General features: G+C 42.0%; 3 protein-coding genes, 1 long non-coding RNA gene and 1 other non-coding gene across 7 annotated transcripts; 2 read left to right on the plus strand and 3 right to left on the minus strand.

The window, feature by feature from the left end:
• Positions 1-1,780: 1,780 nt before the first annotated feature.
• Positions 1,781-41,382, minus strand: ELK3 (ETS transcription factor ELK3). Its single transcript, XM_061351237.1, has 5 exons — positions 40,922-41,382; positions 23,730-23,938; positions 12,793-13,587; positions 7,945-8,067; positions 1,781-2,446 (listed from the first exon to the last, which is right to left on the minus strand). Exons 2-5 carry the CDS (start codon positions 23,934-23,936, stop codon positions 2,348-2,350), a joined length of 1,224 nt encoding a protein of 407 aa, XP_061207221.1. The 5' UTR covers positions 23,937-23,938; positions 40,922-41,382; the 3' UTR covers positions 1,781-2,347.
• Positions 41,383-48,131: 6,749 nt separating this feature from the next.
• On the minus strand, positions 48,132-59,308 carry LOC133211107 (uncharacterized). The gene is made up of 2 exons (XR_009725110.1): positions 58,956-59,308; positions 48,132-48,465 (listed from the first exon to the last, which is right to left on the minus strand). It is a non-coding gene; the product is annotated as an uncharacterized LOC133211107 (long non-coding RNA).
• A 24,043-nt stretch (positions 59,309-83,351) lies between these two features.
• On the minus strand, positions 83,352-83,423 carry TRNAD-GUC (transfer RNA aspartic acid (anticodon GUC)). Its single transcript has one exon. It is a non-coding gene; the product is annotated as a tRNA-Asp (tRNA).
• Positions 83,424-83,688: 265 nt separating this feature from the next.
• On the plus strand, positions 83,689-98,664 carry LTA4H (leukotriene A4 hydrolase). Of its 2 annotated transcripts, XM_061351242.1 has the most exons (19): positions 83,689-83,865; positions 84,862-84,992; positions 86,747-86,867; positions 87,376-87,444; positions 88,135-88,239; positions 89,730-89,782; positions 90,017-90,089; positions 90,406-90,546; positions 90,765-90,788; positions 91,797-91,867; positions 91,981-92,092; positions 93,000-93,144; positions 93,251-93,354; positions 93,853-93,923; positions 94,499-94,553; positions 95,391-95,486; positions 96,008-96,090; positions 97,745-97,849; positions 98,163-98,664. In XM_061351242.1, the coding sequence occupies exons 1-19, from the start codon at positions 83,713-83,715 to the stop codon at positions 98,281-98,283; spliced, it is 1,833 nt and encodes a 610-aa protein (XP_061207226.1). In that variant the 5' UTR covers positions 83,689-83,712; the 3' UTR covers positions 98,284-98,664. The 2 variants fall into 2 exon arrangements, with proteins under 2 accessions (XP_061207226.1, XP_061207227.1); XM_061351243.1 differs by lacking the exon at positions 90,765-90,788.
• Positions 98,665-100,857: 2,193 nt separating this feature from the next.
• On the plus strand, positions 100,858-116,965 carry HAL (histidine ammonia-lyase). Of its 2 annotated transcripts, XM_061351240.1 has the most exons (20): positions 100,867-101,318; positions 101,743-101,803; positions 101,978-102,005; positions 102,296-102,370; positions 102,470-102,542; positions 102,626-102,692; positions 102,882-102,919; positions 102,999-103,124; positions 105,339-105,478; positions 106,971-107,018; positions 108,011-108,158; positions 108,243-108,338; positions 108,425-108,483; positions 109,261-109,341; positions 110,242-110,307; positions 110,413-110,578; positions 113,666-113,800; positions 114,882-114,990; positions 115,072-115,141; positions 116,186-116,965. In XM_061351240.1, the coding sequence occupies exons 1-20, from the start codon at positions 101,072-101,074 to the stop codon at positions 116,330-116,332; spliced, it is 1,980 nt and encodes a 659-aa protein (XP_061207224.1). In that variant the 5' UTR covers positions 100,867-101,071; the 3' UTR covers positions 116,333-116,965. The 2 variants fall into 2 exon arrangements, with proteins under 2 accessions (XP_061207225.1, XP_061207224.1); XM_061351241.1 differs by lacking the exon at positions 108,243-108,338 and having other exon boundaries at positions 100,858-101,318.
• The last annotated feature ends 2,398 nt before the right edge of the window (positions 116,966-119,363 follow it).

A 119,363-nucleotide genomic window follows, 5' to 3' on the forward strand; every position in this document is an offset into this window, starting at 1 on the left:
GTGGGAGGGAGGTGTGGGTGTGCTGAGCTGTGCTGAGCCTTGAAAAGAAAAACATCTGCCTTACTCATGGTAGAACCTTGGAAGAAACAAAACCATGAGAACTGGGATGCTTTTAGGCATCACTTTTCTGTCACACGCTCCCTCTTCTCGTGTTCATCTGGGGGTTTTGCAGTGTTATTATTCAACGCTTCTTATTAAGTCAAAGACCAAATTTTCATGTGTCTATTCTTTTTAAACTAGAGAGAAACAGTTCATCTGTATGCCTTGTTCTCCCATTAGCTGTATTGGTGTGAGACTCTACTGAAGTAGGCATTTATGCCTCTTTAAAATGAGACGAGAGTTGGCTCTGGAGTGGGGGCAATTGCCTCTCAACTTAGTCACTGAAAACATTCCATGTACCTGGGAGGAAGCCATTGAAAGGAATGTTTGATCTGTGAGCCCTGTGATCTATCTCCACTGGTCTAGTCAGTCCCTTCAGTGACACGCTGCCTCCTCTTCCAGTCTACGCTGATTTAACTTTGTATAAAATACTTCACTCATAGGTTTTGCATAGGTTCGTCTTCTGGGTTTGACTCCTCAGGGCGGCACCTCCTGGAGCTCTTAAAACGCTGAATGGAGCAAATGGCTTCCCAGGCACTTCATTCTTTTTCCTTGTGTCTTGCATCTAATTGCTCTGTTTATCAGCACTGGTACTTTATACAGATATGGCAGGGTTTTGTCCCATTAATTACTGAGAGGGAAGCTCATCTTTGGTTGTGCAACCCAGTAGCCTGAGGAAAATTCCTGCTGTCTTTTGTCAGATAACCTCTGCCCCAAAAATGGCTTTTCAACATCAGAGCTGCATTAATAAAATGTTTATTTAGCACCTTTCAGGTTGAAGGATCCAAAAGCTCTTTACAATTAACTACACACATCAGCACTGAAATGCATCCAAGCAGAAAATCAGCAGACAACTCACTGCGTAAATTCCAGAAAGAATGGACTTCTGGCCAGCCACTTGGCCAAAAAGCAAAGGAGAAGCGCCAGTGACCTGCAGCAAACAGGATCTGATACTGGTTTGGGTTTTGAAGGTCTCATCTGGAAAACCTACCTACACGGTAAAGCTGCATTCAACCCAATTTAGCCACCTCAGAGAGCTGAAGATTTGCATCAGCCCTGCCAAGATTAGAATCTGTGGTGCCAGGGAGTCTAGCCTAATCCTAACCTGACATTTAGATGACTAAAGCATTACCTCAAGGTAGAGGACAAACCCAGTGAATTCAAGTTGCAAGCATATAGTAACACAGTGCTGGTTTTTAATCCAGAATGCAGATGTTTATACATAAACATCCCACATGTACAGTATGCCTCTTTACAAGCACCAGGCATTCATTTACAGTCCTGTAACTTTTCCAGCTTTGGGGGAAGGGGAAACGCAGCCTTCTGAGCTCTAGTAGCTAGAATAATCTTTCCAGGGAAATAGAAGGCACTTGGCACGACTGAACAAAGCACCTGGAAATTCTCTGTCAGGAATGATCCTCATTCCCTGGGAGGACAGAGATTACTTCTTGTCTTTCCAGCTGTAATGCTGACAGTTCGTGAGAAGTATAGGCCAAATAACTTCTCCTGTTCTACAGAAGTATTCTCCAGTGCTGGAAATGTCTGGTGAAAATACACAGCCCAGTTCCTCCCTGTTGCAACGCGACAGAAGAACTTGGGCGTGAATGTGGAAGTGTGGCTTTGTTACTCCTCAATGCATCTCGTGACTGTAACGTTGGTTACGTACGTAAGGCTATTTTTTATACAATTTGAAAGCACTTAATACAAAGGTACATGAATACACTGCATCTTATGGCCTATCCGTGGAGAAATACTGAAATACTACCATAGGGCTGTTCAATACTAGTTTTTTCTTTCAACCTTTTATCTTAATACTAGAAAATATATAAATCATTTACATGACATTATGCAAAAGAAGGCACAGCCGGTTATAGTTTCCACAAGCACAATGCATAATATGCAGGAAAAAGGATTAAAAAGAAGCTTCACATCCTTATTAGATACATTGTTGCAGTCCGTTAGGAAAAGTACTTCATCAACAACAGAAGTGTTCAACACTTGAGAGCTATGATATAAAAAAATTATAATTCGTTTAATGCAAAACAGATTTATATATACTTTTATATATAAACACTGTTTAAAATGCTAACATAATAAAAGTAGATTATCCATGTAATGAAAAGTGCAAACCAAGGTAATAGAGGGTTTTCACAATGTCCTTCTCATGACACAGGAGATGATAAAAAAACTAGCCCATAGGAATGAAGTGTTAAATCCACCAGTAAGTCCTTGGCAAGATGAGGCATCATCAGGATTTCTGGGCGTTAGGAGAAAGCAGCACTGGAGAAGAGGCTCCGTCCAGGCTGTGGAGCGGCACTGTTATGTGACCGTTCAGCAGAGTTGGAAACTGGAAGAGGCCAAAAGGTAAACATTACTCCTTATCTCAAAGCATTCAGCCCAGAAGCACGTGGCTTTAGCATTAGCAACTGACTCCAGATGGTTTCAGGACTTCTGATTCCTACAAGCTAAGATGTGTACTAAATGCCTGCATCAGCCATTAGGAATGTAAAACAGAGGGACAAAACCTGAATAACTTGTAAATGTACAGGGATCTGCTACTGGCTGTATTTTATATAACAACGTAACAACACATTTATCATCACCCTGGGAAAGTGAATACTGTAGAGAAATCCTTCCCCACCCATTCTGCTTCCAGAAATGTTTTTCAGTCTACAAAATATTAATTATAATACAACCTTTGCATCTGCCCTTAATAAAAGCTACACAGGAAAAAGCTCTGCAAAAGTTAGTCGAGGTGTAGATTTAGGGCAGAAAAAGCACAACTGTGAATATAAAGCATAGGGAAAATTACTCTCCAGTAATTACAGTTTCTCCCTGTATTCACTAAGAAACCATAAACTACCTACACCAGATCATTCAGTACGTGAAGCAGAACAGACTGACGTTTAGTATTAAGCTTCTGCTTCTGAAATACTGTGCAAAAACTACTTGCTCAACACAGAAGCTGTATACTCCTTGTTCATGACAGCATCCTGACTCTACCTTGCCTGCAGTGATGTGTATTGACTACTTCTTAACATCTGACCTGAGAAGCACCAAAGAAAGTAGGCGGAATAAACCTGCTGCAGCATGAGGTGGGAATTATCCCAGCAGTAGATAGTGATCTGGCCTCAAGGCTCAGCTCCATGAGCTGCTGCTGGGTTTGTGTTGGCTTGAAAGGCAGAGCTGAATAACAGAGCTCTCAACTTCCAAGTGTCTGCTGTAGTTTTACCCCTGATCAGATCAGTCCTTCAAAAGCCAACTGTGCTGTAATCAACCTCTACATGGGCACGTAATCTGCTTGTAACAGCTTTACTCTTCCACTAAGATATGGGTTAATGATACCTCTCTTCCAACCTTCAGCTGAAAACCACTGCTGAGCAGTGCAGGGGCCCGCAGGGGTCTGGCTCCAACACTCCTGGTGTGGCCAGGACTGGCTGGTACCTCTGGTTGAACCAAGCCAAACCTCGAGAAATGTTTCCATTGCTCCTGCCAAAGTTAATTAAAACACAGAGCTTGACTGTGAGCTCTTGCTGTTCTCGTCTTGGCTTCTAAAGCCAGACATGTAAATTGCAATGTGTTTCATGTGATTTCTAAAGCTAACAGAAAGAGGGCTGTGTGATATCTGGTGTCTGTTGAGGCAGGTGGCATGCTGGCACTATGTCCTGAGATGCAAATGATGCTAACATACTTCCCCTGGTCTCCAGCCCAGCCCACCTCTTGTTCTTCTTCCTGCTATAGCCCCTGGAGCTCTGACGATGCCTTTTATTCGTACATCTCTGTCAGTGTCTGGGACTTGACTGTGCCCACTCAGGGCCACCATCTATTCACCATCAACAAAGAAAATACACTTCATTTAGTTAGCACTTAATCTAAGCTAATTTGGCAATCCTTACATGTGACTGCATTTTCTTGAATCAACCAGTCCTGTGCAAGTCTCTTGTAACTCCAGTTATATGCTGATTTCAAACTAATGGCAAAACATCAAAACAAGCTTAATTACACAGCAGTGTGGCTTCAGAGGGAAGACCTTCCAGGTAGGTCACTGTATCAAGGCAAATTGTGTGGAAGGAGACAGCAGATTTTAGTGATGCTCTACATAGGCTGCAAGGGAGCACAGGCATAGGTTTATGGGAGTTGCTTTCACCTTATAAATCCTGAAGAAGAGTTTTTACTGGTTAATAAGCCTCTATGTGCTCTGTGAGGGAGTATGCACATAGCTGGACAGAACAGGCTCCTCCAGGTTCATTAAAGGAGGAACTGTACTTTCCCATAGGCATATTCTGGGTTTAGCGGGACCAGGACATGGATGGCTCCCATCCTGGTCCTTGCACTACACAAAGACTACAGCCCTAAAGAACAGCAGGCAGTGTCAAGCACAGTGCTACTGTGAAAAGCAGCACGCACCTGAAAGAAAAAGAAATGCAGGAACCCAACCTGTGCTCAACGCACGCCAGCAGGCAAGGGTACAGGGGCAGGCAGGCACTGCAGAGCTGCCCCAGCCTCTAGCTCCTGGCAGGATTCTGACTCCTTCAACAACCACCAAATGTTCTTTCAGCTCCCGGTGCAAATGACCAGGTGAAAGCAACTTGAGACAGCTTCAGCTCTTTCCTCCATTCCTTGATAGGGTTAGCATGAAGCACAGGCTGGCTTGTGCAGGCAGCACGCGGAGAGCTCTACCCTGATGCCTATGTAGGTCGACCCAGTAGCTCCTGTGGGCTTGGCTACACTTCAGCTGTATTTGCCATTTCCTACCTGCTATTAAAACAAAGCTCTGTGCTTTGCACACTTGTGATTGTGGCCTTTGCCTGAATCAAGGATCACTGGTAAGGCCCTTTGGGTGTCTCAGGAGGCAGAAAGCCAAGGCCACTCTTCAGTTCCCACAGGGGCAGCCAATGTACGTTCATACAAGCTCATTCCAGGCCATGGCGCAGGCACTTCCCTCCTGAATGAAATGTCTGGCTGCTTATAACCATGTGTGTAAAAGTAAGGTCCCAGGATAAGTAAGTTCATCTGAAACACAATCAAGGAGCCCCATGGCTCTGTGCTCACCTGTCCCACTGGAGGTAGAAACACTTACTACCCCAGTGAGAACCGCACCTGAGCAGATCACTTGAGTCTGACTGCCCAGCACCAGCCTCAGAGCTGGGCAGTCAAGACTTCCTTGAAGGTTCAGAGACCAACCCAGGGTCCCTGCCTAGCCCCCTCTGTTAGTGTTGGTCCTCCACAGTGGTCAGAGTTCATTCCAGACGTGAACCTGCATTCTCCAGCTGTTCGCATGGCCATCAGCAGATCAGCATCATTCCTCCTGTGAATTACTGAATCAGCTGTTATGCAGCAGCTGGAGCTGCTAATACCATCCCCACCATACTCTTCCTAAGCCTCGAGCAAATGCAGCTGCGTGCTGTGGCCATCACGGTTTACTTCATAACTTTTGTATTTACTACATCTCTATGTAACTTTTGACATGTTTACTCTCCCAATACCCATGAGCAAGAGGGGGCAGTGCTGCCTTTCCCGTTACATAAGGAGAGGTCACGCTCAGAGGTGTAAAGTAACTTGGCTGAGGACTCATGGATAATTTGCAGGAGAACTGAAAATGGAGGCTTCAGGTCCAGACTGCCATTACTGTCTGGGATTCTACAGGTACATAGCAAATAAAAAACAGACTAGGGACAATGTAGGCCCCCTCAGGAGGCTCTCAGGTGAACTAGCTACACAGGATTTGGAGAAGGCTGAGGTTCTGAATGACTTCTTTGCCTCGGTCTTCACTGGCAAAGGCTCTGACCGCACCACCCAAGTCTTGGAAGGCAGACACAGGGACTGTGAGAATGAAGACCTTTGGCCCACTGTAGGAGAGGATCTGGTTCGAGACCATCTTAAGAACCTGAATGTGCACAAGTCCATGATGAAATCCATCCACGGGTCCTGAAGGAGCTGGCAAATGAAGTTGCTAAGCTGCTGCCCACCGTATTTGAAAAATCATGGCAGTCAGGTGAAGTTCCTGATGACTGGAAAAAGGGAAATATAACCCCCATTTTCAAGAAGGGGAAAATGGATGACCCAGGGAATTAGACCAGTCAGTCTCACCTCTGTGCCTGGCAAAGTCTTGGAGCAGATTCTCCTGGAAGGCATGCTAAGGCACATGAAAAACAACAAGGTGCTTGGTGACAGCCAGCAGGGCTTCACTAAGGGGAAATCCGGCCTGACCAATTTGGTGGTCTTCTACGATGGGACTACAGAACTGGACAGGAGTAGAGATACCTGGACTTGTGCAAAGCATTCGATGCTGTTCCACACGACATCCTTGTCTCTAAATTGGAGAGACATCGATTTGATGGATGGACCACTTGGTGGATAAACAACTGGCTGGATGGCCGCACACAAAGAGCTGTGGTCAATGGCTCAATGTCTGGCTGGAGACCAGTAACGAGTGGTGTCCCTCAGGGATCGGTGTTGGGACCAGTCTTGTTTAACATCTTCATCGCTGACATGGACAGTGAGTGTGCCCTCAGCAAGTTTGTCGATGACACCAAGCTGTGTGGTTCAGTTGATGCACTGGAGGGAAGGAATGCCATCCAGAGAGACCTTGACACGCTTGTGAGGTGGGCTGATGCCAACCTCATGAAGTTTAACCATGCCAAGTGCAAGGTCCTACACCTGGGTCGGAGCAATCCCAGGCACAGCTACAGGTTGGGCAGAGAAGAGATTCAGAGCAGCCCTGCGGAGAAGGACCTGGGGGTGCTGGTCGATGAGAAAATGAACATGAGCCAGCTTCAGTGTGCGCTCGCAGCCCAGAAAGCCAACTGTATCCTGGGCTGCATCAAAAGGAGCGTGACCAGCAGGTGAAGGAGGTGATCCTGCCCCTCTACTCTGCTCTCGTGAGACGTCACCTGGAGTATTGTGTGCAGTTCTGGTGTCCTCAACATAAAAAGGACATGGAACTGTTGGAACAAGCCCAGAGGAGGGCCACGAGGATGATCAGGGGACTGGAGCACCTCCCATATGAAGATAGGCTGAGAAAGTTGGGGCTGTTCAGCCTGGAGAAGAGAAGGCTGCAAGGAGACCTCATAGCCGCCTTCCAGTATCTGAAGGGGGCATATAGGGATGCTGGGGTGGACTCTTCATTAGGGACTGTAGTGATAGGACAAGGGGTAATGGGTTAAAACTTAAACAGGGGAAGTTTAGATTGGATATAAGGAGGAAATTCTTTACTGTTAGAGTGGTGACGCACTGGAATAGGTTGTCCAAGGAGGTTGTGAATGCTCCATCCCTGGCAGTGTTCAAGGCCAGGTTGGACGAGGCCTTGGGTGATATGGTTTAGTGAGAGGTGTCCCTGCCCATGGCAGGGACGCTGGAACTTGATGATCTTAAGGTCCTTTCCAACCCTAACTATTCTATGATTCTATGAAACCCTGTCTTTCTGAGTGAGAGGTAGCTCATTCAGGCAGAAGGGTTAACCTACACCCACCTTACTGTGTGTGAGACCCCAAACTGGTCTTGCTTTTCTCCGAGTCCATGTTCCACCACTCTCCTGGCTGATCTCTGGCTGGTCTACACTCTCTTCCCGAAGCTCTAAGAGCTCTTACTGGGGTCTAACATTTATTTCTGTTTCCTTCATACAACACATGTGTGCTTGTGGTAGAGACTGCCTTGTAGGTTCTGACTGTGGTACGAGGCATTTAAAGGGGTTACAAGTAAGAAGGCCTCTCTTTCAAAGTGCCTATTAACTCCTGTATTTTCTTTAACTGTTTCCAAAGCTCCAGACAGATGTGAGATGTTTCCCTGGTGTCCCTCCCACACGTGCACTTTCAGAAATTAAACCTGTGCATTGGCAAGACCTACCTGGAACAGAGTGTTTGGTCCCTGCAGCCTGGCAGGACTCAGAGGAGCAACTGGGCTGAGGCTGCTCCAGAAATGAATGCTAGACAGCAGCGGGCTTGGGGTCAGCAATAATCCATTTGGGGTCTGCAAGACAAAAGAACACCCTATGATGCAAACCTCAGGAGTTACAAACCCAAAAGTCTTACACTTCACCAACTGGCTCTTTTGCCTATAGTTCAGACATAGCGCATGGCCACCCGGCCCTGCATCCTGTCCCCACAGAGGTCAGTTCTGGATAGCTGCAGACATCTTCCCTAGTGTTGACTTCATTTCTATTGTGATTTTCTGAAGGAGAAGCACGGTTATTGTTTATGTGAACCACGCTCATGTGACCATATAAAACACCCCATGTCTGTGAACACAGCCTAATCTCCTTCAGAGCCACATTTTACCTTTGAAGGGCAGCAGCTGCTTGAACTGGCTGCAGCTTTTGAAGCATTAACGCATCTGCACATGGAGCCAAGAGAGCTGCTGCTAGCCTTTGAAGTTACCTCCTCTGATGGCGCCTGCTCAAAATGAAGAAGTTTGAAGGAACTGGTTTGGGTGTTACCGGAGGGCGCAGCTCATTGCTTGAAAAGAACCAGAATGGCAAGAAGTAAGAATCCAAAGCTTTTCCCAATGTGGAGGTGGCTCCTTTCAGTGCCATGGTGCACAAGGATCACTGGGAATGCTCCCAGCACTCCTAAAGCACTACTGGGGAGGGAAAAGTTAAAGCACATGCAAATCTCCACTCAAAGGAAGAATCATATCAATTATTCTGTACCCAGAGTAACTTTTATCTTTCCAAAAAAGAACATGAAAGTGATGTGACAGTTCTGAACAAAGAATTTGGCATAATGAGTTAATCTTACCAGTGAGCTTGATGCCAATTATCAAATCAGTCCTATTTAGCACAGCACTTAATGGAATTTGAGTGCACGCTTAGCAAGTAAGTATGTGTTTTGCTGTGTAGGACAAGTCCCTCAGTGCTCTGCTGAACTGGGGCATCAGTTTGTCGAGAGCTTAAAATACATGACGAGAAGCTAGAAGCCGGAGGATAAGGAGTATGTCCCCCTAGTAGCCAGCATGTCGTGCATCCTGGTACCTGCTAGCTTCCCACCAGGCCAGAAATACAAACTCCCACATACAGCAATTGGTACCAGGGGTCACAGTTAACTGCTCACACCATGGGCTGTCACATCCCATTGCCAGGACTCTGTGGTCAGCAGACTCAGGAGGGCGGGTACCATGGGTCATGAAGATTTTCAGGTATGACAGACATATCCCTTGGAAAGCAGTGCCTGAGGACTGGCTGTGGTGTTGGAGGCTCTATGCAAATGCACAGAGTACAGACCTGCTCTGAAGTGCTTGCACTGGAGTTCACTGGAGGGTCAAGCAATTAATTTAACACCAGCAGAAGAGATGGGAAAGACAAGGAGTGGCAAATTAAGGTCCTCCAGTGATGCTGTCGTAAGGTGTCTGAAAGGGTGTTTAATACAAAGAGCTTGGCTGCTCTTGAAGGGAACAGTTTTTCTTAAGGAATCTCCAAAGAAGCTGGGTTCATGGAGAAATGTGATGGGAAAGGACACTGCCATCTCCCTTGTGCTGAGGAAGGTGGATCAGAACCACCAAACCCCATGGAAGAAACCAGTTATGTCCCAAGGATTAATAAACATGTGGTACTGCTGGGAAAGCAGAAGGTGCCATGCACTAAAACAGCAGGTATGGTGGTCACAGAAGTATCAGTAAGGTAAGGGTTTGAAACCAGAACTAGATGATCTTAAGGTCCTTTCCAAGCCTAACTTTTCTATGATTCTGTGTTTGGACGAAATCAAAAGGGGCAAAGAGGGGCCTGGCAAGGAGAAAACTTCTGTCTTGGTCTCGTAAAGTGACAGGTCTGCTCAAGGTATGTGAGCAAAACACTTGACAAGCAAGCCCTTGTGATCAGCTCCCTCACAAACACCTTCTTCCAGGACCACTGTGTTTTTATGGAGCAAGAAAACAGCAGTACCAGTGAGAGCACTCGTCCTGTGCCACATGAGAAGCTGATCTCCACAGGCAGGCAGCTGTTGATGGGGATTTACAAGACTGACAAAGAACGCACTGAATTAGGTCAGGATAAATACTCAAGAAATCTACTTACAGAAGAGCCTACTAACCTTAAAACAGAAGAGGTAAGCAGCACGACCCAACAACAGCTGACTAAGGACACAGTATTGTGCCAACTGTACTAAGAGCTTTGGCAAGCTATGCCTCGGTTCTTTGTGTCTGAGAATTTGCAGATACCCACAACTGAAAATGCAGTTATTGAGAGGGTCTTCTGAAAGTAATGAATAAAACCTGAGGTGTTTATTCCTACCTAGATACAGTCAGAGCAGGTCTTCAGAGAGACAGGAGGCTTGAAACTGAGCTGTCCTCCATTCACCTCTGAAAGTTCTGCCAGAGCCAAGAGCTGGCCAAAGCAAGCCTCCAAATCTGTTTAATGCAACAAGAGCACAGAGCCTCCCAGGCTTGTTCTCAGTATTGCCACCAGTCAAGCATCAAAACCACCACAGGAAAAGTAAGTGTAAACACCACCAGAGCACAGGCTATCCTGAAATTACACACAGAAATTGAAGTGTTGCTTGTTTTGTGCCCTCACGCAGCTGTACATCTGGTACTCCGTGTGGAACCCAGTGGGAAGTTCCTGCTTAAAAAACATCATTATAATCTAAGGAACAGCTTAAATAGAAATAATTCATTGCACAGAGAGGATTACGTTAAGTAACAATGCTCATGGCTCCTGACTTCTCTGGCAAAGGATGCATCTAAGTACAATCTTTCTTCTAGCTGTCAGATAACAGACAAGTGCTGTCACGCGTATGTTACTTCCCAGGTCATTAGGCACGTGCTGGAGCCTGGATGGTGTATGTGGATATAACACAGACCATGCACGTGCTGGCTGCAGGCACACTACTTTGTCCATAAGGAAACAGCATGCTGTAAAAGTTACAAATGCTAAAGTAGCGGCCTGAAGGAAAAGAGTAAGTCAAAATTACATATCCACATGGGCCGAGGGACAGCCAACAAATTAACAAGCAAAAGTAATCTGTAAAAGAAGCAAGTACTGAACAAAGTCTAAATCTCTCTCTTTGAAGCTAACCAAACAGAAAGCTGACATTTCTCTATTGAAGTATGGTACTGTATGCACTGGCATCTTCAAACCCACTTTGCTGTTCTGAAATTGGTTGTGTATATTATGTGCCCTTTCACAAGGGTATTCCTCATGACCAGCAGGTACAATAGAAAGCCACCTGAAACATCCTCTGAGGCAGCAGGACCTTCCTTGAGCCTACATCACCCCTAGAGCAGGAGCTGGTGTCTGGCGTCCTGTTCTGCACCTGCCCCTGCCCTTGTACCGCTGGGACATGATGAATCAGAGATCGTCTAAGGTATGATGCAAGCTCTTCCTAGGATAATGGGATAGATTGCAGATTTCCAGCCTAAATTATGGCTTTAGTTATTTTGAATTGTGGTATTACAGCCACAATCATCTAGCTAATTCCCTTCTATGTCGTTCAGCGGTAGTAAGTACACCAGTTTATAGATGAATTAGAAAACTAAACATTCAAAGAAATCATTAGAAAATGAGGAAACGAATCTCTGTTCATACTGAGTTTGGGGGCAGCAATAAATTAAAGCCAGTTTGTAGTAACTCATGTTGTCAGTCACTGTGTCTGGTTGGCATCTGATGTGATTTATTTGTCAGATTTCCTCCCTACGAGCAAAATACTGTGGTTATACCACAGTTAGTTATAAGAGTCTGTCAATGCACCCCAATTTTGGTTTGCCACACTTCCATTCTTCCTGCCAAGCATAACTTCACTTCAAGGCTTCAGAGTGTCAAAATGACAGATAATGGACCACAGGATCCTATGCCTTTGCAACACAACCTTGGTATCTCTGGTGGCTTACAGGTGTGTGAACTGCAAGTAAATGATGGCTTGTAACACACACCCACCCACACCCTTTGTGTTTATTTACTTTCAGTTTGTTGCATTCAATGCCAGTATTTGCATTTTTACTGGGGAGGATAGGAGAGACGTTGGGGGGGTTCCTCATCGGGATAATTTCACTCTTGGGTTTTTTGGTCTCATTTTGCAGCGGTAGCAGCTCACTGATGGACACACCAGGCCATTACCTATGTGATTTCCCCCCCCTCCTCTGATCTCTTACATTTTTTTTCCTAGACTTGCTTGAAAATGGGAACTTGCCATTGTGATTGCACAAATGTGATTAAAGAGAACAAAATAACCTCCTGCTTATTCAGCAGGCCTGTCCTGAAAGGAAGCTCTGGCAAGGCCTCTGTGGATGCATAGAACTTTGGAAATTGGAACTGGCTTACGAGCCTTCCTTAGAAAGTACTTAATTTACTCTGTATTCAAAAGCTAATGAAAAGGTCACAGTGTCTGAAACCCAACCAAGCATCCCACAGCACACATGCTCAAGTCATGACCTACAAAACCCTCGTGTTTTTCTTGTTGAATTTGTCCTGCTTGTTTTGTAGACCTGGTTTGAACTGACAAGCGATTCACTCATGTTCACTAACGGCTGCCCATCTTGTTACCCTTCCAGGCAGACTATGAACTGTGACAACTTTTCCCACACTCACATAGGAACCCCAGGAAGAACCTACTTTCCACTCTTTTTTCAGACCTCTGCTATGTTTCCCTCTTCCCCATATGTCGGTTTTTGTCCCACCAGCTGGATAGGCGCAAAGAGGTAACACTCCTGGCCACATGGAGGGAATACCTGGCTACAGCAAGAGTACAGGAGACAGGCAGGTCTCACCTGTGCAGTGAAGAAAGCTGGAGTCAGGGATCCTGAAGGAAGTGCAGGGCTGTTGAGGGCGATGGAACCGATGTCGGTGCTGGAAAGGACCATAGGTGGGGCAGAGATTTCCAAGCCTTTGGGTTTTTTAGCCTTTGGGGGAAGAGATGGAGATTTTGCCTTGGAGCCTGAGGAGAGGTTCAAAGGCTCAAGGGAATCTGAGTCGTGGCAACTGGAATCAAGGAAGAGGCTCCTGTGATCTGCAGGGAGAGGTGAGGTGGGAGACAGAGACGGTGACCGGGAGGAAGATGACGATGGAGATGAAATGCTGGCACTGTTGGGTAGCTTTAAGGAAGATATTTTAGCTGATACTGACGAGCTGAGAAAAGCAGAGGCAGCTGCCGTTTCGGAAGTGGAAGGCAACGACACCATGGGCTTCATAACTTGTTTGTCTGTTTTGTTTGTCACAAATCTGATGACAGTCCGAACCTCTTCCACTGGTGTGTTTCCTTCTGACTCCTCCTCCAGTTTTTCTGTTTTGATTGGCTTGTAAGGGTCTGGCTGGTTCTGCAGAGAGTTGATAGTGAAAGAGGAGTACAGGCCAGAGTGGATATATTCATTACGGCTTGTGCTTTTCAGTGCTGACAAGCTGTGCTTGTGCTGATCCCTGCTCTCGGAAGGCATCTTACAGTCGCTGTCCTGCAGCAAAAGGCTCTCTCTGCTGATTTCCACAGCATGTGGATCCATTTTTAAAATCTCAGGAAAGGAGACAAACTTGTACACAAATTTTTGTCCAATCACTTTCTTGATAATGTTCTGCAAACACAAAAGCAGATGCTAGAAAGATCAGCATTTTAGAGGCACCAAGTACAGCAAACATAAGGGAGTTCACAAGAGTAGGGGGGCACTGCTCCCTTCTTAAGCTGAGCACTTGTTCATCACTAACACTGTTCATCCTTGGCTCATTCCCATACCTCTGCTCAGCCAGAGAAACCACCTCTGCTCCACGTGGTGCCTAACAAAATCACCATTACTGTGTGATACAGACCTACTGGTGCGCTGTTTTCCCCTACTTCTGCTGAGGTAGCTTGGGTATGTCTTCTTTCCAATAGAAACAATCCTGCCACCTTGCAGGCTCAAGCCATGCCATTTGAGTTTCACAATGAAGGCAAATTTCCTCATTTGTGCCTCCCAGAAATGACACCAACTACCCTGAGTGTGAAATATCTCAAAAGGACAAAACCACTTCAGCCTCCACGCTCCAGTCACTTTGCCTCTCTTCCTCACCTCACACAGAAGGACTGACCTAGGCTGATGGTGACCTCCTCCTTTCAAGAGTCAAGAACTTGTCTCTGACAAATGCAATCACTTGCATGGGTTGGAAATGTACTGTATGCCCTGTGCTGTCTCCCGGTTTGAATGAGGGTGAGGATGATCACTGGTGCAGGCAGATGCTTTTCATTAGTCTAAAGTGGCCATTGAAATTAATTATTAAACAAAAAAAACCCCAAACCACTCAAGGGTTTGTAGAACTATTTAATTTTTCTTCATATTTATCACAATAAAACTGTCCCTTCATGGAAAGAACTGATTCCCTTTGAAACTGGAATCTCTCATGAGGGCCCTGTTTCCAGTCCTAGCTCTCTTCCTGCAAACCTGGGTACACTGCCTGCTCTAGCACAATGCATGGTATCCCCAAGGACACGATGTGAGCTTCTCCAGAGAGACACTTTATGGCACCAGGTGCTGGTCTAGCCTAAGAATGGGCCTGGAACATTTCCCACCCTAAGCCAAGTGCTGTGGCAGATCAGAGGCAGTATTTCCTGAGATTTTGATAGTGATTTCTCTCTTCTTGAAGGCCCTGATGGAGAGCGTATCTTTAAGCCACCTGTGAAAAACCCTTTTCCAAGAAGCTTCCCTTTAGTGCAACACATCTGCTGCACCTCCAGGTTATACTCTGCAGACATCTGCTTTGCTGTACATATGGGAATGTAAATATCTACAGGATTCCTAAAACTCTAATTTGTTTTTCATTCTACCACTGAGACCAGAAAAGGAAAGATTTGTTAAATTGATTGAAAATAAAAAGAAAAATAAATACAAAATCACCCCTATCTATATATGGGTAGTAGCCAGTGCTTGCAGCGCCCATACTACACCTTTTTGTCACAAAAGCAAGGCTCAGTTTGGTAAACAAAAGTCTGCACTTGAGTACTGGAACCTTTTCTGTCTTTCAGCCGAGCTGCTGCACTCTGTAATTCATCTATCTGAATGCCCTGACATTTCATCCAGGCACCTTCCTGAATACGAAACTAATGCTACAAAGAGCCCTGGGATCTAGCTTTGCTTCACAGGTCAGGAGCTACGGCACGAATGCAGAAAGTTGTTTCTCAAGTTGATAACAGGGATCTGTAGCAAGGAGAATCAAATACAGCAAGTTCAGACTAAAGGCACAAAACTGCTCTCTTCCATGCCAAACTGCACGTCTACCCACCTGATGGATCCTGCAATGCCTATTTTTGCCCTCCAAAAGTTCAGTCAGCCTGCAGGATCTGTCTTCATGAACTGTAATTCCCGGGGGTTAGACAATTTTGGCCTAGCTATATTTTTTTCATGCTAAGTAGGTGAAACATGGGATGGACACACTTCTTCTGCAGCCAACGTTGCATTCTTCTTGAAAAAGGCAAAGCCTCCAAACTATTCACATACCCAAACAAACATCCCAACAGGGTCTGGTTTTCTTTTTTAAATATATCTCTCTTTTTCTTTAAATTATTATTTAAGATAATACCTCCCTTCTGCTCCTGGCAGCCTTGAGTTATTGTTACATCAAGCACTGCCAACAGAGATCTTACTTGGAAAATGTGATCAAGCAGCAAAAGATTAAATGTATTTGAGGGTGGCACTTCTATACCAGTGCAGGCTTGAAACACAGAAACATTGCTATAAAAAGCAACTGAACAGGCTGGTGAGTTTATACTTCCTCTGTTATTATTAAATATAGTGGTATTTTTAGAAGGTCTCAGTCCAGCTCCTCTGACCCCGTAAGACTGCAGCAAAGGCCCACTTAATGATGCCTGGAGATTAAAAGCATTGTAGTGCAGATCCCACAAGCACTTTGCAGCCTTCTCTTAAATGTGGAGCCTGAGGGAAACTCCATCTGCATGTAAGAAAATAAGGATGCAAATTAATTAAGTGCCTCCAAAACGCCACTGACTTCTCCAAATTTTCTGACAAATAATCGAAGGTAAAGAGCACCTGATTTTTACCATCACCTCAGTGATCTGTCAGAACCATCCTGAGCTGTGGACGATGGTTCAAACTACAGAAGACAGTGCATCATGACAAGCAGGGGTTCTCCACCCTCAGTTTGAAAGGGCAAAGATGTTTTCCTTGTATAAAGACTGTGTTTGCAGGGAGGGTAAAGCATGTGCTCAGTAGCAGGACATACAGTAAGTGTATGTGCACATTTAGCCTGTTGTTATCTGAGTTTCCTAGGTAGACCCCTCGTGAGCAGGCGTGCAGTGAGTGCTGGTGGCTGCGCTGGCAGGGATGGTGACTACTGGGGCAGTGCAGCTGCTGGGGAGGAGAACTGCGCAGCAGGAGCAGGGCTCCACTCCAACAGCTTAAAAAAGGGTAAATCTTATCAAGAAACAGAACTCTCTGACATCCAGAAAGAGGGCAGGAGCTGGGAATGCCCCCTTCCCTTCCCTTCTTGACTGGTCCTCTCTTGAACACTTTACACTTCCCCTCCTCTGTCCCCAGTCTGTAAAACTGATGACAGCAAACATTAAGTACCTGCCACTGCTAAGTGTTTGCAAGCTGCCAATACAAATAGTACAGCACTGCCTGATGTCTGCTGTAGCACAGCAGCTGTTAGGGAGCTCAGACTTACTCACACCACATCACTTCAGACCCTCAGTTCATGCGCACCTCCAAACCCAGCCTTACCCAAGTGCTGTGAATCAGTCGGAGGGATGGGGCTCTCTCCCTGTCCTTCTCCACAGACTAGCTGGCTGAGCTAGATGCCAAAGGCTCAGTGGCCTGGTTCCCCCTGCAGCTTAAACCAGGCTATAATGTGGTTGGAAGTTTTTTGTGTCAACTACGCATATGCACTACTACTTTAGGAACCCTTCCCAAAACACACAGGAGCTGTTTGCCCATCCTAGCAGCATATGACCTCTGAGTTTCTTTCCACTTTTTTCTTTGCTCCCAAAGTTTCCCTGTGCATTGGTATGACTCAGACTTCATTTCTGCTATCATGTGTTTGCGTTTTATTTTCATCAGCTCTGACTCTTACTCCCTGTTTGAGCCATCTAGAGCTAAGGTGTAACTATATGACCAGTGTGACACAAGGATTTTAGTGGCTTGGCTCAAACCTGCTAGCTAGCTAGCAAGTTTACTGGCTGCAGGAGCCACCTGGGAGACTGAACTGGGAAACGGGACCCAGTTCCTAGTTGAACTTCAGACTAATGTGGGGCCTCACGGGCTGGAAGACCAGACAGGGACTTTTTTCCTCCTCCCAGGAACTGACCTGAGATCTCAAACTCATCAGAACAGGATGAACTTGTCTGCAGGTATTAAATATCCCTGCTTGGGAAAGAAGGAGAAGGACCAGAACTGTAGCTGCTGCACTTAACTCCCATTGGATGTGTTGCACATTTCCTAGCTCCAAGAGTACTGAGGGATGCAACACATGCAGGGATGCTTAGGCTATGGATTCCTCACAGGACTCTATAAGGAGGGAGCCAGGCTACCTCCAAGCACTGGGAACCCTACCCAGAGAGGGCTGCTCACAGTCCAATGTCTGAAGTACATATGCTGGTACGCGTGGCTGCATGATTTGCTCTAAAAACGAGGGGCCGTGTGTTCACATCAGCAAGTGCAGGCAGGCAGATTCTGTTTATGCACTCTGCTTATTACACTGTGTGTGTAGAAGCTAGATTTCTGTAAAACGTTTAATGGAGACACAGGTGCTACCAGACAGTGCAGCTATGCTGAGCTCTGGAAGCACAAGGCTCTCATTTAGCTGGATCTCTGTCTTTCCTTACACACCTCCATCTGGAAGACAAAGGCCACTCCTCTGGCTGGCACCTTTGGCCAGGTTCCCTGCTTTCACTGCTGCAGTTCACTGTAAGTCCCTTTCCTCTCACATCAGACATGTCTATTTGTCACTCCTTTCAGAGAAGCTCTTGGGTTTTCTCCTCTACCATCACCTCTGAGTATCAAATTCTTTACTCCCATCTTTCCGTAAGGACAGCACTCAATAACCACTTCTATGACATTTCACGCAAGCACTTTCTTGACTTCTGCACATCATTTTTGAACAAAGCTCCTTCCACTTCTCAATAAAGCTATTTTCTAACACTCCTTCAAGTATCTCCTTGTAACATCTCCTACCTGTACCACTACAAAATGTAGAGCTGCTACTCTAGCATCATCATACCCCTGTTGTTTCTTTGTAATGTTCTTTTTCCCCAACATAACTCAAGAGAAGACCTTCCCAAAAGTAAAATAATAGTTTTCATTATTAGTTTATATCCTGGAGTTCTCTAAGCAGACCAAGCAAGGCCCCTCCTCCCAAAACAATTATTCCATGCTGCCACCCACACTTCGGCATTAAAAATAGGAACGAGTGAGCAAGCTACTGGGTCTGACTTGTTAAAGGAGAGAATGCCATGGGCTCCTCTGAATCCTAAGAGCACAAGAAGCTCTGTCCCCTGAGCACTGCAACAAGCACAAAGAAGCTGGTATTATTTATATTCTATACATCATACTGCCAACCTATCTCAATAAGCAGGCAGCCGTTAACCGAAACTAAAATGATTTATTCTGTCTTTAGAAGACAGACTGAATAGCACTCACTGAGCAATGCCTGGGGCCACATACTGCTAGAGAGGATGCAAAAATATTGAATAGTTGCTCATCGCAACGGTATGTGTCTGTGTCATTAAAGATGCAGCATAACTCATGCAAACACTAAGGTTACCCAGGGAACTGCGATTCTTGCCTTTCCTAACTTCTGAGGGCTTGATTCCACAACTGTTACGTCCTATTAATGTCTGTATCAGCATGGAATTTCCTGGATTTGCCCTCCTTCCCTCTAAAAACCTAATGGGGAAAACTCACTAGCTTCCTTCTTGTGGTATCATCTTGAAATATTCATGGGGAGCTTTAGTAGTCCTGAAACCTCCAGAGGCTTCTAAAAGATACCTGTCATTACAGATACCATAAAACTAAGCAACTAAGCAACTCCAACAGAAAGAAACCTACTAATCCTACTTGTATGTTAGTTCTACACGTGAAGCTAAAGTGCGCTGTGTGGGAATAGATGTGAAGTGTTTCCTGAAAGCATTACAAGAGATTCCTGAACAGCAGAAGTGTGTGACATGATGGACATGTTACTGAAGCTGTAGGTAGAGAGCGGAGGGTGCCTTTCCTCAGCACTATCTATTATCTGTTCTGCTGCTCTGTTGAGGCAACAGGGGTAATGCATTAAATAAGAAGGGGGGAGGCAAATTCGCACAACAAATGAAACAGGAAATGGAAAATCTTCAGATTATCTACAAACCTTCAGCAACCAGAATCATGGCAGCAAATTACAATCAAGACATGCCACACTACATTTCCTGGGGTGCTTTATGTGTTAATTTAACATAAATCTAGCCATCGGCCTCAACAACACGTCATGCTTGCTTTCAAAGCCTGGCTAAGAACATGTCCTAATTCTGTTATTTTTCCCCAGTACTGGAATTAATTTACTTTTAAGTTCAGCTGAACCAGATGATGAATTTTAACAAGCCAGTGTTCCCCCCAAGCAAAAAGCAGAGCTCATAAACCCACATTTATCCAGTGATCAGTTTCTGCTTCTCCATGGTGAATAATTTCAAAGACAAACCATGAAGCAGTAGCTCTGTGTCAGCTCTATGCAGCAGCAGCAGAGGGCAGCCCAAGAAAGGAAGGCCCATCCCATGCGTCACCATGATTTCCAAAAGATCACTGTCCCTTGCCTCAAACTCACATGCTGTCTCACCATTTGGGTTATAGGTAAAGAAGTCCCTGTTGATAATTCCATGACCCAAATGGAGTCTTCTCCAGAGTTCTGCCTCTTGTCTTCCCCACTGCCACTCCCCAGCCTGCAGCACAATGTTTATCCATTTGCTCAGTGTGTATCCCATTTGCCCCAGCACATGCAGCTGCCAACGCATGCATCACTGCCAATAGCAAGGGATGGGACAAGGCTCTCAGAAGGTTCTTTAAGACTACCTCAAGGTCTAGACTACTCTTGGTTTATCCCACAAAATGGTGAGTGGTCCAGGGGAGAGGAGAACAAAAGTCACCTCACCAGGCCTTCCCCTTATGTTCTGCAGAAGAGAAACAAGAATGCCAAGGAGCCTTTCCTTCCTTCATCACTTTCTTCCCTTTCTGTGCCATGCAGCACAGACTGAACTGAAGGCATAGGAAGCATTTAGGACTGAACGCACTGCTGAGCACTCCCTGCTAGACTACTAGGATTCATCATCTGCTATCTTACGTCACTATCTCTCACACTTCAAAACCTGCTGGAAATTCCTTGTCCCTCTGCACTCTGCTAACAATCTGCCTTTCTCCACTGCTTGGGAGCCAACAGGACCCAACACTCCACACCCAGACAGAGAGTGAGAAGCTCACACTGTTTTCTGCTAAAGGTGTTATTCCTTCAATTTAAATAGCAATAGCTATGGTTTTGGTTTGGGGTTCAAACCCTGATCACAAAACAGAGAGAAGAAGGAGCTTATCCTTCTCTCCACAGGAGCTATGACCTCCATTGGGCTGCAAAACTCCTGGAAAAAAGCCCAAATCCTTGTGCCAGACGTAGATGGAATCTGCAGACAGAAGAGAGCACACAGTCCAAGAAAGCTGGTGTAAGAACACCAAGCAATCACCTCAGCCAGAGCCCTGCTGACTCTGTCACCCTGGTGACAGAGAAACTGTGGAGGCACTCCTCTGGCAGATGCTGCACGAGCAGAGACAACACAGATGCCTGAGGTGTGTGTGTGCTGGGGGGGGGCAACTGAAAACAGTGTAAGGGTTAAGAAAATAAGGGTTAAGGGACAAAAGGAGAAAGGGAGCCTCTAGGAGCTGTTACACTTGAAGGGATCAGAGAGAGCTCAATGGACAGGTGCTACAAATCTCTCCTACCTTGTTTTTAAGCAATGTCCGGTGACTGTGTATTTGGGCTCTGCCTGGATATGCTGCTCACTCACCAACAGGCACTCTGCCTCCATTGATCCCAGTCAAGTTTATTATCAGAGGAGTTACAGTCATACAATGAAGCGAGCTTCCCCATGCTGAGCAGAAGCCTTTTTAGCACTTAGTGAAGGGAAATTCATCACACCAACTCCTTGGAACAGCCATTGCACTGTACTCCCTGAATCCTTCTGTGCCTTCTCATCAGGCCTCCTTTGAACTTGTTAAGTGGAAAAACCTGACTTTTAATTGACAAAATACTAAAAACATTTCACTGCAAAACTTAAAGCTTTAAACCTGAAATTAAAAAATTCTTACAGGAGGAGCCCTTCCAAATTCCAATGTGAGTAGTGAAAAGTCTAACCATCCAGTTGTGCACAGATAATTTGCAATCAGCACGGGATTTGACTGCTGTGTTAGACTGGCTGCATAGTGCCCAGCCCCACTGTGCCCTTCACGAATCAGTGCACAAGATGCATATAGCACAGTAATTAATGCACTATATAGTATAGTGCAATAATTAACACATTGCATATATTAGTGCAATAATTAATACATTTAGTGCACTAAATAATACATTACAACAGTACACCAGGCTGAGTTCACCAGTAGTATCTAGTTTCCTCTGCCTTGTGCACACAGCAAACATGCCATAATCATGCCAAACACTGGTGTTACTCACTGCATAATCTCATCTCACTAGCTCTTCTGAAAAACCAAGATGAGAACAGACCAGTAAGCATGGCTATGAAGTTTTCCTTTTTAGTATACAAAATCTGTAACAGTCCTTCTTTTCCATATTTAATCTTCAAGAATATAGAAAACAGTAAAACTTAGACATAATTTAGACATGTTATTTTTTAAACTCCAGTTAAGGGGAAATAATCCTGAAAAGATTTAATATTAACCAATAAACAAAATACAATGTTAATCCAAAAAAGGGTGGCAAAACAATTTGGAAACTCCTTGAACCTGTTGAAGTCAAAAATAGAGAAAGGTGAATATGCAAAATCTTTAGCATCTCCATATTTGTGCTCTGCATTTTTTTTCCCTCTAGCACCTTGACATGTCTGAAAGATTTCCTTCAAATATCTGCCTCTGCCAGCAATCTAACACATAACCTGGCTATTTGCTGTTCTTGTTTTTGCATTCTCTGTTGTACTGTTGCCACCTTGCTTCCTGATGAAGAATAAGACCAAGGACTAAATGCCAAAGTGAAGTATGGCTTCATGAGAGTGACAGTGATCTTATGTATGCCCACTACACTGCAGAAGTTTTATTTCCAGAGGAGCTATCTGTAAGTAACCTCTACTGACCTCTTCTAGACTGTGGGCATGCTCATGATGGCTGCAAATCGGAAACAAATTGAGTGATCTAAAAAATTCCAGATTACTGTATTCAATATGTTATTATTTCAGATTTCAGTTTTAAATAAAGAGGCTGAAAGTGGAGCTCTCAGAAGCCAACAGCCCTGCAGTAAGTGTATGCCTACACTATCTGCCTGTAACCAGCTTCTGAGAATACACAAATAACCACAGCTTGTCAGATATAAGTTGGCTGCCTAAACTGTGCTGACTTCTTGGGTCTTATTATTTCTATCAAACCTCAACAGATGTACCTGTGAAGAAGGAGCAAAATGTAGTAGGTCTTGCAAGGGCAGAAAAACTGGATGAAGAAACCCCCACCAAAGCACATGTTTCATTAACCTGAGATACCCAGAAGGTAAGTTTCCAAGTGGTAGTAAATTTAACATTCAACAGCAAATACAGTCTTCACGTGAGATGAACTCAGCATGAGACTACTGCCTTGACAAATGGACCCAAATATATCCCTGCTCTGACACCCACCATCTGATCTGCTTCTTTTCCCTCCGCTTGCTACCCTATTTTCTGCACTTTCATGCATTAAGACATGACATTAGTGCTCTCTTATATATATCGCTGCTGATTAAGTGATAGCAACATATAACCTGGACTGCTGTTGAAATTAACACAGACTTTGTCCTAAAATGACATAGTGGAAAATGTCCAAACTCTTGGAAACACTGAGCATTAACAAAGGAATAGTTACAGTGAGATCCTGCTGAGGTAATACTGCTGTCATAACTGTAGGAGTGTTTCAGCACTGTATTTCCAGCTAATAAATTAGGATCTGATACAGTTGTCAAGATGATTTATCAGAAAGATCAGGAAAGACTAGCTAAAACACTGGCCAACAGGATTTATGTTCCAAAATATGTTTCCCATGAAAACTGTGAAACCTCAACCTCTATGCTGCTGAGTTAGTTGTTTGTCTTTTCCTTGTTCTGACACGGGTGATACCCGCTGGTAAAGCTGCCACACTCTGTCTGCTGCATTGCAGTTATTACTGCTGTCTACCACCTCCCTGCATTACAGAAGATCCTATCAGGCTGTAATAATCAAACAGTTCTCTGTTATCAACAGTTATTTTATTGTTGTCAAAAGCTACAGAAAGTATTGGGTAGCCAAATGCATCAACACATGAAAGCATCAGTAAGTGTAAACCTAGGTCAAAACCTCCCCTCCTCAGGCAACAGGATGTGCAGTGTTTTCCTGTGTACCTTTCAGCTGCCCTCTTACCTCCACTGTGATTGCCTTCAGTACTGCTGTTGTAAAAGCTAGTTAGAGGAAGTTTTGAATAGTTTCCACATAGAGGTGAGATATTAGTGTTTCTATTTTCTTAGTCTGCATGAGAGTAACAAAATTTACCTTGTCATAATAGTATCTGAGCGCCCGGCTCAGCTTGTCATAATTCATATTAGTTTTGTTTTTTCTGAGTCCCCACAGCTTAGCCACTTCTTCTGCCTTGAGTAGCTTGAACTCGCCATCGTTAGACGTCCAGCAAATCAGGTGCTCATGTTTCTGGTCTAGCAGCAACTGCAAAAGGAACTGCCACAGTGTGATTGCACTCTCCATACCTACAAGGGACAAAGGAGAGCAACAGTGTGAAAAACATTCAGAAGCAGGTGGTCCACCCAATGCTTTTTTCAGCAACAAGTTCTGTGTAGAACTTGCAGAATCATCCTACGTAACTGAGCAAAGGAAGCTGCTGTATCATTTACAACCAAACATCCACCGGACCTACAGGTCTCGTGCTGCCGTTTCAGTATTTTTTCCACAGCTATTTTCTGAAGGGATACATAAAACAGTAAGTAGTTAGAAAAGCACTGCCCACATAGTTCACACGGTACAGTCATCTCCAGTTAGTATCTTCAATTCAGTGTATGCTATCACTCTTCAAAGGAACATATGGGAGAGGTGAGGTGAAGGGAGAGAAGAGAGCACCTGATGTAACTATTTGGTGAAATGAGCTGGAAAAACTGCTATTTACTGTCATGAGGAGCATACTGAACCCGTTCAGGTATGTCACTGTGTAGAAGGGGAGGAAAAGGAAAGACCAGAGCAGTTGCCTTTGGTTAGAGGACCAGAAACCAAACTCTTTCCTCCTCCCACCACAGGCACCTGCCTTGCTGGTATCATATGGCCTTTGCCTATTTTGTTTCTTCCAGGGTCTGAAATGCCTCTTTGCTGCTTCTGTTTGCCAATTCAAATAGCTCAGAAGATGTTATCTATTTTGCAGAAATGCTGAAAGTTCAGTACACTTAAGCACAGAAAAGTAAGCGTTGTTTACCCTGAACCTTTCTCTAACAGGGACTTCTTGTTATCATACGTATGATTGAGAACTAGAAATATTTTTAACAGTGCCTGAGTCTAACTTCTAAGGGTGTTTGAATATATTTTTGTCTCTCCTAAAGGGTGTTTAAATACTTTTGTCTCTACTAACTGCCTGTGCTACCGAGCTCTCCCTAAATAAACCTCTTTTTCAGGCACTGCATTAAAAATAATTAGATAAACTTAAGAATTAGTATATTCCAATTCAGCACAAGACATAATATACACAAAAATTGGGAGCATTACCAATGAAGACAATTTATTAATGAAATGAAGATGTAGCTAAAAATGAGGTTGCTCCCCACTTTTAAAAACATTCCAAGTCTCTGTATGTTACCACTGTATCAAACAATGTTTTTCTTGGCCTCTTCTGATAGTTAATTAGGACATGTTATTTGTAAATAATGCAGATTTAAAGATGCCAGTATTACTGAATTACCTGACTATGATGTTAATGGTGGTATTATTTGACTTATCTTTGTACGTGTAACAATGGATATTTTTGTCTTTAAACAAGCTTATGTTTTTTAACCTTAATATTTTAGTGTTTGTTTCCTAGCAGATAATAGGGCCGTAATACACCAGATTTACTGCCTGATGCTTTCCTTGGTGTGTTGACCACAAGAGGGCACAAAACTTTAGTCTTCCACAGGGAACAGTACAGCAGGCAGCTGAGGGAAGATTGGCCTCTTCAAGTCCACTCCAGCAATAAGGAAATCATATTGCATAAACTCCACTAGTATAAAGGAAAATAAATCGCAGAAGATAGCCTAAAAGCAACTAAAAGACACTAGAGAATATCGTCAATAGTATTACAGAAAAGCACAATTTAGAGCTCTATTTTGGTCCAAACAATTTCAACGGTGGCCAAACAAGGGTTTGCAGAATTAATGATGATTTTCTTGTCCCTGCAGAAGCCTCATTTCTTTAACCGAGAATCCAGTCTGAATGACAAGGACAAAAGTACCCATCCTTGACACCCAGCTGTGTAAGACAGGAACTCTACAGCACCTTCAAGAGATGGTAGAGGCTCCAAGCACTGTTAGGTATCCCTGAAACAGAACCACCTATATAAACGATCTGGTGTTTTCAAAGGTTTACATCTGCTTCACTGCATGTTTTATTACTTTATACAAATTCTTTTCCACTTACTGCAAGGCAAGAAAAAAAATCTATAGCTAGAATTAAATAAATTAAATATATCTGAAAGTTATACACTTGCTTTACAGTCTTTAATTAAAAAGTTCCTTTAAACTACAGCAACAAGTATTAACATCTTGAATGGATTATTCATCTGTGTAATAGCTAATAAAGTATCCCTACTAAAGTGGCAACATATATACATACTTTTTAATTAATATATATAAAGTTTGCAACTTCACTAAACGTGTAGGTATACACAGCCATATTCTTTGAAATAATCTTTTCATTCATCACATACAGCAATCCTCTGCATAATTTCAGCTTGTATCATACAACTCTTCCAAACAAGAAATCACAAACAGAACTTTTTTTGCTCTGGAAAATTAGAAGCAACTTCTAAATATCTTCCTTTAAAATTGTCTTACAATGTGTACAGGTATCCCACACTACAAAAGACCTGTCAGTAGAACTTCAGCTGAAGAAATTAAAGGTGGAAGAGAGCCATAGAAGCACCAATAAAAAGTTTACCACCATGACATTAGCCAAAGCAGTATGATACTTCAGAGATGCAGTTCTATCAGACCTTAAATTACATTCTCCTTCAGAGCAATAATGCCTCTTCACAGAGTTCAGTTGCAACTGAACTCACAGTGAAGTGCATTTTGCTGCAGTCTCCTCCACCCCCATTCACCTCTGCCCAAGAACACTCACAGGGTAACCTACAGCTAACATTGCACTACACTTTCCATTACAAACCTGTTTTCTGATGCTTATCATTTGTAAAATGTAAACAGGTTTGGACTCCATTTTTACCTACTCGGTCTCATGGTGACTCAGCCATGGGCGTAACGCAAAATGCATGAACAGTGCAAGCCTGGGTGGGAACATCCTATAGGAGTACCCATTCCATACTGTATGCCCCAGTGACAAAGGAGAGGTGCCTTCCATCAAGTTACTATACAAAAGGTCCCTGCCACCGTTTTCAAAGCAGTTCAAATATAATTTAACCAAAAATGTGCTACCTGTATTAAAAGTTATTATGAATTATGAGTGGGAGGAGTCACAAATCTTCAGAAAAGACTGTATTGCATCTATGCCTTTTCTAATTCTTTTGAATTTTTACTGTCTCAAAGGGAATTCAGTGTCTTGCCTTAATTTAACAGAATTGGGTGCTAGGATATGGTCACTTCCTAGCAGGAATATATTCTACATTTCATTCAACTCTTCATTAATATTAAACAGAAATAATAAATATTCCCATCACTTCTGTGCTCAGTAGAGGATTTGAATTCTAGACAATAAATAATACATGGAGCCACATACTAAATTACATGGATTAGACAAAAAATAGGTTTAAAAAAATCACTTCTTTAGATAATGACATCCATCTATGTTACAGAATAAGACAGGCAACCTATGTAAGAAACATGCATTCTGTGCCATGGAAAGTGTGAGAGACTGACCTGAAAACAGATTTCACTGTCCACTGTCTCAAGGATTCCTATGAGAAGCTGAGATGGGATTCCACCTATCTTTTGTCTCAGAGATGGGTGGGAGGAGTTAAGATTCCAATATCCATTGCCTGGGAGAAGGGTATGAGGAGCTGAACTGGTACTCCACCATCCATTGCCTGAGGGATGAGTACGAAAGAGCTGAGGTAAGACTCTTCCGTCCATTGATTGGAGGACTGGTGTGAGGAATTACTATCCATTATCCCAAGAATTGCTGCAAGGCCAGGGAAACTGGTCCATCAGGACTGTGTAATACATGACATGAAGACCATAGGTACTCCCTCCAACTCACTATAAAAGGGGGAAGAAGTAATCACAAGAAGGAGCCATTGCCATGACGTTGACTCCAGAAGGACACCTCCATGAGGACATTCTCCACCGATGACTACTATAGACCCTGAGGGACATCCTCCACGAGATATCACAATGAGGACAACTCCCTGAGACACAGTCCACAGGGTACCTTCAAGGGGACAACTCCAGAAGGACACCTCCATGAGGACACCCACCTCCAATGACTACTATGGACTTTTAGGGGACACTCTGCTCTGATACTGACTACAAACCCCACAGAACTCCCACCACCAAAAACAACAGATCCTCGAGACATCGCCGGATCCACGGTGGTGACTCCCTCTCTGCATCCCGAATTCTTGCTTCATTTTCTGCCTTTGTTCCAATCTGTCCTATTATTATCCCTTTTATTACACTAGTTTCCCTTTTTATAATAACTGTCTTTTCACAATAAACCAACTGATCAATTATGGAACTTGACCTTGTCTGTGTCTTAATTTAATTTGTGGGATCAAAACATGGGGTTTTCTCCAATTGGACTCCGACAGAAAGCCTAGTCAAAATTTCATACAGACAAAAAAGCCCACTAATTTTTTCATCCATTAACCTTAACACATGTGGTTTTCTCATCATACCACTCTTTAAACGTTTATACAATGCATTTGAGAATCAAAGGTATCTTCTAAGCCATGAAATAAAAATAGCTAGGTTGACCTGACCTAAATCGCCTGGTAATTTTACTTTGTGATCAGTTCCACTACCACTGATACAAATTATCACTGGCATAGCTAGAAGGAATTATACTTGGAAATGCTATGTTAGACAGCAAAAGGATGTTTCAGAACCAAGTTTTCTGAAAGTCCATTTCTCAGACAGATGTGACAAGTAACTACACTAACACCCCCTGTGTTACCCATTTACACTCCCTTCAAAAGCACATCCCCCCAATACAAAGACCACTGCATGGTCAGTGTGGTACAATGTGATCTCTTCACATCACGTTTTAAGTTCAGGACTGATGTGGGAAGGATACAACACAGAATATCTGTGCTGATAATACTGCCCCTATTCATCTCAACTAAATTAAGGGACTAACGGAAATGCCTGAACTCGGAGCAGCAAAGTCAACACTGTAAGCTCTCCCAGAAGAGAGTAAGAGAAAAGGACAGACACATCCACATGCAAAGCATCCCATTTAAGAGATTATTTTCATGTAAATTCCTGGAATTTTGAGGTGCCCAAGTTCCTCACTTAGGTGAGAGGCCCACAGGCCAAACACTGGCTTTCCCCTTAATGTATGGAGACTGACTTCTACTGGAATGAGCAAGCATTATGAAAACATTATGCAAGTTAGACTAGAAAAGTTAAGACATATGAATACACATGCTGGTGACTGCATTACTTTCTGGGTTTTTTTTTAGTCGAGACAATACATACAAAATTCCGTAGGACAAAATGTCAGTAAAGTGGCATTCAGGTCCAAAAGAAAGTCATTAACCTGCTGGGGAAAAGAATCCAAATAAGCAAGCCATTTAAAATCCAAGCAGTAGAAAACCAGGGTGTTCAGAGACATAGCTAGCTAAATACAAAGCTCAGCATCAGAAAGATTTATGACATAAACTGTGAGTTAAGTAGGACACTCTTTGGGGCATTAAGTTTTGTAGGACTCTTGCACAGAAAAACTTAGAAGAAAAAGGCAGAAAGCTGGAAAGCAGCTCTGTTGCATTCAGGACCTCTGCAGAGGACCTTAGCTTTCATACAACTACATTACAGCTGTGTTCTTATCTTCCATTCGCCCACATACTCCAGTTTTCCTACCTAGATTCTATCTCCCCACTCCATGTTAGCTCCCAAACGCCCTTTATAAAATAGAGATATACTGTTGATCCTGAACAATCAACATGAACACGTTTTGAAGGCTAAAACTAAGAATCCCTCCAGATATTAGAATCAAAACCAGCCTTTTGCTGTTTTAGAGGGTGTACATCTGAGGCTCTGAGCTATAAACCAGGTTATGAGACTTGGGGCAGAGGAGGGACAGCTGAGTGGAACCGACTGGCTGGAGAGCCTAAAGGGTGAGAAAATCAGCTGGAGATCAATTAAATCAGGAAGACATAAAAGGTGTTAGCCAGCATTATGCACTATAGGTAGTCACAGAGATGGCAATCAGAATCAGACGTGTACATGAAAAGGATTAAGAGAGAGAGTCAGGGCAGTGAAATTAATTTCCCTTAGTGTATGAAGAAACTGATGATTCCTTCTCTAGCCAAAGCAGCTGCAAAAGATTCAGCTCCTTTTCTTATGCCCCACCACAGCAGGCGCACATCTCCACTTCCATTTCCCTTACAGGCAAGCGTGTATTTCTGCAAGCACACAGCACTCCCCTGTAACAGATGCCTTTTTTTCCACACACACACACACCCCCTTTTCAGCTCCTCTGGAAAACGTGTGTATATTTTTTGTACATCCATTTACTGCTTTTGTATCCCAATTCTGGCCAACAGCACGTTTCTCCGATCCGAGCAGCGTGACGTGGGGCATTGTTAGCTTCTCATTCACGTTAGCATTCAGCTTCCTTTATTTCTGCAGGTTGCAGCCAGGAAACTGGAAAATGGGCCACAGGAAACCTGGCCTCCTACATCTGTCCCAGTTTGTAACAGCAGCTCTGGTTTTATTTTTCTAAGTGTCTCAGGTTCATTTTAACCCTTGACATGACTGCTGCAATAACACAGGCAAGAACATGGCTGGTTTGTCATTACTCTTTTTTTTAACCACTGTTTCTCAATACTAGAAATTGAGATTTTGCTAAACCATACTGTTTTTTTTTTTTAAGTATATTAATACTTACAGTTCTGTGAGTTTTAAAAACCTTTTGTTGGAAACTACCAAAACAAGCCCATTCCATAATGACAAACATTAAAGAGAGAAAAATACAGAGTAAGGCAGTCTCTAGCTGTTTCAGCTATATAAATTTTTAACACAGTTCTAAAGTGAGCATCTGTATGGAAAGTTGAACAGCTTACAAATCCTTTAGGCCAGTTTTTTCTCTTTCACATTTCAGTTTCTATAAAAAATTGAAGCACGCTTGTTTCACATTTGATTACAGAAGCAAAAGGGTGCTGATGAAGAAATGAAACCTCCCTACAATAATCAAAACCTCAGTCAGTTGTAACATTTTCCACTGAAAATTCATCCATGTAGCAGTTATATCATGAGAGGTTACAGACAAATGCCAAATCTGCCCGAATGCTTGCTCAGAAACATTTCAAAGAACAAGGCAAAAGTCTGACTCAGTCCTCACACTTTATTTCTCAACAGAGATGCTTCAAGGGTGATAAATCGGATGTGGTTGGTGAGAAGTTAGTGATTCTGCCAGAAAGGAGGAAAAACAAATATCAGTTTGTTTACTCAGAAAGTTTTCAAGTACTCATCAGGAGAACTTACTGCTGATTTAATTGGCCTTGAGAAATTAATCTCACAACCAAGTGTATAAATATACCTGTTTTAACTTGACGCAGAACTTTCTCTGGTAAAGTTAAGAACTCAAACTAAGGCTGCAGTCCATACTCGGGGCACTTTAGGGAACTGTTATGATACACAATGCTGGTAATTTTTCCACATCCAGCAACCAGGACGTTTCCTGCCAGAGCATCCTCCGAGCTCTTCCATTGTGTTGAAACTGCAAAAACTTTCTAAATCAGGACTTCCTCCTATTATATTTCAGAGGCGTCTTTCTGGGAAATGCAGATTCAAGTGAAAAAAAAAAAAAAAAAGTAAAATAGGAATTCCTGCAGCACCACCCAGTGGAAACACTAGAAAAAGTTACAGGGTGTCTGGCACACAAGTTCCGATTTGCTGCAGAACTACAGTAATGCTGCCACACAAATCCAGGCTGGTTCAAGGATGTGCCAAAAAAGCACAGAGCGTTTTGCTGGCTGATATCCTTAACGGAGTCACATGAGGCATGCCTATTCTGCTGGCCCAGCATAACAGTCTTAATTTTATATGCTAACTTAAAAGCTTATTTACAGTAATAATTTAAGTCTCCTTCTCAAGCAAGATTACCCACTGTTCTGGCCCGGCACATTTAAAAAAATAAACAGAGTCCCGTGGTTAAGAGCAACATTAAAGAGATATCAGCAAGATCTAGCAAAATATTACAGGATAACATGAAGTTCCATTGCAGAAAAGAAAGCACTAATATACATGTCCAGGAACGCCTCCAGTAGGCACGTTTGGTAATACAATGTTTGGAGCTTTTAATTCTTTTAACTAAGTCAAAGAAAGGCTGAGGCAGATGTCCCAAGCAGGAAAGTTCTGTAACCTCCAAATTAGTACAATAAAGGACTGGTCGCCTGCCAAGCAGAGGTGTGATGACACCACCTCTAAAACACCAGTGTTTTCAGATTCTCCAGAGGATTCAATTCAAGGAACAGGTTTAAACTGGAGTTAAAGCCAGGAAGGAACATCGCTAGTTGCCTCCCTCAGAAAGCCTTAAAAAAATAACCTGCTCAACTCTTTCTCAAGCTAGTCATAAACAAAACTACATAAATCCATAATGGCTCCAACCATTCACTTTGGGACAGACATAAAATGAATGCAGACTCCTCACACCGCTTTCTGTCTGCTCATGTGGTGCACATCTGTGGCATGCTGGCAATATGCTACACTGTAAACCCAGGGACTTGTGCTTTCAAAGCCAGCCCTATATGTTTATTTTTCCCATATGACTTCCTCTTACATTTTTGTCGGCATCAGTAGGACACAGATAATGATTGACTGTCCTATCTAAAATTTCTGATAGTCCTTTTGATAAATTCAGAGAAAATATGTATGAAAACAAAAAGATAGCTAAGGAGGGCAGAGGATCAAGTCTTCAGGAACAGTGGCTTTTCAGAAAGTTTACTTGACATACCAAGCAATAATTATTCCCAAATGTACATGCTTTTTCCTTATCTGTACTCTCTTCTTAAACTAGCAGACCAAATGCTTTGTAACTGATGCTAGTGGCCCTACTATTTTAAATTATATATTAATACTGTCAACTGCCTCAAATGTTGCTTTTAATACATTTCATATTCATTTTTTAAACTAATCTTTCCCTCCTGACTGATTTTTCCTTGACTGCAAACTTAGATAAACAAGCAGGTCTTTTTAACACTTTGAGCAGAGATAAACCTGGCCAAAAGGGCAGGAAACATAGACCTGGGAGTTCTGTTCAGGCAAACTGAGCTGCCTGGTAATTTCCGTGAGACCTAAAGCACAGCACGATCATTGCAGAGCTCACCTTCCTGTGCATGCTGAATTTTCAGAATTTGCTGGATTAGCAAAATGAGCCTTTAAACTATTAAATAACATACAGGTTTGCCTGTATATTTTCATATTGCAAAGGGAGTCAGTCATACCATTGTGCGGAAAACGGTGTAACGCAATTCAGCAGGTAGTAACAGATATACTTATGGAGATGTTTTATCCCGACAGTTTCTTCCCAAAACATTAGTGCTATCACAGTAGGTCTTGGAGCATGAGCTAGGGTGGAAGTTCCTTAGTCATAAAAAACGAGCAACTAGTCACAGCTCTACTGAAGGTCTGTATTTCACTTTAAAGGCTATTATTTCTGTGTGCAATTGTCTCACAGTAAAAACCTAAATTGTCATTCTTACATGCCAAAATCTCAAAACTTTTCTATTCGCCTGTTTTCTCAATGCTGATCAAAGTTCTAATACACATGCCTATCATGCGCCAAGCTAAACTGAAACCAGATTGAAAGATTCTTATCTTCTGACATTATTCACTTGTCTATTACACGAACAAGAACTCAAGGTCACACTTACATATTTCCCCTAACATTGTTCATTAAACACTGGAATACTCAACAGAATGTATCATATAATACATGAAATTTCAGCCAGGAGAAGATCTGGTTGTTACTCTCCCATACTGTCTGTGTGTCCTTTGTGCTTAAACTACTTCCTGTGGCTGCTGCAAATTATGAAGGTGAGACAAATGGCATACTATTTCAATTATTACAGCAAACTTTGCTGTATACTAAGTGCCTAGATTGCCTATGTTTAAAAGTGACATCAATACACTAACTGGTTTGTTAGTGTCTGCTGCTCAGGATGCCCAACAGCCACTATTTCAATTTGCATGCTGAATCCTGGATAAAGCCCCTCGTTTAAATAAAGCATAAAGACTCTACTCCCTCTCCTCAACTTGGATGAGACTGCAGAGTCAGTTTTATTGTGCCCTGCTCACAGGGAACCAACCCAGCCTTGACACTGCTCTGCTTTGGAAGCATTTGCATCGCACAGCTTCAGTATCGAAGCAGCAGTACTGAAGGAATGTTGCACTCATACTTTCTCTACCAGCCCTATTCCACACTTACAGTTTGCTAAACTAACCACACACACCAGCTGCTCTGAGTCTGCTCTGAGTCATCAGACTTCAGAGAGGTCTGTATCTAGAATCTAAACTCATATACCCATCTCAGCTATATTAGCATAACATGGAAGAAATTCTCTGAAGGTAGTCAACTTTCTCCAGATTTCACTAACAGAGTTGCAACAGGAATTTGTTTCTACTTTTTAAATGCTTTTTAAAGATTGCTTCTTCTCATTAATTACTCTTAATTGCTGGGAAGAGATAATAGTGCCACTTGAGTCTATAAACTTTTTTGTTTGTGCTGTACTGTGACTTGATACAGAGGCCACTCAACATTACCACAATATAAACATTTAAAAACAATAACATTCATTAGTATCCTTCCCAAAAAGCTTAAATGGAAATATATCTGATCAATTTTCTGCATAACAAACAAAAAAAAAAGACACGAAGAAATACACAGAGATACAGTAAAGAGGTGCTGACACCACATTAAAGGCAAATGGATGTGTAACAGAAATCTGTTTTCCAGATGAACTCTCAGCTGTTTTGCAAAATGAGGAGGGGAAACTTATAGGAGGACATTTGATTGAAAACATTTAGATTCTTTAGATGAAGTACATAATCCAAGCCTACTCTTTTTGGTACAACTGTGAAAGCATATTTTACACAAACCTCTCTTTCAGAGAAATACACATTTTGTAAAATTATATTAACAGTACTTAATAGTTGGGTTAGTGCTTAGAAATCTTTTATCAATTTTGAATGCTCGAGAATTACACAATTTACAACCAAATGATCCATTACATAATTTAACGACAGCTAAAACTAAAAGACAATGTGTAAGATGTAACTTTTCCTCTACTACCTCAGTAGATCTTCAAGTTAGGATCAACACAAGTAAGAAAACCATACACTTTAAAGCAGAAGAAACTAAGACAGGGTTGTCTGCATGCGAGCCAAAATACATTTGTGCAATAATTGGTATTTGCAAAGATTATCCAAGCTATACCCCGAATCTTCAAATGTCTAGTAAACTGGCAAGCAGAGACATGGGCATGACTGAAATGACTCTCTGAAATGTATCTGAGGGAAGCCATAGAATGGGCGATATCCTTCCACATTCAGCACATCCTGACACTGCAAAATTGAGAGCTATGGAAGACCAGGAGGACACCTGCATAAAGCAAGCAAGAGCTGATCCAATAATGCCTTAGCTACATTCAAGGCTTAAGCTACCATTTAAATGTTTGCAACATGCAGTTTGTCTCAGTGCATTAACAGAAGTGCCGACACACTCAAAAATAAATACATGCCTAAGTGCCTGAAAAGATCAAAACAAAGGAAGTTTGTGGCTTCCTACAGAAATTCTTCCTCTGAAGACCCTGAGCTGTGTCTAACCACTCAGATGTAGACAGAGCACATGTATAGTCTTTAGAAACAAACTTCTCTTTACATAGTTGACTGATATTTTTCTTAAAAGTTCATAGGTGTAATCATACAGGTGAGCAGATTACAGCATGCATCCATGCATGCAGGGGCCGGTGGATTCCTCCTGAAGGAGAGGCAAAAATACCACAGTACTACTACAGTAATAGCAGTATATGAGAAACTGCCCCCAGTTTCTATACTGGGCATGATGTGCTGTGGTGTGGAATACCTCTTTGGTTAGTTTGAGTCAAGTGTCCTCTCTCTGCTTCCTCCTGGCTTCCCCTCCTCCATGACAGAGCATGAGACTCAGAAAGTCCTTGGTTGGAGTAAACATCATTTAGCAACAACTAAAAACATTGGTGTTATCAGCTCTGTTCCCAGGCTGAAAGTCAAAAATACAGCACCGCACCAGCTGATTAAGCAGATCAACAGTTCCAGGGTACCTTTGGTACCGCAAAAGTACCACAGTATTCATACAAAATTAGAAATGCAGAATGACTATACAGTTATTAATTTGTATTGAATTAGCTGGCAGGCAGTGCCTTAGTCATGTTTTCATATTAATATTGATGGCAGGTTATTTTCTTTATGTTTTGTTTACAGAAAAGAAGCAAGTCTCCTCCAAAGAGCTTTTGAATTTAAATCCACTCTAAACAGCAAACCCTGAAGAATGTGAATTCTGATATAATTCTAAAGTCATAGAATGGGTTGAGCTGGAAGGGACCTTAAAGAACATCCATTTCCAAACCTCTGCCATGGGCAGGGACACCTCCCACTAGAGCAGGTTGCTTAAAGCCCCATCCAACCTGGCCTATAAATTACTGGCATATAAACCCACAATGAGTTAAAGTTTCAAGGGCAAAGATGAATTCTGGTTTTGTGAACTGCACAGGTGAGGTACTTTGTGCTTCATCTGCTTTGCTTCCACACATGCAGCCTTGTATTTTACAGTGCAGTGAGCTGGACTTCCTGTGCCTACACCTTAATGTTCTCCTCAAAATCGTGACTAATTCTTTCATCATTCATTATTCAACAAAATACTCCAACATGAGAATAGACATATTCAGTCTTTCATGAGCTCTCAGCAGCCTCCAGAATATTAGCTGATTCATTTAACAAGCCACAGATGAAGTAAACATCTGCCTAATGAGTCAAGACTGTGAGATTCCCTATTGTGGGAAACACCAGGAAAAAGCCATGGTGAATCAATCCAGGGACACACAGCGCAACACGGGCCCATCAGTGACAGCCTGTTGCATGAAACATTGGGTGTGGTTACAAAAGATACGCAGCAGCTCAAAACCAACAGTACGTACTCTTTGAAACTGGCCTAGGCTGACAGCGTCCAGTAATCAGTGTCATGGCTCTCAGGTGGATTCCAGCAGCAGTGTCCAGGCATGCTGCACACTGGAACCACCACTGCCAGAAGAAAACCATGGACTGATAAATTGTCTGAACTGCACAAAAATAGTCCAACCCACCACATCTTTGCGGGAAGTATGAGCTAATTTATCAGTTCTTTGCTACCTTAGATTATTTAGCATTGTGACAGAGATCCACTCACAGAGATAACGGTAACTACAGGACCATATAAACTGTGACATCACCAAGGTACGCTTGCTAAAATATTTCTTTTATAAATACATGCATCCCAAATAACTGTGTGTTGATTCTCCCACCCTTATCCCACTCTTCCTTATCTTTAGTAGCCAAATGTCTGTTTATTTTGGCAACATGTTGTTACATGATTCCACTCCCGAGGCTGAGACTTGTATTTTCTGTACAGCTGATGGATCTCCATGTCCATATTACATATACCTATCTTCCTACATATAAATATGCAACCCTCAGAGCAAGCAACAAGCTCCATGCTCCTTAGTGAACCTGCAAAATTACTTTCATTTTCTGCTAAGTTCTCCAGAACAGATTTTTTATCTAAGGTAGTTTTCAGCTTCATTTGTATTAAGTCACTTGATCAGTAATAACTTCCCATGAGAATACCTCTATCATAAGAAGCCTCTACCTCAAGAAAGGCATTACAATGAGAAGGCACAATTTAACATAAACGGTCTTCATGCACAGCAAAGGGGAATATGTCAGTCTTTGCTCCTCTTGCTTAATGTTATTTCCTCAAACTTAAATCATGAAAACAAAGCCAGGTTCTCACCTCAAAGAACCACTCTGAATCAGTAAGCAGTAAGAACTGCTAATGACTGAAACAAAAGAGATTTGTGTTTCTACATATAAAAACATCCATATGCTGAGTGGTTTATAAACAGTTACAAAGAAGGCTGTAGCTGAGACGTGTTGCTTATGTCAGCTGTTGCATCTAGGTGGTATCAGAATGGCTCTATGCCTGTAGGTTTTTTCTTTTTAGGAACAACTCACGGAGGTGATTTGGAAAATTGAGATAGAGGCAATTATGATAATATCTCATCCCTCAGCAGATACTATGTATTCTTCTCACACACTATTGTATTTTTTTAAATTAAAGCAGCTAAAAGAACAAAATATAATTATGGTGGAAACACCTTTAAGACATTTTATTATCTGAGTGGAAACATCATGCACTACTTGGTATTTGGATTTTTTTTTCTTTTTGTTCCAAACAGAAGCGTTGCTTTTTTAACATATCTATGAATTGCTTCTTATGCACTCTTTCAAATATACAGAACACACAAGCGGTACACTACTACATCATCTGTTTTTCTATGAGGACATCAAGATGGTTTTACTTACACTGAGTGAATGCAATATATGAAATTTATGTAGTGTAGATAGACCATACATATGACTGTGTGTGTGAAAGTGTGTGCTTCAAGTACACTGATTCAGTAGATGGCACACCAAAATTTCAGCAATATTTAATGTAATAAGTGGGCAATTTACATCCATATTTCTAAGAGAGATAACATGAGCTAGGAAGGGTCTTCACTGAGAGTTTTGGTGTTGTACGCCACACTGTTCCATAACACATGCAGCACATTTCTGAACATCATGCCCAATTAGAAACCTCTCTAAAATTCAGAATTTTACAAAAGAAATGAAACTTCAGAACCGGAAAACAGCTCCCACTACCTGATGACCACATTTGATTGAAACAGAGCTTAAGCATTTTCTGGTTTACGCACTGTTCTAAAAATTCTTCTCCATCTAACTAGGAAATCAAGAAGTATCTGTGTCTGGAGATTGTGTCACTGATCCACTAGTAAACATCCTCTGTAAAGTGATGTTAATGAAGAGTTTCTGCACAGCTTGGGCATAGGAAGTACAGGAAACACTAAAGATCCTCAAAGGTATACACGTGGTACACTGCAATTAGTTCTCCATCCAAGTACTACTTTTCTTCATAGTATTTGCTAGTTTAATGTTACCACATTATAATTCAAGTAAGTAGCTAAGTGTTACTTCCTATTACATGCAATTTTATGCCCATTTTTTGACATTTCCTTAAGATAAAACCCACTTAATAGCAAGACTCCCTTTTCTTTGTTTGATCCAGACTTTGTTGTTTGCAAAAAGTTGTTAACTTCTGATTTAAATTTAAAGATCAGTGGCGCATGGCAAAAATCTTTCTCATTCTGAACACAGACTTCTTTCGTGACCACTATGAAATTAAATCATCACGAAATAATACACAAACCACTAAGTTTTAGAGCGAGGTGTCCCTGCCCATGGCAGGGGGGTTGGAACTTGATGATATCTTAAGGTCCTTTCCAACCCTAACTATTCTATGATTCTGTGATTCTAAGTCAAAAATTATGTTTACAAAATCACCTGAAAATTAGATACTTAAAAAAACACCAATACAGGAAGGTTATAGGAGTGAATATACTTTTATGCCCATCACCTCTCTATCTTGGGACAAGCTTTTTAATCATGCAATTACATGCAACTGTCACAGATGCACAGAATATGCTTACAGCAGTTTTCCATGCACCCCCTTTCTGCACTTCACTCTATGCATAAACTGCTACCTTATCTGAAATAATTGAAAAGTCTGAAAGAGTAAAATAGGAGATGAACCACGACTTTCTGCTTGAAATTAAATGAAACCTGACTTTTGGAGTCCTCATGACCCAAAAGATGCTGCATTGGATAAACTTATGATAGCACTATACCCCTAAGTAAATAAAGATGTAACTTGTCTCCCTTTCAACTGCAATGTTAGAAAGGCTGACAGGGCTTCACAAAACCCTCCTGTGTTAGGGAACGGAAACTCCTAATGAGATTAGTTGGTGTGTGTGCAGACATTACTTAGCCATGACTAAATGGGCTCTCTTCCTGCAGCCAGTGGAAAATTCAGGGAACTTTTTCCCCCTGCAGCATCAGAGTCCCTCTAACCTTCAGCAAAGCTGGATCCAAAAACAACTCCACTTTCTCTCCCTTTCTCTCGCTCTTTTTTTTTTCTTTTCTTTTTTTTTTTTTTTTTCCTTTCCTTACAAACATTTTTAGTGTTTTTTCGGTTGTTCGTGGAAACTCTCCACGTCGGCCAAGGGGTCTTGGGGCAGGGGCTGGCTAAGAAAAGCGGGGAGGGGGAGGCCGGGCAGAATGCAGAAGACTACAAAGGAAACTGTAAAAAAGGAGCAAATACATAAACCTGAGAGGGAGAAAACCACAGAGTTTCTTTGTGAGCTGCAGTGACTCATTTTCAAGATGTTGTCTGCTGCCAGTTTCAAACCGGAAGCGCATGGCAATTAGTCTTGCTGTTTCCAGACAAGCCAGAAACTCTCCCGACACTTCCCTCCCCCCCCCCTTTTTTTTAAAGCCCCTTCTGCAGTTTCTGCAGGAGCATTCCCCTCCCTCCCCTTTCTCTACTCACCCCAGCCCCATTCGGCGCCGGGAACCCCACGGCGCCCCCGCAGTCCTGACCGGCACCCGGGCGGCCCCCGCCGCCCCGAACGCCGCTATCAACGATGCTGCTCTCTCCGGGCAGGCCCACGCGGCCCCGGCAGCCGGACACGACCCGGCACCGCTGAGGGAGCTGCGGGCGCGGGGATCCCGGGGCTCCCCCCGACTCGCTGCTCCCTGTCAGGCAGCGCACACACACACCCCCCCCACAGCCTCTCCTCCTCTCCTCACACCCCGACCCCTAACGTGCCTGCCCCCCAACACACGCTCCGTCCTCTCACCTACACCCGCCGCTCCCGGGGGCTGGCGGGGCCCCTTGAGGCAGCAGAACCCCCCCTTCCAGCGCCCTCCACCCGCCGCTCCCTGACCGCCACCCCCTGCCCCCACCACGGCAGCGCTAGCTGGGCCCGACCCCAGGGCAGGACCCCCGGGACCCCCGGCCCAGTGTGGGGCTCCACGCTGCCCCTCGGCGCTGCTCACCGCCAGCCCCGCTGCCCCGCCATCCAGGGGTGCACCGAACCCCAGGGCAGCCGCCGGCCTCCCCTTCACTCCCCTCCCCACAGCCCCCCGAAACTTCGCGGGAGTCGGGGCAGGCGCAGCAGCACTTGTACCTACCCAGCGGCTGAGGGACTTCTCCGCTCTCTCCTGGTAGTTTAGAGGGAGCCGGGTAAAATTCCCTGGTTCTCCATGCTGACAGTCTTCTGCAAACGCTCTGTTGCTCTTGTAATGAGATCCTGATTTTACTTTTTTTTTTCTCCTTTTTTTCCCCTTCGGCCGGGGTGTGTGTGTGTGTGTGTGTGTGTGTGCGTGTGTGTGTGCCCGTGTGAGAGAGCGAGCAGGAAGTCAGAGCAGTCAGACAGAGAGCCGGCTCACTTCCTTTCCTGCATTATTCCCCAGGCGGTTTGCAGTCTGTGTAAACAGGCTTTTCCTCCCCTCTCCCCTGGCTCTGGCCACTGATGTGCAGCATGGCTGTAATGTAAGACACACACATAGTAAAATGGGTAACGGTGACTCCGCAGCCTCGCAGGGAGCTCCGCCGGCTCCCCCGACCTCCACCTCTTCCTGTGCTACACCCCTAGGGAGGAGCTTCCCGACAGACCAGCGCTTGGCCCACCGGCCCCTCTCGGCTTCCCGCTCGTCCAAGTGCTTTGCCAAAAGCGTAGAATCATGGAATAGCTTGGGTTAGAAGGGACCTTCAAAGGTCCTGTAGCCGAACTCCCCTGCAAAGAGCGGGGACGTCTTCAACTAGATCAGGTTGCTCAGAACCACGTCCAGCCCGGCCTTGAATGTCTCAAGGGTTGGCACATCTACCACACATTTTATCCCCAGGTGACAGCTGGGATATGGGTATGAGATGCTTACAAGCAGTGCTTTGTCCTCCAAGAGCATCAGGAGGGGCCTCAGCGAGGCATTGGCCTTGGTAAAGGTGTCTGTTCTTGTCCCACCACACTAGGTGCTCAGATGCTGGTGAAGCAAGGTGTTAGGGGCCTCCACTTCAGGTCAGTGGAAGTTGAAGGGCTGGTGGTGTGTGGGATCTTGCTGGATGTGCTGGCCGCCTTCCGGAGCTGGACCTCATGCAGATGGCTAAATACAGAAACAGTGCCCCATTGCACAACATAGATTGAAGGAAATGATGTATTAAAAGTCAAGGGGTTCTCAAATCATCAAATTCAAGCCAGGTCTTCCAGCTTCACATCATACCTCAGAGACAGACCAGGCAGTGGCAGCTGGATAATTGCGATTTAGGTTCTGACCCTCAAGTTGTAGACCTCAGAATGAAAGCGTTGGTTTGGATTTATTGAAGGGCACACATTTCCAGTATTTTGAGTTTGCATCCTTTGTGTCTCATACATCTGCATTGTACTATTTCTAACTTCATTTGGAAATTCTCAGAGTGAGTGACATTATCTTCTCTATGACCAATGCATCAGTGATGTTCCATGCATAATGATTTAAAATCAGTACTGCACAGCTATTTAACAGTCACAGGATTTATCAATCCAGCCCAATAACTGCAGTTCAAGATGTTCTTGACATGCATTGATACAAAAACAATGATTATTTTATCACTCCATTGGGATTTTGCTTACGGTGTCACTGGGAATGAAAGCATGCTCTGATGGAATTAAAAAGGTCGTCACAGTTGGCCCCTGAGCATTAGTCAGTAGCATCTGAACAGCTGGTGGTGAGCAAATTGCAGGTCCCTTGTGGAAGTCCATCAGGGTTCTTCCTTCTTGCCTTCTAACATGAAGGAGCAAGAATACAGTACTGGCACAGTAACTTTGTAACTTTCCTGAAATAATTTCTTTTAGAAGTCATTCTAAATTTTAAAATGCAGATGTGAGGTCTGCTAAATCCTCATTTTGTGTTTCTCAAATGCAGAATCATTAAAATGCTTAATTTGAGACAGTGTATTTCCTAGATCAAAATGCAGTGGACAAAGTCCTTGCTGGAAGCATTAGGACACAGGAATCAATCTTTGTTTGGGAACTACAACTGAAGACCCAGATTTGCAAAACCAGGGCAGACAGAGGAGCTCTTATGGTGCTGATATGCCACTTTGGACTGACAGCTGGGGGTACCAGCGTTGGTCTTTCACATTTAATGTTTGTTGATTTCATGAACAAGAGGTGAAGCAGAGATATTCCAGAGTTGCCTTGAACGGTTATTGGTGGGTGTGGAGATCTGAGAACAAACTCTCAAAACCAGTATGACTTCTTTTCTTTTACAAAAGGTAAACAACACTTTAAAGAGATGTTTAGAGCTTGAAATGTTTCTGATATTTATTACACTGTAACTTGGTTGACAGCACTGGAATTTCTTTGACAGCACCAGCCTTACTTTTGCCTAGATAGTGAGATAGAAACCTAAATCAAGCTGCTGGAGGGTGGATGACCACTGGGTGAGAGGTCTTCATATTACCTTAGAGATGCTGGAGAAGAAAGTGCAGAACTTGTTTAATGGAATAAAGCCACCAGGATATGCTGAAAACACAAGGAATTCCAAAAGCTCTGATGAATGTGGAAGAAAATGAGAGCTCTTGACCAGGGCTACTGATTTTAGCAATATGGATGTCATTGGAAAATACTTTTTGAAATTACATCTATGTTCTTTATAACAGCACTGTACTTAACAGAATACTGAAACTCTCATCTGCAGTATCTGCCTGGCTAATTTAATGTAGACTTACAGTTATCCTTATGGATTATTTTACGCAAAAGTACAAAAGGATGAATAAAGAAAATTGCAGGTTTGCATTGTGTAAGAGCCTTTTTTCTTCTGCAAAAGCAGTTTCACTCAGAAAACCTGTTTGTTAATGTAGTCATAAAAATGCTAGTTATTTTGTTGGTAGAGTCAATGTGTCTCAATTCACATCCATTCATCAGCACATATTATCATTACAACTGTTATTTCTAAAGCCCTAGTCCTGTCCTCAAGCTGTGAAGATTTGGGGTTTTAACTTTGGAAATTGTTGTTCATTGCTCAGAGTTGGTCCAGACAACAGCTGTTGCACTCATACAGGACTAAGTGTAACTAGAGACAGCTCCCCTTCAACAAGTAAGGCAGGTTACCCCTGCTGAAAGACCTAATCTGGTGGGTTCAGGCGATCCTTGAACAAACACATGCACCCAGGGTGTCCCTGTGTCCTGTTTATCTAAGGATAGTAGAGTTTGTAGAAGAGCCTGTATTTATAAACCTATCCTTCTGTTGAAAAAAAATCACCCTAAAGTATTCCCGAGTGTAGTGACTATAATTCTACCTAATTTTTATCAGATTACATCAATTAAGAAACCAGGCTTTGTCTGTCCTTTCAGATTGTTTCTACCATATTTTTAAATCATTCATAAATCTCATATGCTGCTGTAATTAACCCCTCTAAAAGAAGGAAACAAAAAAATGAAGGCAAATTTGCTGTGCTCCAGATATCTGTTTAAGCTCTTCAGGCTGAGGCTCATATCTGTGTTGGTGTAGGATTTTGTGTAATTTCACCCTGAGCCTTGAGTCCCACTGTAATTAAGTTATTAAATTAGATTAAATAATTCTAATGTCACTTTGTGGTACACAATTTTCCTTAAACGTACATAGATGCTTATAATTATGTGTAATTATCAAGAACAAAGTTGAAAGCGGTTGGAAATAATTGTTGTTTTATTTAATATTTTAATTATGAATCTATTTAATGAATGTATACATTGTCTCACCCTCTCTAAACACTTTGTATTTCTTTCTAGATGACAGGTGCTGCAGTAAAGAGGCTTCAGATTTGTGTCTGCCTTTATGACAACCAACACAATGGATCCTGTGGGAGAACCATTCGTAACCATTCTTCTCCCTTATTTTCTACTAATTCTAGCTTGAATAACCACCTGCCAGGCTACAGGGGGATTTCCAGGGGATTTTTGAAAGTGGGTATATAGAAACTAATTACAGGAGTAGGAATGATGGCCTAATTCATGTAGGATTCTTGGTTGCTCTTCACAATATACTATTTAAATGCCTTGCAAATGTTGCATCACTATTGACAAATATTCCTTTAGCAGGTTTGGCTTTTCTCTTTCACACTTTCCTGTAGCTGGACAAACACGGGCTTCAGAGCCAACAACTTCATTATTGCAAAAAATCCCGGGGGATCCATACTGCTCACAAAGTGGTCAGGTCTTCAGTTTTATCTCATCTCACAGCCAGCTCCACTGGCAAGAAAAGTGCTGTCTGCAGTACTGTACAGTGCTACCTCCAGGGTGTAGCACTGACTGTAAACCCATGGAAACTCGACCGCACATTGTTCCCTGACAAGCATTATTTCTTCCTGGGGTTTTTGCTGAGCTATCTGGAGTAAAATTGTGAGCTTTAGAAAATTTTTTAGATGGCAGACATCAACAGAACTGTGTTTGATGTTGAGAAACCTCTTGTTCAAAGTTGGATCAGTTGAGTCAGTAAAACAATTGCATGTCATCATCAGAAGGTTCAAAACCTCATGCCACACTTTCTGGAACAAAGAAATTCTGCAAGTTTTAACCTCAACTATTTTCTGTCAGAAGCAGGAGGAGGGTTAAGTGTTTCTTCACACCATGAAATAAGTATCCTGTGCAGATGGTAGGACCTTGGCAAGAAAGCGGGAGCCTCTTCCATCCTCCCAGGGACTTCTGTCTTCCTCCAGGACCATGTTGCAGTCCCTTGTGACAGAGGCTGTGAATGAGAATTACTGCTGGGCTGCAATTAGAAATCTTCCCTCAGTCTTAAGGGAATAATGTTTTGGAGACCTCAAGGATTTCTTCCTCTCCCCTACCCGCCCCCGGAAGGCTGTGGTGTTTGATCAGGAAGGAGTGTTTGGGGGAAATTACTGCTTTTACACTCCTCTTCCTCTGGCACATTTTTGCTTTCCTGAATGTTTGCTTTCCCTGTATGTTGTGGAAGACAGCACATGACCCAACATGTTTGAAGTAAAAGCATCACTTGCGTGTACAATTTCATTAGGTTTGCATTCTTAGTGAAAGTCTTATCAGGAATTACCTTCTGTGTGCAGTGTAATTGCCGATGATTTTTTGTCATTTAAGGAATGCTGTGTTGCTTGTGTGTTCAAGGAGCCTATAGCACCTAAATGAGCAACCCATGAAAACAGGGAAAGAAGATTTTAAGAACCTTTGCATAACCGTGAGGACTAAGCTAACTGGAAAGATTAACTATTTCAGAGGTCACTGTGCTTCTCTGAAACCTGTCAATCTGTTTTACTGCAATTTCTTTTCCAAGCTAATTAATTAATGGTCTGAGCTAGAACTTTAGTTACATTATATTGGTCTCTTTTTTTCTTTTACCCTGTCTCCCATCGGTCTACTTTATTCTAACCTAATCTCTAAATATAACTTAACTAAGGTGTTTCTACTGCAAAATATCACTGTAGCATCTGAACATAATTAAACCACTTTTACTGTTCTCAAGTGCTTTTGGTCAAATGGAGCGCAGCTCACTGCCACTTCTATTCAGCCCACACTAATTCCAACATTTTTGAATGATGAATGATCTTGTTTTCAACATGTGACTTTATAGCTTTTATATTTCCCAGTATGACACAAACTTTAGGACACATTTCTACTTAACAATTTTCAGTTAGGTGCAAATGACAATATTCTTCTCTCTTCTAATTACCGTGTGTTTGATTATGATGTTCCAATGATTGTATTATCATGTTTGTAGTTACAAATTAATTATGCATGTTCTTGATGTGTGTTTTCTAATAAAATCATATTATATTATGCATATATTATATATATATTAAGTTTTCTTAAAGCCCTCCCTATTCTCACCCTCCATAGCCTTGATTATGAACCTCATATAAAAGGCACTTTTGAAAATCAAATAAATCTTTAAAATATCTTTACATTTTAAAAGTCAAAACTAACCCATTAACCAATGACTGGTGCAGACCAGAAAGTACATGTGTTATGTGTTTCTCATGAGAAATTACTTCTGTCAGCATAATTGTAATTGTAGCTGCCTTCTGCTTGCTAGAAAATCCTTTTTCTAAGTCACATTTCACATTACACAAAAAAGTTGAAAAATGAACGTGTCATAAAGCCTTTGCCTTACATGTGCACGTATGCTCATTTTTCTTAGTGAATGGTAGCAGAGAGAGACTTCAGAAAACAATTCAAAGCATATAAGTTAGGACCCTGGTATGAGTGATCCAGAGGTGCCCACTTCTCTCTGCTGACTATGCAGGGATCCCGGAAAGCCTCCTCAGCTTACTCAACTGCCCAGATTATGTGCTTAAAGTTAAAAGACACAGATATCCCTCAGATCTATATTCTGCCTTCAGTACAGCTGAAATGGGGAATCACTTTTCAACCGTCTATGAAATGGGTTTATTCAGGTTTTTTTTCACTGTACATTTGAACTACAAGTATGAAAAGCTTTCAGGAGATACAACTAAGTCATTTAAAAGTGACTACGTTTGATCCCTCTAAAAAACTCAAGTAACGTAGGCTTGCAATGTAAACTTGTTACTCCAAAAATTCCCATTTCATACGTCTTTCATATAGTGGTTTGCTTTATCAGGATCAGGAATGGTGTCCTTCCTGTACCTTAAATATACGTGTTGAAAAGCTGATACTTATTTGCCCATCTGATACCTTTTTATCACATACTAGTGACAGTTACAGTTCTAAGAAGACTGCTAATGTGCAGCCAAAACTACAGCAATATGTATATTGCGTTAGCTGTTGTTGCTCAGTCTTGACTGGGTGTTATCAAGAGATGCCATGTTCACACTGAAAGCTTTTTTTGTACAAACTGTAGGCTTCTTCACAACCAGAATTAGGCTCTGGTTATGGATAACCAGACTTAGCAAAAGACTACAAAAACAAGCCTAAGTCCATACTTACTAAACAAGTTCTTAGAAGTTAGCAATGTCTTCTTACATTGTGCTTAGCACAAAATAAATTCAGCAACCACAAACCTATAGAAATAGCTAACATGGCTGTATCACACCACTGACATCATGCAGTGAGGCATGGCTGCTCCATGTGTGAGGACAAGTTTTGGCCTATCACCCTCTCATCCACAGTTCAACTGCATGCAACACGAGATTTAAGTACATTCCTAAGCTTTGCTGAAGCAAGATCTTACACCCTTATGTAAAGGTGTTGAGGTTATGGCAAGTTTCTTTCGAGTTCAGTGGGTTTCAATAAGGGATTTATTGTGGAAGAGGTTTTCAGGGGGTCTTTGGTTAAATACCAAGTTCCTTCAACGATCTACACAGATTGCAGTATCAATTTGTTAGTCTGACACATGCTCATTCTGTTAAAAGGAGGATGCTACACCAAATAGATGATTTCTTACATTGCTCCATGTAATATAGCTTGCATAATTCATGATAAAAATGGCTTTGAGATGTTATTGCTAGAGAAATTGCAAAACTACATACACATAATAATGTGTAGTAAACTATGCTGTAACATGAGTGTCTTTAAACATTTTAAAAGGAAACATTATAAGCTGATGGTAAATTTTTTGGATGCTGTTTACGTTTGAACTTTTCTCCGTTTTCCTGTAGAAACTTCCGTATCCTCTTCCTGTGTCCCTACGAAGTTTTGTACAATGCAGAACAAGAAATGCTACAGGGATTGTGCTCCACCTTTCTCCTTCCTGCTGGGATATCCTTTCTGTAGAGGAATGAAAAGCATGTAATATTCAATTTAAAATGTTATATTATTCTTTATCTCAGTAATTTTCTGTTATCTACAGCATATCAAGCTGACTACATTGGTTGCAGAAGTACACCACTATTTTTACATTTTTACAATATACAAGTTTCTCAGCCCAGGGTAGCTAAAATCTACCACAAAGTTTCTTGTTTTCCAAAGTCTTATCAAGGGTTCATGTCTAAGCCAAACAAGACAAGAGTGGGTTGGGTTTTTCTCTTCATTGTTTCAAGTGAATTAACAGGAAGAGGGGAGTGCTTTACCTGTCTGACACTAGAGCAATATTCATTAGCTCCCACTTTTCACTTGTCTGTCTGTCCAGACCCTGTCTGCATCCTTGTGGGAATTGTACGGGAATTTCTTAACTCCCAGTAATAAATAAGGAAATCAGTAAGGGCCTTTGATCTGAGTTCCAGCTTTAATTTGTTCTAAAAGTCAATACTTGCAATAAAATAAAGGAACAGGGCTTTAAAAGCTTAGTTAATGTTAACGGACTATTTTCATGAGAAGTCAGTGTGAGCTTTTACCATTGTGCTTAACTCTGTTGGAAGCCTACACACATCTAAATGCAAATGTATATATGTATGTTTCTCATTCAGATCATTTAGCAGTTCTTCCTCATCAATAGCAATAAGGCATGATGGTGGTCAAAATGGAAGAGCATTATTCTGCAGTCTGGTAGACAGGGAGGTCAGAAAACAAACTGATTATTCATTTCAAATGAAGTTTCTGTATGTCAAATAATAAGTTATCCACAAGGCTGTGAAATTGAAATAATGCAAAAGGGCACAGACTTAAAAATACGCAGATGTTTCAGACAATTTGTTGAAATACTTACCAAATAATACTAAGTAGATGTTTTACAATTTACATTTACAGAACAAAACTCCTCCCTCTGTGAGAGTGAGATCTGCTGAGTTAAAAGTTTCTTAGAGTTACCAGTTCTTTATTTTCCCCCCACCTTTTCTGGCAATTTATATGTTTTATTGGCTTGTATATCTTTCTTCTTGTGCTAAATATAACAGGCAAACAGAATAAGGGGAAATGTTCTGACTTGTAGAAAATAAATAGTACGAAGAACAAAATAAGGATGTAGCCAGTAAAATCCATTATTTAAAATTTGTGCCTTTGCTGATTACTAAACTGATTAAGAATTATATGTCAATTTAACCTTCATTTTATCATACCTATTTATATTGTGATGTTCTTGCCTGACATTAATTCTATAAAAATTATTTCTTTAATAATAAGTAACGTAGCACAAGGCTAACAGAAGGCAAGGAATAGTCCCTAAGAAAATCCACTGTGTTTAAAGCTGCTACAATGATGCTGAAAATTGAGATGAGAGTGCACTTTTTTAGGCAAATTCCAAGATCACAGTTAGCAGTGGTAAACACACTTTTGCATGTAACAAACATTTATGATTGTGTTAGAGTAATTTTGCTTTTGTGGTAATGGATTTGACTCCAATTCCAGTTCTGCCCAGGCTCTCTTATGTCTAGATTAACAGAACTATAGTCAAACCATTGGTGTTTCTCTGAACTTTTATTGGGTTAATTATGAACAATTTCAGACACTTGTTGATGTTTCAGAAATAAATGTTGGCTTCCCAATTTCAAAGAGGCAGAAAAATCTTCAGCTCATTTTTTTACAGAAATGAGTCTTGTCATCCCACACTATGTGAGCGGAGGTGAGAGAACCTATATCTGTGCGACTGTAGACATACTTACACACTTTGATGTGTTTGTGTGGTGTCTGCCAGTTCTCCCTGATAGCAGGTAACCCAGCTTTCCCATTTCAGCCAAATTGATGGAAATACTCTCAAAAGTCCAACCAACATTATTGTAGGTTCTATGAAAATTCTGGGAAAATCAGCTCTTCGAATGTTAGTGCTACATCAGGAGGAAGGGTAATTGAGCTCCACAACCCATGGACACAAGTGAGCCCACATGATGATAAATGCCTTAATCATGTGATTAGAGTCAACTGGAGTTTGCTCTTATCAGGCACCAAAAAACACAGCCAAAATATGTAAAACCATTATGAAGCCAGACTTCATTATCTCTTCCTTTCTGGAACAAATTGTTTTCCATAGCTCCACAGAGATATAAACTCTGCTCTTCTTGTCCAACACACACAAGATGCTACTAGAAAAGATTGGACTGTCTTGCAGGTCAGTGTTATGCCAGCTACAGATAATAGTCTTCAGCCTGCTTCTATGTGGTTATATCTTTCTACTTTGGTCCTGGTTCTCTTGATAATCTCGGTTTACCTATCAGAACCTCATGAAACCACATTTCAGAAGGTATAGATAACTGTGTTCTGCTCTCTGAATTAACCTCAAAAGCAGTGCAAACTTTTAAAATGTCTTCCCCCATAGCTTACAGGAGTCTTCTTTCCTTGAGAGCATCATTGTAAAATTGAGTGTGCTAGTGATCTTAACAAGAACAACATTTATTAAAACCAAGGTGAAAACAAAAACAAAAAAATGTGTACTTTAGCCTAATTTATCAGTTACATTTCTGATCAGCTATATTAGATAAGACAGTCTGAGTTTTATAGATGAAAAAAATATAAACAAGTATCTTGGTGAAGAGCTTGCTTCAGTCTCTAGAGGGTTCTCTCATTGCACAGCCAGTCAGTTATTTTTGAACTAGTGGCTTTCTGAACTAGTTTCCCTAATTACATGTATACATAAGGCTGTAAACTCTCCTCTAGGACTGTGAACTTTCTTCTAGGACAAGCAGAAACCAAATCAGCATTAGTTAAAATAGAGATACGAGACATGCAGGTGGTTGGTTTCATTTAATGCTTACATTAGCTCATTTTTCATAGAATTGTAGAATGGTTTGGTTGGAAGGGACCTTAAAGATCATCTAGTTCCAACCTCCCTGCCAGTGAACAGGGGATGCTCTAGTGGAAGACTTTTTATTGAAGGTAAAGAACAACTTCTTAAAAGTTTAGCAACTATTTCAGAGCCTACATTTTCAGATGTCTTTGTTCACTTAAACCTCATTGCAAGCAACTCCAAACAATTATTTCTTCACCTCAGAAAAACTGTTTCATAATTTGATTAAATTAAAAAAAAAAAAAAATCTATGTGAGTGTTTCTGTGAGGATTTGATTGATGTAAAAGCACAGCAAAAAAATGAGTGCTCTGTGTAATTCTGAAAACAGTGAAGCCAGATCATGACTTGTGTCTCCTGTGGGAGGTAACCAAGTTGGGCATTTACCATGGTGCTGAAAGGGTTTCCTTCCTCTTGCCTGTACTTCCCCAATCAGCATGGTCTGCAAGACCTCCATGCACTCAAGAGCCACATCACTAAAACATGGCAGTAAGCTGTATTTAGAACAGGGCTGCATCTGCCTTTCCAGGTTCCACAGTCTCCGCTTCCATTCCTCTCCCACATGCAAAAACGTTCCTTCAGGGACTAATGCTTTCCTCAGTTGAGCAGAACAGCTGTCAAGGGAGTTTATGAAGAAACAAAAATGAATCACAGGCTAAAGATTTATTTAATAATCTAGAAACAGATGCCCTTGAGGATGTGTGGTATAGTAGAAGAAACAGCAACTTTTATGATGCCTGTCTTTCTCCCAGCACGAATCCCCTCTGGCCTGCCTCACTGCGGCTTTGCCAGCTTCTTTTAAGGTAGGTCTGGCAGCTTAGAGACCTCTAGGCAAAAAGGAAATCTGGAATTGTAGCATTTCAGTCCTTTTTAATAAGTTGTTCTGCTCACATAGCAGCTTAATTTCCATGGAGCTCTATCAAAACAATGTTTGTGCCTTTTTTCTAAGATGCATGTTGTTTCATCACTTTTCTTCAAAGTTCTGTGTAACTGTTGAATAGAGTGAAAGAGGGAACTGAGACGTTATGGGTGCCATGGCAAGGGTGCCGGGAAGTGATGAGCAGTTATTGATAATGGTTCTTTGCTTCAGGAATGGAGAACTTACTTAACTGTTCCAAGATCTTTGCTGAACTAGGAGAATATTTTATATCTTTAAGAGACTATTATCTTGCAGTGATCTGCAAATTACTGAACTGTCACCCTTCTCAGGTCTGGAGAAAAAGGGGGGTCATTTGCCTGGAAAATATGTTTTTGTACTTAAATGAGGAGGGAGTGGGAACTCAGGTGTCAAAGTTCAAGCTTATGGCATTATCTGCTAACCTTTTCAATTAAATTGCTTAGAAAGGGGAAGGCAATATCTGCTGGTAAGATATCAATCATCCTGTCACTGTAACAGGTATATGCTATTTGAGTGACTTCAAGCAAGACTCACACTGTCTGGAGATGACAAAGAGTCAGCTGTCTGTGACATAAGAATGGGATTCTTCCAGAGTATAGAAGAGAAAATATCAAAGATGGAAAGGACACAAAAATAATTTAAGTCTGTTATTTCTGGTGTGTTTTTTTTACGCAGCATGAACAAGTTCTACACTGAAGAGCTGTAGAGCAAAGAGCACATTCATTAAAGAAGAAGAGGAGAGGAAAGGAGAGTATAGGATTTGAACTGTGTTCTGCTATATCTAACAGCTTACACTATACACACACTAATATCCCAAATCAGCAGTTATACCCTCAAATGTAGCTGTTTGTGAGCTTATACACCCAACAGAAATTCTGTGTGTTCTCTAGCATTAATGCTTATGCACAGGCTTGTTCTGTACTTAGTGTGTTGTTGTATGAGATTACAGAATACTACTGGGTCCAACATTAGAGGATGTAGAGAATTATTGGTCTGTTAGGTAGGAACTGAGAAAGCTTAGAAATGGCTGCTTTGAGCTGTCATCATTGCCTAAGAAGCTTCAGAAAGACCTTGAATTGATGTGCCAAATTCATTGAAGAATTAGAATCCGTACCTCTGTGTGTAACATCTTACATGTCTTAAAATTCTGAAGAAGAAAAATGGGTAACAACCAAACTCCTGGTTATAGTCAGATACATACTTGGTATTTTTTGAGGAAGTCTGTATTTTGAACATCAAAGTTCACTGAGAATGAAGCTTAATTTGCTAGTGGGAATAAGGACTGTAGCTGTGTGTGCTAAGTGTTCAACAGGTAAGGATGAAGCTTCTAATCCCACTTTTTTCTGTGTGGGTTTTCAGGTGTGGCTTTTATTTTGTTATTCCTTGGGATGAATCTTATATTTAGCAGATCAGTTGTACAATTTTCTAAACCTTTCAGCTTGGAAACAACCCACACACTGTGGTAGGGTGTATGTGATGTTAATATCTGGAAATTTCAAAGTAGCCTTATTCTCTGATTCATAAAAAAAAAACAATCATCCTTTTAAGTAGCATGATGGTCAGCTGCAGATAATACTACAGCCTCATTAGGGCCAGAATTCAGCAAGGAAATTTGTGATGAAGATAAAAAGTCATCTTTCCAAGTCACCTCTAGTTTTTTTTTCACCTATGATGCAGAGATTTCCTTTGGCTAGTTAGGATTATTTTGTTTGCTCTCTTCAAGTCATGTCAGTGTTTTTTGGCTTCTGCAAATCCTTGCTCAATTTGTTCTTTTTATTAATTTTTTTCATGCTTATGATGCTGTATTTTCACCTTATTTTTCACCTTTTAAAATATGTTGTTTTCATATTTTGAGCACATATCAATAAATCTAGCTTTCTTTGCCAAAAAAAAAAACAAACCACAAGTTTTACAGGTCTGGATTTTATTTTATATTCACGTTTAGATTTCCTTCACATCTGTTTCTTTTTTGCAAGTATTCTGAGGGAATAGTGCACTTTGCTTACCTTTTTTTTTTTATGAAAACACTCAAATTCTGTTCCTATTTAATTCAAAGTCATGTTCAGCTATCTGAAAAATAAAATCCGTTTTCAGCTCATTCTTGTTTCAAAATAAATAAGACTATGGTTTTAGGAGGCAGAGAGGAAGTTATGCCCTTTTGACCCAAGGAGCTAAGAGGAAGGTTGGGAGGAAGATGATAAAGAAAAAGCAAAGGAGGGCATGATTTGCATGCTGTGGTCATAGATCTTTAAAGTTTTAAATTATCCCAGTAGGAGGTATATGGGGAGCAATCCCAAGCAGAATGTGGAAACATGTTCTAGTCCACCACACTGTTCTGATTTTTTCTCCCTGTTCCCTGGAACCACAGTTTGGATATAGCTATTTCAGCACATTTCATAAAAGGTGAGGGTTCTGTGATCCTTTCAACAGGTTCTGGTTGGAATTAGTGTTTCTGTGCACTAAATGCTCCTGAACAATTACGTCAGTCTAGGAAGTGCACATTAGCATGGAAGTGGAAGCCTCAGCTACACAGATAGTTGAGATCATGATTCCTTTTCTGGACCTTCTTCTTCACTCTTAATCATTTCATCATTTTCTTCCTTTTATATATACATTTCTCTCCCTTGCAGCCTTTTGTCTTTTTCCTTTGTATTTATTCTTTTTACACCTCCCAGCCCTCTTGGTAACCTTTCAATGCCTGTTGGAAAGGAAAGGGACAAAGCTTATCTTTTGCCATTCTGCAGATGAAAATCCAGACGATTCATGCAAAGAGGTACAAAAAGATAGAAGGAAGGGGGGCTGTTGCTATGGGAGTCTTCTCTGCTTCCACCCTTCTGAAAAGGCTTATCCTTGGAGAGCCCTGCAGGATTCTGGGGACTCAGGAGAGGGAAGGGCTCTGAAACTCTTGCCTGAAGTAGAAATCAGGTAACTTAATCCTCCTTTTATCCTACAGGAACCTGAGGATGAATGGGTGTGCACAGCAAGTGTGACAGCAAGGCAAGAAATTAGAAATAGTCCTGTGGAGTAGAGGGTTAACAGAGAAGAATGGACAGGGATATCAGGGCTGTGCTATACACATCTCCTTGGTGTGTGGAAGGATAAAGAAAGGCAAGGAATGGCTCTGACCCTCACTTGCATTGGCCAGTAGGTACAGCTGGACAGTGAAATAAGTTACTCCCACCACTGAGTGGACAAGGACCTGGGGAGGAAGTCTTACTGCCAGCCTGACCCAGTGCTCCTTCTGGCCCCGGGCAGCTGAATACAGAGTCAGAAGTGCCCAGCTAGTAAAGCAAAGCAACAAATTGCATATAGGCCTTTCTCATAAACTCAGTAAGGTTTTCAAAGTCTATGTCATGACATCTTATGCCTTGCCATAGATTTTTCTTAGTGAGTCAAGCACCTGGTGCAAATAATTATCTACTGCAGTGAGTTAAACTTTTCTTTAATTAAAACTTTCTCCAAGCATCTCAGACATTTGAATTTGTTACCTTTATATTTATTAAACCAAACTTTCATACATCTCTCATACATGGATTGAAGTGTTATTGGAGCTTAGATTTTCAGGCATTTATTCCAGGCAAACATAAGCTTAATAAATGTCTGAAGATTGTGATGAAATTGTGGCAGAGAAGAATTTAGTCCAGTCTCTTCAGAATCCGGAAATATATAGGCAGCTATAATAACCTTACTTCATACTTGTGTGAGTAGACGCATACAAATTTCTCATCTGACTTCATTCTTGTTGACCATATTTGACAGCTGTTATATATAACTGTGCACTTAATATCTTCCCGATACATTTGACAATGAATAAAATGTAAAGTTTCTGATAAGGTGAATTGTATGTTTCCACTTAAATCTTCATTCATCATTAGTTTCTTTCGTTTGGTTTCTTTAGAAATGTCCCAGTATTTTGCCTACTGTGTTTGCAGTATACCTGTACTTAATGCTCTTTTGTTTCCTTTGTCTAGCACAAGATGCTGTTATTCCACAAAGTCCCAGGGAGAGTAAAAGAACGGAGAAAAAATGTTAATTTAGGGAGTCAATCTGCTCAGTGTTTTGTCCCAGCATCCTGTCCTCCTGCTGCTTTTTACATGACCTTTTGCACTGTGCAGAATTCATTACTATTGTAAAAAACATGGGTTTATTTCTCACAGAATTTCAAGAAACCCATGCCCTGTTTTGAAGTAGATTAGATTCACAAAATGGCAAAACTATGCCTTCTCCTAAAGCCTCAATTCAGTAGCAAGTTAGCTAATTAGACCTTCTAAACAAAAATACCCTAGGAATAACACCGAGCAGAAGGAAAGGAGAAAATACCATGATTGCTATTTGATATACCATTTCACTGCAGGACAGCACAGGAACCCTAACCAGGTCAAGACTACATTGTGTCTGTCAGGTGCTGTACACAATAAATAGCAGTTCCTGCTTCAGGAAACATGAAATTTGTGCATATATTTATAGCTGGGTTTGTGGCCCCATGGTAACTCATTTTGTGCTTACCTCTACAAATGCTAGTGTAGCACCCAGAAATGTTTGTTGCAGGACACAAACACCTGTGGTTTTCCCCGGGCTGAATCCCTGTATAGTTTCACTTCCACAGAAGAGTAATAGCACCTTAGTGTAAATGGAGTGGAGTAAGACCCTAAACACTGAGTTCTGTAACTGAAAGACACTTTATATGTATATATGTTTACTGAAAGGCCTTTCAAAGAGGCATAATTATGCAGGCATCTCTGTGTAATTTGCCTGGGTCAATGCTAATATTAGAAAGCACTTATTCTGTGTGTCAGATGTATTGCTGCAGTGTGTAGTCCCTGGCCTGCCTGTCTGTAATAAATCACTCTACAGAAGAACTAGACTAACCTGTATCTGTCTCAGCTGCTTTAATTGCAGACCACAAATACTGATAGAAGCTAAAATGTTTGCTCTGTCTAGACTGAGTGGAGAAATGGAGGCGCACATTGCGTTTGGTCTTTGAGGAGTACCTTCTGCTCCTTTTAAGGAGGCCAAGTCTACACACAACACCAGAAATTACAAAAATGGTTCCTTAAAAATCATTTAGATTAAAAATCATCTAGGTTAATATGAAATAATCAGGTTTGAGGGTGTACTTTCAGTCTGGAAGAGCATTTAGTGTCTCTGGGAAATGCTGGGTCAACTGTCCACCCAGAAGTAAGAGTAGGAGGTGGGACAGTGCCACCTTCCTTGTCCCATCCTAGAGGGGTATGGTCCTCCACTCACTGAAAGGAGCCAAGAATGCGCAAAGGCTGTCATTGGAGGCACACCATGCCGTCCTGTCTCCAGCATCCCTCCTGCAATCCCGGCTGCTGCAAGGGCAGGCAGAGCCGCCCTGGCCATCCAGGTGACAGGGGTGAATCTGTGACCTGAACCAGTAGCCAGTGATCAGGTTGCTGCTGTGAGGTCTCTTCCTGCAGACAGGCAGCTGTGAGGAGGGATGTGAGGCCACATCTCCAGAGGACAGGGGCAAGGAGGCGAGGCCCTGCATGCAGTGGTGTGAGCGGGGTTCCTGTGTGTTTCCCTCCACCAGGAAGCTGGGCACCCTCTTTTACTGGAATTACATTAAAAATGGCAGCCAAGGACAAGCACTGGATTATTTGCCGTCCAAAAGCCCCATGGCACTCAGAGCTTTTGGGTGGCAGGAATGGGCATGCTGGGCTGTGAGTCAGCCTCACTCTCCTCAGCGAGCCTATGGCCACAGTTTGAGGGGGGGCAGTCACCATCTTGCACCACAGTGCAGGCCTCTGGGCTGGGATGTGTTTTGTGTTCATGTTTGTACTGACTGCTGGGGGCTGGGGTGTCTGTCACAGCACCTCAGCTCTTCTTTGTGGAAATTGTGCTTTTCATTGAAGGGAGAAAGTCACTTTCTAGATCCCAATGTGACTAAAAGGCTCAGGAGCCAGCAGGCATATGAGAACAACTCAAATTACATTTGATTTGGCAGGAGGAAGTAGGTTTCCCTCAGGCACCTCCAGCACAAAGAAGACTAATTCATGATCCCTCCAAGGTGGGGTGGGCCATGCTGTGGCTGCATAGCATGGGGCAAAGGGGCCTTCACCTTGTCTTCATGAGGGACTGTAGTGCTAAGACAAGGGGTAATGGGTTCAAACCTACACAGGGGAAGTTCAGGTTAGATGTGAGGGAAGAAGTTCTTTACTGTGAGGGTGGTGAGGCACTGGAATGGGTTGCCCAAAGAACTGGTAAATGCTCCATCCCTGGAGGTGTTCAAGGCCAGGCTGCACAGAGCCTTGGGTGACATGGTTCAGTGTGAAGTTCCCCCAGCAACTGTGGGAAAGCACCCCAGTGGGAGAGCTCCATCCAAATCAGCACCCCTGACCCAGACTCCTCACAGCCCCAGTGGTCCTGCCTGTGGTGGCCATCAGCACCAGCCACGTTGCTGCCAGCAGCCATGGGGGCCCCTTACGCCGCAGCTGATCTGGAAGCCAAAGGCAGGAATTCCTGACTTGGCTGACCCGAGTCCAAACAACTGAGATTAAGAATGAAAAAAAAAAATAAAAAAAATAAAAAAGCAGTTAACCCTTTTCAACTGAGTTAATAATTGATGCGTTTTCCAGTCTTGACTCTTGTCTGTCTGAGAGCCGGAAGCAATGCTCCTGGAAAATCTTTGAGACACTGTTTTCACATGTTGCTTTGGCCCATGAGGGTCACAGAAAGCCCACCACCTGGGAAACCCAGGGCTGCTCAGCTTGTAAAAACACAAGCACCCACACGGCCGTGTCCATCCTCAGAGGCCAGGACTGACAGGCATCAATCTGGAGAAGGCTTTAAAGGGTTACCGGGCTGCAAGAGGGAAGGGTGGGGAGCGGAAGGCACGGGGGGGGGAACCGAGGTTCTCTTACAATCGTCAGATCAAGTCACAGGGTGGAGGAGGATTTTCCAGATCCTTTGACCTTAGGGCTGGGGAGTGAAAGGAAGAGGAAGCACATTTGCACAGATCCTCTGTCCGAGCTTCCTCAGGGAGGGGCTCGGGCCTCCTGGCCTTTTGCTGCATGCAGGGCCACGCACACACATACACACAGCTAAATAAACACGGGAATGAAGTTCAAAGTAGACCCACAGTAGAAAACCTAATCTACAGGAACCGCTATTAACACTTGTGTTCACCCGGGCCCCCCCCCCCCCCCCATATCTTAAACATAAGTGTTTAACCAGCCATAAAATAAAGTATTTGCTGGGTACCAGGAATACCTTGCAGTCCTATAGCACTTTCTAAGATTTTTTTCAATCACATTATGAGCCATTAAGCCTGATTATGCCTTTGGGTAGGCACTTCAGATGACTCAGAGAGGTAGGGAAACTGAGGCATAAGCCATAAATTAGTTGGTGGGGTCATTTGGGAACCCTGTGGTAGAGCTGGACAGGGAGCAAAGACCCCGTAGATGCCCATCACTTACTTTGCTCCTGATCCAAACAAAGCCCATTGAAAGCACCAGGAGTTTTGTATTGACCTTAAATAGGTTCTGGCTTAACCTCCTCTGCTACAAAGATGTCATCATTTGTATTTTATAGGATATCTGTCCTGCAGAACAGGTGTTTGAATCCTCAGTATTTTGGGACAGTAAGACATATTAGAAATAGGCATGAGAGAATCTCTCTGATTTCCCCATTTTACTTTTTCCTCATGAAGTGATTGTCAAAAGTAGCAATTTAAAGGTTCATTAACAACACAATCAAACCAAATAGCTCCTGGTTTTCTCTTTGTCCTCTTGGGTTTTGGGGTTTGTTGGTTGTTGTTTTTTTCCTCCTTATTTTGTTTTCAAGCTACAGGAAACCTTCATATGGGCCATTTTAGATTAGACACAGCATCCAGTGACTCTCCCTACAGTAGATTTTAAAGAACAATTAGGACATTATAACTGTAAAGAGGCACACAGACCTGCAAAATCATTCAGTAGTTTATGTTTCCTAATCCTGAATAATTCACCTCCTGCAGAACATTAAAATAATAACCTAGCATGCAAGGAATTCATGTCCTTACAGTAGCAGAACAACTGCCCCTGCCAGAGTGTCAAATTCAACAAGTTTTTTTTCTGTTCCACATTATAATTGCGTGTGTGAGTGTCTGCAGCAGTGTAGCCTCTTGGCAGGTGAGCCAGCTGAAGGTAACTAAAACTTTTCCTGAGTCACTAAGTTAATTTGGTGAGGGTAGCAGTCATGTTAGCATCCATTAGCTCTGTGACTGGATCTTCATCTCAAATGGGAAAGCAGTTCTGTCCCCCTAACTGTTGGTCTGACCACTTCTCAGCAGCTGCACATTTTTGGTTTGTCTGACTTTTTGTAACACATCTAGGACATTCTGTTTGTTTTCTATTCACCTGCACTCCTACATCTCTTATTTTTATTGATCCTATGATGTTGATATACAGAAATTATATAACTCTTCAAGTGACTGCGTATTTTAGTTTTTGACACAAGGCGGTGTTTACCCAACATTCTGTTCATCACAGCACAGAAGAAACAGCCCCTTTAAATAGTGATTTACAAACCTTTCGATCTGACATTTTCATATCAGAGAACCCTTGGTTCTGATAAATGAGCCAATTCATCTGAACATTGGTATGCTCCGTCTTTTTAGTATTTCTTTCACTCATCAGCTTTGGTTTAGTCTACATATTTCTTCCTCTTGCTTCTGAGTACTTTACTCCCATGAAAGAGGCAATATTTATTGGCTGTTACCTTCTGGAGGTCTAAATTTTATTGCAACAAGATAACAGATAACAATAGGCCATTTCTGATTAGATTAGATTTTATCTCCATCCATTGGAAAAAAAATATAATAAAATCACAATTTGCATAGATAAAAGAACCTAGACAGAATGAGAGCATTACAACCCTTTCATTCAGAAAAGTTTACAGTTGCCTGTGAAACGGCTTTGCTGTCAAGTGGTCTGCCAGTAGCAAAACACAGGCTCCAGCACATCTTGCCCATTGCTGGATTTCTATCAGCCAGATCATGGTGCAGAGTCAAGTGCACTTACGCTGGTGAATGACCTCTTCCAGGTCACCTCCATCCAGCCCCATCCTGCAGAATGTAAAAGCCTGCAAGCTGGACTTCTGGACACAGTGTCAGAGCATCTTTAGTATCAACAATTCATCCAGTAGCTGCAATTTGCTGGTGGTGTACCTGTACTTGTACAATGGGAAAAAGCTCCCTTCAGTACAATAATTTTGCTTGCTTGTTCTTTGCTTGCTGACTGGGGCAGTACAGCCACATCACACTGATGCTTGTCTCAGCACCAGTCACCAACAAAAGTAAAGTCCAGTTCCAGGTCTTAAGATAGGAAGGTGCTCCCTGAGACAGGTCACTCCTTTCTGTCCACGACAGCACCTTACCTTAACATTTACACCCTCTTGGAGTAGCAGTGTTATTACCAATAAGAGGAACTCAACAGAACTAGATTAAACCATGCCCCTTACTCACAGAAGAGATGGGAACAACTGCAGGCTTTGTGAGTGGAAACCAAAGGCAAATCTCATTTCTGCAAGTCAGCATTTCTTTAGTAGCATTTTAAACATATACCAGGGAGTCTGAAGCAGTAATACATGTTCTGAAGCTTAGTCCTGTTGCCGAGGAGAGGAAGAGAACAGTCTTTCTTTCTGAGACTGCTATTCCTCCTGCCTTATGCTAGGGAGGCACCTGGACCTGATGTCACAAGCTCTTCCATCAGCAACCTTAACGATGATGCTGGTAACTCCTTCCTCTCCCCTCTCTGGAGCCACCTGGAATGGGATTCCCACAGGAGGTCTTTGTGATGTGAACAACCCACTGTGAAAACTGAAAACCAGCACAAAGGAGCTTGCTGTTTCCTCCCCAAGGTCAGGAAGAAAAGCTTCCAACTTCTCAGTTGCATGTGGACAGAGTAGTCATATTTGTCTTGTCTTGAGGTTCCCAAGAGAGGCCAAAACTAAGCTACAACAGAATTTTACATTTCAGCAAGGATATACTGTGGTCTTTCAAGGAAAAATAAAAACAGTGCTGCTGTTCATAGCTTGAGCCACCACTGGAGCAACACGGCAATGTCTTTTTCATAAGCCAGATTGTCTGTACTTGCTAACAGGACCAGTGCTCTCACATGAAATCAGACAGCTTTTGTTCTCTGTGAAGCTTGCACAACTCTCCCATCTTTCCACCTGCAACAAGCACTTCAACAGCTTTGGTCATGCTTCCTCTGTGTGGGGTCCTCTACTCTGTGCCATTTTATGAGACTTTTAATGCTATGCAGGCAGAAATTTGAGTCAAAATCCCAGATCGCATTTTAGAAATACTTTGCAAATCCAGAGCGTACTGCCTACCGCCAGTTGAGCATTCTGAGTTACAAAAAGCAGTGGACATTGTTTAGAGGGCTTATATTTCTTAGCAATTTGTAAACTATTATGGTGTTGAGTTAATTTTTGCAGTGTTTTCTTTTTTCCACCTGATTTCCATATGACCACTCTTACAAGGCTTAAGAGGCAATCTGCTAATAGTGAGGTCAAAATCTAGAAATATGGTGAAATCTTCTATTAATTCCAGCTCTGAGATAGTGGTGTACAATGAACTATAGCTATCAAACATCTGAAAATCTGAGATGAGCAAGAAAAAGCCTTAAAAATTGTTCGGGCATGATTTCTGAAGCAAAAAAGGGAAGTGTTTGGTGAAATGCATCTGTATGAATCCTCATTTCTTCTGACTTTACTACTCTTCTAACAGGAAAATATTGTGAGCCTGACTTCACTAAAATTTTCATATTCAAAATTCCAGTCCTGGAGTAGAACACCTAGTTAGCTGTTAACTAACTAGGAGGATTAGGTTGAAGGCATTCAAACCTGCTCCTGGGGAAGCAGCAGCATGTGGCATCCATGACTGTGGGTAGTTTAGAGGTGTGCCAGCAGGAGTGCAGAGTTGGGATGCAGGCCAGCACCACTGCTGGGGCACATCACAGAGTGGACTTGCACCTAGGCAGGAGAAGGCAGCAATGGCCCCACACTGGAAGCATGCTGCCAGGCTGCCTTCCTCCCTCCCCATCTGCTGGGAAGGTGGATATGATCAAGCCAATTGTCCTGCCCATTAAAACAACTGGAACAGCAATTGCAAAGTGAAGGTGAGACTGAGAGGGGTCAGTGGCAATGCTTGGATGTGACGGATTTGTTTAGCTTGTCACAGAAATGGACACTAGCGTTTAAATTTCAAATGCATTGGTCTCTGCAAGAGTTATGGTTTTCAGCTTGTGATTTCCTCTAAAAAATATTTATCTCTTTTATCCTTTTATTGTTTTGTTAGGCTTTTTTTTCAAACAGTTAAGGACACTTGGATACTGACACTGGAGAATGAATTATTCTATGGCAGGAGGCAATAATGAGTAAATTCATTCATTTTTCTTTCAGAGAGTAGGGAGCAGAGGGTAGGGAGACAGGGGAGGAAGCGCTAAATGTTCAATTGACCAAATGAACTAATGGGCTAACCTTTGGGGGATGCTTTATATGACATATTACCATGCAATTAAATGGTAGTATGGTATTATAGTATTATCAAATTCCATTTAATTTCCTATAAGCTCTCATGATGAAAATGCAGGTGAAAATTGATTCTATTGATCTCTCTTGCTCTGATGTACTGAACAGTCCTCAAGTGGACAAGTGACTGTTTTCCTTAGGTTAGTTACATGAGTGTCATCTGGACTTACACACTGTAAGGTAATGATTTGCTCATGTAAATGGCTTCACTGAGGCAACTTCATGTATGCGTGCCTCCCTCCTGGGGCATACTTGAGATATCATATTAGTCAATGTAGAATGAGGATAGCTTGCAATGTTTTTGTTTTATATACTAAATTTTTGTTGTTGTTTTCTTACAGTATTGCCAAAATCCACGAGGATGACTAATATTTTTCAGAGTACATAAGTGAGTCACTTTTTAAAGTGGTTAAAAAAACACTTTAGAAGATTGAAATGCTATGTTTGTGTGTGTGAAATTAGTACCACAGGTTTAAACAGCATTGTTTTGCCTTCTTGTATCAGTCTTCAACCACTAACACTCTCTTCAGCTAAGGACCACATCTTACAGTCACATTCAAAAGTAAATACTCACTTAAAGCATAAACAATCAATAGGATTGTGTGAATGAAGGAGGTTAAACTAACATAGGAATGCATTGCAAAGTAAGAATGCAGCTAAATATATTCTTAAATACTCAAGGCTTCAATGAAGATCTCAGTTGTTCGTCAGTTACTACTGCACTGAAGAACCATTATATCATATTTCTCACATTATGGTGAACTTGACTAGGTTTCATGCTAGTCTCAAATTTTGTCATTCTCAACGTTTGTCATTCTCCTTCAGTTCTCTCAGCATCTGTAGCGTACATGGTACACCACCACTATCAGTCTTGAGAGGAATGTAATCTGGAGAAAGGAAGGAGCACAGAGGGTCAGGACTGAGCTGAGCAGAAGAGCTGTGGCAAAGATTACCCAGGATATGCTGAGACCATGTTAACTCCTACTTACTGATGTTAATTTGTCATTTTCATGAGTGTCATGACCAAATAAATTTACAAAAACATAATCCAGATTGCCAGGGCAGAGCAACACTGATCACAGGGCTCCTTTAGCATCCTGTGTATTATTGGCCCAGAGCCACTGCCAGCTGCAACATTTTTTCTGCTAGAGAGATGAAATTGCTGCTCCTGAATGCACACAAATATTTTAAACAACTGACACAATATAAAGCAATGGATATAAGGACATAAGAAATAAAACAGCTTTTTGGTGAGAGAGCAGCAGCCCGGTAAATCCCATCTAACTTTGAATAGAGCCTTAGTCCTAACACTGACCTCTTACATTTGTGTATAGGTTCGATAGCAGTCACAACAGTTTTCAGTCTTGGTTTTCCTCTCACCCATCTGTTACTAACACAGCACATACTTGACATTACTGTTCCACTTCACCAGAGACCTGCCAAATAAAAATTCTCTTTTATTTACATGACTAATAACTACTAATAATTTGTATTTACAGCACATTACACCTTCTCTTGAAAACTGAAAGCACTTCATAAATATGAGGAATGGAGCTTTTTGATACTTCTGAGAGGCAGTGTGTCATTTTCCCTATTCGAAAATACACAAGCTATTGCAGATGAAGTGTCACATTCAGTGTTATGGTTGAAAGAGAAAGGCAGAGCCTTGAAGAGACTGTGAGCCCCTTAAGTGCTTTTGCCACAGAATCACCCAGCAGTAAATGAGAAAACTGCATGCACCATGAAAAGGGCAGTCACACTGAAGGTTGTCAGTAGCAGTACCTATGAAATACTAAGCAATTTTAGAGTCAAAGAATGTTTATGAAACCTGTTTATTTAAAGTATTTCCCATGGGGAATTTTGCATCAGATTCAAACTGCTAAATAGAGGGGGAGAGTGCTAAATAGAGGGGAAGGGTCAAAGCTACACTGACTAGCAAATGTGGGAAATAACACAGCTATGGTTCAACACGAGGGATGCTGATAACTGGAGACTTCAGTCCTCAGCATACCTCAGCATACTCCTGCTGACTTGACGCTCCTCACAGTGGAAAAGATCTTGCACAAAAGCACTTTATGGCACTGAAGTGCTCAGTAGGGTCCCTTTTCTGCACTTCGAGGGTGGAGGGAGCTGGACTGATATGAAGCCGGCTCTGTACCGGCCTCAGAGCCTTGTGACGGGAACTACAGCAACATGTTGCCTAGTAATAATCTTTCTAGGGACTCAAAATGCTTTATAAATTTTTAATGCTCCAAATTCATTTTCTGATATAGGTCTGTGATTTCAGTCTGTGAAATAGTAGCTGGTGCATGTTCCAGTTATTAAGGTCCTGCTACAATTTTTTTGTTTTGATGCAGAGGGTTGACCAATGTACAGGGGGGGTTGTACAGGGGGGTTGTACAGGGGGGTTAGAGGAATTCGATTGCTTAAGCAAAGGTATTGTCTGTACCTATCATGCCTACTAAGCAGAACAAAGGCACTAACTATTGATAAGGAAAAGCAGACACTTGGTTCTATTGACAAGGAAAAGCAGACACTTGGTTCTATTGACAAGGAAAAGCAGAGACCTGATTCTACCGATAAGCACCTATTGATAGGGAAAAGCAGATCCCTGAATCTGTTAAGGGGGAGAAGCAGATGGTTTATGGCTGAGACCAAACCCTAAGGCCATATGTGTGAAGACTAAAAGGTGAAAAGTTCAAGAAGAGGAAGACTCATTTACTTCATCTTGAAGACCCCTACCCACAGGAGGAAGACTCATTTACTTCATCTTGAGACCCCTGCCCATGACCAGAGAGAGCACTGCGCAAGCACAAAGGACCTTCTAGCTCACTGTAATACGAAGCCGGGATAGGACATGAATATGTATAGGCGTATGGTGCAACCTTATAAATGTAGAGGGAAACAACACTGAGGCACGCATGACTTTGAGGAATTATCCCCGAGCCTCTCAGCGCTGCATAAAAAGCATACCTACTTTACAACTTTAACGAGTTGTGGAGTCAATCCGTACATCAGTTTAACTTTCATTATTATCTCAGGTTTTTAACAAGAGCCACGGCAACAGTTTTATCAGTCTCAGCTCACTATTCTGGGGTGGGCACAAAATGGGATGATTTGGGTCTCATGCAAATCAGTTTTAGAGTGGGTTTAGCTCCCTGAGCTCCCTGTGGAGCTTCTCCCTCTTTACATGAGGGTAAGTGGAGGATAAGGGTGAGGCTGTTGGCATTTGCAACTTCTTTTCCCAAGGATCCATGCAGCAGAGTCTGCCTCTGCAATATGGGTAGTGAATATATCCATTCTGCTTCATTTCAAGGCATTAATTGCGTGTAACATAAATTTTAAGGAGTCTCTGGCAGTTCAGTGGAGGTTTTTTTTTTTTTTTAAGCTTTCTAATGTCTCTTACAGCCCTATTATCACTTTTAATTACTGATGTTAATTTTTAAGGACAAAAAGTTTGGCAGACTCAGTGAGCTGCTTAAGTCTCTCATTAATTGTTCCTTGTTAACATGACCACTGTGTAAGCTGCAAGACAAATGAAGGCAGCAGAGGTGGCGACTGTGCACCTACTCACTTGTGTCCCTCTGTGGCATGTTTGTACCTCTGCTTCCCTGCTTTTTTATCTTTTCACGTCCTTCTCCAGTTGTGTTATGGGCACATTGGCACTGTAAGGTATGCAGGACAAAGAGGGCCTTTGCCTCTGCTGGTGGCATTTCAGGACCCCAGGCCCCCACCATGGCTAGTTGTGGTGCTCCTTGCTGCCTGTGATCCTCACACTGCCATGGTCATCAGCACAGCTCAGAGCCAACCTTGCTGCCCCTTCTGCATGGTGAAGGACCTGGTGTGTCTCCTCTCCCATCTCCAAGCGGGGCTGGTGCTGCTGGGGATGTCCACCCCAGCAGCCAGGGCTGGCTAAGTCCAGGGTATGGATGTCCCAGCTACCTCATGTACCCAGTGGATGCAGGGTCAACTGAGCAAAGTTAGACAGTGCACCAGAATATAGAGCACACAGCAAGGGGAGACAGAGAGGTAAAAAAGGTCTTCTTTTGACACCACCCAGCTGCAGCAAACTCTGAGTCAGGTGGTAACATTAGAAGAGCATGTGCTCAGTGCTGCAACACGGCAGGTTTTTGCCTCCTACACAGATCATATATGGTGACACTTGTCCACTGCCACCAATGGACAGCCTCTGACCATCATGGATATAACCTGCTTTTGTTCTTCAGGGAGGGGCTGGATGAGTACACTGCCACAGGTAATGAGATGCTAATGGGGATGGCTGGTGTGTGGTGTGTTCTGCTATCTGAAGGGCATGGATAGGGGTCCCCTGTCTGTCTTTCCTCTTCCTTTAGCTTTTTCCTTTCTCCTCTTAAGAAAACTTTACAGGGGGAAATTTCTGTGCTTCAGGCAATTGCTTACTTCTATCAGTGCTTTGTAAAGAGCTCGTGATTTCTGGTTATTTATCTCATGTGTGTAAATGAGAATGTATCACTTGAGTTGTGTTCAAATGGAGAGAACAAAACAACTAATGGTACAATGTGTTAGGCAGCTTTTCCTCTTGAAGACAATGAGGCAGTTTCCAACTGGATTGTTGTCTTCTGTTGTAAAATCTCTTACTGCCACCATCAGGACATCAAAATACAAAATATTTTTTGATACAGTGCACTGCACCCAATAAAAACATGACTAGAATATGAATCTTTTGGAGGTACACAACAATATGTACTGAATTAGAAATTATAATAGTGTGTCTCTCCAAAGAGACATTCATGAGGAAAAGTGTTGGGGCAGGAGGGTGTCTGTAATTTGTGCAATAGTCACATAATAAGTAAAAAATCTTAAGTAAAATAACTTGCATTGCATGTATTTGTGAATGTGAATCAAAGGGGCATCTAATAATAACACTGTAAAGATAATAAGGATACTTGTACCTGTACTTCAGTACAAAATGCACGGCTCATTGAAGACTGACTTCTTTCCACATAGATACTAACTTTATTAATGAATTCTTGATCAGCTTTTGCGTATAACCTGGAAACTTAAATTCTTTTAAAGTTGTTTCTGCCACTTTGCAAATGCTGTCACAATTTTATATTAAATATTCAATCATCTAACACCAAATACAGCCATGAAGTACCATATCTACATGGAATCACTTGGCTGTCATCAGGAAGTCTTGCCTCAGGCTGGACTGGGCAAGATGTCAGAAGATGGAAATGATCTCCTTCTAACATGATTTATATTAGAAGAGAATTTGATCTTCTGTGTATGGTTTTTGTGTAGTAGCTTTGTGTAGTCCAAGTAAAGAATCACTAATACAGTAATAAATAAGAAAGATAATAAATAAGAAAGACATTTATGAGTTCACTGTGATGCAAGACACCAAATTGTTTTTACAACCAAGCATGCCAGGAAAGCATGTGCTCTACTGCCTCCCTCAGCTGCATGAAGCTGTTGTTTATTCTCATTCTTTGATAAATAATGGGAATCCCATTCCAGGTGAATACAGTTTATGTGTTTTCAGTTAAAATTGTATCAGCCTTAAATTGAACTGTTTTTGTTGAAGAAGTTAAGGTACCCTCCTTTAATACTAGTAGCTTTCTGCCTACTTCACAGTAGCTCCAAGCTGCATACCAGTGGCTGCAGGAAGAGCAAATACAGATTTTTCAGGCACACTAATGATACGTAGATATTGCTGTCAGTAATTATGTGCGTATCTGAGTCCTCATTGTCTGATGGCATCATATATGTTCAAAGGAAAGCCCTTGTGTCTTCACTGTTTTATCTGTGTAGCCAAGCTCTGAAAATCTGTCAGAAGAACCTTTGCTGAATCAAGAGAACACAGTCCTCGATAGCAAGTTGTTTTGGAACATATTTGTTCTTTGCTGCTTGTGTGAAAAAGAACTTTCCATAATTTGCAGTAACTAATTTTAAAGGAAGGGCTCATTAAAGTGGAAAGCAGTGGGAGTGGGGGTGCCAGGAAAACTGACAAGTCATTCGTTATGGTCATGTATGGGAACAGTTTTTAGAACCGGTGGAGGTCTCTCCAGAGCTCAGCAGGAGAGCACTTGGCCCTGATGGAGTTACAGAAAAGATCACAGGGAAGTCTGCGGAGGAAGAGGCCATGGGAAATGAAAACTGGTGCAGAGTGAGGGGACACAGCCTGCAGTTCTGCGCCACATGGTTGGCAGTCTGTTGTGGGGAGGATAGGGATTTCTTCTGGACTTAATTTCTTGAAGTCATGGGGGTGTGCCGTGGGTTAGCAAGGAGGCTGGAAGAGCAGGAGAGTATAGGGTACAGGAGGGCTGGTAGGTTTGGGGTCTAGGTCTGGTGCTGGTGGAGGTCTTACAGCCATGGGAATAGAGCAGGAAGGTTTTCAGGAGGGGAAATCCTCATAGTTGAGTTTTGACTTTGGAAGAGCTTTAGACCAAAGGACCAAAGAGCACAAAAGCCAGCCTCCTTAGGGCAGCTGATTCAGATGGGGAATCAAGGCATGATATCAGCTAAGTAAGTGTTACCGCAGACCAGTAAGGTCTAACAAGCTGCTGGGAGGAGGGTGCTGCACAGCTGAGGTCCTCCTGCTGAAAACTACTCATGTCCTGGGTCCACATTTATAGTCTTTCAGGAAAAATACCTCCAATTATCTGAGTTTCTGTGGAGGTCTGTAGAGGAAGACATCATTCAATACCAGCCTCTAAACCATTTACTATCCAGTGTTGTGCTTAACAGCATGGATTACATCCAGATGGAAAAATGGTGCGGTTGTGTCATTCCTTCAGACAGTTCTCCCCACTGTGGAAACATGGTCTGCTTTTGTGCTGCTAGCTGGAATAGATGACTGACTTAATTGCATTGCCATATTGCCACTTGCACTTGAAGTAGCCACAGTCTGTTAAGTAACTAGAAGCAGGAGGTGTAGTTTATTGTGAGGTGGCACTAGGAAGACCTGGTAGTGCCTCATGTTTGAACTATCTGGCATCTAAGGAGGTTTGAACTCTAGTAGGCAATTTCCCTCTTGCTGAGAGGGAACAGTTTATAATAGCTCTCCTCCATGGTGCCTAAAGAGGGTGAAATGTCACAGCCTTCCCTTCAGTACAGGCACTTGTAGGATTTTTCTTCCCTTTCAGTTACCTATTTTCAATCAATTTTACTGAGCATTATTTATTCAGTTTACAGTAGCTGAGCTAAGCATAGCTGATTGCTAACCCCTATTTGTCACTAGTCTGACACACTGAGAGTGATTTTGTTTTGTAGATGCCCACCCCCAACCAAAAAAAAATACCCTGTCTGCCCGCACCAGCATACTGACCCCCTACTAGATTTCCAGCAAAGAGCTAGAAGAATCTACAGCTAGAATAAGGCTGTATTTCCTGACATAGTGGAGTAACAGAGCCATAAGTGGCTATTTGTGACACTCTAGGGTTGCTCTTTGCAGGAAAGGTGCCTGAGTAATCTAACTAATGGGACTCCTGCTCTCTGCTCTGCAAGACACGCTGGGGGGTCATACTGAGAATGGGGCCACAGAAAATTGCTGTTCTCTGCACTGAGAGCAATACCAGGCAATATGGAACAAAATCTAAGTGGGAACACCCTCTTTTGGTTTGTGCTTTCCAGAACCAGAGGCAAAAAAATGCCTCCCCTGTCTATTCATGCATTGGATATGTGCATGGCTCCCTCTGCACCCCTTCCACATTTCAGGTATGTTTGTATACTTCATTGCAGTCCTCTACAAATGAGATTTATAGGGGCAGATTCCAATTCTGAATATTTGAATAGTCAGACTGGATTGTTGTATCTCACTGTACAGAGACGACATTCTCTTTGTTTCCACACAAAGACATGGATGTGTGATGGGGGCAGGCAAAGGGGAATGTGGGAAAGGTGTGGAAAGATGAGGAAAAAGCCACCTGGAAAGGACAAATGGAAAGGGAGAGCATTCCACAAACAAGCCTGCTTTGGCTCATGAATTTAACATGTGTGTAATGTTTCTTATGAGAAGTCATGTGAGCAATTTAAACTAGCCCCTAGGCAAGTCTAATCTGAACAAGCTGCTCTGAGACAAGCTACAAATTGCAGGGTTTAATAAAAAGGGTAGGCCAGAGTCAACAGAGCAGCTGATAACACACAAGGGGGAAAGAGCTAGTATAGTATTAGAACTTGAAATGAAGTCCCCATAAGCAGGTCTTAATAATACATCACATTGAGACAGCAAAGACTGAAAATGAGATATTGTGTTAAAATTCTGCACAATGGGGGGTGCAAGTAATACAAGATATCCTGACATGTATTTTGCATCCATTAAGAGTAACTGTTATTTTAGCTCATTTGTACCCCTGCTGTATCTTGCACTGTGTCCCTACCATTAGGTGTCACCACTTCACAACAGTAGATTTCTGAGGAGGTAGGTCTAGGAAGTCTGGTCTAGTATAGCAAAAGCAGCCTTTCTCTTAAGGGTTCCCAGGCTACTCCTACAAAAGGATTTTCCTAGGTAACAACTTAAGCTACTGCAGCAGATAGCAAGAGTGACACTGGATGAGATTGAGCACATCCTGAAAGCCCTGGCATTGCTGGAACAGTTCGCTTTCAGTCTTTTAATATTGAAGTCCAACTTCAACGTACATTCAGCCTCAACAGTGGAAAGAAAAGCTCCAGCCTGGCCTCCAGAGTGCCTTGCTTGCCTTACGCCTTTGCTCATCTTCCACTCGTGGCTGGGAATGAGCCTTTGCTGCTGCTCCTGATGTGCAAATCAGCCTGCACATGATGCAGCTTGGCTTCATGACATCTGCGCCTGTGCAGCAGAACACTATCTGTGGATTCACAGGGTCTCATGTGACAGTGAGGTCAACATGCCTAGTTTTGTTTCATGATGAAAAGACAACTTGAAATACATTCTCTCTTCTCTGCCTCAGGTACCATAATGCTCTACAGTTTCCCCATAAGGAGAGACTGTACTACAGGGAGTTAGTACAAAATTACCCTTATGACAAGCAAGTGTCATCTACTTGGCAAAACAGATTCTGGAAATTACAGCAGTATTTGTCAACTGATCACATTATGGGGACCGCCAACAATCTTCACTGAAATTTTCATGAAACTAAATAGGTCTTTATATGGAAGTTCTCATCATAAACTAGAAACAATGGCCAAAACATCTATATCAACCAGACTAGGTCTGTGCCACCTTGTATTCCTAACAAAACCTCAGGCAAACCTTGTAAGTTGTTGGCTTTTGGTGCCACCACCTGACTCCACTCCCTAAAGACTGGGAGAGCTCCAGCCCCCTGAGCACAGTTGCCAGACTGCAACTGGCAACGACTTTCCAATTAATTCAATATCTTTAAAAAGCAAGAATTCTTTGGAAATCCAAGGTAAAAATTTCCTCTTGTAACCAGTATTTACCTAGCAACACAAACGAGTGACTGATGGACAGAAAGTGAGTCACAATGTGGAATTAAAAATATTTGTAATCTTTGCTAATGGATGAGTGCTCTGTCACACTAACTGCAGCCTGCAAGCTCATTTTGGCCTGAGTGTGGGCAGTGTCATTTCGCTGATGTGGCAACCTTTTCTGTACTGTTTGGAAAGCAACACCAACTTAACAAAGTGGGAGGCCCCCATGGTAAGAGTCTTCTCTTCCTGCCTTCCAACCTCCCATTAGGGGGAAGCTAGAGTGCTTTATTTTCAATGTACTCTTGCTTCTTATAGAGGCTGTATCCAAAGAGGCTGCAGAGGCCCCATGATCCTCGGTTCTGCATATAGTCCATATGCTTTCCCCACAAAGCTTTGTAGTCAAAATCTCAACATAGACAAAGGGGAAACTACTGTCATTTAGTGAAAATGAGTTTGTGGCAGAGCCTGAACATGTACAATTGCTCCAAAGTCCCAGTCAGTGTCTGTGACAAGATCCACACTGAGCAGTGCTATGTCCTTCCAGCCAGAAGCAGGACAAACCAAGACCCCACCTCACTCAGTGTCTTCTCCCTGTTTAAGGAGAACAGCGTAAGAAAGAAATATGGAGTGACTTTCCCCCCGGTGTAATCTCTCAGGTTATAGAAATCCACACGTTATAAATTTCAGGAGTTGGAAGCTGCATCCACTCAAAAATGTTTAAAGGCACTGTTAGATCTGGGCTTCATGACTGTTTAACTCTTTTGAACCTGCTTATACTCCCAGTGTCCACAACATCCTGTGGCAATGAGTTTCATAGTTTACATGGCTGCATTTTACTCATTTAACTGCAAGAAAAGTGCTTTCTTTTGCATGCCTGCTTGCCAAAAATTTCATTGGGTGCCTCCTAGTTCTCCTTTTATGAGGAGTTCATCTTCTGCAGGCCACTTGTGGTTTTACAGACATCTATTTAAAACGAATGTTTAAAAATACATTCCCTGAGCTTTTATCAATGTCTTCACATAAACATACAACCTGTTTCATATTACTTGAGTCGGAGCCTACCATGGCTATTATCCAACCACATATTTTAGCAACAAAAGCAAATATCCCCAGGTGAGCCTCTTGCATTGTTTTATGTATTTGTCTGGCAATATTGCTTCCTCCTTTTTAGGATTTGGTAGCAAGCACTTATTTAAAAGCAAGACTGGATGAATACTTCCCTCATTGGACTGTCTCGGACATTCAAGGTGCTCCAGAGCCTAACTAACTGGAGGAAAATTCAGGACGAGGTGGAATCCTGCTGGATATTGGCAGTGGAAGAAGGGGAAGTGCTGTGAGCCCATGAGCTGGACTGACAGCCAGAAAATCTCACCTGCCAATGGGTGCAAGTCCCAGAAGGGCAGCTGAACTTCCAATGCTTCTGTGTGTGTACAGGGATCAACCTGTGGTTTGAGATTTGCTGCCAGCTGGGAGTAAGTATGGTGTGCAATTACACATTAATACAAGCTGAAGTTAAAACTGGGTGTAGCTGCTTACTTCTAATAAATATGGGGGGCTCTGCAGTGTGAAAGGTCATATGAAAGATTTGCTTTTGACAATACTTATGTTGCTGCCTCAGAGGAAACAAAGGCTGCCCAGCATGTCTGTGCTTGCTTGTTTGCTCATTTCCTTGAGGTGGCTGGTAGACTTTCAGCTTCCTTCTGGCACCCCATATATTGGTGTAAAATTTACCTTGCCAGGAGATGCTGGTAAGCTTAGGATGAGAATCAGCCAGAAAGAAACAAAATCAAAAACAAACAAACAAAAAAACCCCAAAACAATAAAAAACCAATGTGTATATATATGTATATAAGCACATAACAGGGGTGGGAAGTAGTGGAAAAAAAACACAATTGAAAAGAGACAACTACTGACTCCCAGTAGAAATACTCTTTCTTATATTCTGGGAATGGAATGACATTGAGGCGGCTTTCAGCTGTGCTTCATTAAAAGCAGGAGGAGAGGGATGCTGTGGAGGCTTTAAGCTGTCATACCTGGTTTTGGCACAAGACTCTGGTTTGTCTGCACTGCTTCTGAGACTCACTTCAGTGGGGATAGCCAGTACTCAGCTGGGTGTGGACTCCTTGAAGGGTGACTGAGGTATCTCCTGCCAGCCCACACAGTCCTCCCTGCAGCCCAGCCCTAGCTACTTAAGGGGCAGGAGGGTGAAAGGTGCCAGTCTGGGGAGCTGGAGTACATGCTGTATTCCTCACAAAAGACCAAATCCTTTGTTTTGAGAGAGACTCTTTGTTCTCCTGGCTCACAGAGGGCACGGATGGAGGAAGTTCTCACCACTGGTCCTGAATACACTTTCCAATCTCAGGAGCTACAGAGGAGACACAGACCCCTTGGCCACCCTGAAGTGCCTGAAACCAGACCCCAAACAGCTAAATAGGCTGGCTGGAACTTCAGCCACAGATCTGCAGATGTCAGACACTTACAAAATAAATTATTTAGGCATGTCTTCTGAAGAGGTCCCTCAAACCAATTATTTCCTTTTAGTGAGACCATTTGAGATAAATTACACCAGCTTCTGCTAAAGAGAGCCATCTATACTATTTCTTCAGTCCAGGCTGTTCAGGATCTACCCAAGCATCCTGGTAAGAGTCCACAATGAGAGGACCTCATCTTCAGAGGAGTCTCACCAGCAGTGTTTCTTAACATGCCTGAGGGCCTGCCTGTACCACAATGCTGTTCTTGTTCAGCTGAAGTTTTCAGCTCTGATCTCTTGGACTTTTCTGAACGTTTTTCTCTGCAGAAGGTAGTCCTAGACAACTCAATGAAGACTTCCTTCAGGTCATGTGCTGAGTACAATGAAAAATTATCTCAGCCCTTGTCCATCTGAACTCAGACTCAAGCAGTAAGGACGCAACCCCAAGCTTTCCCCTTGGCCTGGGGATGTCCACCACCTATTTCAGCAGGGAAGCCAAAAGGGAGAGGGGGAAAGGTCTGCAGTCCATGACCAGGAACAGCTCTGCACAAACCTACACAGGAGCCCTTTTCTCCGGGTACAAGGCCTTTCCCAAGAAGAGGCTGCTTCACAGTTTTGGAGCTATCCATGCACAGAAAGGGAAGAGCTATAGGCCTCCTCGTGTGGGAACATCACCTAGCTGAGGTTACACATGGTGGGCCAAGAAAAGGTCAGTCCCTCTGCTGAGAGCGCCACAGGTATGGAAACCTGGAGGGATGGGTTTACTCCATAGGTTTTTAGTGAAGAGAGTATCACTTGAATGGCAGACATAATCAGTCTGCATGCTATGGGTTATGTTAAGCAATAAGTTGAGGGAGAAGCAGAAAGGTACTTCTGCCTTATGAGATTGCCATGATAAAAAACAGCCATCAGAGAAATATGAAATTTACTGTCTGTGTTGTGAAAAAACTGACTATGACTGCAGTAATCATCTCCAGTTGCTCTCAGGCTCAGGGCATCCCCATACCAGACAAAGAAGTCTGCCAGTACATCTGTTTAGAGAGTCTTCCCTTCATGGCAAGAACATTGTGTGGGCTTTATTGTTATTCCCGCAAAGCAGCTGAGATCTCTGGGGGAAAGGAATAACAGAGATGACTAATGAAAAGCGTTGTGGGGAGAAGCTCACCACTGCAAAGTAAATGGTGGACTTGTTAACCAATAGCCTAGATGAGGATAAGTGAAGGCACACCTGAGTTTGAGGAGTAGAGAGGAGAACAAACTGTGAATAAGTGATTGCTGTTCACACCCTCAGCCCTTCATTAAGGAGTGGTGAAAACTCACACTGTCATCCAGTGATTTTAGAGAAAACATTTTCTTTGGCTCTTTTGATAATTCTTTTGTATCCTTTCTCTTCTCTCTCCCCTTCCTCCCAGTAACTTACTGTTTGATTAAACCCCTTTCATTGCTCTTTCATTGCTTGTTGTGGAAAAGCAGAGTTTGTTAAGTATTGGCATGGAATAACTGCACTTCTGCAGCTTGGCCTCTACAAGCTGAAGCCAATGCTGCTGCCCAGCAAAGCCTAGAAGAAGAGTCACAGAGGCAAATTCTGATTTAAAAACATAAGATTCCTCTGTGCTTGACACAGACTCTTTGAAATTTGGAGGGACTGGCAACAACATGTAAGCCTGTGTAGTAATATAAACATTGCTGTGATGCCAAGTCTTCAGAACACACTCCAAGTCTACACATAAGAGGGAGCAGAAATGTAAAATCAAATGGTTTGCAAAATCTCCATTGGTTGGTGCTGTGTTAGCAGCAGAATGCTGCAGGTGGTGTTAATGTAGTAAACCAGGCAGGAGAAATAAGCAAACCCTCTGCAACCTCAAAAATTATATAGAGAGATACTGTCACAGTGACTAAAATGAGGAAAGCATGACAAAGATTTTCTTCTATTGCTGTTTAGTAAATATTTCTTCTCCCATTCTTGAGTAAAGACATCTGTAGTCAAGATATCTGAGATTTCTGCTTTTTGCTGAAGCCTTTGGGTTGTATGGTATTTTCCTGCACAGTTGTATTACTTGTGCTCTTGCTCTAGTTTGCATTCTTGCTATGAACTTGGATGTGAGGGACAAATACCCAGATAACTTCATACAAAAGCTCTGCACCGTCTCTCTGAAGCATCAATAAAAGGCTCAAAGAAGTGAATCTAACTTAAAAAAAAAAAATCAAGTCAGATTAAAGGAAATCCAACCTACAGCTCTACAGTCATAAACTATTGGCCCAACAATGAACTCAAAAGAGCAGCCAATTACTGTGTGTTACACTGACCAGAAGCCATTGCCTTGTGTGGAAGCAGGAGGTGATGAATGTATCTCTGTGCATCTGTTAGTGAAAGTCACCACCAGATCTAAGCGCAATTCAATAGCACTCCTGCCCCTAAAACAATACACAGAGTTTATCCAGAGGTCAGTTTGTATTGATCTCCAAGGAAAGGGTCACTTAAAGTTGAATCCTGTGAAAACAAACATGAAACCTCATCTTGCAAAACCTTAGATATTAAACACAGAAACTAAAATCCCTTTTGCCATCATGGAGTTTATTCTGAAAGAAAATGGGCATCTGCATCCTCTTGAAGCAAGGTGTTTATGAACATGTTTCGTGCAAAACATACATACCATACCTTTTGTTTCAATGCCATTTCTTGGATGCTTAAAATTTAGTATGGGGTTTTTTGTTTGCACCCCATGGAACAAAAAGGACCCCGTCTCCCCAGAGCAGAAGTTTTCTAAAATTTATAATTGATAAGATTATGATGTTAATAATAATTGCAGATACATAGAACACATAGATGATTTCTTCATATACTACAATTCTGGCTGTATAAGGTATGTTTTGTGTGTATTTTGGTTTTCAGATGCAGAAGGATGGATGCTGCAACCGTCTGTTGGTAAATGTGAATATTGTGACCAAAAAGAAGAAGTGTTGCCATCCAGAAGATTTCAAAAGCTTTAACAAAAAAGTAGCTGAGAAAAACCTAAAATGCTGAGCGGGCTAAGTGGTGTAATAGATGCTTAGCATCAAATTAACAGAGGAATTAATTTTTCATCATCTGGATTTTTGGTTTTGAGGCAGGAGTATTCCTTCCTTGAGCCTGTCATGATGGCACCCTGAGAGTGCCAGATCTCTTCATATGGTTAAATAGCATCCTCCGAAAAGGTGTAAGCTGTGTGCATGTCTAGCAACATGGAAGTTAGAAAAAAAAAAAAAAGAAAATTGTCTATGCAAAAGTATTTTAAAGGTCAGAACAAAGGAGGAACTGAAAAAATTGCAAAACTGATTCCTTCCAAATGAAAAGAAGTATGATGGAAATTATATTTAACAGACCATTTGACATGTAGAAACACAGCTGTGTGAAATGGTTGCTGGCTTCTGCAGGGAATTCAAGACTGAGAAACTGTCTCAGGAGAAAAGGAAATGTAATAGATGTTTTAAAGCTGCTTAAAAATAGAAAAAAAAAAAACTATTAATAAGATACTGCTTTGAAATATTTCCTAGCTTATCTGTCCCAGGAAATGGGATCCACTACTAACTGTTCATGTACAAAACTGAACAGTTCCTTGCAAATCATTGTGCTCAAGTATTAACAGCTCACTATGTTAAGAGTTCCAGGAGAAAAAATGAACATGTAATTTACCCTTGTTATAAGCTAATGTTGAAAGATGCCAGGCTAGTCTGGAGGACTCATAAAACCACAGCATGCATGTTGGGATTGAATGCCTGATGGTGGCCTGGGTATTTTTAATTAGCGAGTAAGTCAGCGTCCCATCTGGCTTATATTAGCATTGCTCCACTGACCCAAGTGGGGCTGCAGCAATATGTAGCACCTGAAGACCTACACCTGTGTAAAGGCAATTTTCAATGAAAGGACCTAAACTGCCAGTTTCTCTGTGGGAGGCTGTGCTCACAGACACATGTCCTGCTTTGTGATGGTGGATGTGCCAGGAAGCTGTGGGAGCAGGCTGCTGTTCCAATGCTGGCACCATCACAGAGCTGGTTGGAGCACCAGCAACCAAACTCTTCAGTGCAGGGAAAAGACTCATTTGGATCCTTTGGGCCAACAGTTAATGGATACTTACGATGACAGGCTAAAAGTTCTGGAATGAACTTTAAATACTTCAAGGGTCAGATGGTTCACCATGATTAGGGATCAGAAGCATATAACAGCTACTGGTATAAATTGTTCTATCACTTTTTGAGGGACAACCATGTTCCTCTTTCTGATCAGCCAAAAAGTTTAGCACCAAAAGTCTCTGTAGAAGAGTCAAGGTGGAACAGAGGACTTGTACCCTCCTAATTTGTCAGTTCATCACAGTCATGTTGGATGTACTGTCCTACAAAAAACTTGTGAACAATTTGCTATTGCCTATTCCTGTTATTAGCCCTTGCTGAGTACTTAAGGAGGCATTTTTTTATTCTGTTCTACCTGATCTCCCTATTTGTTGACAAGTTTCATTCCAAGTGAGATAAAAATGAGTGTATTTTTAGTAGCTGGTTCTGTTTAAGTTTTCCCATTGAGACTGACCAGAACAGTTGCTGAGAACTAGATTTTAAGTAGTCTTAAAATATGAATTTATTGCTATAGTTATTAAATTTAAGAAGGGGGTCCTCTCTTATTTTCCTTCTCCTTAGAGTAACTACCAATGTAAAACTTCCATGATTCTCAGTGCTCCTCTCTGTGTTTCATCATTGCTAATAGCATAAAGCAGCTTCCAACATTTGCAAGCAATCTTTTGCCTTCCAAAAATCTTATTGACAAAGGTTAATTAAAACTTTTAGCAGCATTAAGCATACATAAGCCACACTTAGTTAAATACACACATGGCTACAACACACAGAAGACAGAATACACAGTTACACAGGGCTTGAACATGCTCAAACAAGATTTTTAACAAGATGCTGTTAACATGCTCAGGCTGAACCTCCAGCTCAGACCTTCCCTCAGCACTGCTTTGCTACCATGCTGTGTGATCAGGAAGGCTGCAAGCAGCAGTTGACTTTCCAGTCCACTCTTGTCTTGCTGGCTGGGCTTCAGCTTTCTCTGCCAGCCCTAAGGCTAGTACATGCTCACCCTGAACTGTTGATAAGGTGAGGAGTGAGATGACTAGCAGCATAAAAAGAGATGCATCTGAAAGCCGTACATGAGTAATTCAACAGGTATTTGAAGAAGAAATCAGGACAAGATTTCTGCTAGCAATACAGTAGTGTTTGCTCCTCAGATTTCATCAGTGCTGGCCCTCATTCAAACTTTCCTCTGTAAACACTGCAGAAGGCTTCCTGCCCGTGCTCCTTTACCTTGTGCCTAATGTGGACTTTGCCTAAAGGGAAGCCAGCCTGGATCACACCAGAATGTTCATGGAGAGCCAAGATGGTGCAAGCAGCTGTGGCTGGGCTTGCTGTCATTGCTGCTGGTGTTCCAGCAGTGCTGGCTCCACACTGCCAGGTGGGGTACACAACAGCACAGAGCGGGTGTGTGGGAAGGATGGGGGAAAGAGGTTAAGACGACCTGGGGGAGACTGGGGGAGACACCCTGTTCATTGCCCTGAGCTCCTTGTTCCACTTCCTTTTACCTTTGCCGCACACAAATGAGAATGACTTCCTGGGACTCTCAAAGCTTCTCATCTATAGCAGTACTTTGCCTCCTGGGTAGTTTGTTGTGCACTGTGAAAGCTTAATCTGAAAACAGAAACACTGACTAAGCAAGTATGGAGTTGCTTGCAAGACTCTTTTTTATGCCTGCAAAGCACTGACAGCATATTTGTTTTGAAAGAATTGCTTTTCTAATCCCTTATTGTTTTATGACAGCTGAAATTGCCTGACTTGATGCCAGCACATATGAACTTCTAAATGGTTCTTACATCTTATTTTGTAGTCCATCCTCTGTTTTGAAATAAACTGCCTACTAAACAAAATCAATTTCCTTGTGTTTCTATTGACATGTGTGTGGGTTTTGAGAAAGGGAAGTGGGCATGCAAGGAAATCCAGAAATTGCAAAAGGGAAAATACTGGGGCTATTTTTCCTTCTTTCTCCAATACATGTAACAACAGACCTATTGAAATTCCCTTCCTCTTCTGCTTGGATTTATCTGGGCTTGCCTGCATGTGGCTCTAGTCCAGTCAGTGTATAAAAAGCTCCAGGGTATCACTATTCCTGCGGATGATGCTCACTGTCACACTCCCTTTTCTTCATGTGCTCCTCACATTCCCGTCTCAGGGTCACATCCGGATGGGACAGCTGGGGCAGTGGGATGCTCTCAGGAGGCCCATGGGCTTTGCCACCAGCTGGTGAGCCCACAGAAAGTACCTCTTAGTTTTGCACTGTATCTCAAGCCTTGCATCCCTCCTGTGGTTGCAGCTCCCAGAGCCCCTGGTGTGCTGCTCCCGCAGCTGTGTGTACACAGGCTGTAGACATGGTGTCTCAGAACTGCCCTCTAAGGGTGGCAAAGTTTAGGTTCTGCATTCTGCATTACACGTGATTGGCTTCTGGCAGTGTTTTGTCAAGAGTGATCACCCTTTGTTGCCAAACACTGCTGTCAAATTGGATCTTAGATCTTATTAAACAGAGATCATTTCTCTTGTGTATGTCCTCAGTTGACTGCTTGCTGCTGTATCTGTGTGGCTGATGTGAGGTCACTTGTGGAACAGAAATTTGCTTTCAATGCCCAGGTCAGAGCATCACATTAACTGTATTGAAACTGTCTGAGTGCCCAAAGCCAGGGCCAGAGCAAAGCCCCCCAGGCCTCCTGTGCAGAACACCAAGCACACCCAGCCTGCACCCCTAACACCTGGGAGCCTTGGCTTCTTGTCTCCCATCCTAATTCCTCACCCCCTTTATGTGTGGTCAGCCATGGCTCTCTTTCCTGACTTGAAGGGATTTGGGTGATCGCATTTACTGCTTGGCATCCCGCCGAAGGGAGGTGGTTTCTTTTAGCATCCTTGTGCTGAAATGTCAATAAATGGATGAATGAATAAATAAATAATGCCTTTTGGCAGAAGGATTGGGAATATATAAAAAAAAGGGGGGGGGAGTGAGGGAGTGCTTAAAAGAGCATTTCTGATGATACTGAGTAAATGCAAGCAGGGATGCTGAAGTGTCACAGTTGTTTTGCAATGAACTCTTAGCTAGCCCAGCAGATGGCTTGGGGTCTTGCTGGCTGCAAGCACAGGCTCGAGGCTTCCTGGTCTCCCACGTTCTCACTTTGAGGATTAAAATGAGGGGCTGCATTATCACAGGCCAGAACATGGCCTTTGGCCTTCCACCTTCCTTCTAACATGTCCATTTTACCTGTTTGTCTCTCTTCCCATTGTTCTGACCTCACAGGTTTGGCAGGGGAGTAAGAAAAATGGTGAATGTTTTTGAAAGGCTTAACGAACCCCCCCCTGTTTGGCTTATTGAGCCACTTAAATAAGAGAATACTTTCCTCACACATACTGGCAGTTAAGCAGCTGAGCTTGTGAAGTGCTGCAGCAGCCTCACTGGCCCCATGCTGCCTCCAGCCTGGAGCAGGTAGGCAACTACGAGACACCTGTGTTTTATTTCTGTGCTTCCTGTTTCAAACTCGCGCTACTCTTCCAAAGGCTGTCTGGCAATAGCTCTGATTTCGGAAAGAATTGGGTTCTGCCTCTAGGGTAGAGCCTATAATAGGAAAAGGCAGAAAAACATGTGTACCTCCCCGTCGGGGAATCGAACCCCGGTCTCCCGCGTGACAGGCGGGGATACTTACCACTATACTAACGAGGAGCTGTACAGCAAACCGCTCCATACCACTCCCTACATGGTATTTAATGGCTGACAGCCCGGTGGTGACCCTGCCCTGGCCCTTCATAGCCAATCATGCTTGTCGGTGCGCCGCGCCCCGCTTCGCAATGCACCACGGGAGTTGTAGTTCTCCACGCGCTGCACTCGTCGTTCCTGGGGAGGGCGGGACTACATGTTCCAGGGGTCGGCGCGCGTCACTCTCCTCCCTCCCCGCGGCGGGCGGGGGCGGCTGGGGCCAGGCGCGCGGCGCAGGGCAGGCAGTGGGCGAGACATGGCGGCGGCTGACTGCAGCTCCTTCGCGTCGCCCTCGTGCTGCCTCACGCGGCATCTGTACCTGCGCTGCCGCGTGGACTTCGGCGCGCGGGCGCTGCGGGGCACGGCGGCCTTCACCGCGCGCGCCGAGCGCGAGGCGCTGCGCTGCCTGGTAACAGCGGGTGCGGGGCAGGAGGAGGGAGGGGCGACCCTCGCGCTGCCCGCGGCCGGGCCCGCGCTGAGGGGGAGCGGCGGGGCCGCGCTCGTAGCCGCCTCCCCTCAGCTGCCTCTCCTGTCCTTCCGTTTGCCCGGCCCGGCCCGGCCCGGCCGTTCTTGCGCCCTCCTGGGACCCTCCGCTCCTGCCCCCGGCTGGGCTGCAGCCTCTGCAGTGGTCGGCCCCATCACCCGCGGGTGGCAGCGCTCGGCGGCCCGGGTTTCCTGTGCCTAGGGAGAATAATATAAATATGTGTTTAAAATATGTATTTTCCTGTTAAAACGGCGAAGAGTCTGTTGCCGAAAAAATGGGAATAAAGGAAAGCTATGCTTATGGCTTTTCCACACGTGTTTTATGGTGGCAGTTTATTTCTCAGTTACCGGTGCACATAAACGTGTGAACCTCCTCGGCGTTGCTTTATATGCAAAGTGAAGCTTGGGGGTTGTGGGCTTGCTTCATGCAGCCTCCATGAAATCCTTTTGTGATCGGCACTTATTTTTAGACGAAAAAAAAAACAAAACAACCAAACCCAAACGTCTTTTTAACAATAAAGAGTGAAACTTCACTCATGCTGCATGTGAGAGTGCTGCATTATTTAAGCCATCTTCTGTTGCATTAAAGTCTTGATTCTGAGTGGCTAGTTCCAGCACGGAAGCCTTGGCAGGGTAGTTTCCATCATGCCCTCATTTTATAGCAGCACTGTGAAGTCTTTCGCCTTTGTAGTTTACTTAGTGAACTCCTGTTTCCACTTTCATGGTCAGAAGTTGGTTTTCTTCCTTTTCCCTCTCCAGTTTTGTAAGCTCCCTGCTGCTCCCCTAAAATGCTGGTTCCCGGTACACAACATAGGTACTTGATTTCTCTGATTCTACTGAGTAAATACTTTTTCCTTTGGAGAGGCATGTATTTAAGGTTATTACACTGGTTAAGAAGCGTGTAATATTTGCTTCATTACAGGTGTTGGATACAAAAGACGTACAGGTATTTAAAGTGACCGTGAATGGACAGGATGCAACATTTGCTTTTGGAGAAAAGCACAGTTTCAAGGGGACTCCCCTGGAGATCACACTTCCTTTTGAACTAAGAAGGTACACTGTTGCCTCTTCCTTTCGGTATTTTCCTAAATACACAGAGTAAACCACTTGTCTGCCTGTAGGGTTGTTGTGTAAAGCTTGCAGAGGGACTCATAAATAGGGGTTTGCATTTATTTGATGTGATCTTGTAGATGACTTTAATATTTGGCTTTCATTAGCCAAGACTTCAGGAGTTTTTGTACCCACCACCAGGTCTTATATCACGTACAAAATGACTTGCTAAAGTAAGCAGCGAATTTATGTGCAGTGTGTCACAATTTTTACAGTGCTTCGCATCAGTAATACTCTTTCTGCTTCAACTACCTGAATTTTGTCATGTTCAGAATTGCTACAGTGTTTCAGATGTGAAGTTACACACTTTGCCTTTCTTTCATGCAAGGGTTGATCCTGTCTTTCTGTAGAGCTGCAGGTTATCACTAGGATTAAAGAGAAACATGTTTTCAAGCAATAAAGGTTGTATTGTATTGACTATGCTAAACCTAAAAACTGGAACTTGAGTTTCAGCAGTGTGATGGAGACAAGAAATCATAATCTACCGCACAAGTTGGATGAATTTAAAAGTCATTGTCAAATTACAGTACATATTTCGGCAGTTTGCTACATATGTTGTAACTCCATGGTATCTTGCTTGCCAAAGCTGAGAGCTCTGATTGTACCAGGAAGTTCCCTTGGTTGAATAAAATACGATACTATGTTGATTCTCACTATTTTGTTTCCAAAACCGGTTACTACCTCTACAAACTACTACCTCTACTGTTGCTGCTGTCCTATGAATTAGTGCAGTTTAGAATCCCATGTAATGTGAAAGAGAAAGGGACGTTCCACAGTGTCAGTCCCCTCTGGGGAAATGCTTATGATCTGATACAAAACTGAACAAGTACATGAACAGACTTCAGCGGAAACATATGGCTTCTTTTGGTTGACTTTCAACCTTCTGTTTTTTAATTTTATTGCTAGATTTCCTTGTAAGGGATTTCTGAGTTGTGATCATAAGAATTTATGTCTTGTGTGAGATGTAGTACTCATTAAAAATCAGTGAATCACTGAAAAGGAAAGAGTAGGAGTTAAAACTAAAAATCTGAGTGTTCAGTAAGCAGTGTGCCTTAAGGCAATACAAATTATTTTTTTCTTTTCTTGTCAGAGATGTACTTTGGAATGCTGGTTATAAAGCAGATATGTATACAGGCAGCTTATCTAGTGTCCAACTCCTCTGATTAGCTGAGGTGTGTTCTGATTTGTGGCTGAATTGTTAATTCCAGAGAGCTGCATGCCTAACCTGGAAATCACTGATCACAGAAGCCAGTATTTCTGTGTGCTTTTAGTGGCAGTGATGGTTATGATATGTCCTTACAAAATAGAAGTATGAATGTTTAAGTTTTGTATGTGTTCTTTTGTTCGCAAGCCAGTCTTATACTTACATGTAAAATGTTAGGTAGTTGTGATAAAAAGTATATGCATATAGCTAGTCCAAATGGTTTAAAGAAAAAGTCCATGTTCTCCTTAAAGAGAGGAGAGGAAAAGTTTCTAGTTAGTAAAAACCAGAAGTGTCTTGGGACATTCAAGTAAACCAGGTAATCTTTACTATTGTAATTGAAAGGGAAGAGTTGTTTTTAATATGCTACTTGAACTTATTTTTAGTGCTTTTGAGACAATGCTGCACACCTATTTTCCAGAAATCACTGTAGAGGACTTTCAATAGCAATCAGGAGTTGTGTCAAAACAGTCTGATTGTATTCCTTATTACACAGGGGACAAGAAGCTATTGTTGAGATCTCTTTTGAAAGCTCTCCAAAGTCTTCAGCTCTCCAATGGTTTACTCCAGAGCAAACTTCTGGAAAGAAACACCCATTTCTCTTCAGCCAGTGTCAGGTTGAGTGGATAATTATTTATTTTTACTTTTATTTTAACACTTTTTATTTACATACCACTGTAGTTCCCCCAGGTTTCCAAAGAGTCATAGAGCAGGGCTGGTAGGGGTAAGTACAGTAACCCATAACCTCTAATTGCATGTGTATCAGAGGTCCTAAATGAAAGCACTTAATAAGTCAGGACATTGCTGAGATTTTATTATATGTTTGGAATTTAAGAATTCCAGAACTGTTTTAGCCTCTCCAGTATTCTTGTTGAAGTACACACAGTCTGTTGTGATCAATATATGCGGCTATTGATCTGTCTTACCTACCGTTATTTCTTTCAGAAAAGTCTTAACTACAAAAACTACTGTAAGCTCTATGTGACAGGAAGAATTTGCAGATTTGTTTTCAGATAAAAATTTTCTCTATTTCCAGTACAGTATATTGGTTTGATTTATTTCTAGTCCTCTGCATCAGAAGCATTGTTATGTTTTAGCTTGCTTTTTTTTTTTCCTCCTGTCCAGGCTATCCACTGCAGGGCCATCTTTCCATGCCAAGACACACCTGCTGTGAAACTAACCTACTATGCAGAGGTAGATGAACCTGTTATGTATCTAACTAAAGACAGCTACTACAATGCGTGAATTATTATTCTAGGCCAGATTCCAGCAGCTACAAAAAAATAAAACCAGAGAATATTGACTTTTACCTTAATGTAACAGCTTAAACCTACTTATCTTCCCTGTGGCACTTCTGTAGCCTTACCATTTTCTTTTAGATATATCATCTCATTTTTCGTTCACATATATTTTTCTTTCCAAAATAAAAAAAAAAGTGCTGTAGTAGGAGAGAATTATGTTTTTAAGTCAGGAAAAGCTGACAGTAAGACAACAAAGAGTGCTATAAAGTAAAAATACTTTAAATGACTCTCATATGCCGTAAATAATATGTTCCGTTTACATAGAGTACGTAGTCAGGGAATCTTTGTAGTCTTGGCATAAGCAGTCTGATTGTTTTAAGGAAGCAAAAAGTGAGTTGTGCAATGTGATACTACAATTCAGTAGTCTGAAGAAAGTCAATTTTTTAATTTCTGTCAGAGGTGATCCTTCTGGTTAATTAAATATTGCCAGCCTTTAAGACAGTATTTTCTATATGCCATACATTCTATTTGATCAAGAGGACTTAACAAAAAATCTGGGCTACACTTTTTGCTATCAATGTTTTTAGTATATTGCATGGTCCCTTGTGGCAGTTGAATTCCTCATACTTGGGTAACCTTTCAGATATCAGTTCCTAAAGAGCTGGTGGCTCTTATGAGTGCTAATCGTGATGGAGAGATGCCTGACCCAGAGGACAGCAGTCAGAAGATATACTGTTTCAGTCAGAACGTAAGTGCTCTGTACTAGTAAGTAGACGCCTAAGGCGTCTTATTCCCAATGCATGCAGGTCTGCTTTCTCTGTGGAGCCAAAACATTTGCCTCTGTCTAGTGCATAAGGCTTCTGTAAGTTATCCATGTGTCCCTTGTTATTTCCTTTGTCATTATTATTATTAGTGGTAGCAGTAGTGGTTTGTGTTATACCTTAGTTACTGGACTGCTCTTATCTCAACCTGTGGGAGTTTCATCCTTTCGATTCTCCTTCCCATCCCTCTGGGAGCAGGGGGAAGGAAGAAGAGGGGGAAGGGAGTGAGTGAGCGCCTGTATGGTTCTGAGTTACCAGCTGGGCTTAAACCATGACACCAGGGCTGTATGTTATCTAGAAATACACTATTGGTAAGTTTAGTGGACATGTACAAGGAATTGAAATTACACTACACTTCCTAATATAGAAAACCATTAGACTGATTTGTTAGAAAAGGCATGTGTTTCATTAAACAAACAAACAAACAAACAAAAAAAATGCATTAAACACCAAATATATAAATAAAAAAAGAGAAATGCATTAAAAAAGGCACCCACATCATCTAACATACAAAATCGTGAGACTGATTTGTTAGACAAGGCAAGTGTTTACTTAGACAAAGAAGGGAAACGCATAAAATGCATTGATACCCGTGTGTGCTAAGCTCACTTAAAACTACCTTTTTTATTTGGTCCTGCATGTCCAGGCTAGTAAGAGATGTAGTGAAGAGCAGCCTCTGTAAAAATGAATTTATAACCCAACAGCCATAGAGATTTGAAGTAATTGATATACTGATATATGTATCATATATTGACATACATTATATTACTTATTCAGCATTGTTTAGTCAGATAAATGGAACTTTTATAGGGATGTTGTATTTTCCCCTTTTATTTTCAGAGCAGCGCAATAAAGCATTTATCTATAAAGAAACTAGCTTTGGATTTTTTTTTTTCATTAAAATAACAAATATTTAGCATTTATTTTAATTTCACGTGTGGACATCAAATATATAGTTTTTGATTTTGCCGAATCTTTTACATCCAAAAATATTCTTGTTTGCTTTAATTCATTAATGCTCTTCCATGTCTTTCTGTGTGATACAACTGCCCTTTATCTGAGCAGTATCTCTTAACTCCTTCTTCTGTAACATTTAACAGAGCTGGAATGAATATGGAAAACTGACTTTCTTTTGAACAGTGATGAAAGCAGTGGCATTTTTTTATGCTGATTTTTTGCAAACAAAAATGATACTTACAACTTTGTGGCCCTGGTGTGAAACATCTGTGAAATGAGTACTTGTAGATAAAGGAGTATCACTTGGGGAGAAAAAACAATGCCTTTGTTATAACATAAGGCAGGAAATGATGGAGGAAATGTGCACACTTCTTATTTACATACCTGTTTTTCTTCGAATAAGTGGTGTTGATAGCTCACATTACAAAGAAATTCCTTTCTTTCTCATGCTCTCCACTAGGTTCCCATACCTTGCTATTTGATTGCTTTAGTGGTTGGAGCTTTAGAAAGCAGGTGAGTGAATTTACGCAAAGTAAAAATATTAGTAATCATAATAAATCTTTGGAGATTTTTTTTGCTTGTTTGTTTCCTGGTCTTGTTTCTAGTTTGAAAAGGTCTTAGAAGTTCAATGAACCTGTCTATTTGTATCAAACTGCATGTATTTTGATTCACTTTTGCCGCTGTGTTAGCTTGCAATAGAATTATTTCTAGTTGATAGTGTCTTAGCGGAATTTTTACTTTCAACAGAAAGATTGGCCCAAGGACACTGGTGTGGGCTGAAAAGGAGCTAGTGGATAAATCAGCCTATGAATTTGCTGAGGTGGGTAATTTTTTTTAACAAAGAAATGTTTTGTAAATTAACTGTTTCATGTAGCATTGGGAAAAGAACAAGCTGCAGTTCAGTGTTTTGTTCATCTGTAGCTCTCCTTTCTCTTCCTCCCACCCCCAAAAATGCTGCTGTTCTGTCACCACCCAAAACTGCTACTGAAAATAAATATTGGTACAGTCTTGTGCTCATTTTGCATGTGGGACATGCCAAGGTGAAAGAGAATGAAATATGGAATCCATAGCTTATTACTTGTTCAGTGTTTGTAGCCAGAAGTGATGTTAGAAGCTAATGTGAATTCTTGTTTCAGGCTGAAGCTATGCTGAAAACAGCAGAAGATTTAGCAGGACCCTATGTATGGGGACAGTATGATTTGTTAGTCTTGCCACCTTCTTTTCCTTATGGTGGTATGGAGAATCCTTGTCTTACTTTTGTAACTCCAACACTATTGGTAAGTGTTACACTGATAAAAGCCAGCTTTTTCTTGGCGCTTGCTTATCCATCAAGTGATGGATATTAACCCACAAATGGGATTAATGTTTCCCCTAGAAAGAACTGTAAAGATTCCTGCCCCTCAGGAGTTAGGAATCATACATGGAAATGCATTAAGTGGTATAACTTGAGGTTTTCTTGAACTGACTGCCTTTTTTTGGTTTGTTTTCTTTTCAGGCAGGTGACCGATCACTATCAAATGTAAGTGCAAAATAAGTTCATGTCTTCAAGTGGAACACAACTCGAAGTTGTATCTTAGCTTCCTTTGTAATAGATAACCTGTGAGAATTAAAAATTAAGGCAGTAATTCAAGAAGTCTTACAAAGTGAGTTTTTGTTCTAAGTAAGCTGTAGAGAACTGTAGATGTACCTATTTTGTATAGCAAACAGATGAAAGTAATCTGGGTGCCTGTATGCATAAGGGTCTGACTGAAGTTAGCTGCTCAATAGCTTTTTTTTGACTCCTGTGTATAGATATGTTTAAAAACCACAACTGAATTGATCTAATTGAAATTGTTCATAGGGAACTTTTTTCCTCTCTATGTCTGTGCACTAGAACTCAGTTCTAGTACAGAACAATACTAAAACTGTGTCGTTTTAAAGTGGAAATAATGAGTATGATTTGAGTAAATTCTAATTTTTCTGGAAAGTTGAGTACTCTGGGTGCTGTTTTATCTCATATGTCTTTCTACTACACTGATGCAGTGCTGAAAAAAAAAAAGAGGATAAGATTGCCTTATCCCAAGAAAACTGAAATATCTGACATGGATGCTTTTTAATGTATCATGCATCATTATCTTCTAGGGGTGACCGTTTCTTTTCCTGTTTGGTATTTTAGATCATCTCAGCACTGCAGAAGTTGCTAAGGTGGGAAGGTAGTACTAGTCTGTCACTTGACTTGGATCCAGTATTCTGAAATGTGATTTCACAAACAAGTGCTGCATGTAACCAGAGAAGTTAATCTGCTTGATCATGTGGCTCTATGACTTGCAGACTGGACATTCAAAATTATTACTGGAGACGGTTCAGTATGATAGTGTTAATGCTCTAAATAGAATTCATATGGATAAGTTTATAGAGCTGTGAATGCTAACCAGCTTTGGGAATGTAATGTAATAAAGGAGATCCCTTTTGTTTTTCTGTTGGGATTTGATGTTCATTTTCCAGAGGAGTCTAAATGGTAGATCTGTCACTATTTTCTGTGTTTTAGGTTATTGCTCATGAAATCTCTCACAGCTGGACAGGAAACTTGGTAACAAATAAAACATGGGAGCATTTTTGGTAGGTGTGATGTTCAGTGCAATGCAAATCATAATTTAAAATCAATCTGTAGAGAAACCAACTAAATTAATTTTTCCATTCTAGTAGTTCTGACTTTATCAATATATTTCCAGGCTGAATGAGGGACATACTGTATACCTGGAACGCAGGATTGGTGGTCGGTTGTTTGGTGAGCAGTTCAGGCACTTTCAAGCCCTAGGAGGATGGAGGGAACTGCAGAATACGGTACATGTTTTTAAGCATATACCTAAATAGAACGAAGCTAATTTCATGTGTTTCCCACAAAGACTTGTATATTCAGCTTTCCTAACACTTTCCTAATTGGAGGATGAGCATCTTTGATTCCAAGGTATAGGATCTCTTGCCAAGGTAATAGCCTACTATACTCAGATTAGATAAAGCTTTTTAAATTGTTTGAAGCTGTTCTTTGCAGGTTCTCTTAGTTGTTCTGGGTATGGCTAAATTGCAGTAATACTTCTTAGCATTCTGGTAAGCAGCTGAAGCTGAAAGCTTACTAAAATTATCTGCAAGCATGACCATCAGAATTTCCAGTGCCTCATGCAAATTTTCCCTCTGTACTGTGTTATAATTGAGCATATTCCTAATCTGTAAGTGTCTAGGAGGTGTGTTTTAGTTTTGTGTTTAGGTAGCATAGTTAAACTTAGTTTTCAGATTTCTGGCCTGTGATATTTCCAGCCCTCTCATTCAGTTTTGTGATGTAGTTTTACCTGATGTGCTTTGAATATTTTCTTGTATTTTATTCTTGATAGCACCCATTTAAATCAAGTAGTTTAAATAATTTGTTAATGAAGGGATAAATATAGATAGTTTACTAGGTGCTCATGATTGACAGACATGACAATAATTAACTGTATTGAGACAGCTGGAGCAAAGGGTGATTTATCTTAACATCTTTGATGATCAAAAACTAATAAAACAAGATGAGAAAGAAGTTCAGTTAAACTGTGTTTTGTGCAGATTCAGAACTTCAGGGAAAAGAATGAGAAAGAATGCTTTGCAATGAGGTCATCTTAGTTTTGGATGGACTGTACCCTTATAAATAGGATTAGTAGTGATTTGCAGGACTGCTAGTTTTCCTAGATGAATATATTTTCTTGTGTCTTTGTCACAGATAAATACTCTTGGAGATAAAAATCCTGTAACTAACCTCATCCCTAATCTGAATGAAGTAGATCCTGGTGTTGCCTATTCATCTGTTCCATATGAGAAAGGCTTTGCTTTGCTTTTTTACCTTGAACAACTTCTTGGAGGACCAGGTAAGTGTTAGTGAGACTTCATATATTATTGCTTCCCATTTAAATTTCAAAAACTGAAACAGTTTTGTTTTGGTTTTGTTGGTTTTTTTTTTCTTGTAACTGCTAGATATCTTCATTGGCTTCTTGAAGGCTTACATTCAACAGTTCGCTTATAAGAGCGTAATAACGGAGGACTGGAAGAAGTTCTTATACTCTTACTTCAAGGATAAGGTTGGATAGTATTTAAAACTAATTGTTTGAAACCTTTTATTTACATGAAACTATGGCATAGCTCAAGAATTACCTTCTTTAAGGACCGATTCCTTAGTTTTTTTTATCTTAGGACCTTAACATGATGTTGTTTGGCAACTTACGAAGATGGCTTTGCATTCTGATGGTGGTTTGGGGTTTTGGGTTGGTTTTTGGTTGGTTCATTGGTTTTGTTTGGGTTTTTTTCTGGGGAGAAGGAGGGAATGTGTTTTGGTTTTGTTGTTAGTTTTGTTTTGGGTTTTTTTCCTAGAAGGGAATATTTTGTTTTGAAGGATAGAATTCTCCAGAGAAATTGGAGGGGTGTTAAAAAAAAACAACAAAAAAAACCCCAACAAAATAAAACCCCCAAACCAGTATCAATATTGGTACTGGTTTTCATAGGGCATGCTTTTATCTATAGGCAACATTTCAAGATGAGTAAGAATTTCAAACTGACTAAGAATTTATGTTGCTTTGTAGGTAGATGTTCTTGATAAAGTCGATTGGAACTCGTGGTTTCATGCTCCAGGAATGCCACCGGTGATGCCTGTGTAAGCTGCATTCTTTTATAGTCCATGTTTTCCTTCTCCAGAGTGCACATAATTTTTCAAACAGTCATAAAATACAGTTTGTAAACAGGGTAAAAGTCCTCCCACAAACTTTCGATTAGAAAATGTCATACTACTATGTGGAAATTGATATAGGTGTTTACAGGAGAAAAAGGTGTCACTGTTAATAGTTTTGATTTTTTTAGTCTGATGGAAATTCATTTTGGTTTGATAGATGCCAGGAAAGAGTCTTTTTGGTTTTTTGTTGGTTTTTTTTTGTCAATTTGTTACAACAGTATTCTCCTTTTAGCTATAAACTAGACTATATGTTCGGAAGTACCGATTATTTTAGGAGTGCATGGGATCAAATATAATCTGTGCACAAAGTGCTTATAACTAAAACTGAAATACGTTTCATTATAATAGATATTTTGTAAATTGTATTGCAGTATGGAGTTGAAGCCTACAACAGACAAATATGGAGCCATTTGAAAATAATTTCTAAGCATTCTTGTAAAATCATTACAGGAGCTTTTTGTGTTTCTAAAGTGTGATCCTTTGTTTTTAATATTTGACAGGTATGACATGACACTAACAAATGCTTGTGTTGCCTTGAGCCAAAGATGGATCAAAGTGAGTGATTAAATAACACTGAGGTGTCTGTATCTTGAAAAGCTAGCTCTTTTTATACAATGTGAGCCATTCTCTTCTGAAATACATCATTTGCTGAGGGTGTATTTATGATGATGGTATGGCCGTCAGGGTTATTTGCATTTCATAGACTAGCCTTTTACCATAGAATCAGAGCACTTTCTATGACTTCTATATGTGACGTACAGTACATATTTTAAACAGGCACACAGCCAGCTTTTTTTTTACTGTATGTAGTAATCAAATTGAGAATATTGTTTTTGAAACCTTGATATTGTGGTTTGATTTAAAAACAAATGACAAAGTATCCCTACATTACTGATTTTATTCTATTTGCAATAATTCCCATATGTTTTACTGGAGCTAGTATGCATTTCTCATCAAAAACTGAAATACATCAATCATAATAAGCATCTAATACCATACAATCTTCTCATAATTTTATCCATAAAACTCATATAACTAATAGAGAATTTAGCATACTTTCCTTTTGTTAGCTAGCTGTGTGGCTTTTTGTTGAACATGTATGTTAGCCTTAACTTTCTTCTTCTCAATATTACTTTTCCTGTTGAAAGTATTTGATTTTTCACTTAACTGTAATGGAAGGACAGTGGAGAGAAAACAGGTGGGAACTGAAATTAAGAATATGAAACATCAGATAGTAGCTTAAGTCCCTTCTTTTCCCTTCGTGTCACATCCTGCACGAATACAAATCAATATCATAAAAAATGTGGAACGGCTCAATAGTCCTAACAGAAAATTAGACCTGATTGTACTTTGAAATACCAATTAAAAACTTAAGTAACCATTCTCTTTTAGGCAAAAGAGAGTGATTTGGGCTCATTTAGCTCAGCAGACCTGAAGGAAATGTCATCTCATCAGTTGATTGAGTTCCTGGCCCTGTTGCTTCTGGAGGTAAATGCACACGTGGGGTTGCTTTATTCTGGTATTGCAAGAGCAGACATGGAGCCCAATGTGCTTTGGAATTAAGCTGTCCATTTTCTTTTAAGTTTTACAAAAATAATCCTCTCTCAGCATACATAGTCACTAAAACCTTCAGCTGTGCCTTCCTGATTATATCTGGCTCTTAAGCTAACAAACAACATACAGAGTATTTTGGATTGAAAGGTAAAACCAAAACTATAAGGTGCTCGAATTTGTCTGTGTTTGATGTCAAAGCGAGTAAGCTATAAATACAACAGAATATTGTGTTTTGAATGTTTTGGTAGTACTGGATGTGGGAATTTGCCAAGGTTTATTCTTTGCCCCTTCCCTAATACAATGAGAAGGTGAAAGAAACAAATACAGATATTTGTTATGGTCAGCTTTTAATTCCTTTGTATCATCAATTTGCTTGGATGAATCTGTTTATTTTTTAAATATGTGGCTTGAAGTGTGCTTCTGCCTTATTCTGACTAAGCCATTTCTTTTTTCAGTCTCCTCTTCCAGTGTCACATGTCCAGCGAATGCAGCAAGTATATGACTTCAATGCTATAAACAATTCTGAAATAAGATTCAGGTTTGTTCTAGTATGGGCATTTTTCTAATCTTAAACGCTTTCATAAAACAAAGTGTCTTGCTTCATGAATGGTCTGAGACATACTGTTGTACAGAACTGGTGCAGGTTTTATGGGAGTGTTTTGTTGTTGTGGGCTTTTTTGCAGGTGCATATGCAAACATGCTTATCAGAGTGGTATTGTTACTTACGAATTGGGTAAATACAGTGTAGAATCATAGAATAGTTAGGGTTGGAAAGGCCCTTAAGATCATCAAGTTCCAACCCCCTGCCATGGGCAGGGACACCTCACACTAAACCATACCACCCAAGGCTATGTCTAACCTGGCCTTGAGCACCACCAGGGATGGAGCATTCACAACTTGCTTGGGCAACCCATTCCAGAGTAGAGGGGCAGGATCACCTCCTTCAACCTCCTGGTCACGCTCCTTTTGATGCAGCCCAGGATACGGTTGGCTTTCTGGGCTGCAAGCACACACTGCTGGCTCATGTTCATTTTCCCATCGACCAACACCCCCAAGTCCTTCTCTGCAGCGCTGCTCTGAATCTCTTCTCTGCCCAACCTGTAGCTGTGCCTGGGATGGTAGAAGAACTGGACGTGAGCAGTGGACTAGCTGTGTTTTATTTTCATCTGCCGTACTAGCAAAGGAACCTGACAACTTATTTTGGGGGTGGTATTAGATAAGAGAATAGGGAGCCTTTCTGTGAGTCAGAGATGCCTGAAAAATCTTTCTAATATTTATTTACCCAGGACTGGGTCTCTGGACTAACCTACTCACTTCTGCTGTGATGCCAGTGAGGTTTTTTTCAACACAACTTGAAACTTTTTGTCATTTCAGTGCTCACTATCACAAACCTTTTGTCACATCAAAGAAAAAAGTACATATCGAAGTTTCTAATTAGTTAGGAAATGCTCCTGGCTAAATGGCTTGTTTCTTCTGCCATCCTAATCAATTCGGTTTGTATTTATGCATTATGTTCTCACAGGTCACATGTTAAAAAAAGCTACCGTTGAGGACATAAGTAGTCTTTACAAGTATCTTAAGTATTGCGTGTTTCAGGACTGTTACATACTTGGATACATTTGCAATAGTCACAATTATTCTGCTTTAACTGTCTTAGACTATGCACGACTTCTGCCTTAACGAACTTAGAGTTCTTTGTTTTTTATCAAAAGCCCTAAGTATTTGAAATATACAGTATAGTTTCTACTTGGAACAAGAACAATTTCTTAATAGCTTTAAAACAAAACAAACACATGTCAGTTGCTTGATGGCATTTTGGGGGGGCTTTTTTTAGGGGTTTTTTAATCACTTGGTCAAATATGACAAGTGCTATATAATTCAGCTCTAATTCTGAGTGATGCAACTGGACACCACTGTAATATAGAAGAAATGTATAGCTGCAGAAAATGATCAAACCATTTTGAAGAAAGCTTGAAGCAATTTTTTCTTATTCTATAGAAAAGCCCACTTTTGTAGCATGCTAGTCAAACACTGAATATTTAAGTTGAACTTGGCTAGAATCTCATTTGCATGATGACACAGCACTGCCCAGTGTGCTTATGGGAACAGAATCATAAGATAACCACTGCAAATAAAAATTTTGAAAAGTATAAGGTTTTTTTTTGTTTTTGTTTTTGTTTTTTTTTTCTCAGATGGCTGAGGCTCTGCATCAAGGCCAAGTGGGACGAAGCTATTCCTCTGGCTCTAAAAATGGCAACAGATCAGGGCAGGATGAAGTTTACTCGACCCTTGTTCAGGTAAAAGCAATTACCAAATTGTAGGAGCTCATGCTGTTGGCATTTTTAGTGTAATAGAATGTATAATACTTGAAGTTGTACATGTATGCTATGCTTCAAAGTGATACAGTACAGAATTTTCTGTATACTGTGAATAAGCTTATCTTCAGAGTCACTTTCCACTTGCTGATATTTCTTAGTAGAAGGCGGCTTAGTGTCCCAGTATGCACCTTAATGTGAGGCTTTCAAAGGAAAAGTAAACCCTAGATAAAATCCCCATTGTACTATTTCCCTGTATGCTTGTAATGGGGCCTTTTTTCTCCTCCTTTTGCAGGGACCTTTACAGTTTTGACAAGTGTCGAGATCTGACTGTCAAGACATTTCTGGAGCATAGAGCCTCTATGCACCCAGTCACTTCAATGCTTGTGGGCAAAGACTTAAAACAGGAACAGTGACAAATTTACTGATTTTTTTGATGTTTTCTTGCTGCTGGAAGAGGAGACTGATTCCACAAGCTGTTGATCTGTGTGCTTGATTACATCATGAAATGCTCTGCTGCTTTGGTACTAATTTAGCTTAAAATGAACTTTCCAAATCAAATTTTGCGTTTACAAGTAAAACAGCAAAACTGCTAAATCTCTTTATCTGGGGGAATGGTTTTGTTACAAGCGATTTTTAGAACACACGGGAAAGCTGTTCCAAGATGTAGTCATTTGTCAGTCATGGAATTTAAAAACAAGAAAAACTAATTGGTGAGTGATATGGCTCTTTGTGCACAGCTTTCTTTTTCGTAGCAACATGCTTGAAGACTAAAAAATAAATCTTTACATTGTCTACTTGTCTGTGTATTGATCTCTATGAAAAGTTTTCAAATAATAGCTCTTCTGTGTTGAGGGAGCAATTTTTATTACAGGTCCAAGAGGACTGTGAAGGTGCAAATGGATTTCAACCTACTTTATAGGAGGGTTTAAAGCCCAAGCCTTTCCCTCCCCTGGTTGAATTTTTTAATAGTTGCATTTTTTAGCAGTTCTGGGCAGTTCCCTTTATGCTAATATCACAACTTAGAGATAAGTTTAAAAACAGTCAGAGGTACCATTTTCCTTATGATCTTTACAGCACTGCAGTTCAAGTGGATGGTTTAGGTGAAGCTGTTGTGAATGCTGCCATCTGTAGATTGTTTTTTGAAGTGAGTTTGGCAAGAACTGCTTTTCCTGGAGATGATCAGTTAGCATCTGTTGACCGCAGAGATAACCCCCGTGTCGTGGAGTAAAAATCATTTTGACAAAGCGCTGTTTCAGGGGAGGAAGTTACCAAATACAGGTTGTGGCACAAGGCTTGGGTTTAATAGTTTAGGATTAGTTATTTAATAACTTAGGGTTAGTTACTTCACTTAGGGTGGGAGTAGAGAGCCTACCAGTTTATTTCTGTTCTGAGTTTTGATCAGTATAAGCTTTCAAGCAGATGAAGTTATGTACTTTACCAAGAAATTAATCTTTTCATGCTGAGAGCTGTAATATAAATTAAGGCATGAAGAGATCTTGTTGAATTCTATTAATTCAAGACATCCTGAGTTCTTCCATGCAACTTTAACCTATATATCTATGTAGTTTAAATAAAAAAATGACTGAAAAATTAACTCCTAGGTCCATGAGGCTCAAAAGTGAGTTTAAATTCTTTCTATGAATGTTGTGACATTCAGCTTTTAATAACACAATGAAATCCTGGCTTTTTGAAATGTAATAGCGTAATTTCCGTGTATATAAAGTGTTTACAGGCTTGTGTTAAGGACCTAATAGGCCATTCATTCTCTCCTTGCTGCTCCTCTGAACAAGTTCTGCTGGAAAATTCACTGAAAGGAATTTTTCTATTTTTCAGGTTAGAAATTTATGCAATTCCTTTCGTTTACTCCCAAAACCTAATCAGGCTTCTGCTACAGCGTCACCTGAATGAACGAGATTTCCCTCAGGCAAGGCTCTGGTAGGAGAAGGGGGTACCTGGTATTAATAGGTTCTGGTCCAGGCTGTCAGATTGCAGTGAAAACTCCTTTGTTTTAGAAATGTTTTATATAACTAGTTTTGGGTAATACATTGTCATAAAAGCCCATTTATCATACATAGTGATCTGGCAGTTCATGCCGCCAGATAATCCTGGTTTTTTGCTGTCAGAGCTAGAAAAAAAAATTGGTGGTAGGCATGGTTTTCACTAGTGTCCTGCTCTGCTGGGGCAGTCTGTCTGTCTAATCTCACACATAGAGACTCCCACCTGTGGGTCTCAATTTAAAATTGCCCACAATAATTCAACCACAGGTAAGTGCACTTTATAATAGTACTTTTGTCTGATAACACTACTGTGGATAGTATGGACTACAAGTGGTGGTATTGTTTTGTCTTTAAAGACAAAGGTATTTTCAGCCTCTGTGTAGACATGATTATCGCTAAACTTTATTTTGGCACCATTTTAATAGGTATTTCTCCACTTCTTTTCCTTTGCATCTGCCAGCAAAAGAAGCATGAAATAGCAGCACCAGGCTTGGTAGTGTGCAGTTGTGGCTTAATGCTTCTTGCTACCTGTTGTAGCAACATCTTCCAGTTCATAAATAAAAGGGTAATGAAAATTTATGAGTGTTTTTCTCCCCTACAATACAATATTATGTTTTCAGACTTCAGCACGGGACTGAGCAAAGTGGGCTTGCTTCCTCTGCTGCCTGCTTTTATCGTGCAGTATAATCCGTTTTCTTCCAATCCTAGCAGCCATGACCAACCCATATTAACAGGGTGACTTTTCCAGCCCTGTCCATCATGGAGGTTTTCGTCAGTGTGATCTACTGCCAGGTGACAACTTTGTTAACTCCTGTTAAACCCTTAAGTTTTCAGAACAGTTGCATTCCAGCTTAGTCTGATTTATTTATCTAATATTGGTACATAAGATCCAGCTCCTGGATTTTCATTTCTATACCCCTGATGTGATCTCTGGGGTAGAAAAGTCCTGTGTCAGTAGTTTGGGAGACTTGCCTTTCCATGAAAAGGGAGTTCTCCCTGGGATTGGTTTGATTGGATGAAGTCAGTTGAATACATCGATCTCACTTATTTACAAAGGTGGGGATTTTGAGGGTGGATTTTTGCCTCTCACTGATTGTGACATTGGACTCCAGCTAGAAGCTGTCCTCAGGCCATCACATAGTAAATGTAGGGCTGCTGCACGCTACAGCCCTTCTCGGTCAAGGGACAGTTTGGGGGAGAAAGCATGCCGAGATACACAGTGCACGTCCGAGGAGAATGGCTGGCAGTGCCATGTCAGAACGGCACCAGCACAGTTGGGTGGCTGGGAAAGGAAGCTGTGAGACGGTACATAAAGAACAAACCTGACAACGGGGGATTTTCCTCAGTAGAAGAAGTAAAATTTTACGTTCGAAGGTGCAAGGGACTTGGCCTTCTGGATCTTGAAGATACAGTGGAGGATGCTCTGGAGGATAATGAATTTGTTGAAGTTGGTAAGCAAAATGTTAAGCAACACATTGCAGAGTGACCATGTTGGCATCTGTGTCAGCAAGCTCTGTCTTAGTTTGTCTAAAATTGCATCTGAGAGGGCATTATGACTTTTATGGAAAAATGCCAAAATGTTTTAAGAATCTTAGAACTATATAAAGTTTAGAACATACAGGATTCTAGATGCATCACCAGCATATGATGTCATATATAATATATGCTTGTGTTACACTGTTCTGCTTTTGCCTTTAGAGTACCTTAAATGAACACATATTTGCTTGCTATTTTCCTATAAGCATACAAATAGATTCAGGGTTGATACAGCTGTAAGAATTCTAATTTGAAGTTGTATTATAATGAATAACAAAATAATTTATATGTAGAATGCAATTTAATTCCACTTGTGTTTATTCTGCTTATTTCTCCTAGTTATAGAAGGAGATATAATGTCTCCAGATTTCATACCATCTCAGCCAGAAGGAGTTCATTTGTATCCTTTTTTGGGGTGCTATGTGAGCTACTTATAGTTCCAGATCTATAATTCTCTAGATTTCCCTGTTCTTTTAGAGGTCCTTCATTCTTAAAACACATTACCAGCTGTAATCAGATGGTCCCTACATGTGAAATCCGATCTGCCCTTTATTTTCCTTTACAGAACCTTCAGATACAGCAAATACCGAGAACCAGAACAGGTAGGAACTACCAGTGATTTTACAACTCAGTAACAAATCCTGTTACTCACCAAAACGTGCAGAGAGTTGAGCCACTGCAGCATTCACACGGGCAGGGCTGTTAGATTGGCTGGGCCCAGGAAATTCAGTTATATAATGCGCTTATTATGTTTCTGTTAGTGAGTCCCTGTCTTACAAATAATCATGAGCAACATTCCTGTCATTGCTGAGTTTTAAGTGTATTTGTTTTAATTATGATTAATAAGCAACTTCATACATATCCCAAACTAAAAGGTGGTTCTTTGGTGTAGTATATTTTTTTAGATGGCAACAGTTTAACAACGGAAGACTTGGTCAATTTAGGAAAGGGGCTCTACAAGATCAAGGTAAAGATTCTGAATAAATGTGGCTAAAAATTACATGTTTATCTTGTTATAATCTAAATAATAATAGATAAACTAATATTTAAAGTACTCATGTTTTAGCTCACACCTGAAGCTGAAGCTAAAGTCAAGGAATCACGAGAAGTGATTGAAAGGATCGTAAAGGAACAGACAGGTAAATATTTTTAGTCTAGCTATTAATTGTTCAGAAAACTTAACTGCGTTCTCTTCTTAACCAGCAGTGTATGTTTCTTGCAGTCGTTTATGGAATCACCACAGGGTTTGGGAAGTTTGCCAGGACAGTCATCCCAAACAGTAAGCTGAGGTAAGTTGTTTGTGCAGCTTGCTCCATTCTTTCTTTTCAGGAAAGAAAGAAGAGGGAGCGTTTTGACCCTGTACGTTTATATTCTGTGGTTTGATGAGAGGGTTGCTTCAGTATTTCCCTCTGTTCCATGCAGAATAAACCCTGATGAGACTTATTTGGGGTTTTACTTTTTTCTTTTTTTGTCCATAGGGAGCTTCAAGTGAACTTGGTTCGCTCACATTCAGCAGGTAATGAGAAATCACCTGATGTTTCCCTCTTCTGCCACTGTTGATAGCAGGTTAGTTACCAAAAGGATTACTGTTTCAGGTGTGGGGAAACCTTTGAGCCCAGAGAGATCTCGCATGCTGCTGGCGCTGAGAATTAACGTCCTGGCAAAAGGATACAGTGGAATATCCCTAGAAACGCTCCAGCAAGTTATTGAAGCATTTAATGGTAAAAAGATATTTAAAGAAAGTCCCCTTTCCCTAATCTTTTTCTTTTAACTGTTTCATTAAAGGGTGCAGCTTAATGGGTCAAGCTATGGATGTTGCTCTTTCAACTTGGTAGTTGTGAGAGATCAGGACAAGAGGTCGGCTTGACAAGCTCACAACTAGAGACTTCCTCTGTTGAAAAAAGAGGGGTATGAGAAGAACTGACAGGAAAGGCCGAGAGAAAAGGATGAACTTCAGTAGGCAGAAGTTTAGGAAATGAGCCTCTGAGAGGTTAGGAAATTAGTGCAATACTCGGCTTAACTAGGAGCATGACTGATTTTGGGTGATCTCTTCCTCAAGGGCTCAAGTCTAATGTCCTGTTGGGTATGTGCTGATGTGTGCCACCATCTTCCAAGGGCTACAAGGCAGCAATGCAGAAGTGTGTGGCTAGTCAGCAGCTCATGTGGCCACAACTGACAAAGCAGTTGAAGTTGCTTTGCCACAGAAGCTGTGGCAGGGAAACCAAAGGGGTGGCTGTACTGTTTGTCAGCTGATGTCCATTGATGGTCCCTCTGGCAAGGCATGCCAGTGCAGCAGTGATGCTCTAACTCCCTATGTTAGAGTATTACATTCAACTTTCCTTCTCTTTTTTTATCTAAACTATAGATTGGAAGATTGTTGTGAAACTAGAGATCATGCATGTGAGAGAAGAGTCACATTCATATACAAGGGGCCCAAAGAATCCAGGCTTTGTGCTGCCCTCTGTTCACAGTATCACAGTATGTTAGAGATTGGAAGGGACCTCAAAAGATCATCTAGTCCAATCCCCCTGCCGGAGCAGGAACACCTAGATAAGGTTACACAGGAATGTGTCCAGGCGGGTTTTGAATGTTTCCAGAGGAGACTCCACAACCTCCCTGGGCAGCCTGTTCCAGTGTTCCGTCACCCTCACTGAGAAGAAGTTTCTTCTCAAGTTTAAGTGGAACGTCTTGTGTTCCAGTTTGTACCCATTTCCCCTTGTCCTATCATTGTTTGCCACTGAGAAGAGCCTGGCTCCATCCTTGTGACACTCCCCCTTTATATATTTATATACACTAATAAGGTCACCCCTCAGTCTCCTCTTCTCCAAACTATAGAGACCCAGCTCCCTCAGTCTTTCCTCATAAGGGAGATGCTCCACTCCCTTAATCATCTTAGTTGCCCTGCACTGGACTCTCTCCAGCAGGTCCCTGTCCTTCTTAAACTGAGGGGCCCAGAACTGGACACAATATTCCAGATGAGGTCTCACCAGGGCTGAGTAGAGGGGAAGGAGGACCTCTCTCGACCTACTAACCACCCCCCTTCTAATACACCCCAGGATGCCATTGGCCTTCTTGGCCACAAGGGCACAGTGTCGGCTCATGGTCACCCTGTCGTCCACTAGGACCCCCAGGTCCCTCTCCCCTACACTGCTCTCTAACAGGTCGTTCCCCAACCTATACTGGAACCTGGGGTTGTTCCTGCCCAGATGCAGGACTCTGTTATACCCCCCTCCACCAACAGTGGGTGAAGGAGCTGCAATTTAGTTGTTTAGCTCCGCAAAAGAAGAAAATTGGACTGGTTCCTTCCCTACTTTTTCTGAAGTTCCCTGAGTTCAGTTTCTTCATTTCCACCCATTCAGTGCTCAGAGGACTAGGATGAGGGGAGAGGACTCAGAGATGCCCCATCGCTGGAACTGCTCAAGGCCAGGCTGTATGGGTCTGTGAGCGACCTGATCTAGTAGAAGGTGTCATTGCCCATGGCAGGGGGGTTCTCTCTCTAAGGAAGAGATCTCTAAGGTCTCTTCCAACCAAAACCATTTTATCATTCTATCATAAGATGATTTCTAGGAGTTTAATGGAGTGAGAATGAAGAGGTAGGTTTGTCCACAACAGTGGTCACCCTGCATTAGAGAGCTGAGAGGAGTTGATGTTTTACCTGCCCAGCTGTGTGGCTGTACCTGCAATCACCCTGGACTGTGGTCACCCCACTCCAAAACTAAATGCAGGGCTAAATGCAGAAAGGGTTAATTTCTTTATAAACTACAGCTAGCCTGTGAGCAGGGACAAATCTCAGTCTGCAACAAGAGTAATCCTGTTGGTGCTGTTGACTGTGATCAAAGGATGTTATTGTGACTGCAGTCATACGCTGGCTTCTCTGTTTTCCAAGGAGTATCAAGAGGCAGCTCTAACAGGAGTCATTTTTGTTTTCTTCCTAGCATCCTGCCTTCCTTATATCCCGGAAAAAGGAACAGTTGGAGCCAGTGGAGACTTGGCCCCCCTCTCTCATCTTGCTCTGGGATTAATTGGAGAGGGAAAAATGTGGTCCCCAAAGAGTGGCTGGGCTGATGCTAAATATGTAAGATTCATGCGGCTAATTGCTTTTTCTTCTACTTGCTGGCTCATTTGCCAAACTGTGCGCAGCCATGAGAGAAAGAGAGCTTTTGCTCAGATTAAGAGTATGTAAAAGACTTTGGATTTTTTGTACCAGTCTGAACTGGGACTAAGTTGCCTTTAGTAACTCATTCTCCACCTTGAGGAAGGTGGATCCATGAGAATGCAGTATCTGACCCACACTCAGTGGACCAGATACAAATATGCAGCATGTTATTAAGTCCTAAAGAAATACCGTGCCATAGTATTGCAATACAAGATACCATAGTGATGTAATTTAGGACCTGGAGAAAGGGACAGAATATGATACCAGCTATGAAAGTATAATTGCTACATCTTGAGCTCCATGGACATCAACACTGTTCCAAAAAGAAAACCAAGATCACCTCAAATTCAAACCTTGAAATGTTGAGAGCAACTGGAGAGTATTTGAGGTAGTAACTCATATCAGTAACATTTCTACTGATTTTTATAATGGCTTTGAGTGAACACACACATTTGGACATTTCATTTTTGATAAATTAACTAGGGTTCCAAGAAACATTTATAACATTCTCCTTTGCAAGATGGAAGCTTTACAATAGAATTAGTTTTTAATTAATTGTGAATTTGCCACTAAGACATCAGCAGATTGATTTAGCTTTGAGTGTCTCCAAGTCTGGCCCCTCTAGAGTCTTTTGTGATAGTTTGTTCTGATATATCTGTCACTCCTATCCATGAATATTTGAACACCAGATTTATTCATGGATTGGTAGCTGTACCCCTGCTGTAGGCTGGAAAAGTGCTGAGAGCTACACAGGGAGAGAAGTAAGAAGGAAGCAGGCTGGTGTGTTCTGGACCTTTGGGACCAGAAGTTACAGTGGTACACCTCTGAGACATATTACCTCTTCAGTTGGAAAGGTTGAAAATACTATAACCAGAGTCAAAGCTATACCATTCTTCTATTTCCCACAAGAGTGATTGCCGTATGGAATAGACATGTATAGAATAAACTGGGTAGGATTTCGATCATTGGAGATCTTCCATAGAAATGGTTAGGGAATCATTTATAAAGGAGTAGTTTATGTGAAGCCAAGCCTGTTACGAGGCGGGGTGCAGGCAGAACTACCTTCCCAGGGTGGTTCCAGACTTAGCTACAATTACTCTCTTCCATCAGCTGATACATGGTAAATGTTAATGGGCTGTGACAGTGTCTTGATCCACTGTTCCTACTATTTTCTTCTGTTGGCACTGGGAAATGAAGTGCTAGTTCAAAAGCCCAAAAATGCTGTCCTATATTTAACCCAGCAGAAAAACAGTATTTTAAATGTTTGTATAGAAAGGTCTTTTTCACATGTTGCTTAAGGGATTTGTTAATATTTTTATTTATGGAAACTGTTAAGATTTAAACTTTTTTTGGTGAATGAATTACTAGAAACCTTTTGTATTAATTACCCTTTCATTAAACTCCTTCACAGGTCCTGGAAGCCCATGGTCTGAGACCAATTACCTTGAAACCAAAAGAGGTAATAAAGTATAATGATGCCAGCTGATGGAAAACAAGCGTAGTCGATGACTATGCTTACAATTTTAACATGAAATGAATGAACGGTCATTGTAAATCAAGCTCCAGAAGGATATTAATGCAATATTATCAAGGGTGGGATTCACCTCTCTTAGTATCGCCCTATTTGACTTGAAATATCAGACCCAAGCCTCATGTTTAGATTGGCTCTGTAGTTGGTGGACATAGGCATCTTCAGAAAACTTTTTATATCATCCTGAAACAGCTATCTAAGAAGCCTTCTCAAGGTACCTATTTGCCCTTTGACCATAACAGAAGCTCAGATGACTAACTTGAACCAGGTGTTTGACTTCTAGATCATTAAAACTAGGTGAGATGAATCTCACTCTGAATATTACCATTTACATGGGAACACAACAGGTTTGAGGGCTGTGGACTTCTTTGATAATGGACCTCAGTAGTTATAAAACAGCACCAGGAGCAAGAAGTCAAATTCATTGTCTTCTAAAGGCAAATGAAGGCTCCCATGGGCCTCATGTTTGCTTAGAACAAATCTTTTAAAGCAGTTATAACTTCTAATGCTCTTTAATATACTACTTCCTGATTGCACCCCCCATGCTCGTAACTTTTGAGATTTAATAGTTTAAGAAGAAACAATAAAAATAGGATTCCACTTCCAAAGGATTGGAAAAAAAATAAATATTTTATGTGCTTTTCTTGCTTGAAGTAAACTTGAAAAAACATTAAATAAACCTCTTGCTTGAAACTGCTGGAGCTCCAATGCTGCCTAAAGTGACTTAGTAGTCATGAACACTGGCAATTTATGTAGCAAAGATGCCAAGCTGTGGCATTTTATGATTTCAGGACGATCCAGGAAGCTGAGCAAAGGTCTTTAACTCATTCATATAAGACAATTATCACAGAGATGGGGAATTATCACAGCATGTGGAATAGCCTCAATGAATTTGCTTAACATCTGTCCTCTCTTTGAAGGGTCTGGCTCTCATCAATGGGACGCAAATGATCACCTCACTGGGATGTGAAGCGGTTGAAAGAGCTGGTGCTATAGCTAGACAAGCTGACATAATTGCTGCTCTTACACTTGAAGTCTTGAAGGGTACAACGAGGGCCTTTGACACTGGTGGGTACTGAGCCTTTCCTGTCTATTCCCTTAACAGCTGTTGGCAAGAGAAACAAAACCTGACAATGTAACTTGATTTACTAGATATCCATGCAGTGCGCCCACACCGAGGGCAGGCTGAAGTGGCATTTCGATTCAGGTCTCTTCTAGATTCTGACCATCATCCATCAGAAATAGCAGGTGAACAATCTTGCCCTTCATCAACAGTAGCCTGTATGCTTTTGTATGAGGAAATATTTGGGTTTTCCTCTCTTATTTCCTTCTAGAGAGCCATAGATTCTGTGACCGAGTTCAGGATGCATACACGATGCGCTGCTGCCCTCAGGTAAAACTTACTTTTATTTCTTTTCATAGGAATAGATAAATGATGGTGAAGTTCCCACCTCAGAAATGCATCAATTATATGTTGTCTGAGTCCATTAGAGGTTTTATTTTGCATTTCCCTCACTTCAGAGTTAATATTAATGGACACATGTAGTTCATCAATCCCATGCACGCACCCATTGGGCAGCATCTAACAAAGCTGCATTCATATCTGGAAGAGACCACAGTGTCAGAAGCAGAGGGAAGGTGCTGGTTTCTGCGCTTGAGGGCTTTGCAGGTCATTTCCTCTGCAGCGATGCTAAGACCATGAACTGAGGAAAGGTGGTTGCAGAAGCAGCCAGATTGCAATATCTCAAACATAGTGGAAAAACTCAATCCCCTAAATTTTAGCATGTTCAAAGCTATTAAATCATGGAATTAATGGAAGTTAATTAATGAGACTGTTTTCTGTGGGAGATTTATGAAGCTACTTCTTCCCTAATAACACTTCTACCACTGAGTAAGTATCCTATCTTCCATTTAGGGTAAATCAACCCAGATAAGTAAAGAATGATATATTCAAGTAACCCTTTTAGCGATACTGCCATAACAGTAAATATAGTCTTCTGGGTGTCTAGGATGGGCAGAGATTATCCTTATTTTAGGAGCAAATCCAAGTCCATCTGCATGTATGGATTTAGAGACTGGGAGGATGGGAGAGTACGTGCAGCTCAGTCAGCATCCTGAAGATGAAGTAAGTATGGATACTAAGATCAGGTGCTAATGTCCTTTGTTCTAGGTGCATGGAGTTGTAAACGATACAATTGCTTTTGTGAAGGACATCATGATGACTGAAATCAATAGTGCCACGGACAACCCTGTATCTTTTGATGACCTTCTTACTATGTAAAATTTTGCTTTGTCTTTTTTATCCATTTCTTCTATATAATTATTTGCATTGGAGGAAAAAACATTGTAACTGCCTTCAGTCAAGAACTACTACAGTCAAGAAGTTGCAACAGCAACTTCTCTTCCTTTTCCCATGGCTACATTGGTGCACCCAAGTGTGTGTTGGGGAGAGGAAATGACATGTGCATGTGGTTTAGTGCATGTTAAATGTTTCCTAGATTAGATTATATACATCTATATTGAATGTGTAGATAGATGGGATTTGGCAACCAAATGGACACAGACAGGTGGTGATTTGTCATATGAAACATCTGTTGGTGCAGCATGAGTGAAACCTGTACCAAATTTCACTCTTGGAAGGCAGACAAAAGACATATTGGCTGGTAAGCCTCGTTGTGGCTCAGCCTCATAAACTCTGTGTACAGTTCTCGTATTAGCACTGGGCAAGGCTGTATTCCCCTCAGCAGTATAATGATGCTATACGTAGCATCATATCAATTGCTAATATGCATTACTGTTTGTAACCTGTCTAAGGTTGTACCTAGCATGGAGAGAATCTACCAGAGAACTGAGAAACTATGTTAGGATCCAGACACGTGTGTTTCTTTGCACCCCTCTCACCCTTGATCAAAGACCTCATTTCATGTAGTCTGTTTGGAAAAATAGATGTCAAAATTGTATCTGTAAGTTTGGAGAACTGAGATTGGGTCTTCATTTTCTCAAAAGTGAACACACAGATGTAATATAATGTGCTTACAAATAGAAACCTGTTAGCACAAACATTCCTTCAGTTAAGATACTCTGATTAGTGACAGATAGCTGTCGTAAAATGAATTTTCACTCATATTTTTGCCTTAACTTCTCCTTAAAGATGGTGTTTGCTAAAAGAGCAGAGACCATTTCTGGAGGAAATTTTCATGGTGAATATCCTGCAAAGGTAATCAAGCATTTGGAGAAAGAAAAACTAAAAATTGGTTTCTGTTTCAGTTTTCTATTCATTTGTTTCTCCTGTCATCTGGTTTAATGAGATCTTCTTTTATAGGCTCTGGACTACTTGGCAATTGGTGTGCATGAACTTGCTGCAATTAGTGAAAGAAGAATTGAGAGGCTCTGTAACCCCTCGCTCAGTGAACTGCCTGCATTTTTAGTCACTGAAGGAGGTCTGAACTCTGGTTTCATGATAGCACACTGCACAGCAGCTGCCCTGGGTGAGTGCTTGAGCAATATCAAGAGAAAGCTAGAAAGACCATTTTATGTCAAGGCAGTTGTAATTTGGTAATAGATACAAAGGCATCTCACTCCTGTTTTCCATCTTTTCTCTATGTGCTGGGTACAAAGTTTTAAGTTCAGTCCAGCTACAGTTATTTCAGCTCAGGATTCTTTATTCTGCATTGACCCATGGACAAGTTTAGTGCTCTGAGCATGCAAACCCTTAGGTGGACTTCTGTGAGAACACTTTCCTGGTTGCATCTTTATGGAATTGGCAGGGAGTTTTCTCATTTATAGTCACCAACATAAGAGCCCTGGGTTATTACAGTTCATAGGTTCAGGAAAGCAAGAGCCAACATAAACATGCTGTGAGTATAGAGGGTAAATTATAAGAGGTGCAAATAGACAAAGGAACAGAACATGTCAGATAAATGTGTACATAAACATCTTGCAGGACAAAATAGTCAGTGAACTAAATCAATGTGATAAAGGAGCACTGCCTAGAGGCTGGTTTTGGAAGTGGGTCTGGAAAAGGAGCTGAAGTGCTTGTCCCCTTTTTTGAAGGATGGAAACTTTTCCTTTTGGCTGGGCAGAGTTTAGGTTGGCTCCAGGCATTAGCTGTTGCTTGGCTTCAGGTTTTGCAGCTCATGTCTGCAATCTGGAGGGAGAGATTCTGGGGTGCTTATGGTCTTTCCTTCAGGGAATGAAAATGACCGCCCTGCCTCCTACCTCATCACTGAGCTGACACCAGGACTTCATGGGTTAGAAAAGGTCTGTGTGCACCCAGAGCACTGTGAATGCAGACTTCATTTCTGCTCTTCTAAAGTGCAGTTCTCAACCTCAGATTGGTTTTGGATGGTGCCTACAGTCCTTCCTGCAGCCAAATTTCCCTTGCTTTTGAGCACAGCTTGAGAGACTTACTCCAGTTCTCCCACCTGGCTTGCAAAGCCAGAGTGCTTCCAACTTGTGGGTGTATGTGCCCAGAGGAGGGACATGGGAGGTCTCATAGCAAGGCAAAGAAGGTGGAAGAGGATTTGTATCATGCTACTGCATCTTCCCGGAGCAAGTTCTGCAAGGGCCTCTGCTCTGATGTGAAGAGACCGGTTGCTGATCTCAGGCTCTCTTCTTGAAACCGGGGAGGGGCAGTGTCTTTGACCAAAAACAGAGGTTGCCTTGGAGTAACAGGCATGCCAGGCTTGTATTTCAGTGATGCTGTCCACTCATTTTCTTCAGTTTCCATCAAGACTTCGAGTCAAAGCAACACAACCATGAAGGTGGGGGAGGAGAGAGCAGTTCTATATTTGGTTAATATTTGCAACTCAAGGCTTTTGAGAACCTCAAGGTACACAAGTCCATGGGACCTGATGAAATCCATCTGGGGGTCCTGAAGGAGCTGGCTAATGAAGTTGCTAAGCCACTATCCACCACATTTGAAAAATCATGGCAGTCAGGTGAAGTTCCCAATGACTGGAAAAAGGAAAATATAACCCCCATTTTCAGGGGGAAAATGGATGACCCGAGGAATTGCAGACCAGTCAGTGTCACCTCTGTGCCTGGCAAAATCTTGGAGCAGAGTCTCCTGGAAGGCATGCTAAGGCACATGAAAAACAACAAGGTGCTTGGTGACAGGCAGCATGGCTTCACCAAGGGGAAATCCTGCCTGACCAATTTGGTGGCCTTCTATGATGGGGCTACAGAACTGATGGACAGCGGTAGAGCAGTTGATGTCATCTACCTGGGCTTGTGTAAAGCATTTGACACTGTCCCACACGATATCCTTGTCGCTAAATTGGAGAGACATCAATTTGATGGATGGACCACCCGGTGGGTAAAGAACTGGCTGGATGGCCGCACACAAAGAGTTGTGGTCAGTGGCTCAATGTCCAGCTGGAGACCAGTAATGAGTGGTGTCCCTCAGGGATCAGTGTTGGGACCAGTTTTGTTCAACATCTTCGTCGCTGACATGGACAGTGGGATTGAGTGCGCCCTCAGCAAGTTTGCCGATGACACCAAACTGTGTGGTTCGGTTGATACGCTGGAGGGAAGGAATGCCATCCAGAGGGACCATGACACGCTTGTGAGCTGGGCTGATGCCAGCCTCAGGAAGTTTCACCATGCCAAGTGCAAGGTCCTACACCTGGGTCGGAGCAATCCCAGGCACAGCTACAGGCTGGGCAGAGAAGAGATTCAGAGCAGCCCTGCAGAGAAGGACTTGGGGGTGCTGGTCGATGAGAAAATGAACATGAGCCGGCTTCAGTGTGCGCTCACAGCCCAGAAAGCCAACCGTATCCTGGGCTGCATCAAAAGGAGCGTGACCAGCAGGTCGAAGGAGGTGATCCTGCCCCTTTATTCTGCTCTTGTGAGACCTCACTTGTAGTATTGTGTGTCGTTCTGGTGTCCTCAACATAAAAAGGACATGGAACTCTTGGAACAAGTCCAGAGGAGGGCCACGAGGATGATCAGGGGACTGGAGCACCTCCTGTATGAAGACAGGCTGAGAAAGTTGGGGCTGTTCAGCCTGAAGAAGAGAAGGCTGTGTGGAGACCTCATAGCAGCCTTCCAGCATTTGAAGGGGGCTTACAAGGATGCTGGGGAGGAACTCTTCATTAGGGACTGTAGTGACAGGACAAGAGAAGGGGTAACAGGTTAAAACTTAAACAGAGGAAGTTTAGATTGGATATAAGGAAGAAATTCTTTCCTGTTGGCGTGGTGAGGCACTGGAATAGGTTGCCCAGGGAAGCTGTGAATGCACCATCCCTGGCGGTGTTCAAGGCCAGGTTGGACAGAGCCTTGGGTGACATGGTTTAGTGTGAGGTGTCCCTGCCCATGGCGGGGGGGGTTGGAACTAGATGATCTTAAGGTCCTTTCCAACCCTAGCTCTTCTATTATTCTAAGGCTGATATCAGTTGCTGTTTTTAGAGGCAGTGGTAGTTTTCAAGGTGCTTATTACAGATTTTGATGCATCCTCAAAAGAGGAACAATAGTTGGACCTGAAGCGGTAGACAAGCTCTTTTCTCCAGAATGGCCCTTTCTTCTGCTGTCTTGTGTCCATTCTGTCCTAAATTCATTGCACTGTTTTCTTGCAGTTTCTGAGAACAAAGCCTTGTGCCACCCCTCTTCTGTTGATTCTCTCTCGACCAGTGCTGCTACAGAGGATCATGTGTCCATGGGAGGATGGGCTGCAAGAAAAGCCTTGAGAGTTATTGAACATGTGGAACAAGGTAAAACACTGATTTCCTCACAGACCTTAAATGTGTAACTACATTAAGATATTGGTGCCATTCTTTTTAGATATATTTTAAGAAAAAAAGGAGTTAATGTACCTGAAAGAACTGTCTCAAAAATGTTTACATACTTTTACAAGCATTTTGACATTTCTACCAGAAATCAGGTAAATCTGGTACTTCTTATGAAACAAAACCTCTTACTGCAGGACACTCAGCAAAACTTTCCTCCCTTGCTTACAGGGGATTACAGATTGCTAACAGAAATCTTGCTTACAGGTTGCTCTCTTCGTTGTTTATTTATTTATTTGGCAGATGATGTGCTTAGATATACTGTGTCAGCTGGTAGTATGAGTAATACATGGCACACAAATACTGAACTTACCCACTAAGTTTATACTGTTGAGTGCTCTGAAGACTTAGTTCTATAGAAACTATTTTTTGTGTGTAAAAAGAGTTTGAGGAACTGTGCGTTGCAACAGTGTGCTGAGAAACAGCGTGTCCTAGATCCATTTGGTTCATTCCAATCCTTGGGTGAATTGGCTTGTAAAAGTGAGGAACTAATGTCAATGAAGGATGATCAGGTGTGAGGTCGGTAGATAAGGTGCAAAATTCTACGGACAGAAGACTCTCTTCCAAACCTCTGTAATTTTCCTGGTGCTTCCATGTGGGCTCTTGCAAGTTTCTTAGGCAGAACTTTCTTTAATAGCTCAGGCCCCTTTCTTCTCAGTCCTAAAGAGATTTTCTTACTTGTGATGGCCATTAATTTGAATATTCAAAATACCCTGGAAGAGATTCCTATGGATTTAAGACGGTGGTGACCAGGAGTTCCTGGCACACTGAACTGCAGAGCACCCACAGTCTGCTTGCTAAAATGCTGGATACTGCCTCCAGCACCATTCATAACACAATCCTGATGCTGGGCCACCTCTCTGGCGTGTGTGGATCCACTGGTCTGTTCACATTACCTAAAACCATACAATATGATCCAGAATAAATACCAGCGATAGCTTTATGAGGGAAACCTTGCCTTGAGCTGGTCCTGCAAAGTACCCCTTTCACTGTTCCGATTTCCTAGTTCTGGCTATCGAGCTGCTTGCGGCCTGCCAGGGCATTGAATTCCTACGCCCTCTGAGAACAACAACCCCATTGGAGAAGGTCTACGACCTTGTGCGCTCCGTTGTGAGGTAAGATCAGATAAATGTCTCCCTAGCTGCTGCCAGTGGTGGTTAATGTTTGGCCAATGTCTGTAATGTGTCTTGTTACAGGCCTTGGATAAAGGATCGCTTCATGGCCCCAGATATTGAAGCAGCTCATAGGCTGCTTGTGGAGCAGCAGGTGAGTGTTGAGTCTCAGCACAAGTGGTACAACTGTCCTGAGGAGCACACTGCAGCTCTGCTTTAGAAATAACCCTCCGTATATACACTGGATGGGATCACTAAAAGCAGGACTCTGCCTGGGGCAAACCCACTGGATTTCTGGTGTTTGGTTTTCCTTAGTTTTTAGTGGGATAGATTTAGAAATCAGTTCCTAAACTTGCCTTTGTATAACTTGTGTAATAGAAAGATTACATGATTAAGTCCAGCAGCGTCCAGGCATAGGTCCAACTTGGAATTATTTAAGGGCAGAGTCCTATAAGCCCACAGATCTCCACAGAAATCAGCAGCCTCTCCAAATGGTGTTCCTCATTCCTGGGCCAATGAGGGTTCCCTAGCCTTGAGGCCCGTGGGCATGGTCTGGATGCAATGAGACATGGATGAGAGAATAGTAGTGGTGAAATGTGTTAACCTGGGCCAAGTGTCTGTATAGCTATAGGATCAGTCCATTTTATTTGTTCGTAAAATGTAACAGAATAATTGAAGAGAGTAAGCAAATGGGAGAAGAAAATCACCTCTTTTTTAGCATCTTGCAGCCCTTACAGAAGGAGAGACCGAGGAGGCTGAGAAAACTGCTTTTCTGCCTTAAACCCCAGCTGCCATCCCTCCCCTTTTAATTTGTCCATGCTAGCTGCTATTTTCTTTCCCCATCCCCTTCATAACCAAGTAGTTCTGTAGGAAGTGACAGTGATCCTCTCCCAACTATTGCACACAGAACATCAACCTGGTAGCAAGACAAGACATAATGGTTTTGCCTTTAATTTTTTCACCTTGCCACTCCCCCCCCAGCCCCAAACTGTATTTTTTCCTGTCAACTCCATCCACATGCACTTCCTTAAACCTCAGTCTGGCTGCTTTCCTGGTTCTGCTGATCACATACAGTGTATCTGCATAGGCCTGTAATTCTCATCCAACCCAGTAACAGGGTTTCCTGAACTTGTGCGTTGGTGTCTCACCTGACCTTTGGTTTTGCCTCTGACTGCTGTTTCACTTTCTTGTTTTGCAGGTGTGGGAAGTGGCTGAGCCTTACATTGAAAAGTACAGGAGGGAACACATCCCTGAATCGAGACCCATTTCACCAACAGCTTTCTCCCTGGGATCGCTGGGTCATATGGGTGTTGGTCATGACCACAGGCATCAGGAGGAACTTTAAGAGACCAGATCCTTTCCAGGACTTTGCCCAAGGGTAGCTATTCTGTTTGAGCTCAGTGTGGTTTCTTCAGGTGAACCAAAGAACTTGACTGTGTAGCTCAGGAGCACATCCAGATAGTAAAGAAATGGCTCACTAGTTTCCTTACATGTGAAAGACAGCTTACCATGATAGTGTGGTTTTGACTGAATTCCCTGAGCTTCTAACACAAAGCATTAATGGATGTTTTGTACAGGGCCTCCTGTATTTGTTTTGTCAGCTCTTCTCTCATTTTCTCCTCATCTGTGCCAATTATAACCAAACAGCCTAAGTTTGATATTCTTGCCTTTATTTTTTTCCCTTGGAGTAACTGCTGTGGTCCCCTTCATTCTGCCTCAACAAAATTATCTTAAGGAGACTTAATTCTCCTCTCTCTTGCAGATCATGTGTGAGATACAGGTTCTTGTATGACAGGAGCATTTTTAGAGCAGGTGCTTCATAAATCACAAAAGCTGTGCACATGAAAATGTACTTTGGAGGTTATTGCTCCAGAACAAATATGTTGTATTCTGGTGATGAACTACACTTGATGCAGCTTTCCAAGAGCTATGAGCTCACACCTGCAATAAATAAACTGGGGTTTCATATACAACTGCAGCAATCTATTTTCCTGCCATGTGTGATGATGACAATGTAAAGCAAAAGCTTAATTTGGAAATAGGAGAGGTGGAACAGGGGCCGGGAAAGCAAGGGGGAGGAGGAGATGTAGGAGTTGTAGGTCTGAGCTGGTGCTGAAGCAATAGCACAACATCTACAATCCCATGGCTCACCAGCTATCGAAAGGCTCCATCGCCACAGAGGGGCTGGTGTCACAGTGTGCTCTGTTACAACACTGACCTCTGGTACAGGCTTTATTTTGAAAGGGAAGAGTCAGGACTTGGACTTCACATGACAGTGCAGTGAAGACTGGTTAACAAACACCAGCCCTGGCACTACTGGCCTGGTACCCGTGGCTGGAGGGGGTTCAGCATGAGCTAGAAATCTTCCCAGGCTGTCAGCTGTGCTGCAAGGGACAGCAAAAGCACTAGTATGGGGCTGCCCTCAAGTGTCTGAGAACTACAGTGTTACATGAGCCCCGAGAAGAGGACCCATGCCTGTTGGCAAGCCAGCAGGGAGACACCTAACCTGGCCAGAAGACCTGGCAACTGGGGTATCTACCCATGGTGCAAGAACTTTCAGCTCCTTCCTTCTGCATGTCACTTGCAGCATCTCTGGCCTCTGTCTCTCCTGCACCAATTCAGTCCCTACTCTTTCAGCCCAAGGCTCTGTAGCAGGCATATCCAAATCTCCCCCTGAAGCTGTTCCGTTCTGCGTAAAATAAGGTATTAATTAAAATCAAGTGCGAGAACAAGCAGCCAGGCTTAGAGCTTGTAGGGCCAACATTTGCCTTCAGCCTTATGTTATGGCTAAACCATATGGTTCCTTCAGCAGCAAAGCCAGCAGAAGTTTCCATGTCCCACCCCCAGCCGCTGTGGGAGCCAGCGAGTGAACGTCATTGCTGCCACATGAAAAGCAAACAAACAAAAATATTCCTGCATGTCGGTGGGATGTGCCTTCCCTGACAGCTGCATGGTATGGTGGTAACACTGCAGTGCAGTGGTAACATGCAGTGACCATGCAGGTGGAGGTGCAGGAGCACTGAAGCAAGCTGCATCACCGAAGTATAACCACCTGCTCTAACTGCAAACCTTCCACTAATTACAGTCCTGGGGTGTATTTCCAAATGGCTGCTGGAATTCAGCCTCGCAGGTCACCACATGCACGGTGCTGCAGCAGCTCCCCTGGCCTCCAGCCTGCAGCAGAGCACAGTGGGGATCTCACATGCTGTTGCATGGAAAGAAGGGAATGATGTCTGTTAAATGGGGGGCCCGCAGAGCCACAGGATTACTCACTGTACATTCAGAGAAGCTTGCTGATATCAACCATGGACTGCAGCTTCCCCTCCATCACTGGAAGGAAGAAGAACACTCAGAACACGAGCATTTACCCAACCCCAACAAACTGCATCATTGGGTCTGTCCTGAGCTCAAACCAGACCAAAGAAAAATGAGAGAAGGACGAAATTTGGATCAAAACCCCTTATTTTTTATAAAAACAACTGTAAAACAAGGGAACAGGCCTGTTTGCAGCCATTCCCCTCTATAATTGTCACAATAAGCTGCTGCACACGAGTCTCACCCAGAAGCACACCCAGATGGGGTCATACCCCAACAGGAAATGCTGCTGCACAGAGCTCATCAGCTTCAGTCACTGATGCTCCAGGAAGCCTGACAGGCTTTTGAGGGATGGAGCACCTCTCCTCTGAGGAAAGGCTGAGAGGGTTGGGTTTCTTGAGCCTGGAGAAGACAAGACTCCGAGGAGCCCTTATTGCAGCCTTTCAGTTCTTAAACGGGGCCTGTAAGAAAGATGGGGAGAGACTCTTTTATCAGGACCTGTTGCGATAGCATGAGGTGTAATGCTTTTAAACTAAAAGAGGGAAGATTGAGGCTGGAGGTGAGAGAGAAATTCTTTACAGTGAGGGTGGTAAAATCCTGGCACAGGCTGCCCAGAGAGATGGTAGATGCCCCATCCCTGGAGACATTAGAGGCCAGCCTGGGTGTGGTTCGAGGCAGTCTGATCTAGTTGAAGAAGTCCCTGCTCATTGCAGGGGTGTTGACCACTGATGACCACTGAAGGTCCATCCAACCCAAACTATTCCGCGATTCCTTTTGTCCCACTCTGGTTGCACCCGAAACAGAGTCTGGTGTTTGTCCTGGTGTCGTGGGTGGATTATTCAGGGAAGTCATCCTTGGCGGGTTAATTAAAAGGGCTTTTCTCTTGGTTTAGAGCGAGGTGTCCCTGTCCATGGCAGGGGGGTTGGAACTTGATGATCTTAAGGTCCTTTCCACCCCTAACTATTCTATGATTCTATGATCTGGTGCTACATCTGCTGACGGGAAAACACATCTAGTGGCAGGAATGCCATTAAATTGTTTAAAAAACTGATTTAGTTTGC

Source organism: Neopsephotus bourkii, unplaced genomic scaffold (assembly GCF_033783945.1).
Source record: "Neopsephotus bourkii isolate Nb327-2 ecotype Australia unplaced genomic scaffold, CSIRO-AGI_Nbou_v1 NB_567, whole genome shotgun sequence".
Lineage (NCBI taxonomy): Eukaryota > Metazoa > Chordata > Aves > Psittaciformes > Psittacidae > Neopsephotus > Neopsephotus bourkii.

Excerpts from the sequence above, each read along its gene's own strand:
- ELK3 (XM_061351237.1), bottom strand. The coding sequence starts at position 23,936 with ATGGAGAGTGCAATCACACTGTGGCAGTTCCTTTTGCAGTTGCTGCTA. Across the intron at positions 8,068-12,792 it reads CAGCTTTCTTCACTGCACAG|ACCCCAAATGGATTATTGCT; the intron begins GTGAGACCTGCC and ends TTTGTCTTGCAG. Across the intron at positions 2,447-7,944 it reads GACCAAACACTCTGTTCCAG|TTTCCAACTCTGCTGAACGG; the intron begins GTAGGTCTTGCC and ends GGCCTCTTCCAG.
- LTA4H (XM_061351242.1), top strand. The coding sequence starts at position 83,713 with ATGGCGGCGGCTGACTGCAGCTCCTTCGCGTCGCCCTCGTGCTGCCTC. Across the intron at positions 90,090-90,405 it reads CAGCCTATGAATTTGCTGAG|GCTGAAGCTATGCTGAAAAC; the intron begins GTGGGTAATTTT and ends TTCTTGTTTCAG. Across the intron at positions 93,145-93,250 it reads ACAACTTCTTGGAGGACCAG|ATATCTTCATTGGCTTCTTG; the intron begins GTAAGTGTTAGT and ends TGTAACTGCTAG.
- HAL (XM_061351240.1), top strand. The coding sequence starts at position 101,072 with ATGCCGAGATACACAGTGCACGTCCGAGGAGAATGGCTGGCAGTGCCA. Across the intron at positions 102,006-102,295 it reads AATACCGAGAACCAGAACAG|TATATTTTTTTAGATGGCAA; the intron begins GTAGGAACTACC and ends TCTTTGGTGTAG. Across the intron at positions 102,543-102,625 it reads GATCGTAAAGGAACAGACAG|TCGTTTATGGAATCACCACA; the intron begins GTAAATATTTTT and ends TGTTTCTTGCAG.